This window comes from Archocentrus centrarchus, chromosome 19 (genome assembly GCF_007364275.1).
Source record: "Archocentrus centrarchus isolate MPI-CPG fArcCen1 chromosome 19, fArcCen1, whole genome shotgun sequence".
NCBI classification, from domain to species: Eukaryota; Metazoa; Chordata; class Actinopteri; order Cichliformes; family Cichlidae; genus Archocentrus; species Archocentrus centrarchus.
In genome coordinates, this window is record NC_044364.1 from 29612765 (window position 1) to 29755323 (window position 142559).

The window sequence follows — 142559 nt, forward strand, 5'->3', positions numbered from 1 at the left end:
AGAGGGGAAACATAAAGGTTTATAATATGTTAATATGTTGTGATTGTGTCAAACTTTCAGTTACTTATAACTGGACCTGGATGTAATAACGTGTATGTAGAAGATTTGTTTAAATAGGAACACATGTGTCCTGTACATCCAGAAGGCTGGTGTTAATCTGCAGTTTCTTGCAGATGCTTGATACTCCAAAGTGTTTAGGCCCCACTGAATAAAGAAGTAGACAATACCATGAAAAGAAAATCCTTTCAGCAGACTTTGAATATAGTTACTTGAACATATATAACATATACACATGAAAGATGTTTCGTCTACAAACATTTAAGGAGTCCCAAAATATCCTGAGACAATTCTGGTTTACTCTTCGTGCGTAAATTACGCAAACTTCAATTCGACTTACATTATATTGAACCCTTTAGCTTTTTTTTTTTTAAAGAAAAAAGCCCATCGTGTAATAAAACAATGAAAAAAAAAACCAAAAACTCAACTTCCTGCACATCTGAAAGCAAACAGCTGCTCAGCATATCGATAAACATCGATAAGAAAAAACAAATCAACACGAGTGCCAATTAAGAAAATCCAAGGAGCGTAAGAAGATCAAACACGTCTGAGCGCTGGAGAGCCGGCGCGTAAATGATGCCTTTCCTCATCATCCACGTTTGAGCTGAAACGTGAACTTGTTTGACATGTTCTAAGACGGCCCATCTTTCTGATGAAGGAGGGACTCTGACTTGAACATGTACAAGTTATCTGGTGCGCACAGGACCTCCCCAAAAGTTTTGGCATATAAAAGCCAAGTTAACTCATTTGTTTAGGCAGTAGGGAGTTTCTGCTAGGGTCTGGATTGGAGTTAACACACAGACCGGACCCTACCGTATATGAGTGGTGTCTGAGGAGAAAAAGGATTCCCCTTGCCGCAAAGAATCTACATGTCTAATATTTAGACATGTTCAGCTTTGTGGATATTCGGTTAGCGCTTTTGCTCAGCGCAACAGTGCTTTTGGCGAGAGGTCAAGGCGAGGATGATAGTAAGTATCACTTTCAAACATTGATTTGAGTTGTTTTTGGAGCGTTGGCACCCTCAAGATGTGGATAGCCAGCAAAGGATGCTAAGCAGTTTGCTGGAGCTGATCTGCGGGATACCCGACTCCAGACATGATGAAAGTTGTTGCACAGTGAGGCGTGTTGGTGGTTTCTTGGAGACTTGGAAGCGAGTAGGAGTTTATAGACTGGATTTTTCTTTGTTGTTTGCTCCTTTCACTAGCGTGCATATACATGCTGAGTGTGCGTCCTCCTGTTGGAGTGCAAACATGAGGGCGCAGCTGCATTTGTCTCTGATGCGCAGTGACAGGACAATAGTTTTAAAAAGAGTCCAATCACAACCGTAAAGAAAATTTAGATAGGCGAATAAATCTGATGAAAAAATCTTATACATCTGTTTTGTCTGGAAAGCAGTTTTCACCAGTTTTATACGGTTGCAGTCAGTTTCATCAATAAACGCCTAAAAAAAGAGGGCAGGCAGAATTTTGTTTGGTAATCAAATTTGAGAAATTTTCCCAAAGTTCTGCAATCATGTCATGAGGAACACTGAATTAAACTGTTTTCCAGTTTGTATAAAACTGGACTTGGTTAGTTGAAAAAAGTGATAATGGAAAAATCGCTTAAGTCTGACGTCGATGGTGAAAAACGCGAGTCTAGACGTCAATTAATCACCAAACCGGTGAGGGCGCGGAAGGCCTTCTTTTGCAGAGTAACAGCGCCGCTTTGTGGCAAATTCTGGAAACGTGCATTCATCCTCCCACTTCTGAGGCTCAAACACATATCCACCTCCTGACATATGAGCAGACCCAGTGAAAGTTTCCGCTCTGAGTTTTTGAGGAGGGACTCTTGTGCACCATCTGAGTAGGAAAGTTGGAGAGACCTTTGGTACCTCTTTTCTGTCAGCAGCCAGAATTCTTACAGGGCGCTCCTGTAGATGTGCATGGATGTTAGTCTTTCTCTTTTCCTGATCACAAATCAGTCACCAAGCACCAGATTTTCTAAGGTCATTAACAGTATAGGTCCAACATTACCCCAAATTTATACATCAGATATTCCAGCTTTGTGTTTTAGAGTCTGGTCCTCTCTACCTTTTTTTTAAAAAAAAGAAGAAAAAAGATTTTTATGCAGTTTTTAAGTAGAAGCCCTATCCACTATAATGCACACCTGTGCAGGTGTAGCACGTGCCAAAGTACTTGAATGCTGACAAGCTAAACTCAAATTGGTTGTCCTAACTCTGAGGATTTGTGTCTAACTCATCGTCATTTTCCTGTCTCAGGCATAGCTGGCAGCTGCAACTCAGATGGACAGTGGTACAATGACAAGGATGTATGGAAACCAGAGCCCTGCCTGATCTGCATCTGTGACAACGGAAAGGCCTTGTGCGATGACGTGATCTGTGAGGACACAACTGAATGCGCCGACCCTGTTATTCCAGAGGGAGAGTGCTGCCCTATCTGCTCTGACTATGATGGTACTATGATGACTATGATTGTGGCGCCGCCTACTTTCCCTTCCTCTCCATCTCTGACCGGCTTTCTGACCTCAAAAGGACTCGAGGCCCCTGGCCTTCCTGCCTAGCTGCCTGCTTGTTTAAGGATTTTTCACTCAGAAAAGAATCATTTTTGGATTACGTTTCATTAAAGTTATATGTGCATTTTTTTAACAGTGGATTATACCTGCTCTTTGGCAAAGTGTGGCAATGATTATATAATTTCCCAACACTCCTACCTGTGCAGTGAAGCACAGGGTGCAGCAGAGCTTATACTTTATGCCTTTACTCTCCTTACGTTCCACTGCAGAAATTACTTAATAGTTAAGGTTTAGATTGCTTTAGATTAATTAATCATGTGAAATCCTGCGTTTCATGCATTAATCAGCCCTGACTCACAACCAACCGCAGACATGCTAAGAGTTACCCAGCGCTTTTACTTTCTGGATGATCTTTAAACATGAATTAATGTGTCTCCTATGAACATTAAAGAGATGCTGACATTTGTTTTCTCTGTTTGTTTGGTAGGACCCCAGTATCCAGATGAGGTACTGTCCCCTTTTGATTATTAATATTGTTATAAATGATATCCTTGTATTTCCAATCTGGATGAAACACTGCAGCATGGCCTAACTCCAATTTTCTGTCTGTCCATAGGGAGCTGAAAATGGACCTCCTGGCCCCAAGGGAGACCCGGTAGGTTCCACTTTATTTAAACTCTTAGCAGCATTAACACCATTCAAGAGCTCTTTTTGTCCTTCAGTACAGATGACAGACACGTGTGCTTTAAGGACAAACTGACCATTCTGTGTTCAAAAAACTTTTCATTTTTAATCTGTTTTAAAAATTATAATTATCTTCTGACATATTTGTTGAAACAAAGACAAAAATAACTTATTTGGGGTTTTTTTGCACTGTTTTCATAAAATGGAATTCTGTTTTGTTCTGTTTCAGTAACATTTTAGTACAAACCTGTTGAATCATCATGTTTACTGCACAGCAGGTGGCTAATTATATAATTATATAACATTATGTTTGTTTTCCTGAGATGTTTTTTTAATGCTTGTCACTAGCTACAGCTAAAAAAATGCCAAAATGTACACAGTACAGCTGTGCATCAGCTCACAGACTAATCTCAACTCTGGTGACGCTGCTTGCCACTGATGACCTTTGGTAATTAGGTCACAAGGTCAAAAAGTCACTGAAACCTTAATAGGTCATGAAAGAGAAATAAAATAAAATCAGTAAAATAAGGAGAGGAGAAACATTTGGCAAACTTTAAGTTAATGTTCAGCTTTTATTAATCACTGAAAACAGTGTTACATTTTATTGATTGATATTGTGACTTATATTATAGAATGTACATTAAAATCATTTCTATTTGTTATCCAGCTCTGTGGTCTAAGGTGCAGTGGCTGTGCTGAGGTTTCCATAGCTGAAATACTGAGCACTGAATATTGCTAATCAACCATGTTTCTCCAGGGTCCTCCTGGCCGTCCTGGCAATGATGGAATCCCTGGTGTAGATGGCCCACCCGGTCCCCCTGGCCCCCCTGGCCCCCCTGGCCTTGGTGGAGTAAGTATCACACATCAGAACATCCAGCATGTTTTATTAATGACAAAATGCATCCTTCTTCTGCCATGTTATTTCTGCAGTCCACTGAACACTGACTTGATAATCAAAGTGCTGAAGGTACAACTTGACTAGAGAGCAAAAGCTTGGAAATTCCCTCCATGTGTATTTCAGCACTGAGACTGCTGACAGCTCCTTTCTGCTCACAGTCTCACAGCGCCTCGTGTTTATCTGACAGGTCCAGTGACATAAAAGTATTCAGACTGTTTTAAATTGTTCATCTTTAAATAAATAATATTAGTTTCTTTATAGAGTGTTGTTTTCCTTTCTTAGAAAAGGAGGCTTTACACTATAACATGAGCTAGAATTAACCCAGTGACTACAACAGTGACCTCACAGTCAGGGGGAAGATGGTGTCCTCTGTAATGTTTTTTATGCTCTTGTATCCTCTTCAACTACATTAGGTCAGAAACTGCACCCTGACTAACTCTTCATCTTCTCCCCTCGCAGAACTTCTCTCCTCAATATTCTGACCCCTCAAAGTCTAGTGGCCCACCTGTTCCTGGCCCAATGGTAAGAAGATTTTCTCTCTCTCAAATATCTTTATTTGATAATTATGCAAAAGTGCTGTTATTTTAATGGGTTCTTTTTTGTTTTTATCAATAGGGTCCCATGGGTCCCCGTGGTCTTTCTGGACCTCCCGGCACCTCTGTAAGTATTTCCCTATCAGTTCAGTGGTGTTCCAGGTGTTCCTGCGAACACCATGCAGTTACAATAGCTCGCAGATTTTTTCCGCACATGTTTTCTTGCATCTGATGTAAAACAGAAAAATGAATACTTTGACATTGAAGAAGATATTACATTGATCTGTTTTTCTTGTTGTCACTCAGGGTCCTCAGGGTTTCACTGGACCCCCTGGAGAGCCTGGTGAGCCCGGAGCTTCTGTGAGTATACATGATGTTCTACTAAATATTTGTTTCTCTTTTTTTGTCTGTGATGAGTACAGCACACCTCTGTGCTGTGTTTTCCAGTTTAGGTTAGTGTAAAAGTCAACGTGAACTCCAGAAAGTCTTTAAACAGAACACTTCCTGGATTCCACTTCCTGTTGTAAACACTGCCCTACTGACACTTTCTCCATGCCTGCCAGTTCCCTCTTCCTCCCTGTGCCCTCCACTGCACTGCAGGGGATATTCAGACTTCTGCTTAAAATAGCCAACATCCATTGTTGCTAATCCAGTCATTTATTGGTCTTTTTAGGGTCCCATGGGTCCTCGTGGTCCTTCTGGTCCCCCTGGAAAGAACGGAGATGATGTAAGTGATGCATTGACTAAGACACACTCAGTATTTTCATTCAGCTAACAGGGACACGCAGCTAAAACAGCTCCATTTTACACTACACAGATATGACTGTACTTGTTTTTGTGGCGTGTTTGCTTCCACAAGCTTGCTTCATATTCCTCATTATCTCTGTGCTTATAACAGGGTGAGGCTGGTAAAGCTGGACGCCCCGGTGAGCGCGGACCTGCCGGACCTCAGGTGAGTGCTTCCCACTGAGGGCAAAGGTCAGGAGACGGTCAGCCAAAAATGAAACCTAAAATGATATTTATGAGAAAACTGACACAAATGTTGATTTCAGTTATGTTGTGCCCATTTTTTGATGTATGAAATATATTTTTTTCCACTTAATTATCCAGGATGTTCAGTTTATCCAGGCCTCATTGCACCTGTTGCTTTTGCATGTTTTCAAACTAAGTTATTGGCATCTTTGTTTTTCTCGTGCAGGGTGCTCGTGGATTCCCTGGCACCCCTGGACTTCCAGGCATCAAGGGACACAGAGTGAGTTTGAAGAGCCCTGAAAATAAAATGATTATGGTTAAACTATTGTGAGTGGTGATGGAGCTTAAAATGCATTAATTTTCTTTGTAGGGTTTCAGCGGTCTAGATGGAGCCAAGGGAGACTCTGGCCCTGCTGGTCCCAAGGTAAGATGGCAGGATATACTGCTGCTCAGCAAAGTTCAAGTCTCATCATAAATATGAGCATTATATTAATTTCAAGCTGATCTCTCTTCCTGTATTTGTTTACAGGGAGAGGCTGGTGCCCCTGGTGAGAATGGTCTCCCTGGTACTATGGTATGTTTGTCAGTTTGCTGACGTATGCATCATTTAAAGGATTAAGACACCATTTTGTATACACCATTAATACTTTAGATTCAGCACTTTGATTCTTTTCTATCTACAAAAACAAGGCCAAAGGTTTTTTTCTCACTTTGGTTTGTTTCTGTCTTTTCTAGGGTGCTCGTGGTCTTCCCGGCGAGAGAGGCCGCCCCGGAGCTCCCGGCCCTGCTGTGAGTGCTGCCACGTTTCCTCTCCCTATTCAGTTATCAAAACACCATCACTGCTACTAAAAACAAGACAAGAGATGGAAGATGGTTGCGTTTATCTCTCATGGTTAGTCTCTTCCTGTTGCTTAGCTCTGAAAAAGTTTGATGTAATCTCTTCCTCCTCTGCAGGGTGCTCGTGGTAATGATGGCAACACCGGTCCTGCTGGTCCTCCTGTAAGTATTGCATTTTCCCATAACATAAATCTGTTCAGTGATATCACCACAAAATGCTTTAGTAAGAGAGTCATACTGTAAATGAAGGCATTCTGCCTCAGACCTCTGGCTCAGTATTGTCTCCTAACATGCTGTGTATTCATTTTCAGGGACCTACTGGACCTGCTGGGCCTAGTGGATTCCCAGGCGGTGCTGGTGCTAAGGTAAGTCACTCAAAACACTTTACATGTAATGTCATAATAACTTGTTTAATTGAGTCATTATGTTTATTACTGTTAGATTAGGTGCAGCAGTGCTGCCTGACCTCATAAATAAAGGTAGCAGGGACAACTCTAGAGGACCGTGACACTATTTTTTCTCATCATCCCCTCAATCCCTAACTAGGTGTCTCATCACCCCCTTGCTTAGTAGTAGGAAATATGGGGACTCTGTTCAATTAAGCCCTGACATCCTGCTTGGACCTATGATGGGCAAACATCCCAGTGCAAATCCTGCAGAATTTGTAAAGCTGCAGAAATCTAAATCAAGAAAAATAAAAAATCCCCCCAAATGAGATCATATGTAGCCCATTCATGCATCACTCTCCTTTTCCCTACCTGCACATATGCACATGTTTCATAGGCACTCAAAACAAGCAGTGCCAACTCTTGGCCCGGGATTCAAACTCTGCTCTCCCATGTCAAACACCTTTGCTTCACCTTTTCTTACATGTCTAGTCTGTAAAGCTCTTTGAATGGCTAAAGCTTCTTGACACGGGCCAGATTTCACTCTCAGACCATTTGACTTGCAATATGCTTTAAGGTTATTATGGATTACTGCCTGCGCCAGCTTTGTAAACATGCTGCAAAACTAATAATAGCATGTTTAGCCTAATACTGTATACTTCAGGTGAACAGTCTCACCACCAGATGGCATCAGGACACTTCCAATGCCAGTGTAATCTTTGCCCCCCCCCCCAATGCTATTACTGAGGGGTCTATTTTAATATCCTGTAAGTCTCACCTACCAGGAAGGCACAAAATCCTGAGTTATTTTTAGGTGTAAAGAGGAGGAGAATAAAAAAAGACGTGAGGCTGTGATCACAGAACAATCATACAATTTGAAACTTCTTTCTAGATTCATAAACCACTTTAGGATCAGTGTGGGAGCTAGTGTGTCTCTATTAACTCTTTATTTCTGCTCAAATTCTTTCATAAATATTACTGTGAGCTGTATATTTTACACTTAAAATCTATTATTGCTTTGCTTAAGTACTATTGTTACTTTGATTGTTTGTCTTCTTGGATGGGTGTTCTGTTAACTGTAATTTCGCCATTGTGGGATCAGTAAAGTATCATCATCATCATCATCATCATCATCAAGTGTTTCCCACTTGATGATGATGATGCAATAACCACAGTTTTATAGAATATGGCCTGTTTTATCTCTGATATTTACGTGTATATGTAATATTTAATGTTGACATTATGTTTCTGATGTTCTGTGTGATTTCCCTCTCACTTACCAACGTGACATTAAAGGTGCAGATTTCTGAAATGTTGTTAATTCTGTCCACAGGGAGAGACTGGTGCTCCAGGAGGCCGTGGATCTGAGGGACCCCAGGGAGCACGTGGTGAACCTGGTAACCCTGGACCTGCTGGACCCGCTGGAGCTGCTGTGAGTAGATACTCAACTTAAACACACTACCATGTCTACTTCATATGTTTTAGTGCATCAGAAAATGCCGACATTCTCAACACTTTATTCCTCTTTTAACAGGGTGCTCCTGGATCTGATGGTTCCCCTGGTAGTAAGGGTGCTCCTGTAAGTATCATCCACATTGGTTAAATGTATTCCACTTGAATTCTGCACATAAAGTGTGCTTACACCCCAAACTCTCCATCCCATAGGGTGCTGCTGGTATTGCTGGTGCTCCTGGCTTCCCCGGTGCTCGTGGTCCTGCTGGAGCTCAGGGAGCTGTTGGTGCTCCTGGCCCCAAGGGTAACAATGTGAGTTGGCAAATGATTTTAGGACTTTTTAGGGTTTTGTCAGTATTTTATAGATCCTAGATCACCTGATGGCTAAATGAAATGGGTATTCTTCTGCCAACAGGGTGACCCTGGTCCCTCTGGTCCTAAGGGAGAGCCTGGTACCAAGGGAGAGCCTGTAAGTTTCAAAATACAATCCTCCTCAATAGTTTCCACTGGATTTTGCCATTTAATTACATATAAGAAAATTAATTAATGCTTTGTTTGATTCAATTTCTTTCCCTTTCCAGGGCCCATCTGGACTTCAGGGACTTCCTGGCCCCTCTGGTGAAGAGGGAAAGAGAGGACCTCGTGGAGAGCCTGGTGGTGCTGGACCCCGTGGACCCCCTGGAGAGCGTGTATGTTTATTGTTGACCATGTCAAATTTCTCTTGGATACTTAGTAGTGCTTTTTGTGTGCCTTAAAATAACCGCATTAAAATAACCATCACTTGTGTTTTAGTTGGAGGTGTCTGTGTTAAGACCCTTTCTGCAAAGTGTTCTGAACTTACAGTTTGTTAAACTCCCCGGGGGATTCACCCGGCTGTGGGAGCCCAATATCTACATCACTTTCAACAACATGGTTGGTGTGTGTGTTTCTCCTTTAGGGTGCCCCTGGTGCTCGTGGTTTCCCTGGTGCTGATGGAGGTGCTGGTGGCAAGGTGAGCTAGTTCATTAAATTCATCACTCAACAACTTAATCAAATCTATCAGATGATATAATAACTAAACAAACATGCCATAACAGCCACCATCAAAGATAATGTCAAACCAATTAACTAGGAATTATTTAAGTCATAAACTATATCCACTATCACAGCTTCTAGATCTTATACTAACTTATATTACAGGGTGCCCCAGGAGAGCGTGGTTCTCCCGGCCCAATGGGATCTCAGGGAGCTACTGGTGAGTCTGGAAGCCCTGGTGCTCCCGGTGCCCCTGGACTGAAGGTTAGCAAGACAATATGTTTCTTCATCTGCAACATTTCTGTGTTGTTTTGGTCATGAATCCTCACATGTGAACTATTGTCCTCAGGGTATGACTGGTAGCCCTGGAAGTCCTGGACCTGATGGCAAAGCTGGACCCGCTGTAAGTACAGAGCCTCAAATGAACATGTGGTATATGAAGGAAAGGAATTCACAATGTAAAGAGCAAAATCAAGTTTGTTAGATCTTCATTTTTTGTTTTGTGTTTTTTTTTTTTTTGTTTGTTTTACTTTTAGGGTGCTCCTGGACAAGATGGCCGCCCTGGACCTCCCGGCCCTGCTGGATCCAGAGGACAGCCTGGAGTTATGGGATTCCCCGGACCCAAGGGAGCATCTGTGAGTTAACAGAGCTTTCCTTCTAACTGTGAATGGATGTGATTTGTAGCCCGTGAAAAATAAGGCTAAACAGAAATACTGGTGCAGAATTCCCCACATGTAAATATGGACTTGTTTCTTTTGACCAGGGTGAGTCTGGTAAGGCTGGTGAGAGAGGTGCCACTGGACCTGCTGGTGCTGTTGTAAGTATCTACATAAATAAAATGCTCCTGTTAAAGACAGCGTATATCAAAATGAAAGTGGAAACAGAGCATCATGGTTTTTATTCACAGGGTGCTCCAGGCAAGGATGGTGACGTTGGTGCTCCTGGATCTTCTGGCCCTGCTGTATGTATCTTATCTGCATCGTTTAAATAACAAGCAAGGTTGACATTATGGATACTTGAAATGAATCACGTGTTTCTCATTATTTTGTTTTGCCCTTGTTGTTTAGGGACCTGCTGGAGAGAAAGGAGAGCAGGGACCTGCTGGACCTCCTGGATTCCAGGTGTGTTTGGAGATTATTCCAGCAGCCACAGTGCTGTCATATCTTCTGTAGTCATAACTTCACCTGCTAACCAGAAACGGTTTCACCCATGTGCAGGGACTTCCTGGACCCCAAGGCTCTACTGGTGAGACTGGCAAACCTGGTGAGCAGGTATGTAATTATAAACCAGGTGTCTGTGTGGCGTATACAGCACAGTCCCTATTAAATCAGCTCATTCATGGTCAGATACACAGCAGACAAAAGCATGTACCAGACCGTCCTGTTTGTCTCCGTGTTGACGCAGTAAATCAGATGTCATCACCTTCTCCCCCCTCCTTCTTTTATTCAGGGTGGTCCTGGTGAGGCAGGACCCTCTGGCCCAGCTGGACCAAGAGTGAGTGTCCCCTCTATTGCAGAAACAAACCATTTTCAGCTCCTATGGTACACTTCCTCTTACTGGCAAAACATTTGGTGACTGATGAGTTCCTTCTTTCCTTCAGGGTGACAGAGGATTCCCCGGTGAGCGTGGTGCTCCTGGCATCGCTGGCCCAACTGGACCCCGTGGTGCTCCTGGCCCTGCTGGTAACGATGGAGCTAAGGTAGGTTAGAAGAACCTCTTAAAAATTATGTTGAGATTTTTTTTGTGTGTGTGTGTGTGTGTTGAGTATCAGGTCTCACATGTCAGTTCCAGTTCAGATTTTGAAATTGCACAGAAACACGACTGAAACTGATGTCAGCACATACAGTTCATTTAAACTGTTAACCACCCCAAGCTGAGCACATATTTACTCATAAAGTAAGAACAGTCCAACATACTTCCAGCTTTTCTCCAAAAACAAGAAGAGCAAAGATCTGCAGAACAAAATATTCAGAAATTCTGCCCTTCATAACTTTAGATACTGTAGTTTTTTTTTTTGATAGTATGAACAAGCCTACCTGGACATTTGACTCCTACATTCATTCTGATCCTACATCTTGACCATCCTGCAAAATGTTACAGTAAAACATTTAAAAATCAGATTTTCAGAGTGCATATGGCATCAAGGATAATCATATTTATTAAATTACTTAAAAGTAGCAAGGAAGTCATCTATTGTTGCATGGGACCTATTATACTTTTTGTTGAGCAATAAAGTTTGTCATACGCCCATTTATTTGCATTTGAAAGATAGATTACATGTTCTTCGAGCCAGACCTCACTGAAATGTTGGTTTCTATTGCTAACTATCATAAAGAGCATAATTTTTGCGTGCATGTTTAAAACCATTAAATCATCACAAAACATGTGTGTAAAAGAATATAAACTCCAGGATGCAGTCTTGGTTTTACTGTTCAAAGAAAAAAAAAGATGATTGCAAGCCTAGTCTGCAGTTCTGTTTTTATTAAAGCTCAATGTGGGGTATTACCTTTATGATGCCCCCCAGCAGGCAGATCCGTATATTTGATTTGGGATGCTACCCCAAAGGGATCTGGGTCTCCTACTGAGACTGAATTAGGATATTTTGCTTGTTAGGCAAATCTGTAAACCACTGCACTGTTGAGCCAACAAATCTGGCCTCCTTTGTACTTTGATAAAAAGTAATTAAATAGTAAACAACAGAGACTGCACACAATATGCACACTATAAACTGAGTTTATATTATCAATGGATAATGATGTGAGCTTTCCTGTATGTGTACGCAGGGAGAGCCCGGTGCTGCTGGTGCCCCCGGTGGTCTGGGAGCCCCCGGTATGCAGGGAATGCCTGGTGAACGTGGATCTGCTGGTCTCCCCGGTGCCAAGGGAGAGAGAGTGAGTATCACACCAATCACATGCACCTATTTTTATGATCACCAATCACATGCTTGTTTTATGATCAATAGACTTTTTTTTACTAAACTCAATGGACAGAAAATATCTCATATATATATATATATATATATATATATATATATATATATATATATATATATATATGATTCTGATTCTGCTATTCAGAATTTTTGAGATGTGAAGAAGGACCACTGTAATTGAGTGTATTTTTAATATCAACTTTTTATAACCTTTCTACCTTTTTAGGGTGACGCTGGTGTCAAGGGAGCTGATGGTGGTTCTGGCAAAGATGGCCCACGTGGTCTGACTGGTCCTATTGGAGTCCCTGGACCTCCTGGTGCTCAGGGTGAGAAGGTGAGGTTGGACTAAAACATTAGCTATTCAGGTTTCGTAATCTTCGAGGACCTTTTCTTCATTCAGTTTTTATCATTGGACTATCATTGGATTCATGCTCACAGTATGCATCGGCCATTTTCAAAAGCAATTTCATGATTATATCAAATGATATGTTTGAAAACAAGTAAGATTAATGTGAAATTATATGATAAAAAAAACAAGATAAACAGAGAGATTCAATGCTTCACTCGCTAATTTTGGCTTAAATATGGTTTCTCTCCATGTGTCAAACAATGATCAGGACTCAACCTGCTGACCTCCTTTGTTCCTCTGGTTTTAGGGTGAGGCTGGTGCTGTTGGAGTCGCTGGACCCACTGGTCCTCGTGGTTCCCCTGTAAGTTCTTTCCTAAACTCAAAAACAGAGTAAAGCTGGGGGGAAATAAACAAAACATTTACATCTTTGATGTGCAGAAAATTATGACTCATTGACCTTTTAAATGTATTTCATTATTACTCTAACAGGGTGAGCGTGGAGAGGCTGGACCTGCCGGACCTGCTGGATTTGCTGGACCTCCTGTAAGCCCTTTTCCCCACTAATTTAGATGGTTACAATTTTTCAAAGATACTATGCAAAACAATGCATGTTGATGCATTTCCTCTATTCTCCTCCATCCTCAGGGTGCTGATGGTCAGCCTGGTGCTAAGGGTGAGACTGGTGACAGTGGACCCAAGGGAGACGCTGGTGCTCCTGGACCTGCTGGACCCGCTGGAGCTGCTGGTCCTCAGGTAGGTTGACCCATGTCTAATGCAAATAACCTGTGATGTGTAGTATACAATAATAATAGAAAAAGACAAATCACAACTTAGGTATTGTGGATAAAATAATTTTTATACAGTAAATTCATTATTGTGTTTATAATGAATTGTATATACTGTGTATATAAATTCTCTCAGTTTCATTATTAACATTGTATTTTGATTGTGCCTCACTGTCAAATGTTTCTGTCAACAGGGACCTGCTGGACCTCCTGGACCCAAAGGTGCTCGTGGTGGTGCTGGTTCCCCTGTAAGTATTAATATATATATATTTCTTTATAGCATGAGATGATTCTCTGACTTACAAACTAGGTGAAATCACTTGTTTAAAGCTTGATTTGTCACTTATTTTGCTTTGGTTGTGTGTCTTTCTAGGGTGCTACTGGTTTCCCTGGACCTGCTGGCAGAGTTGGACCCCCTGGCCCTCCTGTGAGTTTCTGATCAGTTCATCTGTTGTGTTAAATTGGAGCAGTGATGACTAATTATTGTCTTCAGAACTATTTTTACGTTACCACATCATTGTGTGATGTTTCCAGGGAGCTGCTGGAGCTCCTGGACCTGGTGGACCTGTTGGCAAAGATGGAGCAAGGGGAGCTCGTGGTGAGACTGGCCCTGCTGGCCGCCCTGGTGAGGCTGGTGCCTCTGGACCCCCAGGACCTTCTGGAGAGAAGGGCTCTGCTGGTTCTGATGGAGCCCCCGTAAGTGACTATTGCACTGTGGCTCCATGACAGATATTCTATGTGGATTTTGGAATTGACCACCGTTTCCTTCCATGCAGGGTGCCCCTGGTATTCCTGGACCCCAAGGTATTGCTGGACAGCGTGGTATCGTAGGTCTCCCTGGACAGCGTGGAGAGCGTGGTTTCTCTGGTCTGCCTGGACCATCTGTGAGTATTCTCTGACTGCACCACAGCCAGAGTCCATTCTAAATACTATGTAGGCAATCATTCACTGCTCCACACTACTTATGTAGGGAGTTCTGTGCAGAGGACAACACAACAAGCTCACCCAGAAAAAAAGGCTTCCTTTTTGTGATAAACACAAATATACAGTATAATATATATATATGTGTGTACAAATATATTTTTGGCAGGTTGTATTGGGATGCTCTCTTTCTTCTCATCCATCTAGAAAAGAGAACAGTCACTGTGTAGTGACATTTATAGTGAGTAGGGAGAGATTTGGGACACAGCCAAATACAATGTTAAATAAAGATATTTTCTGAAGATTAAAGAGCAGCGAATGCCTGACCTGATCATATTGGACATTTGCATTCTCATATGCACCTGTCTCAGGTGATGCCTAGAGACAGGTGGCATCACCTGTCTCTAGGCATCTGCATGTGAGGAGACAGTTTGTTTCTTTTAAAACTCTTCACAGAGCGTCCACAGGCATCCAGAGGACTGACCTTTAATTCGCTTTCTTTAGGGTGAGCCTGGAAAGCAGGGATCAAGTGGTCCTGTTGGTGAGCGTGGACCCCCCGGACCTGCTGGACCCCCTGGACTCTCTGGTCCAACTGGAGAGGCCGGTCGCGAGGTATGAAGTCCTAGTTCTTCTCTACTCTTTCTGCCTGGTACAATTACAAAAGCACCCACAATTCACACAAACTCAGTGTCGCTGGCTAACATCTCCATTTCCTTCCACAGGGATCTCCTGGTCATGATGGTGCACCTGGTCGAGATGGAGCTTCTGGCCCTAAAGTAATCCCATTTAAAAAGACTAGTTTGAATATATTTAGCTCAAAATATATACAAGCATTCTGCATTTATGTAAAAGAAAAAAGGTTTGGCCTTTAGCTGCCTGGTGTTGTCTCACTGGAAATGTGCACTCATAGGGAGACCGCGGTGAGACTGGTTTGGCTGGTCCCCCTGGACCTCCTGGTGCTCCTGGAGCCCCCGGAGCATTCGGCCCATCTGGCAAGACTGGTGACCGTGGAGAGAGTGTAAGCCCACTTTGTACCTCTGTTGATTTGTTAAACAAAATCAATCCACTTGTGATTTGACTACGATTATATTTTCACACTCTTTCTTTCTTTTAGGGTCCTGCTGGTCCTGCTGGTCCCAGTGGCCCTGCTGGTGTTCGTGGTCCTGCTGTACGTTTTTCACTCCATAATGTGTATCATTAATATGAAACCATAACTTTGAGACATCTAGGAAGACTTGCAGTATTGATTACTGTCTGATGGCATCTTGCCCTGCTGTTTCCTGTATTCAGGGTCCTGCTGGTGCTAAGGGAGATAGAGGAGAGGCTGGTGAGGCTGGAGAGAGAGGCCACAAGGGACACAGAGGATTCACTGGCATGCAGGGTCTGCCCGGACCTGGTGTGAGTAAAAGTTGACACACGTTACCCATGGTTGAATATTTATTTAAGGTTCAGGTGGATTTTTACTGAAACATATTAAGAACTTATAAACAATTTCTAGTTACATAGAAGATGCATTCATCAAGTTTTATAAAATACAGTATTAATCAGTTTCACTTCTTTTTGGAGTTTATGGATATATTAAACTGGGTTTTATCACATGCATGCTACATTCTACTATATTATGTTAAACCATAGTTCATTTTGGCATCCTTGTCTGTCTTTAGGGACCTCCTGGAGAGAGAGGACCTGCTGGTGCTTCTGGACCCGCTGGACCTAGAGTAAGTACAACACAAAACTTTGTGTTTTGTAATTTTGTAACTTGGTATTTTTTATTTTTGCTTTCCTCAAAAATTTCTCCATGAATTTGAGAAAAAAAATGATCATTTGGTTTTCCTCTGCAGGGACCTTCTGGCTCAAACGGCGCTCCTGGTAAGGATGGTGTGAACGGAATGCCCGGACCTATTGGACCTCCTGGACCTCGCGGTCGCAATGGAGAGATGGGACCTGCTGTAAGTTGCACAACTATCTTTATTTTATCCATATCCTTGTAGCTTCAGACACGTTAAGCAACTCCTGGTGTCTCAAAACAGGGACCCCCTGGACCTCCTGGACCCCCTGGACCTCCTGGACCTCCCGGCAGCGGATTTGAGTTCATCAGCCAGCCTATTCAGGAGAAGGCCCCTGATCCCCTGCGTGGTGGCCACTACCGCGCTGATGATGCCAATGTCATGCGCGATCGTGACATGGAGGTTGACACCACCCTCAAGACCCTGACTCAGAAGGTCGAGAAGATCCGCAGCCCAGATGGTACCCAGAAGAGCCCAGCCCGCATGTGCCGTGACCTGAGAATGTGCCACCCTGAGTGGAAGAGCGGTGAGTGCAGATCAGTTCTCTGACACAGGCTTTAGATAAAGTATAACATGAGGATGAGCTCACTGTGAAACTGTTTTAATGTCCCTGCATTACAGGCATGTACTGGGTTGATCCCAACCAGGGCTCTCCTCTGGATGCCATCAAGGTCCACTGCAACATGGAGACTGGTGAGACTTGTATCAACCCCAGTGAGTCCACCATTCCCATGAAGAACTGGTACCTCAGCAAGAACATCAGAGAGAAGAAGCACGTCTGGTTCAGCGAGTCCATGACTGGTGGATTCCAGGTGAGAAGGAGGAGCGAAGACATGAACCTGGACAGTATTCATGCTTTACTATCAGCCCTGTGACACTATGTATGCTTCTCTTCCCTCCGTATTGCAGTTCCAGTATGGCACCGATGGAGCTGATCCCGAGGATGTCAGCATCCAGATGACTTTCATGCGCCTGATGTCCAACCAGGCCTCTCAGAACATTACATACCACTGCAAGAACAGCATCGCCTACATGGATTCCGCCACCGGCAACCTGAAGAAGGCTCTGCTCCTCCAGGGATCCAACGACGTCGAGATCAGAGCGGAGGGCAACAGCCGCTTCACGTACAGTGTCAGCGAGGATGGCTGCACGGTGGGTTTGCACTCTGTTTTCCCTGGAGCTAAACTTGTGTATGATCCAAGTATTAGACAACGTAAACTGATTTCTGACTTGCTCTCCTCTCTGTTTCTCTCCACAGTCACACACTGGCACATGGGGCAAGACAGTCATCGACTACAAGACATCAAAAACATCCCGCCTGCCCATCATTGACATTGCTCCTATGGATGTTGGTGCACCTGATCAGGAATTTGGCGTCCAAGTTGGCCCCGTTTGCTTCTTGTAAAAATGAAAGAAATATGGACATGACATTGTTGTTTTTTTTCTAGCAGTCATCTCTAAATCCTTTTCTATGCATTCATTTGGCTGCCATTGGTCCACATGCTTAAAACCACTCTACTGAAGACAGTGTTTGTGTCTTTCCAATCATGAGAAGTTCTTTGGGACTGCTACTTCAATCAAAACCAACTACGAGGACACTTTAAAAAGAATCTTTTGTTTTCACTGGCAACAAGAAAATAATATATGCTTGTGTAAAATTTCCCCCTGGAGATTAAGAACAAAAAAAAGACAACAGATCTGCACATGCAAGGTGACTTTTGCCATTTTCTACCACTGCAGAAGGACATTGAAAACAACAAATGATATGTACCATTTTTCTGGTGTTAAATAAATTGTAAAAAGTGTGAAGTGTCTTCTTGTTCTAAAATTAATGAGAAAAACACCTGAACATTGATCAGAGAAAGCAAAGACCAGCAAAAGAGCAAGACTAAGAAGCTCACCTTCATTGCAAAATGTAGATGGCTACCTCATAACAAGACGTCACTGCCACTTTTTACGATTCACACACCACAAATCTATTGGGGGGAACATTAAAACCATTCAAAGGTGCTATAACCGATTCAATGAGGTCCAGCTATTGGTGTTTGATGGTGACGCGCTCACTGTCATACTGTAATCATTGCCACTAATGCCTGCAGAACCTTTGGTGCTACTAAATTCACTTGTCTTGTTGTCTATGCAGTGCAATTGTTTTCTTGGTTTGTTGGTTTGATAACAGAGGTCCTCTGAAAAGGTGATCACTGCAGTTGTAATGCATGCAAAAATGTCTGGTTCAGTATCATTTTCCCTGCCCATGTGTTCAGTGTTGATCCTTCTGTCTGTTTGCCCCTGTGGAAAACTCCTCTTTACTAAAAAGCCAAACAGCACACATCTCCCACCCTGTTGTTTATGTTGTTTGTTGATGTCTTTCTTGAGAAGGGTTTCTTAAAAAAGAATTTGAAGCAGACCCACTTTCATGGTTTAAAAAAAAAACAGAGATTCTGTACTTATTTTGTACATGTATAATAAATCAAGATGTTTTTAATTATTTTGGGTGTTGAAATAAAGCATGTGAAGTGGTCTACTCAGTGGCAGAGTTTTCACTGTCCTGTTTTGCAACTGTTGTGAAACTGATGCTGTTTATTTATTGATATTTTAAGAGACAGAGAGCTAGGCCTTTGGCAGATACATAAACATCTTTGTGCGCGTGTTTAGAAATCAACTGTTCCACAACAGTTGCACTGACTACATTTCTGTGAAGCAGCAGTGAAAACAAGGCCAATATACCAAATTCTAGTGTGGCTTCATTGTTCCTAAAAAAAAAAAAAAAAAAAGTCATTGGCTGCTCATCTGAATTTCTTTAGAAATCAGATCTAAAATACTGTAAAAAAGCAGTTGGAATTTACTGTAAAATGATTTTCAGTGACGTAATCGTAGCTGTTTCTGTGCTCAAATACGGGGAGCTGAATTTGCAGAGATTGACATCAGATGAAGATACACCAGCAGCGACCCCTTCTGGACATCTAATGCAACAACAGCTGCGAAGTTTTCACCCTGCAAGAAGCACAGAGATAAACACTGTAACCGTGCCAGAAGAGGCTGATTTCTTTGATGCAGCCATGAGTGGTGAGCATTAAACAGTCATTCCTCTTCATAGGTTGCTTCATCACTATAACAGCCCAACTGAATATGAGAAGAAATGGAAGACAGGAGGAGGTGATTTAGAAAATGGAGATTTATTGACAAAAACAACATCAGTGGTGTAAAGTGGGTATGGATGAGTGACATGCAAAAGAAAGAAACCCAAAAAGCATGCAGTGGGTCAGGGAGGATAATATCCTTCCAATTAGCTCCTGCAGGAGAAAGCATAATGTGGACCTTATGCCACACAATACCAATTATTAAAAGATTGGACTGTCAGGAGATGAAACATATACACTGATGTGCAGAAATCTGATTACATTTTCTGTCTTGTTAATCATCTGTTGACCCACAGATTTAAGGTCCTGAGTACAAGATAGGACCCACTGTGACAGGGAAATACCAAGAGAGGGAGCCCAAATTTATCTGTCCGCTCACGGGTTATTAGGGTTCAACTGCTCATTAACACAAATATCTAATCAGCTAATCACATGGCAGCAACTCACTGTATTCAGGCATTTTGACACGGTCAAACAAACAACCTGCTGAGACTCAAATTGAGCAGAATGGGCAAGAAATGTGATTTAAGTGACTTTGAATGTGGCATGGTTGTTGGTGCCAAACAGGCTGGTTTGAGTGTGTCAGAAACTGCTGATCTGCTGGGATTTTCCCACACAAACATCTCTGGGGTTCACACAGAATGGTGCAATAAAGAGAAATTGTCCAGCGAGCAGCAGTTCTCTGGGTGAAAATGTCTTGCTTATGTCAGAGGTCAGAGGTGAATGGCTTCAGGGAAGAAACTCATAAATACTTGTTACAGCCAAGGTGTGCATAAGAGCATCTGTGAACATGCAGGACCTTGACCCTGGACGTAGATGGGCTACAGCCGGAGAAGACCACACCGGGTGCCATTCCTGTCAACCCAGAACAGGAACTTCAGGCTAAGTTTACACCGGCTCACCACAATTCAGCAGCTGAAAACAGGAAAAACGTTGATGGGACAGATGAGCGTCAGTTTCTGCGGTGACATGAAAGCACGGATCCTTTCTACCTCGTATCAGCGGCTCATACTGGGAGTGGTGGTGTAATGGTGTGGGGGGATATTTTCTTGGTACACTTTGGACCCCTTAGTACCAGCTGAGCATTGTTGAAATGCTGCAGCCTACCCGAGTATTGTTGCTTACCATGTCCATCCCTTTATGACCACAGTGTAGCCAGCTTTTGATGACGGCTTCCAGCAGGAGAGCATGCCATGTGACAAAACGCAGATAACCTCAAACTGGTTTCTTGAGCATCACGATGAGTTCACTGCACTCAAAATTATAACATCCAAATGCAAATACAGAACCACAGAGAGGGTAAAAATAACACTCCATATGTCAGAGATGTTTGATCCATCGCCGATCTCACTTCCTGTAAATACAAAAATATTCTTGGAATGATCAGGAACACTGAGCAGAACCAACGTGGAGGAGAAAGTCCCGTGTACGGGCTTACCTGGGCAGCGTGTCACTGTATGGATCTCTAACAAGAGAGAAAAAAATAATACACGTAACACAGCAGCAGCACTAATGAAAGTCATTTTACTAACAGCAGACTGCCAGTTTATTAGGTACTCATGGCTAAAATGTGTATAAACAAACAGATCAGCCCTTCATTTATGGAGTTTATTAGAGCTGAAATGAATGAGTGATTGATCAGTTAGTTGGTCATTTGACAGGAAATAATTCAGTTTTTTTTATTTATCAATTATAAATTATGTCTGATTTTCAAGGAAAAAGAACATTTTAGTATTCAGGTGTTATTTATAGGCTATAATAAATCAAATATGTTGGATTATGAGCTGCTGCTAATACAAACATCTGCATATGTAAACTTGTTTTCTGAGGGGCACTGATTCATGGACCTGAGAAATACCTGTGATGCACCTTATTACAAGCTGTTGGATCATGTAAATTACTGTGCTGTTGTTTTACAGCACTGTGCAAAAGTCTCGAGTCACCCCTCGTGTCCTCCACCAATGAGGTTGTGTTTTGGTAGCGTCTGCATGTGTGTGTGTCGTTCTGTCTGTAAACATGATAAAACTTTGTAGGGTGTTGTCATGCAAATATGGATCACATCCACCAAAGTCTTTAAGGTCAACTTAATGATTTATTGGGCAAAAAGTGACAAAAGCCTCAGAGCTTAGAAAGCATGATTCTTGTTGTGAGTATTGCCAACATATAAAAGCCATGTAAAGATTTAAAATATCACATTTGACCTCTGACTTCTCTTTCAAGGTCAAAGTGCATATAGAGCTATTTATTAAAACTGCCATTGTTTGTATTGACAGCATATAGGGAATCATATCATAGGCACATCACATTACTTTGGACCTCTAATATCTTCTTCAAGGTCAAATAAGGTCAAACGTTTATCCCTTATCCATTACCTGCTCCTACATAATGTTTCTGTAATCAAAGCAATCATCTGTCACGCTACCCTGATCTGATTTTTACTGGACTGCATAAAATATGTTTAGAAAAAACAAATAAATCAAAATCTATATACACATAATACAAATCTATTCTCCTAAAAGTAAATGCTGCCTTTCCTAAATCATTATCAGAGGAACGTTTGTTAGTTTGTTAAGCCACTTAATACTGACCTATAAATCATTCATGGGGTGCAGGGTGACCTTAAACATTTTGAGAAAACTGGACAGGTGGAGGACAAAAGAAGCTGTGGCGAGCCTAAAAAATATCTGCGGCAGATGAATGGTATCTGAAAATCAGACCTGACACAGGCCCCGAGAGAACTGCAGCACTGAGGGTTGTGGTTTGGGGCTGCTTTCAGCCAGTGGTGTTGGGGATCTTGTCAAAAAGGATGGAATTATGAATGCAGGAAAGTGCTGTCAGATTTTGGCCCCCCATGTGATACCATCTGGAAAATGTTTGACTGGCATACGCAGTGCTGTAGCCTCCCCAGAGCAACAGTGTTCAATGTTATTGAAGTAGTGAAACAATATTTCTATTACTGAGAGAATCCTCCCAAATTATTTATTGCAGATCTGACAGCTGAGTACACACTGATACGGATTAATGGGTGAGGTGCTTACTGCTGGGCCATGATGAGGGGGATGCTGTCAGACTGCACCGGTGAGGCTCTCTCTCCAGTTCGGCTGTTAAACATGGGCAGCGTGGAGAGAGGCGGAGGGACGCCTCGGCTTCCGGCCATGCTCCTCAGCTCGTCGGTGTTCTCGTGAATGGTGTAGTGGTGGTACAGCTGAATTCTGCAGCACACAGTGGATCGCATACAGTACTTTTACTGAGACTCTGATTCAGAATATCTGAAAATGCTGTCTGTATGTTCTGACTATACTGACGGCCAAAATCCTACATGTGAGGTCACTGTATTAATGACATGCAGAGGTGGAAAGCAAGCATCTGCTATTTGAGTTCCATTATGCTGCACTATATTTGAGATTAATTCAGTGAGATATGACTCGTATTGCTGTCTTGACAGCCAGTAAAAACGTATCTATCAGATCATATTTTACATTGAAAGAAAAAAATATTGAGAGGTCAAAGTCTGTTAAACTGTGTACTTACTGGTTTGTTCTTGCATTCCTTTTAGAACTGTAAAAAAGAATAATATATCGAGTCATGATATTTGGATCAATAAGACTCTAAACATGTTTAAATCATTTCAGCCTCATAACACAAAATTATTCCTATCACTAGTGGAATTTATTATTATTATTTATTTGGCTGACTACTCGCAGTAAGAGGGAAAATGTAATTTGGCAACCAGACCCTTTACTTATTTATTTCATAGATTAGATTAAAATCAGATACATACACTCCCTCTCGTCTGCCGAACATGATGTAGGCCAGCAGCAGACACAGGACGATAGCAATGATCAGGGGCACAATCACTGTCACGATATAGTCTGGGAAATAGTCTCTGCTCGGGGGAGACTCTAGAGGGTTGAAGTCATCTCCTGCTTCCAAAATCCCTGAACCCATGGTGGGAGCAGGTGGCTGTGGCTTCAGCTTTGTCAGATCAAACTGCAGGGACGAAGGGTATTTAAGAATTTAACCCTAACCCTAACCCACAGAGCAGCAGCTGAGAGAACTGTCATTTTGCCTTCAGTGGATTTAAAGAAATGGCTTCAAATTGTTTGTTTTTGCTCAGTAGTGGAAATAATAATTAAAAAAAAACTATATAGAACAGAAAATGAGACCAAATTAAATAATAGATTTAATCCAGTGTCTTTTCTGGCCTCACCAGCTCCGTCTTGCACCAGGTGATACAGTTGCTGGGATTGCTGCAGAAGGTGCATTCTCCGGGGACCTTGACTTTGGCCTCTGCTTTGCACTGCTTTTGGTGCTGGGGAGTCAGCACCCTCCGGAGACAATCTGAGAAATACTTCTTTGACCCCACCTTCACGTACACACTGACACAAATCAGACTGAACTAAAAATACAGTTATTTCAAAGCAAGACCCTTTACAGCAGCAAACATGGTGCTAGAGCTACAGCAGACACAAGCAGGATTATTAAAAGAGCATCATTAAAGACAGTGTGTGTAAGAATGCACAGGTCTCAGCTTACCCTTCAAAGTGTCCCGCGAGAGGGAGGGGGACTCTGCCCCCACGGTCGAGGGCGTTGGTTATGTTGATTATTTCTAAGGTCTGTGTCCCCCACAGCTTCTGCAAATCCTGCTTTAGCTCATCCTGAACAGTAGAGGGCAGCACTTTTTCAATCTCTCTCAGTTTGATGAAGACTTCGGCTTGATAGGGCAGCATCTTCTCTGTGAGTGACATCGGGGACTTTTGACATTTGATACTTGCTTATACATTATAACTATTGTCTCACTGTGCAAGTCTAATGTGACAGTTTAAATACCTGCAACGACTTCGATTATGAGAAGGTGTCTGACTGTGTCGTAACTCCGCTTGTTGATGGCATACATCTGTCAGAAAAAAACACAAGATCATGACTGTTTATGTACAAAATCAAAACATTTATATTATTTTAGTGACTATGATAAAAGCTTTGTATATTTTATAGCTGCTTTATACTTTATGAAATAAAGTGAGAAAATAAATGTTACATATGAGCTTCTTAAAAGGTGCTGAACAAAAACAAAAGCACATAAAAATGCAGTGCAGTTTGTTATAATAGACGTGTTCTATCAGAATACAGCTGTACTCAGTGTTTACAACCAACATGTTTTCTAGCTGAAATAAATTCAGTTTGATTGAGACTAAAGTGACACTTGAATCTCTTCTTCTTCAAAGACAGCTCACTTCCTGAATTTTTAATATTGGTTCAAAATAGCAGCTCTAGAGAAGAAGCCCAAAGCTTTTGTCTCTCGGGATTTGACAACAAATCCTGACAGTTGTTTTTGATTGCCTCACATTTTTCATATTTGTTTCCACTGTAGCTGCTCTGGAATGTTATCTTTGTTTGGCCTATTGTCAGGAAAAATGTGCCAAGCTAAGGCCAGAGATCAACGTGAGACGTGCAGCATGCTGTGATATTGTGCCACTGTTATTGTAAATGATGACTTCACACCTCAATTGTACTTTTTCCTGGAGATGTTGGTGTGCCATACAGGAAGCCATTGTCATAGGGGTGCCTTTGGGTGAAGCGCAGCCACTCTGGGAGGTCTGGGAAATTCTGCTTGTTGCACTTAAAAATTATGGGGTCATTGTATAAGCGGCCGGCTTTATAAAACACAAAAAGGGAGAAAAAGGCAGTTTAAAAAAAAGCTGGATGACGTAACCCTTTAAATGAATTTAGATTATTCAGGCTCACCGTAGAGTTTGGCCAAAGGTTCAAAGTCGTTCTGGAAAGGCTCTCTCAGCAGCTCATGTGTAAAAAACTTCCCCACAGGAATGGTAACTTTGATCTCAGCACTGGCCCCAAACAAACTGGCAGCACACACTGTGTGGAAGTGTAACACACACACACACACACACAAAAGTAGGTTTTATAAGAAGGCTCAGAAAAGGCAAACAAAACCTTAAATCTGACATTAAAATATGACAACACAGCCTCTGATACAGTAATGCTACGCACAGTCCCTGAAAGCTGACGTGAAGGCCGAGTGTTTGGACTAAATAACACAGCTCTGACACTTAATCAGAAGGAACATACGCAAAAGTTGTTCTTTTATGAAGCTAGATAATTTTAGGAATGAACTTGCCTGTTAAAAAGAAGACCCAGCTCCCACAGCCTGCCATCTTGTTTTGTGCTGTGATTGACAGAAGCAAGTGGAGAGGGGCTCGGTCACCCCAAAGGACGTGTCAGAACTATTTTTGCCTCGCTTACCTAATAACATCCGGAAGGTGTCTGTGAGTCTGTGAACGGCAGTCAGTCACGCAACATTTACATTCTTTTTGTTGATATACAGTCATATATTTTACATATTAAGTTTTCCATTGTTACTTCAGTACATTTGCTCAGGTACTCACATGTCTGCTCATCTCTATATTCATATGAGGGAGACACTGGGTAATAAAGAAATCATTTCCAAGTACACGTTTGTTGTCATGCTCCCCCACCTCCCCTAAAAGAAAATTCAAGCATTCTTTTCTTTCTGAGGAAACATATCTCACTAAAGTGAATTTAATACCAGTATGATTCGGGCATGTTTGGGATTTGAACCGTCTGGTCAGCTGGTGCCTTTGTGCGTGGCGTTTGTTCTCCCTGTGTCTGCATGAACTTGCCATAGATGTATACGTGAGGGTGAATTCTTGTCTGTCTCTCAGTCTTTGCACTGTGAACTAGCAACATATCCAAAGTGCCCCGCCCCCTTTCACCCTCTGTCAACTGGGATTGGTTCTAGTCCAGGGGCAGGGAATTCATTTTCCCAAAGGGCCGCAGGAGAAACTGGGGCTGTTGTGGAGCCCTGCTCCAGTGAGTTTATAAAACAATAAAATTAATATTGAGCAGAATTGAGTTCAGCTTATTGGTGCAGTCCTCCACAACAATCCCAGTTTTTCGTGTGGCCCCTTGGGAAAATTAATTACCCACCCCTGCTCTAGACACTGCAAATGGAGAGAAAATGCATGAATTGAATGCAATAAGAAGAAAGGACTGTGGCATATAATTCAGTAATTTAAAACTACTTATTGTGAATTATTGTCTTTAAACACAGTGAAAAACCTTCTAAAAATAATTAAAGCAGAATGTAAAGGAACAACTGTTGTGACTTTATGCTCAAAATGCCTGTGTACTGTCTTGAAGAGAACCAACTGAAGTAGAACTAGGGCAAGACTAGGCTGTGTATAAAACAGCTAACTGATCATCTGCAGAGGAACGGTTTATTTGAAGAGTTTCAGTCAGGTTTCAGAATTCATCACAGTACAGAAACAGCATTAGTGAAGGTTACCAATGATCTTCTTACAGCCTCTGACAGTGGACTCATCTCTGTTCTTGTCCTGTTGGACCTCAGTGCAGCTTTGATACTGTTGACCATAACATTTTATTACAGAGATTAGAGCATACTATAGGTATTAAAGGTACTGCACTGCAGTGGTTTGAATCGTATTTATCTCATAGACTCCAATTTGTTCATGTAAATGGGGAGTCTTCTTCACACACTAAGGTTAATTATGGAGTTCCACAGGGTTCTGTGCTAGGACCAATTTTATTTACATTATACATGCTTCCCTTAGGCAGTATTATTAGAAAGCACTGCATCAATTTTCATTGTTATGCAGATGATACTCAGCTTTACCTATCAATGAAGCCAGATGACACACATCAATTAGTTAAACTGCAGGAATGTCTTAAAGACATTAAGGCCTGGATGACCTCTAATTTCCTGCTTCTAAATTCAGATCAAACTGAAGTTCTTGTTCTCGGCCCCACAAATCTTAGAAACATGGTGTCAAACCAGATACTTACTCTGGATGGCATTACTTTGGCCTCCAGTAACACTGTGAGAAATCTTGGAGTCATTTTTGACCAGGATATGCCCTTCAATGCACATATTAAACAAATATGTAGGACCGCTTTTTTGCATTTGTTCAATATTTCTAAAATTAGAAACATCCTTTCTCAGAGTGATGCTGAAAAGCTAATTTATACATTTATTACTTCTAGGCTGGACTACTGTAATTCATTATTATCAGGCTGTCCTAAAAGCTTCCTGAAAAGCCTTCAGCTGATCCAAAATGCTGCAGCTAGAGTACTGACAGGGACTAGAAAGAGAGAGCAGATTTCTCCCATATTGGCTTCTCTTCATTGGCTCCCTGTTAAATCTAGAATAGAATTTAAAATTCTTCTCCTCACATACAAGGTCTTGAATAATCAGGCCCCATCTTATCTCAAAGACCTCATAGTACCATATCACCCCAACAGAGCACTTCTCTCTCAGACTGCTGGCTTACTTCACATGTGGTGGTTAAAGCTTTTGTGTATTTCTGCTGAGGGTAATTACAAAAATACCTTTAATGGTGTTGAATTTTAACTTTTATCATGAATTTTTATTCTAGTTAAATAATTTTAAATTACAGTGATTTTCTTTGATATTTGATCCTAATAAAATGCATAAACTCTATATAAAACAGTAACTCTAAAGTGTGGTCACGCAGAAGATATCACAAGTAACAAAATTGGCAAATTATTAATAATTAAGCATACAAACTGTTCTTGAGGAAATAAGTTTGTGAAGAGTTTTGTGTCTGCATAATGTACCAAGCAGCATTAAATGTAACTTTTAATATTCTGAATTTATTCAGCTCTAGCACCAGTAACACTTAGATGAGAACACTGGCTAGATGGCACTGCTGCCTCGTTTAACATCGCCTCAGCGTTTTCAGGGACTGATTTCCATCGTGACGGTTAAGAAAACACGGAAAGCACTTTATGCTCTTCTTGTCCATATATGAGACAGCTGCGTGAATGGGTCGGCCTCGCAGATAAAAACGACTTTCGAAACCGAGACTCCGTGGGCAAGTTCAAAACCTTAAAAAAAAGGAAATGCTTTGTCTACGATCAGTGATAACATTTAAAGTATCTGTCGGCGCAGATGCAGAATGCAGGAAGCAACAATGTGTCCTGCAAATAACGGATGTGTTATTGGCCGCGGAGGTTTGACGTGAGTGAGGTTGCACCGGGTCCTATCGCTGGTTTGGCGGAAAGACCGCGACTTCAGTTTGATTTTACAAGGGTCCACAGACAGTAAGTAAGCGTCCATATTATATACTTTTAGGATACATTTATTTTGTTTAAATCTTTCTCTGGACTGCTTTATTAGGGATTTCCTTTTGGGGAGGGGGAGGGGTTTAAAAAAATATATCGGAAAAAAAAAACCGTTAAGGTGTCACCCCCCCCCCCCCCCTTTTTTTTGTCTGATGTACCACCACAGTCTCATTAGGTAAAAATCACAATTAGTGTTTTTTTTTTAAATTTGCTGTGATATTTTATGTTGCCCTTAGAGTAGCAATAAGTATTGCTTCTTCTTAACAAGGACTGTTTTATTGTAGTGGGAATGAGAGCCGCATCACTCCCTGCAGCGTAGTAGCTACAATTAATGCACCTCTGCCAAATATAATAATAAATGAAGCCTGTATTTGCCCAAAGAGAAGCCGGTGAACAGTCAGAAATAGATGACGGGCACTATGACCCATGCGCTCCTCCCTCCATGCAGCAGCAGCAGTCTGCCGCTACGAGAGGACCAGAAATCTGCAGCTCACAGAATGAAGAGATCAAAATGATGCTGCCTCTAAAAAGGGATTAAACGTAAGCAATCTGTCGTCAGCTGCGGTAAATCCGCGGCTCATTACTCTTCTGTTTTTCTGTGCAAATATTTTCAGTGGCTAATGCAATTATCTGAGAAGGTTATGCTTGCGTTGCTGCAACTGCAAACGAGCTATTGACAGATGCATCGCGCTCACTTTCTCCGCTGCACTAGACGAGCATTGCAGCGGATGCAGGCAGGCCTTTAATGCGATCTGTTGTTTTTGTTTCTCTCCATCTGCCGGTCTAGTCTGGGCGCCACCTCGCTGGGATCCGCTGCTGGTGGATAATACAGATTTGCCACCGGGAGTTGAGAAAGGAGACATGCCGTCGCTGAGCATCCGTTGCGACGCTTGACTGACCATGATGAAGACCGAATCCACATCCAAGAGCACCGGCTCTGGCTCCACGCTCAGGAGCCCATCCCCGCACAGGAACGCGTACGAGGCGGGGATGCAGGCCCTGAAGCCCGTCAAAGACAATGCTGCAAATGGGGATATGCAGGAGGGCCCCCGAGGGCGCAGGTACGGCTCTAACGTGCACCGTATCAAAAACATGTTCCAGCAGATGCAGACCATATCCCCAGCCGACGCAGAGGGAGAGGACAACGCAAGGAGCGCCGACAAAACGGTCCGCCTCTCCCTGCCCAGAGCCGGGAGCCTGAACGAGAACGTGGACCACAGCGCGCTGCTGAAGCTCGGATCCACCGTGTCCGAGCGCGTCAGCAAGTTCGACACTAAGCCGGAGAATGGGCACCAGCGGGCCTCGTCGCCCAGCTACTCCAAGCTGCAGGAGACACGCCGCATCTTTGAGGAGAAGCAGCAGCAGGAAAAGCTGCAGCAGGAGAAGCTGGCCACTACCAGGGTCTTGCTGAAGACAGATAAGGCCTCGGGCTTTCAGGATGGCAGGTTGGACATGGTGGCTCGTTTTAATGGCAGCACAGAGTCCCTGGACAGCCTGGACACTAGTGAAGCAGTGTCCCCTACAGTCAGCCAGCTCAGTGCTGTGTTTGAAAGGGCAGCCGAGCTCCGGAACAACCTCCACCGTCTCTCCTCTACACCACCACTCCCTTCCAGAGGGGTCAGCGCCAAGGTAGGTGTGTTGAACTCCAAGATAATCACAAAGAGGGTCAGTGCCTTTGCATCAGGCAACCAGGGGGATGAGATAAGCAGTCAGAAGGGACAGGAGACACCGCCGAGGGGCCCCAGAGGAAGGGTGACTCCCCCATCTGAAAGCATTAATGGGGGCCAGAGTGTTGGCCAGTATGCCTCAACTGCTGAACTTTCCAGTAATGTAGGAGACCCAAATGAACAGAGAGAAAAGACTGTTTCAGATGCAGGTGTTGAGGCCAAAGTTGATGTTAAACATGAGGAACACTCTGGGTCCAGTGAGCTCAGCAGCACAACACTGCAAGGTGACATCTACAACTCTGTGCAGAATGGAGAAACTGCTGCAGAGAAGCAAAGCTCTCCAAAGAGTGGCGAGATGGTCAGGCAGGAGGAGCTGGAAGACAGGACTCTCAGAGAAGACCAGTCAGGCCGGGACTCTGTGGATATCAGTACCTACAGTGCGGTGGGGGAGGACTATGAAGGGAGCCAGAAGGATGAGGAAGAAGAAGACGAGGGCGATGACCGGTACGAGCCAGAGTCCAGCTGTGTGGAGATTTCTGGGCTGCCTACGGAAGAGGATCCGCCCCCTTCAAGAAAGATTCGCTTCAGCATAGAGCCCATCAAGGTGAGGAAGTGTAAAGACACACTGAATTAACATAAAGAACTGTAGCTAGAACATTTATTTCAGAATGTATCCTCAGAATCGTGTTTAATCAGGCTTATGTGCTGATTTCTGAAATGTAATTATGTCTGTGTTCTGGTGTGGGATTTTCTTTTCATCCTGTGTCTTTAGAGGCTTGTTGAACTTGACCTTAAAGCTTATCTGCTGTGTTACAGTCATAGCCAGTGCCACTGTCAGCTTTTTTAATGAACTCACTCAGCTTCTGCCAGTGTCAGACCAGTGCTGACATTTTGATTTTAGCCTGTTTCAACACAGGGCTTTGCACACTACTAACACCCTCCCTCTACAGTAGCCAGTCACTAATGGATGGCCCAGCATTCCCACTGTACAGCTGACACGGGCCCCAAAAGAGCCTCGTGTAGATACTTATCTGAAATGCAGTGGGAGCTGCTTCTGTAAATAACTGCTTGGGGTGGAAGAACAAAACAGCCCTGGATAATTATCCCCAATTTTAGAGAAGTGAATACTGTGCTGTGGAAAATGAAGGTCACCGGACACTGCATGGGAAGCCGGGTGAGGACCGGAGTGTTTTTGTGTTTATGTGTGTGTGTGTGTGAGCTAAAGACAGAGAAAGTGAGAAAAATAAAAAAGCACTGTGATCTCTTCTTGGACCGGTGCAGTGAGAGGATAGGACAGACGAGGAGGAGGAGGACGAGTTGATTTGAAGTGTCTCTCTGTGTCTGGGGGTGGTGTAATGATCCGCGAGGAACATCAGACTCTTTCCAGCTCAGTCTTGCTGCTTTGCTGTGCCTTGAGGTCTGAGGCATACAGCGACTCTGCCAGCTACAGTGGGCCCTGACACTGTATGTCACACACATTCCTTCTCACAGAAAGCCTCGCCTGTACCATTTCATGGCTCGTCAAATCCAAATTTTCTCTTGTTCTCTTGTTCTCAGTACCACCCAGTTTCTGTAGCTTGATATAGTTTAAAATCCAACATGACATAGATACTTATAAGATATTCATGAAATATATGAACCAATGCAAGATTATTAAGGACTGCATTTGTATAGAAGAGTTGGAGGAATGCAGATATTGAGAATCTAAACACCAGCGTGCAACAATATTTCTACCTTTTATTGTTCATTTCAAATTGTACAATTTTCCCAACAACCAGAGGACAGCACTGACAAAAAAGATAAAATTAATATTATTTATGCTTCGGATGCTCCTTATGTGGCATTCCATTGCACATACTGAAAAAATAGGCTCTCAGGATTATTAATGAGAAATACTGACAATACAGAATTTGAAACAGTGCAATTAAAGGTGCCCTGTAGAGCTCTGACCACCAGTGGTGCTGTGGATCATTGTTTTTGTACCTGCTTTCCACCTTCACAAGCTCACAGGAGTTCAGATATTAAATATATCCAGTAGTTTCAAACCATGACAATGAGAAGCAGCTGTTCATCAGGTGATGCACCCACAAATGTAGCAATCTGTCAGCAGAGACGATTACTGAGGAATATAAACAACACAAATACATTTGGAAAAAAGTTCATGTTTGTCAGGCCTCAAGGATACACACAGTATACTGCAACTGGTGAGAAACAGCGAAGCATAATTCTGTACTATATTTTATAAAAAAATAAGATATTAACCTATAACAGATAAATTTGGAGAAATTTCTTTGCATGTATGCTAACTATACTTAGTGTGAAATCTAATAGGCTGCAGAGGCCTAGGTGCCCTGCTAAAAATCATATTAGGCTTGCCGTTAAGCATTTTGACTATTTTATTAATGCTAAGAAATAAGCTTTAGTTTTTAATATTACAGCCCTTATCTGGTTCGTTCAGTTTCCAGCACTGAAAATTCTTGTCCAAGGACATATCCACCCACCTTGGCATGGCCACACTCAGACGCATTGATTAGACTGCCTGATTTGAAACAGTGTACATTCAAACAAACAACACAGAAAAACCATCAAAAACAATGCTCAGACTTTGAGAGGAGCAGAGCCCGTCTGGAGAGTCGGCTCTTCGTTGGTGTTGCACTGAATTGTGTCCCGTTGCATTACCAGTAAACCTACATATGCAGTAAGCCTTTTAGTGTAAAGAATACAACACTCGTGATGATGAACAGTTTCATTACATATTGTAACTGATCACATTAACATCTATTTTGACATCAAATTACACAAATCTTTGACATGGAACTAGTTATTCCCCACCAGTGATTGTACCAACAGTGATATGTGATTACGTGTCAGTATTAAGTTCTAATATATTGAGCAAATGCCCAGAAATCAGCTCAGTCCCATGAATCACATAGAAGTCATTTGTGGCTTTGCTATGTCTGTCATGCAAGTGCAGTACAGGAGACAACACAGCTTTAACTTTATTTTATCCTCATGAGATCAAAGGTGGTATCTCCAGTGTGATAAAAGCTGTAAGTCATGATGTTGATAAAGAGGAGAATTTCCTTGTGACCCTGCAGCCATCAGTGGAAGAGAAAAACCTCCTGCTGAGTCCTTTCACACTGTATCAGTGTGGCCTTTGTTATGGAGATTGATGCAGGGGTGGATGAGAGTAAAAGGGGGATGCGAGGTCAAATGGGAGGGGCGTTATCATGCAGCTCAAATGTCATGTGAGAGTATAACAGCCAGCTCTTAAGTCACACTGTCACTTAGTTTGACTGCCAAACAGGAAGTGCCCATTTTTAGTGCATATTTCTCTTCTGAGCAGCAGTTCAGCTTTTGGTCACAATAAAGTCTTGTTGCGGTGACAGCGGTTGGACGTCTGGGTGCATGTCTTTCTCTGTCCCCATTTCATACTGAACGCTCCTCTCTGTCTGTGTGTCTGTCTGTCTGTCTGTGTGTGTCTGTGTGTGTCTGTGTGTGTCCTCCCAAACAGGCAAAAAATAGCAGATCTGCTTCGGGTAGAGTTCACACTGCACTCTTTGTTTGCTCCTCCTCACACTGTTTCTCCTGCTCCTTCTTTTCTCCCTTTCGCTCTTTGTCACCAGTCTGCTGCTGTTAGTAAAAATAGCAGCATTGTTATCATCACAGACCTGCCTCGCTTTTCAGGGACGCCTCTTTGTCGAACACAGGAAGCCGCCTCTCATGTCTTATTTATTTCTTTAGCTTGTTTGTTTTGACTTAATTCTCTATTACTCAGTGTATTTAGCCTGCCTGTTTAGCCCCCTAGCTTGTTGTGATTTTTAATTATTTATCCCATTGTGTAGGGGAGCTTTGTGTAAAAAAAAAAAAAGAGATAATCTCCACTGGATTTGGGCTGTGCTTCCTCCAAGCAGATTTATTTTCCATGCTACAGAATCACCTTGCCCACCCCTCACCTAACCTGCTCTTAAACATTTTGTCCCCCTTCACCACCAACACACTCTTTCTCCTAGGTTTCTGCCTACGCTGCTCAGTCTGGCCAGCCTGCTCAAAGGACACCTATGATTTTCTTTCACACTGTATTATTAACACAAACGCTGACTGTACTTATAAGGTAATAAACAGAGGGTGTTGATTTTTGACAAACACAGAAGGAGGTGTTGCTGTTTTAAAGTCTCTGCCACAAAATACAGAATACCCTAAATGCACCATTTGTGGTCGCCACACAGACCAGCCAGCAAGGAGCTGCATGTGGAGAGGTGACCATATGTTCAGGTATCCTCAAACTGTCTATCACTTTGTCTCAGCAGGCCTGCAGTATTTCATACAGTGCATTACTCACAGCCAGGAGGGGTGGAAGACCAGACAGATTATCAGCAAGGTCAGGCTGTCCCACTTCTCAGCCCTGCAGTGGTTGGTGGTGGGCTGCAAGCATTTGTGTGATGTGCCCACTCGTTCAGGTTACTGCGACAGGCCATGTTACGCAATGTCTCGCTCATGATGTCTGAAGCTGTTTTGTCTTGTCCCGCCTGCCATCGTCTTGTCAAAAAAATGACAGGCGCTGGTTACAGTGATGCGTGAGGCCCCAACTGTGCCGAATGGAAGGGTGAAGATTCAAATCTATCTTCCTCAGGCTTTATTGGTCCTGTATTTTAGGATGGTTGCTATTTTATGTTTTTATTAAGATCAGAAAATCTATAATTGAAGAAGAAAATATTTTCCTCCAAAAGTGATAATGCTACTCATTAATATGCTTTTAAAACTGGTCTTTATCGAGACTTTGAGTGTCAATTCAGTCTGTATTTTCTATGTGAAATACATTTAGATCTGAAATATATACAAATATCAAGCTGATAATCTCTACATGTGTAAAAGACTGTGAATGTATTCACGCGCAAACCATTATAAGATGTAAAGCTAGTCAAAATATAAATATATTCACAGCCTTATTAAGTCTTTATATATAAAACTAGACAAAAAAAAGAAAATGTCATATAAAGTGCAATGAGCATGGCATTTAGTATATATTTAATACATATTGTCTGCAGTAATATTTAATAACATAATAAAACATACAGTTACACAGACTGCCGTGCACTCCTCTGTGCTGACCTTATTCTCATACTGCGGTGCCTCTCTCCAGTGTTAGCGCTAAGCCTAAACATGACTGCTGACCAAAAATTGTTCTGCCAAAATAGATGAGCTTTGGTGCCATGCAAACATTATTATGACAAGCTGACCATATCCATTTTATTGGCAAGGGAAGACTGGTCCAACATGATGGCTGCCAGAGCCACATCCTTATTTTCTGTCTGCATGTCGCACATCTGGGACATGGATTAACCCCCAGTTTACGTAGGATTTAGGAGCAGTTACCTGCCGCTTGTTTAACCTGTGTTGGTTTAAATAGCAGTGCCATTAAACTTTAAGAGGGCAAATGTGCAACATGTGCTTAACTTAGCTTAATTAAGCATGGATTAATTACTGCACACATATTTATATACAGGGAAAAGGAAGGCAACTATGTATGGTAACAAACATAGGTCAGTGTTGGATTTAGGCAGAAATGCTGGAAAGAATAGTATAAGTAACAAAAATGCTGGAAAGTAGTTTTTTGCTGAGCGCACTGAGAGTGGAAAACAGTTTCTTTTGGGAAAAACCAGTGGCACCACCTACACACATCCTATTGGCTCCATCCAAAATTAGATCTGCTTTTGGAGTCAAGAGGGAAAGAAACAGCAGCTGACGCGCTGCTGTGGGCAGTGGGGGTGGTGGGGTGTGGGTTATGGGCTTGCTAGTTAACACCACAGTGTTATCCAATCACACTGTAGCCAGAGGGGCATCAAGATGCAGCCGCGCTGGAGCAGAGCGGAGGCTTCCACGGCAGCGGTATCATTTTGCCATTTCAGTGTCACGACAACTGCACTGCAAAATGGGTGTTGTCACTTACTTTCTGCTCTTTAATAGCCTTTACAGTCCCAAGTAGGTGTTCTGTATAGACACAAACAGTCTGTAAGCTGGTGAGTGGCTGTAGTTTTCTGCCCACAGAGCTTTTGTAGGACATCCCAGGCGGCTGGTGGCAGAGGGAGGGAGGAAGGGAGTTTCCTGGCCATCTGTTAGCTCCTCTGACCTACTATCTGCCACAACTGGAACAGCGTCCGTCTCTAACACCCCTCCACCCCCCCACCACCACACTGTCTTTAATCCCGGTGTTTGTCTTCCGAAGATAGCCACCTCACTGTTCGTAGAGTTCATCTACTACTCTGCATGCTTAGGTGAAGCAAGGTCAGAGGTTGCATCGTGTAGAATCCCAATTAGTCTCTCTGTAAGGAGGGAGGAGCTGGACTGTTAATTCTGTCAGTCAAGGCGAGATTGTTGCTATCGTGGTACCTTTCTCCCATGGTCATAACACACCTACAGTGGTAACTATATATTGCCATTGCAGTAATAAAGGCTGCTCAGCCTTCTGTCTTTGATGTTTCGCAGCATCACGGGCGTAAAACGGGGGCATCACACTGGCACGTGAGACTGAGGGCACTGTTGTTGATTTATGCTTCGTTACTGAGGATGCAAATGGTGCATTTTTTTGTCTCTTTAATCCACATTGTGTTAATCCGTCTAAATACAAAGGTAACCTAAATCAGAAGTCATTAGACTTCAGTGCTGCTCCCATGGTAGCTATCATGGGGTTAGGTCCAGTGGGATTCACAGTGTAAACTGAAACAGTGGTTTATATAATGGTTTTAGTACTGCTGAACCTAATTAGTCTTTCATTAAATATTTTTTGTCCCATTTTTGATTCATTGTTTTATCCACAAAATAGAGTAAAATGAGGCAGTTTCTCGTCTTTGGAAGTTTTGCCCAGTAATTTGCATTTATGGGTATTTGAATTGTTGTCAGTTAAAGGGAGAGTCTATTATAATAGCAAATATGCTTTTTTGTTGAGGTTTACATGAGAAGATTGGTACCACTCATGGCTGCAGGGTAAATATGAGGCCGCAACCAGGAGATGGTTAGCTTAGCAAAAGAATAAACAGTAGAAAAAAGCAGGAAATCTGTAGCCTGAGTCATCCTCCTGGTATTGACAAGACACTAGAAAAGTTTTGCAACGGTCCAAGAAACAGTTTTAAAAGCAATTGATTTGTTACTACTTTATTATTAAGAGCCAGATTAGTGGTTTCCAGCCTTTGTGCTAAGGTAAGCAAACCTGCTGCTGCTCATACCTTCATATTCAGCGCCCAGATGTCAGAATGTGTTTCCAACAATACTGAAACAAGAGGCAACCTCCGTGAAAAAATGCAGCCACTGTGGAACTGCCAATAATCTTTGAGTGGCCACTCGAGGCTCAGCGAGTCCATCCCACGTTAACTTCAGCTATAAAAAAATAACATGTTTACAGCCTGCTACAGAAAGGAAGTAATAAAAAGTAATTTCTTCCTTCATAACAACTGTGCAGGGGTAAGTTTTGTGACCCACCTGTTTGAGTTGTGTTAAGGCTTAAAGGTGTGTGTTATTAGGGCTATTCCCACTTTGAGTGGCAGGTGGATTCACACATAGTCTGCAAAGGGATCACATCAATTATGTTTGTGATGCTTGCATCTTTCAGAGCACTAATTCAATTGTCTGATGAATAACATGGCTTTGTACTAATAGCCGGTCCAAGTAGAAGAAATTCTAATATTAATAATTTTGAACTAATTACCAGGGCTCCACCTCCAGTGGACGCAGGTTGGCAGCATTAGCTGATAACACTCACCCTCTTGCCCAAATATGATTACGTCTATATTAAAAAAAATCATAACGACAAACCAGTGGGCAACGTCCCAATGACTGCATCTATCTTTCATATGCAGCCTGTGTACTGGACACATTCTTCCCTGAGAAACTCACAGATTAACTTTTACTTGCCTACATTTTAACTGGACAATTTGATGCTAACTGAACTCTAAAGCAGCTTGTAATTTTTGTGCCAAAATTGGACAAAAAGAAAAAATCATCCATGCCATCACTTGCATGACCTCACAGTGATTGGGGGAGATTTAACTCAAGGCGATTACATTTTAAACTCCATTATTATGGGTAAGAGCAACCTAAAAGTAAGAGCAGGAGCGTGTACAGTGCTCAATGATGCATGAGAATACAATGATACTGAATACATTTAAGAGGGGAGGGGCTGCTGTCAAAACTGACAGGCTCTTCACTGTGGGGTTGCCAGGGAGACGGGGCCCCATACTGTAGGACTGAAGAGCGGCACCGAAGCTACGAGATGCTGCTTCTGCAACACAGATGGACGAACTAAACAGGCAGACCGCATGCAAGAGATGCATGGAGTAAAGCAAACAAAGGCTCAAGGGAAAAGTGTGAAAGTGTCGCAGAAGAGGGAAGAGAGACTGTGGAGAGAAAAGTTAATAAAATACATCAAAGAATGTGTGAAAGGAAGACGGTCCAGCACTGAATTAGTGTAGCTAGAGGAGCATGCAAGGTGGTGCATACATAATCACCCTGGAAGACTGAAAGTGAGGCTTTTAAAGATCGGACTCTCTCTCTCTGTGTTTGTGTGTGTGTGTGAGGCCTGTGAGCAGCAGCTGCAGAAGGCCTCCATTAGCATGCTGGGGGTGGTTATGTAAACTGTCATGCTGTTAGACCAGAGTGAATGTGGGAAGTTGAGCCCTGAAAACAGAGGCCCCTGTCTTCATAAGAGCAACTTCAGTGGTTGTTATTGATTTTTTTTTTTCTTCTTCTCCCCAGTGTGTTTGATACAGATTACTGCTGTGAAACAATACAGCTCAGAGGAAATGTTGTGGCTGTCTCAATTGAAACAGTCAATCCATTTGAATTGCATTATGTCTGCATTAACAGTGTTGGGCAGTTATTATCGAGCCATGAAGCCAGCTTGTCTGTCTCAGCTGTGCACGTATCCAAAACCTCTAAGTAGGGATCTTTTCAGCATTTTTAAATTCATAATAATATTGTGAGTCCTCAAATGAAATTTTAGACACAATGATGGAAATAAGTGGAGGTGAATTATATTGAGTATATCCCACCCATTTTAACATGCAGGATTAAAGCAGGATTAAACAGAAATATTGGCCCCTTTGTTAGATACATCTATTCAACTGCTTGTTAATGCAAATATCTTATCAGCCAATCACATGGGAGCAACTCAGTGTTTTTAGGCATTTAGACACGATCAGGATGACCTTGGGGAAGTAAGGTGATTTAAGGGACTTTAAACGTGGCAGATGAGCTCTTCTGAGTATTTTCGAAACTGCTGATCTCCTGGGATTTTCCAGCACAACCATCTCTATGGTTTACAGAGAATGGTCCAAAAAAAGAGGAAGTATCCAGTGAGCAGCAGTTCTCTGGGTGGAAATGCCTCGCTGATGCTAGAGGTCAGAGGAGAATGGACAGACTGCTTTGAGCTGATAGAAGGGCAACACTAACTCAAATAGCTACTCACTGCAACACATTGAACCTTGTAGCTGATGAGCCACAGCAACAGAAGCTCACACTGGGTGCCACTGCTGTTAACTAAGAACAGGTAACTGTCCTGAAGGCAAAAGGAGGTCTAACCCAGTTCTACCAAGGTGTACCTAATAAAGTGTCCAGTGAATGTATGTTTTCATTTTTTTAACAACATGTGTGGTGGTGAACAGAAGGCTATTACACATGAATTTGAGCACAGCGTCCAATGAGAGAAAGAGAAAAGTGGAAGAAGCCCTGATTAGTGTGTTTCCTGTGAGTAATGGGCCTGTTTCCTTCAGTACTTCCCCTCCTGCCTTTCTGTGGCTGTTAAGTCCTCTTCCATGAAACATATGTAACTGATAATTACTGAAGCAGTCCATAGTTTGAATTTAGACACCTGCATTCACGTCACAATCTGCGATTTGCCCACTCGTTTACCTGTTGACTCACAAATGCAACGAAAAGTTGAAACACCAAGTGAGTCACTGGTCCTCGGGGTGCACAGGAAGTGATTCCGGTGACAGTAGCAGTTACTATATTTGGAGCAAGTGCAGTAAGATGAAAGCGTTAAGGCACTATGGCTCCAAAGACTTTATATTTATTTGTATAAATATTTATATTTAATATTAATATTTAGAATTATATTGCTGAGGCCAGTTACATGTAGGTTTATTAAGCAATAATAACAGTGGTTCGGCGCTTCTAATCAAATTTTTGCCAAGAAAACAAATCATTTCACAAAATGTTGAACATTTAGTTAAAAATAAAAACAGCTGTGACTCACAAATGTCCCCTTTTAATAACAAACAAATTATGAACACTTACTGTTCAAAAGTCGACTTCGCCTTCCAGAGACTTGGTGTAAGTGTGATTCTCAGTCTGATCTTGTCCCCGTCTCCACCCACAGGTGTTTGCCACCTATTCCAACGAGGACTACGACAGACGTAATGAAGATGTGGATCCCATGGCAGCATCTGCTGAGTACGAGCTGGAGAAACGAGTGGAGAGGCTGGACCTGTTCCCTGTGGAGCTGGAGAAAGGTACCAGAACAAAACCTTCTTTCTCTGCCCAGTAATTATCTGTGGAGTATTTGAACAAATCCTTTCTGTAAAATCTGCACTTTGGTTTAGGCATATAAATAATTTAAGCATTTGCGTCAAATTGCTTGAGGTACCAGGTGACTAGTTTGCACCTTGTTAAGAAACAGAATATATAAAAGCAAATGGAATGGAAATGTATTTGGCCCCCATCTCTGAAGCAATTAAAACAAGTCCTACTTTAAAAGACCTGCAGGGTTCACCGGCTGCCTTCTGCTCTCCCCACTGACTTACAGTTCCAGCATCCACTCAACATCATAGTGCATTCCTATGGGTGTAGAAGACCATAATTAGACTTGTGTATAAGGCAGGTTACATGTGTTATCATATGTAGCGATGTTCTGTATAGGTGATACTGTGTGCAGTTGCTGCATTAATTGAATCATGAGAGAATAGAAGCTCAAGTGAGAAAGAAACAGTGCTAGGATGATTAATACACTTCCTCAGCAACGTGACGCCTCGGGGAGGAATCTAGGTGTTATATTGATTATGATAGAACTTTCAAGTCACACATTTCAATATCAGGAACGTCAGATCTCTTTTTTGTCTTCAAGGTACAAAGAAGCTTATGCATGCTTTTGTCACAACTAAAAATAGGTTGCCGTGTACACAGAATGCTGATGTCACTTTCAAAATCCCCAAATTAAAAAAAAAAAAAGCTTACATAATGCCTCATCCCGACACAGACTGTGGTGTCTTTGGAAATTTTAAATCAATGCTACTTCACAATCCTTTTCACGGGCTTGCTCCCAACTATGTGATAACCTCCTATATTGACAGGCTTTGCTGCTCTCTTTCCAAAAACCACAAAATCAAACAGATTCTCATCCTGGATCAGAAAAACTAATCTTTTTAACCTCGCGTATAACAAGAACTTACAGTTAATAATTCACTTCGATACTTCAGCTCAGTTAAAATTTTTAATGCTGAACCTTCCTCATTATTTCTGCATTTATGCTCATTTCCAGTTCCATATTTTTATTCTTGAACTCTGCTAGAGTGCCTTTGTTTGACTCACAGTATTTATCTCTTACTGGTCTTTGGTGTATCCCCTCAGTCACTCCTCTGTCTCAAACAGGCCACTTTGGTTTCCTGTCCTCTCACTTTAGTCCACCTTTCTTCTAATTGGCTGCCCCTCACAAACACTAGGTAGATTCCCTTTAGTTTGTGTGCCCTTTCTTTCTGATGAATAATGCAAGTCACTTTAAGCTGCTGTTTACTGTTAAAACATTGGTTTATTATATCTTACGATAAATAAAGGTACCTGTGGCGCTTTGGTCCACTGATAGTGCTGTTGAGTAATGTTTTTGAGTGGGTTTCTGTTTCATACATGCTGATATGTGATCATAGTTGGGCAATTTGCATTCGTTCTGCTGGTTTTATGCGATTCTGGAACAAATGGCACAGCGGTTGCAAGCCAACTTTGCTGGAAACTGTACACGTTTTCTAAGTTGGCAGAAACATCGTAATAAGCAAACACAAGATGTGTTAGAAACATCCACAGTGCACCTTTAAGTGGGTTTCAATTAAAGAGGAAATCAAACAGAGGTTCACCAAGTACTTTATTAGTCCACAGCTGCACAATTATTAGCATTTAGCCTCTTCTGAAAGCAGTGACACTTCTTTATGCCTTGTCTTATTATGCTATATAACACATTCATAGACGTTACATGAAAGATGAACATATATTTGAGCATTATGGCTGTTGCTATCATGCCGTGTTGGAGCCAGAAGTAAGAGCTGATCATCTTTATAAGTTGTCTAAGTTATTAGCTAATTTTAGCTAGCTTGTTTAGCAATTCATACACTGGAAGGATTGATTTGCTTTTGGAAGCAGCCTCAAGTGGCCGTTTAAGGAACTGCAGGTTATTTCACCTTTGGGTTGGCTCCATTTTTAGTCCCAGTGGTTGTTGCTTCAACAAACTCAAACTTTGGAGTTTGGTGGGAGTCACCCTGTTAGAAACAGATCACAATGCCAGTTTGGTAACAACTAGTCTGGATTCTTTCAGATGGTGATGGCCTGGGCATCAGTATCATCGGGATGGGTGCAGGCGCTGACATGGGCCTGGAGAAACTGGGCATCTTTGTGAAGACTGTCACAGAAGGAGGAGCAGCGCACAGAGATGGCAGGTTTGTATGTTTGCTCATACTTTAACTTGATTCCTGATAGGATAAAAATATTGTAGAACAGAAACCTCCTAGACCAAAACTTAAGTGAAGTTGAACATGCCTTTTTTTTTTTGTAAATCAAATGTTACCCTGAGGTTACCTTCGTAGTTGTAGTTTTATTTCCAGGAGTGGATGCCTTATTGTTCCTCTTGCCTATTTTGATTTCTGGCAACTGCACATACTGTAGGTCCTGCTGCCAAGAATAAGGACTTCTAAATGGAGTTTGGCTTGTGTGGGCTTAAGTATAACAGGGATGAACACACACCACAGTTGAGCTGTTTCTGTAGATTCTAAGCCTTTAAACTGTCTCCTGTAGGATCCAGGTGAATGATCTAATTGTGGAGGTGGATGGGACCAGTTTGGTGGGAGTCACCCAAAGCTTTGCCGCCTCTGTACTCAGGAACACCTCGGGAACTGTCAAGTAAGAGTCTCTCTGAGTAGCCAATTCAATGCAACTGCTTTTAATGTTTTTTTGTAGCCACCTAGAAGTGGGAATGAAATGCTGGTTTGCTACTAATTTGATTTACGCAGAAATATCTCAACAACTGTTGTATAGATTTCATGATTCTGACAGGGTCAATCATAATGACTTGGGGCGTCCCCCAACTTTTCTTCTAGTGACACGCTGATGTTAATTTTGACTTATTTAGTGAGTCACAAATACAAAGATCAGGGTTGGCGGGGCTGCTCCAACATTCAGAGTTGGAAGTCCAACTCGAGGGGCGCTCCAGTTGAAGAGTCTGTCTAGGAACTCAGAAATCCCGACTTAAGCTCCTAAACATGGTGTCATTGTGAGCACGTCCACTTGCTAATGTTAGCATTTGAAATATTTATGTACTTTAAAGTAAATCACATTTAAAGTACATTAAAGTACTCCTCTGGTCTTTGTTAAATTGGCTTTTATCTTTATAGCTAGTATTTTGTGGTTTTCTAAATGCCGTAGCTGTGACCAGGACATGTGTTTTCATTGCTACTTGCTCTTGGCATCAAGCATTCTTCCTTAAAGAGATGATTTCCTTTTGATATGCACCACAGACCATCTTTCACACAGGGATGAATTCTACCGCATCCTGCCCATTCACTTCACCAGACTTTAGATTTATATCGTGAGTCTCCCAGGGTCATGATTACACCCTTCAGTATCAAAAAGCTCCTTTTAGAGACATTCAAAATAAAGTCCAAAGATTCCACACTAGTGCCACTGAAAACAGTTATCAGGACCCAAAACAGTTTGTGTCAAAAGTATAATTTCAAAATGCCAAAGGGCTATTTGTACCCGGTGCTCTCTGGAGTTTTGGTCGTGCTGACTGTTCCCGTGTGCGCCTTTTGTTATCCAAGCTCATTCATAATTCAGGGTTTAGTGGTCCACACTGTTGGCATAATTGCTAGTGTTGTGTGACGTGTGAAGATCAGAGACCTCCATAGATAGCTCATACATTATAGAGCTGCTGCAGCGATGGCGAAGACCAATAGAGCTCCGACCTATTCATAAAACAACGTCACGCAGACAAATGGTTCGGGACAGGAAGTGTGTTTGTGAGCATTTAATTACCGCTTAGTGCTGCAGAAATTGAAAGGCTGCAGTGGCTGGCTTAACAACCGTCTGTGGCTTTGTCATGATTCACTGTACTTTTCCCAGTTTACCATTTTGCTTTTTAGTGGAAGAAGATTTGTGAGCATCAGTCAAGAGAAAATACAGTTTCTATAACGATCCGTACAATGCGCTAAAAGAGAGGAAGAATCGAGGATCTGATTTTATGCACCCAAGAGGGTAACTATGTAGAGAAGGTCTTTGTTAGAGTGTAAACAGGAAGCCATTTTCTGTCATCAGAGAGCCAGCGCATTCCAACTGCATTAATACATTATGCTATACCAACTCAAGAGGGCAAGCAGTGTGTTACATATGAAAAACACTCTCTGCTTAAGGAGCCAGCATTTATGCTCCTCAGTGTTCATAAAAAAGGCCAACATGTATTATTCAGCATATGCATACAGCATCACAGCATATATGTGGTTTTGTTAGAGTTTTCCACCCCTAGCTGAGGTGATGATGATGAATGTCTAATTGCAGGTTTGTGATTGGACGAGAGAAGCCGGGCGAACAGAGCGAAGTGGCCCAGCTCATCCAGCAGACCTTGGAGCAAGAGCGCTGGCAGAGGGAGATGATGGAGCAGCGCTACAACCAGTACATGGACGAACAAGAGGTCAGACAGCATTAACGTTACTGAGATTACCAGTGAAGGATCCAGAGACAAATTAAAGGAAAAAAAAAACTGTGAAATCTGTAGCTTCAATGTGCTTTGGTATAGATTTGTGTCTCTGTAAGTCTTGTCACCATTCTTCCCAAAGATAACCCCTCAGTTGATGTTTTCATGATGGTGGTGAACACTGTTATTTAATACGTGGGCCTAAATTTTCCTGTTAGTTAAAATCAGGTGAAAGCACATGATTCACATCCTTTTTATACTCATCAATCCATTCAGCGATCCTTCCTGCGCTATAGGTGGTGACTTTGTGAGCGAGCATGCCCATCAGGGTAGGAGTGTTATGTAACACCTTAGTCGTTACAGGGTTTGGACCAGATGACAGGTTCGGCTATGGAGAGTAGAGTTAGTGTCACCACAATTAAGGACCACAGACCAAGAGAATAAATTTAAATTAGCCGGCAAGATTTATTTACACACAACAAAAACCATAAAAGACTTTGACAACAGAAAACACAACAGCATACACCTTCCTGGTGTATAATCCCTCTTTTTGTTATCTTAACCAAAAGAAATAACTTCAACTTAGGGTTATTTGTTCAGTTCCCTTTGGTTTGTCTGTTTGAGTTAACTCAGTAGTCACTAAACCTAGTTTAGTTCTCTAGCTTCAAAATCTATTTATCTATTTTATTATTTTTTTTTCCAAAATTAATACAAAATTAGGCTCTGTATTCAGATTCGGCAGACTCAATGTTATGTTAGGTTTAACCAACAAAATAGTTTGCAATCTCAATAATATCACAGCAGTACCACACAGGGTCATTCAATATTAAAATAAAAATATTGAACCAAAAGACAACTCAAAATAATCCAGCAAAAGGCTGAACAAGGTGCGATGCACATGAGAGTCTCTTTTCTTTTGTCCTGCTGTTGATCCCTCTATTGTCTGTGTTCTGCGCTAGTCTTGAATCCACTGCTGTTAGCAGTCAAGGATAAATCCTACCAGTTCGGATGAAAACGGTCAACACTCCGCAGACAGCATGTTGCTCCACATGCACAGATCAGCAAATTCACAGTTCATCAGGTCCGGTGGCTCGCCATCTCGTTTCACCGCGTATGAAGTCCCACTTCAGTACTAGCTCAACTTTTCTCCACTCCAACTTAAATGGCCTAATGTAAGCAACATAAAATATCAATAAATAAACAAAATAAAGCGTTGGCTGCTTAAGACATTAGCCAAGAGTCAGCGTTTTGCTTAATAGATGCTGATTAAGCTGCACACCTGCCAAAATGGCGGAGCGGAGATAAGTGGAAACACAACACTTGCACTTCAATTTCACACATGGGCATCATAATATCAAGTTTTAAAACACAAAAAACATAAATCTGACATCTTAGCTTATACTGTTTCCCAAATAATACATTCAACGTAACAAAATTCTCAAAAGAAATAAAATACATTTTTACGAACTCACCAAGTCCCATTCAGCAATGTACACACGTCTGAAGGGCAGGATAAAGTGGAAAAACAAAACAATTTCTCAAAAAATTAAAGATATTCTTTTAGATAAGTTTCCTTTGTTTAATAACGGCAGCTCGACGTCTGTGTGTCTGCAGCGATCTTGGTCAGAACCGAAAAGAATCCGGTTGGCTACTACCAGTCACATGGGCCACGCTGGGACACTTTCAGAATAAAAGCTTGCCTATTTAAAATTTCAACCATACATATTTTTAACCAACCAATAATCATCCATGGATTGAATGTTTGTTTTTAATATTTTTAAACCAGTTTTTTTCCAGATGAAATAATAAACAAAAATAAATTTTAATCAGGTTTTTACCTCATGCACACTGTCACCTGGGTTACACCCTCCCCTCTAAAATCTATGCAAGTCCCTTTGCATAGTGCATATGTTCAGACTATTTAAGGTGCTTCAATGGAATTAGTTATCGCTTCACTTAAGCTTTGAAATAAAGACTCAACTATGCTAATAAGAGGGTTTCCCAACTCAGGGTAAGTTAAGAGTTTTGGCTTTGTTCTTTCTCGAGAAGACCTTCTGACAGTTGGTTGTGTATCAGGGTCATGCTCTTCTGTGTTATTATCCACGGGTTCGTTCTCCTTCATTTGGTTATGAGTTGCTTCCTCTGCTTCAGGTGCAGTTTCCACTTCACCAGTGTCTGTTTCCATTTCTTTTTCCATTCCAGGTACAGGTAAGTTTTTGAGGTTCAGTGGCATATCCGGTTCGGAATCAGGTCCAATAATCTGCTCATTACATCCATCTGGAGCAATTTCAGGAACTGTCACAGGTTCTGAGACTGTTGCATTATCAAAGGTTGGTTGCTCAACAGTAGAATCTGAATGATTACTGGGAGAAAGGACCACTTCGTATTCCTTTATGGACTTTGAAACTTCCAGAGGAGCAACTGGAGGATAATACAATAGGTAGTTATCCTCATCGTCCAGGTTGTAATCCAGGTCTTGTTCGTCAGGATCAGTTATAGGGTGCTGACGTGTACTTGGCCGGCTTGGCTTTTCTTGCTCTGAGGAGACATTCACAGGAACGGTGGGTAAAAACCCACATGGCAACAAAAGGTCTCTGTGAAGAGTTCTTGTGGGACCAGCCTGATGCTCAGGCTTGACAGTGTATACAGGTAAGTTGCCCTTTTGACTCAAGACAACATGTACCACAGGTTCCCACTTATCAGCCAACTTGTGTTTGCCTCTAAGCCGGACATTCCTCACAAGTACACGATCACCAATATCAAGGACAGATTCAGTGACATATTTGTCATAACGGGCCTTGTTCCTTTCAGCAACTTTCGCAGCATTTTTGGTAGCTATTTGGTAGCTCTCCTGAAGATGGGATCTGAGTGCTTTGACATACTGCGAGTGGGATTGTTGCTGACGACGATTTAAAGGAACATTGAAGACAAGGTCAATTGGCAGCCTAGGTTGTCTTCCAAACATTAACTCATAGGGTGTAAACCCAGTGCTTTCATGTTTGGTGCAGTTATAGGCGTGCACAAGTGGCTTAACAAAGTCACGCCAGTGTCTCTTGTCTTCGTCTTTGAGTGTTCCAAGCATGTTGAGTAATGTTCTATTAAACCGTTCAACCGGGTTTCCTCTAGGATGATAAGGTGTCGTTCTGACCTTTTGGATACCAGCAAGGTCACAAAGGTCTTGAATAAGCTTTGACTGAAAGTCTGCTCCTTGATCACTGTGCAACTTTTCGGGAAATCCATAGTGAACAATGAAGTTTTCCCACAAAGCTTTGGCTACAGTTTTAGCCTTCTGGTTGGGAGTAGGAGTTGCTACAGCGTATTTAGTGAAGAAATCAGTAATGACGAGAACATCTTTGGTGTTGCTCCGGTCTGGTTCAATAGTCAGAAAGTCAATACAGACTAGTTCAAGAGGTCTGGTGACTTGGATGTTTACCAGAGGCGCTGCCTTCTCTGGCAGTGCCTTTCTGAAAACACATCGACTACAGGTTTTGATCTTTTGCTCAACATCTGCGGCCATTCTTGGCCAGAAAAATCTGGATCGCACTAGGTCGAGAGTGCGGTCTATACCAAGATGACCCATGTCATCATGGAGACTTTTTAAAACCATGAGTCTGAGGCTCTCAGGTAAGACCAGTTGACACTGAGACTCTTCACCAACTTGCCTCTTTCTGTAGAGAATCCCAGTCTGCAACTTAAGCTTTTTTAGCTCTCGCAGAAGGATGGAAAGTTGTGGGATCTCCTTTCGCACAGCAGGGGGTGATGTTTCACCTGTTTCAAGCTGGCGAATGATTTCATTGATCGCAGGGTCATCCATTTGATGTTTTTTTAACTCTTCTACTGAAATGCATGGAATGACTGGATTACTGTCACACTGATCAAAACCATCAGGAATGGCATTAGCTGACATGGACAGGGAAGTTACAAGTGGACACGTAAATGCATGGTCATTTGTGTCCGAGGAATGGAGAATTAGGTGTTTTTCACAAATTGCATTGACAGCATTTTGAGAAACATGAGTGAACAGATCAGTACCAGGTAAGTGGTGCTGAAGGAACTGACTGATTCGCTCTTGTTCTTTCTGGGAAACAATGTCATTTACTGGTTCTGGGTGGGGACGGCGGGATAGCCCGTCCGCATCTATGTTTTGTTTCCCTGCTCTGTACTTGAGCTGGAAATCAAAAGAGGACAGAGCAGACAACCAACGATAACTGGTTGCATCCAGCTTAGCTGTGGTCAAGATATAAGTTAAAGGGTTGCTGTCAGTAACCACAGTGAAAGCATTTCCATACAGGTAGTCACAAAACTTTTCAGTTACAGCCCACTTTAGGGCTAAAAACTCGAGCTTGTGAGCTGGATAATGGCTTTCACTCTTTGACAGTCCCCAGCTTGCATATGCGATTACACGCACCTCTCCTCCCTGCTCTTGATAAAGAGCAGCCCCTAACCCTGTTGTGCTTGCATCTGTGTGTAGCAGATAAGGCAACTTGGGGTTGGCAAACCCTAACACAGGAGCTGTAGTGAGTTTGTCAATTATGGTCTCAAATGCCTGTTGGCAACTTTCTGTCCATCTTTCTCCAAAAGGGGCCTTTGGCTGAAAGTACTGGACATCTGGTGTTTTAGGACTATTACCCTTCCTCAGTGGTGGGTATCCGGCAGTGAGATTGGTCAGGGGTTTCACAATTTTGGAATAGTCTTTGATAAATCGTCTGTAATACCCAGCGAAACCTAAGAAGGAACGGAGCTCTTTGAGGTTTCTGGGACTTGGCCATGTTTTCAGGGCTGCGACTTTTTCAGGGTCTGTTTCAACACCCTGTTGGGAGACAATGTGTCCCAAGTACCGTACTGATGTCTGGAAGAACTTGCACTTTTCCAGAGACAGTTTCAGCCCATATTCTTTAAGGCGATTGAGGACATGAAGAAGGCGTGTTTCATGCTCCTCAAGGGTTTCAGAGAAAACTATAAGGTCGTCCAGAAATACTAGGACTTCCTTAAGGTTTATGTCCCCCATACATTTCTCCATCAGCCTTTGAAAAGTGCTGGGAGCGTTCGTTATGCCTTGGGGCATCCTATTGAACTCCCAAAACCCCATGGGGCATACAAAGGCTGTCTTGTGCTTGTCTGCCTCGTCCACCTCAATTTGGTAGTACCCACTTTTGAGGTCAAGGACCGAGAACCACTTCGATCCAGTGAGGGCTGAGAATGCCTCTTCCAAGTTGGGAATGGCATAGGCATCTTTGATGGTGTGCAGATTTAGCTTTCGATAATCGACGCAGAGTCTTACATCTCCATTCTTCTTCCTCACCACCACTATTGGCGAAGAAAATGGTGAATCAGACTCGCGGATTATTCCTGCCTCACTCAGTTCTTGCAAATGTTTTCGAACAGCATCAAGGTCCTGAGGTCGTACTGGACGGGGCCTGTGTTTGAAAGGCGTTTCATCACTCAGTTTTATTTGATGTTTTACCTTGTTTGTACAACCAAAGTCTGTATCATGTTGTGCAAAAACTTCAGGCATAGTACTGAGTTTTTGTACAATCCGCTCTTTCCATTTAGCTGGAACTGGAGAATCAGCGAAGTTGAGATTTAGCACTGTGGATTCTTTTGATTTGGGTGGCTGCGTGGATTTTAGTATTTGGCTGGTTGTCACTATCTCCTGCATAGCATGGATTTCAGCGATGACACTCTTTGCAGGAATAATAATGTCATGTTTGCTCTCATTTCGCACAACAACTGGAAGCTTTTGTGAGGGCCTTTCAGGAAAGGTGAGTAAACAATTGGTGACTAGAATGCCACCAGGCAAAGAGGATGTGGAGGGTGGCTCAACAACAACCCACTTGTCTGGGGTTTTAGTGTTAACATGGACTGACCCCTCCAACACTCGGCTCTGGCCTGCAGGTATAACTTCTGGCTCTTTTCCAGATAGTCTAACAAGTCCGAGACTACTGTTTTCCTTCTGCTTGTGTCTCTGTTGCAACACGCTTAACACCACTCTGTAGCCGTAAGGTAGTGCATGGAGATCTGCACCGGTCAAGAAGAAATGCTCATAGAGAAGGTCAAGAGTGTTGGTACCAATCAAAAGAGAGGACTGGGCATTAGAACGTGTGTCTGGGACAACTAATGCAAAGGTGGACACGGTCATTTCAGAACCAAAACAGCTCTGTGGGAAGGTAATCTCGACCTCAATGAAACCTGAGTAAGGAACATTTTGACCGTTTGCAGCTTCAACTTCCAGCAGCTCATTTATTGGATGAATTTCCAGGTGAGAGAGATTGTTTTCATAGAATGAGTGTGACACGATAGTCACCTGAGATCCTGTATCAAGAAGACAACTGCTAACCTGACCATCAATTTGGACTTGAGCAGTATACTTAGCTCCAACTAAGCCTTTAGGTAGTTTAACAGTGGTTGATTTGTTGTGCAGTCTCTTTTTTCTGAATGACTGTTTCAGAGAGGGACTGGTCTCATTAACAGCACCCATCTGTCCCGCAATGAGGGCTGTTTTTAGTTTAAAGAATGGGATGAGTTTTGATTGTTCTGTTTATCCCAAAGTAACTGTTTGTCTTTTAATTGTTTCCTTTTATCAGCAACCAAGGATGGGTTTGGGTCATTTGAGCATGCAGAGGCAATATGCCCATCTTCACCACAGTGGAAACAATACCACGGCTTTGGTCTGTTCCTTGTGGCTTGAAGTGTAGTGGAGATTGGCTCAGGCATTTTGGGTCTAGGCTTTGTCTTAGCATTAGCTTGTGGTGTGCTGGGCTTCTTTTTGGGAGAACCTGGTGGCTTAAGTCTAGCAAGATGGCTCTGAAGCTCAGTGATCTGTGCCTTCAAATCTGCGACCACATTGCTTGGAGGAGCTGTGGGTTGGTCCGCTTTCTGTGCTCTTAATCTTGTCAATTGAGTTTGCAGCTCAGTTATTTGTGTTCGCATTTCAGTGATTTGATGTTGCAAAATGGGCTCCGATGTATCAGTGGCTGCTGCAAGGGCGTGGGAAGACACTTTTGGTCTTGTAGCAGCAAAGTGTTTTTTCATTCGGCTTTCTTTTGCAACATGTTTATCTTCCTCCACTCTCAACTGTAGCAACAACTCTGCAAATGGAGGAGGGTTATCTTTTTGTCGCTCGAGCTGAAGGTCTGCTAACAATGCGTTATCCCAACACCCACGACAAAACTGCCGTAGTAGGTGTCGGTCTGCCTCGCTAGCTGAAACACCACCTCTGTTCAAAGCTTTGGAGAGAGCTGTATGTAATCGATGGAGGTAATGTGATGGCTTTTCACCTGCATCCTGCAGTGTGTTAAGAAATTTAGCAAAAAGCTCATCGCCATCTTCCACTGTACCAAATGCTGAATTGAGCAGCTCAAGGTAAGCTGAAGGCAAAGCTTGAGGGCCTAAATGTTTAACTATATTGGCTGCAGGAGGTACAAGACTGTCTGAAATTTTCCGTGAGCACTGCAAGTCAGACAGATCAGGATCTTGCTGCATAAGCTCAACACTGTGGCGCCATGTGTCAAAGTCAACCTCGTGACTAGGGCAAGGTAACCTGCCTGAAAAGGGTCTCAGGCGAAAGGATGCACTCGCCTGTGAGACTGGAGATTCACTCCGAACTATGTGCTCCACAATAACCTTTTGAACCTCTGGGTGGGTTATAAGGGTTTTTGGAACATTGCATGGCAGATCAGGTTGTGTTGGCTTGCCTGAATCAGATTCAGTTACATTTAAGTTGGTTTCATTCACCTTAACTGGGTCACTTGGAAGAGCTTGTGATTGTTGGGTGACTGTGGCTGTAGGTCTACTTTGTGTTTCTTGCATAGGAAATGCAGTTTCAGCTGTTTCTGGATCACCAGCAACTGACTGACTGCATTCAGACAGATGCTCATGCAAAACATCCTCAAAAGGCTTGCCACTTAATTTGGCGATTTTCTGTAGTTCACTAATCAAGCTGTGGGTGGCGCTGGTTGTAACAGCTGACACATATTCCGTTGACAGGGCTCTGATGTAAGGGACTCCAGTAGGTCTCTCAAATTTGTAGGGCAGCAAGGGTTCAAGCGCTATCAAGGCAGTTCCACTCTCATACTCCACAATGGCATTTTTGGGGTAGGGAGAGTGGAGATCATCAACTTTAATGGTTCTCGAGATGCGCCCATACTTGTTCAGGAAGTCAGATAACTCTTCATCAAAGTCTGCATCAGTGAAGCCCCCAATGATAACTGAGTTAGGGATTTTAATGTTTTCTTTATCAACAATGTCCATTTTTGCCGGTCTTGGCCTATTTTGAGGTCTGGGTCAAAAATAAGGTTTTATGGTTCTATTTACAGTGTGGTTAAGGTTTTATTACTACTCTCCTGGCTGGCTCGCCACTTTTGTACTGTAACACCTTAGTCGTTACAGGGTTTGGACCAGATGACAGGTTCGGCTATGGAGAGTAGAGTTAGTGTCACCACAATTAAGGACCACAGACCAAGAGAATAAATTTAAATTAGCCGGCAAGATTTATTTACACACAACAAAAACCATAAAAGACTTTGACAACAGAAAACACAACAGCATACACCTTCCTGGTGTATAATCCCTCTTTTTGTTATCTTAACCAAAAGAAATAACTTCAACTTAGGGTTATTTGTTCAGTTCCCTTTGGTTTGTCTGTTTGAGTTAACTCAGTAGTCACTAAACCTAGTTTAGTTCTCTAGCTTCAAAATCTATTTATCTATTTTATTATTTTTTTTTCCAAAATTAATACAAAATTAGGCTCTGTATTCAGATTCGGCAGACTCAATGTTATGTTAGGTTTAACCAACAAAATAGTTTGCAATCTCAATAATATCACAGCAGTACCACACAGGGTCATTCAATATTAAAATAAAAATATTGAACCAAAAGACAACTCAAAATAATCCAGCAAAAGGCTGAACAAGGTGCGATGCACATGAGAGTCTCTTTTCTTTTGTCCTGCTGTTGATCCCTCTATTGTCTGTGTTCTGCGCTAGTCTTGAATCCACTGCTGTTAGCAGTCAAGGATAAATCCTACCAGTTCGGATGAAAACGGTCAACACTCCGCAGACAGCATGTTGCTCCACATGCACAGATCAGCAAATTCACAGTTCATCAGGTCCGGTGGCTCGCCATCTCGTTTCACCGCGTATGAAGTCCCACTTCAGTACTAGCTCAACTTTTCTCCACTCCAACTTAAATGGCCTAATGTAAGCAACATAAAATATCAATAAATAAACAAAATAAAGCGTTGGCTGCTTAAGACATTAGCCAAGAGTCAGCGTTTTGCTTAATAGATGCTGATTAAGCTGCACACCTGCCAAAATGGCGGAGCGGAGATAAGTGGAAACACAACACTTGCACTTCAATTTCACACATGGGCATCATAATATCAAGTTTTAAAACACAAAAAACATAAATCTGACATCTTAGCTTATACTGTTTCCCAAATAATACATTCAACGTAACAAAATTCTCAAAAGAAATAAAATACATTTTTACGAACTCACCAAGTCCCATTCAGCAATGTACACACGTCTGAAGGGCAGGATAAAGTGGAAAAACAAAACAATTTCTCAAAAAATTAAAGATATTCTTTTAGATAAGTTTCCTTTGTTTAATAACGGCAGCTCGACGTCTGTGTGTCTGCAGCGATCTTGGTCAGAACCGAAAAGAATCCGGTTGGCTACTACCAGTCACATGGGCCACGCTGGGACACTTTCAGAATAAAAGCTTGCCTATTTAAAATTTCAACCATACATATTTTTAACCAACCAATAATCATCCATGGATTGAATGTTTGTTTTTAATATTTTTAAACCAGTTTTTTTCCAGATGAAATAATAAACAAAAATAAATTTTAATCAGGTTTTTACCTCATGCACACTGTCACCTGGGTTACAGTTACATCACAGGATAAAGGCAATCACTCAGAACAACTTTCAATTGATTTGCAGTGAGTCCTTCCTCGTAAGTGGCCACGTGAACCAAAACCATGCCTGGAAACTACCCCCCCCCCCCCCCCCCCCCCCCCCCTCCACACACACACACACACACACACACACACACACACACACACACACACACACACACGCACACACACAGCACATCAATGCTACCACATCCCCTCAGTGTAGGGGGTCAGGGAAAGTTTGTCCTTACTAATTTATCCCCTGCCTGCTGCTGGTTTATCATTCTTGAACTGGTGATGGAGCAACATCTGCACATCACAGTAGAGAAGTGAGGGTGCAGCGCTTACTAATCCAGCTTCGCCCCTCCCCTCCCCCTTCCACAAATACAAAAAAAAGGAAAAAAAATTGGGACATAAGATATTATTTAACCACTGCAGCTGACGCACAGTCCCACACAAAAGCTGAGCTAACAGAGCAAAGACATCAGTAAACAGCTTCACAGTTAAGCACAAAATGCTGCCTTAAAATCCTCACTTAGCCCTGTAAGTCCTTGGTTTCCCTGTAGGATTAAGGCATCTATCTGAGTTTATGAACAGTAAAAAAAAGCCACACTATGATATCCACCATATTATCATCATAATTTAACAATATGCTTCACTCAGGTTTGGGGACTAAGCAGGATAACTTGAATTCACTTTGGGAATCATGCCTCAGATTGTTTCTGTTCACATGTTCAGAAACTTTCTCTGATTTCATTAGAATAACTCAGAGGAAGTTCCTCCATTCATGAGCAGTGTGAAGAAAGGTGGGTGGTGGTTTAATCAAAGTACAGGCGCGTGCTTGAGTTGTGCACCATCTAGTGTCTATTTGGTGTCACAGCACCAAGTGTGACACCATCAGAAGACTTAGACTTCTTGTATATGACATCAGTGTGTTGTTATCCTACTTTTACTTAAAGACTTTGTTTATCTGAACAGGAGAAGGGAAACACCTTAGTAACCTCCAGCTGTTCATATACTTTGATCTATATATGCTGAAATTTTTTACCTTTTTTACCTACTTCTTTCTGCACGATTTTTGCCTGTAAACGTGCTCCTAACCTCGACCATACCCCTGCAGGGTGGGGAATATGGCACAGACGAGGAAGAGGATGATGACGAGGAAGCTAGTCCACCATATCCCACAGCCATCGAGGTGTTTGACTTGGCGGAGAACGAGGACATGTCTCCTCTGGAGACAGACCCTGAGAAACTGGCCCATAAATATAAAGAGGTGGGCCATGAACGCAACACTTCTCCTTTAATCACAGCTTTTTCCACAGATGCTCCTCATATTTACAGATGTATTTAAAATAGTACCTCTCTTTTTTTTATAGCTCCAAATAAAGCATGCTGTCACCCAGGCTGAGATCCAGCAGCTGAAAAGAAAGGTAATTAAAAGAGAATATTATTTTATATAATGGTTGATATAAAGAAGAAGCAAAGAAGCATTTCTCATCTTAAGAATGAGAGGAGTGTGTCTGCTCACACCATCATGCGATTGAAATGATGCATTACACATTCTTCCAGCTGCACCACGCAGAGCAGGAGAAGCAGCGCTGGCGTATGGACAAGGCCCAGCTGGAGCAAACCCTGCAGGAGAACAAGGAGCGCATGGAGAAGCTGGAGGGCTATTGGATGGAGGCTCAGAGCCTGTGCCAGGCAGTGGATGAGCATTTGAAGGAGACGCAGGCCCAGTATCAGGCCCTGGAGCGCAAATACAGCAAAGCCAAACGTCTGATTAAGGAGTATCAACAAAAGTGAGACAGTTTACTGCACATACAAAAGCCTAAAAGAGCTGTGAGATGGAAGTGTCAGTGCTGTTATCCTCCTCCTTTAACAGGGAGATTGAGTACCTGAAGAAGGAGACCCAGCGCTGCGCACAAGTTGGGGCTGAGGCCACCCTTCTGAAAGAGGAGTCGGGCCAACTCCAGGAACAGGTACCCGAGGTGCCGATTCACACGTCTGTGCACATTTAATCTCCACATCAGGCGACACATGTAGCAGCTAATATAATACACACACAACAGCTGATTTGCAGAGCATTTTGTAAAAAGAATGCTAATATCAGAGAGAATATGGAGCTCCTAGATTCAGCTTTGGAAACATCTTCCAGAGGTCTTACACACCTGTTCGTGTAAGACGAGACCAACTCTGATATTGAAACTGCTATTAATCTGAATTACCGGTGGTTTCAAGAGATCTTAAAGCATCTTGGTGAACATGTGATTAAATGAAAAAGGATTTATGTGAATAAATGTTTTCACTGTGAGCTAAATTTCTGAGTAGACTGTTAGCAGATGATAAAATATACATTCCTTACAAAGTGTTCTTATGGCCTGTTACTGTGGAATTGCAGAAATGTACAGCCTAATGTTGCCCCAAGAGCTATCAGAATAAATGCACTAATATGATTTGCTCATTAGACTTAAGATCTGTGCACATCTGTTCTTATGAAAATGCCTCTCAGTGTAGTTTAGAGCGGTGGGTGATTTCCTCGTGTAGCATTGCAGTACCTGCAGTAGCTGTTTTGTCTGTTTCATCGTCTCGTTTGATGAGCAGCGATGGGATGGCCTTCTGCAGCATCCCGTGCAGAGGGCTCCTCTAGTTTATCCTCCCACATGAATCCACTTGTCTAAGCTGCCTGCCTCCAGCAGTTTAAAACTCGCAGTAGGTCCATTCACAAGCAAGACTTTTTTTTAACCAATTTTGAAATTTTGATAATGTTTGCTACTAAACGAGGAGTCTTTGTACCTCTGCGGTGCCGTCGTTTAGCTTTCTGATGCTGTGGTTATTTTGGACTGATCTGGCTTTGCTTTGGATCAAATCCTTTGATGGAGAGAAGCTTTTGTTAAAGCTTATGTGCAGTTTATTACTTTTTAGAACAAATGATCCCCAGACTGTTTCAGAAAGCCACTGTGATTCACAATGCAGGTGTTCTTCATCGATTTATGTGCATTTTCCTCTCTTCTCGTCTAGGTGGCTGACCTGGAGTGCCGGGTGGAGGAGCTGAAATCTGAACCATTATAAAAGCCTTTTTCTAATAAATGTAGAACTTCACCAGATGACGGAGTGTTCAAAGTACTTGCAACGAACTGCAGGGTAACTTGGTGTGTGGTCGCATACTGTATGTGCCCATCAGGCTTTGTGTTTCAGCCACTTAACCCTTTTAACCATGTTTTTCTGTTGACATTTATGGGAACATGCAGAGCTGCTTTATCATCACAAACGGACACCGTTGAGCTCTAGATGTGCTGTTCCTTTTTCATTTTCAGAGTTCAGTATTTTCTCCCTTAATTTGTGATTCTTGTGACAGACCAGCTGTTGCTTTTTAATTGCCAAAAAACAAAAATCCTTTCTTTCTTTTGCCTAGTTTTGTGACTTTTCTTTCTGAGTTTGTACAGATGTGATACTGTGTGGTTTAACAATCAAGTTTGGTTTGTAAAAATCTTCATGTGTATAACATTTCACATAATATAAACTAATGAGATTTGAGGGTTGTTGTATATTTTGCGTGACGACGACGATGTAAATTGGGTGGAGAGCGCACTGAAGACGACAACAATGGTGCTTTACCGGATTGGAGGAATAAACGGGAACAAGTCTGACGTGTCTTCAAAACTGTACAGTAGCCCAGCCTTCATAGGGGTCTCGTCACATAACCTTTAGAACCACCTGCTGCCTACCTTTCAGATGTGTTGGTGTATTTTTTACACATTAGGACTCGTGAATGAGCGACCGATCCTCTGGTTTCAACCCCTCACTTCTTTAAAAAAAAAGGACCATGGAAACAAGCCTCCACAACTGCTGTGCCACAAACAATGGATCTCTTGTCCCCCCCTTTCAAATGGATGTTGTCATGGACTCGTAGAACTGGAATTAGTTAGGACTACTGATGTAAGAAACATTACCGGACTGGGAAGTCAAAGAAGCCGTTACCAGCAGCAAAGTTTTAGATACCAGGAGCTCGTCTCTAACCAGCAGCTGCACGTGACACCGCTGTGTGTAGCACATGGAAAACACTGCCAGGTTTCTACCTGTTTCAGTTTACGCACAGTTTAAATCAAACTGAATCTTACTCGTGTCAACTGTCATACCAGTATGTTTGTATAGTTCAGGTCAGGCTGAAATATTTTAATTTTACTTAGTATTTATAATATAGTCAAGGTGGAAATATGAGCTAACAAGGACAAATAGTGACAAAAGCAATGCAAAAATTAATGTCCAATAAACAAAGTTATACTGTGTCATGTAAGAAAAAACATAGTAGATCTGACTACAAAACTACAAAAACTTAAGACTTAATTGAAAAAAAAAAAAAACAGGCATGGTTATGAGTATTTTCATAATATAAAGGCTTGTACAGTGCACATGCTTTGCATTGTATGTTTTGTGGAATAAATGGTCAACAGTGATGATTAAGTTGGTTGTTTTTTTTTATTTTTAGTGCAGGATGATGTTCAGAGATGAGGAGCACCTGTTTGTGTAGTTTTTCCTTTTTTAATTGAACAAAAAATGCTTTACAAGAAAAACTTAAATAATATGCACAGGACATTCAGTAAGTCATCAAGTACTTGAGCATATAGTGCAAATCAGTTTACGTTTGAGCTCCTTTACAGTATTTTTAATTTTAGTCCAAAAACATGCGATTTGACTAAATGTGCATTTTCTGATGGTGTCTCCTGAGGTGATAGTTTCGGGAAAAGCTCTTCCCGCACTGAGTGCATTTGAACATTCTCTGTCCCAAGTGAAGCATCTGGTGAGCTTTGAGACTCTGCGGTCGGCTGAAGCTTTTGTTGCATTCGGGGCAGCTGTACGGTCTGACGCCCGTGTGCTTCCTCTCGTGTCTCTTTAGGTCTCCCGACTGCCGAAAGCTCTCCCCGCAGTGGGTGCACAGGTAGGGCTTCTCCCCGGTGTGCGTCCTGAGATGTACGTTGAGCTGACCGACGTACGAGAAGCTTTTGCTGCAGTGGGGGCAGCTGTACGGCTTCTCGCCCGTGTGGATGCGCTGGTGCTGCTTCAGCCCGTAGTGGTTTGTGAAGCCCTTTCCACAGTCGTTGCACAAGTACAAAATCTTCACCTGCCTGAAGCATGTGTGAGATTTGAAAGCTTTGGCAGTTAAACAGTTCTTCCCACAGTGCGGACATGTATATTCTTTTTCCTCCTCCTGTTCCTCCAGCTGATCCGTCAGGCTGTCGGACTGGCAGTTTGACAGGTACTCGACGGGATGGTGCCTTTTAATGTGTTTAATAAGGTAGCTCTTCATGGTGAAGGAAAACTGACAGAAGGAGCATGGGAAGAGCTCAGAGGTGCAGTGATACTTCATACAAGTGTTACTTTTCTGATGCTGTTTAAGGTTACCAGATGTAGAGAAGCCTTTACCGCAGCGATCACAGCTGTAAGATTTGGCCTCTACATGTACCATCTGCTCGTGTCTTTTCAGGAAACCGGACTTACTAAAGGTCGCCCCACACTGGCCACATTTGTGCTGCCTCAAAGTGCATTTATGAGCTTTGAGGTCATCCGGGTTTCCATATGTTTGCTTACAGCGATTGCAGCTGAACCATTTGTATTTTTTTAACTTCCCATTTCGGACGGAAGCCGTCTCTGGCTCAGTGCAGCTCCTCTCGGGCTGAGCGGGACTGGCAGCTCTTCGTTTAGGTGCAATGAGCTTAGTTATGGCAGAAACTTTAGATCTAGCTCCAGATCTCTGAGGCCTCTGAGAAGGAGGATTCTGGACTGACTCAACGCTTTCGCCATCAGGCACTGGATCATCTTCTTGATTTTCAGCTGTGTTCTCCTCTGAGTGAAGTTCATTTATGTGCTGCTGAAGGTCGTCCACCGAAGCAAAGGCCAGTGAACACTCCGCACAGCTGAAGGGCATCATGGCAGAGTCCTCTGGATCCTCATTCCTTTTGTTCTGTTTCTGGTGACGCTGCAGGTGCCTGGTCAGGTCATTGTACTGCCCGAAGCATTTCTGACACACAGTGCAGACGTACGGACGAATCCGCTCATGGACAGTCACCTTGTGCTTTTTGAGGGACGCTTCCTTTGTGAAGCTCTTACCGCAGTCTGAACAGTTTGACTGCAGTGTTTCTGCCTCATCGCCACAAGTATCTGCAGCTCCAGTTGCATCCGTAGCTTCTTGCTGATTTTCACTTTCATTCATTTCCTCAGATACAACTGAATCTGCTGGATTTAAAAGGTCTACCTCTGATGCTGAACTCTCTTTGTCACTGAGGGCTTTGTTCTGATTAGGAGCTTTTATTTCACCCTGTTTCCTGTGAACTAGCTGGTGTCTGATTAAACCAGAGGCCTGACTAAAGCATCGCCTGCAGTGTGGGCAGCAGTAGGGGCGTTTGTTGGAGTGAACACAAAGCTTGTGCCTCCTGAGGTGAGGTATTTGCTTGAATGTCTTGCCGCAGTCGTCACATGTTTTAGACTCAACAGGCTCAACAGACAGTACCACCAATGATCCTGCAGCACTGGAGGCATGATTCCCACCATCAGCTGCTTCAGCAGCTTCAGGTTGTGTGTGAAAGTGTTCCGTATGTCGCTGGAGGAAGACTTTGGTGGTGAAGGACAGCTGACAGTGGGAGCACAGGAAGATCTGCGATGTACCGGATAGCGTGCTGTCTGCATTTTAGAGGAAATTTTACTATAAATGGCATGCACACTTCAAAATATCTGTGAAAACTAAACCAACTATCATTTTTTGGACTAATCAGACTAGAAAAGTACGGTTACCTGTTGCATTCAACTTCAAATACCACATCTGTGCCCACGTTTCACTAAAGTGGGTGTGAAGTTTGTAGCTGGGCCACACCATCAGCTCATCTCCAGCATTTATGGAGCGACAGCAGTGAAAGAGGATGCTGCCTTTGTACTGAATTGCCAACAGGTTTGCCTCGTCCTTATTTCGAGCACGGTTGACATACCTGTGTGAGGGAAAACAAACAAACAAAAACAAACAGAAGCTTGAATATTAACATCACGGAGCATCAACTGAAAAACTACCAAATCTACAGGCTGTGCTTTATTTTAGAGCACATAATGAATTCTGTGATTGAACAGGAAATAATAACAGAACTCAATACCTCATCCAGTTTGAGTATGATTCTTTGGCAGCATCAATGTACTCGTACTGATCCTTTTCTTTGTAAATCTGCAGAAAATTTGAATATTGTCACAAAATACAAACAGAAAATACATCAAGCGGTTTAAACCTTTTACTGTTTGGGTTTAATATATCCCAGCTCACCTCCCAGGAGAAGTCACTTCCTATGGCAATCTCCCTTGTTGTCACTTCCCCCTCATATGGTCCAAAATGCATTCCAGGAGACACTGTAAGTCCATAATTTAGGACCCCAATCCCTGCACTGGGAATGCTAGATCTGCCTATCATCAGGCCAAAGGGTAGAGTTAGAAGGGCCCTCTGTGTGACACCCATGTTCGTTGGAAAGTCGAGAATAAAAGATGGACCATTAACAGTATCAGGATCACTCTGGTCCTGGAAGAGAGTCAGGCACTCCTCACAATCTAAAAAAAAAGAAGAAGAAGAAGAAAAAACAAGGAAAAAATAACTTGTTTTTTTTTTTTTAGAATCTTATGATACATTATTGGACTTATTAACAGTTCATTATTAAATCCATGAACGAACGTGTAAACACTGCAGAAAGGAATGTAAAAGGAGCAAAGTTTATGTGTGCAGGGTAGCTCATGGTTTAAGTTATGGGATGTGTGGGTAGGTAAGGACTTCGGTGACCAAATGTCCCACTTCATGTGGAAACTGTCTCTCCATCTCACACATTCTACATTTCAGCTTTAGTCTACAACTGCCACAAACTCACAAAGAGATGTGCTAATCTTTAGGTGCATCCCTACCAAAACCCAAAGAAGATACAACTGGATGGAGAAACAGCCAAGCTCACAGTTAAAGGGGCAGAAAACTGAAATACACGAGCCTAACATCATAAAAACAAACTTCAGCTTTCAGATCTTTGGACTGTTCTTTTTCCAGGGTGAAATGATTGTACAACATACATCTTTAATTACTTTCATAAACAAGAATTGGGTGCACAAGTTTGAATTTATTTAGGATTTTCTCTGATCCACACAGAGTTAGGCCCAAATATATACATACACCTCCTGGCATGGACCCAGCTTTTAAGTGTAGCCTATGAATTTTCAATAAGGTTGGGGCTGGGGCTTTGAGGAGGCCATTTCAGAAGCTTAATGTTGCTGCTTTATCCACTCCAAAACCAGTTTTGATGTGCGTTTTGGGATCCAGTTGATCCAGGAGCTTCTTTCTTGGTAGGCACCTCTCAGTCCATGGTGATGTAAAACTGGCTTCACTGTGGACAGTGATGCTGGGGTTCCAGCAGTTCCCAGTTCATGGGAACCACCAGCCTGAGCCTTGGTGGTTCCTTGGTAAATCCTAACCAATTTCCTCTCATCTGATGGTGACAATTTGGGTCTTCTTCCAGACCTTAGCAAAGTGGTGGTGACACATATGAATAACTTCCACTTGATCTTAAAATCTGCAGCTGTTTAGAACTGACCTTTCCTACTTGTGTAAAGCTACAATTCTCTTTCCTTGGACTTTCCCATTGTTATGAGTATTGCTCAGTCAAACAAAAGCTTTTTATGCTCGCAAAGACAAACTACCAGTTGACGTCAATCGTGATCACTACCGACAGGTTACCAGGCCTTGGTCTTGTCAAGTTAAAAGACAATGTAGAAACTTCAGCACCACTCATTAAAAGATTTAAATTAAAGTATGTCTATATTTGAGCCTGTGTGGTCTAGAGAAAATCAAAAATAAATTCTTGTTTTTTTAAAGTCATCAAAGATGTATGCTGTACAATCATCTCACTCTGGAAAAAGAACAGTTCAAAGAAATCATTAAAAGTTCAAAATTACAATGATATTCATGTCCATGATGAGTGGATGTAAACTTCTGACCACAACTGTGCTTCTGATTATTTTTTTAAGTTAAGATTTTTTAGACTACTTTTCAGCATTAGTACGTTGTCCCCTACATTTACTTTACTAGGATCTGGCCACCCTGCTGCACTACATTTAGGTAGGTGTACCTAACTAACAGGCAACGGCCATAGCAGAAAAGTAAACTTGGCGTTTGCTTACAAAAGCCATCGTCACCATCTGGATTTTCTCCCTGCCCCACAGTGTCCAGTAACTTCTGTATTGGTGTGTCTGCTGGCTCTAAAACCGGCATCCCTAGAGGAACAAAGACACGATTTTAAAGCCCGTATCAAAGCATTAAAGTCAATGTAATTTGTAATGTTGTTATAGTGTACCTGCAGGCGTGTTGTTTTCAATAGGGAGGCACTCCTCAGTTACAACCACCTCCTCGGTTGTTTCAACCCACTCCACGCTGTTGTTCCTGTCCGTCATGAGTAAAAACTGCCAATAGTTGGTGGAAATGATTAGTCTTTATGGCAGCTGTTCACACATACACATTTACACAGCTACAAACCATAACACGGAGCTACAGCTAACATTAGCTAACATCAGCTCATCACGTGAAACCACTTTAGCCTTTAACATTTCAGCTACATAACTTATACAGACAACAAAAAACACTAGTATCAAAGGTACTCTCAAGTCAGTCTCCTATGGCTTAATAACGAAGCTTTTTAAGGGGCTATGACACCACAAACAGCAATATGGTAACCTGTATTAATGCAAGTGTAGTTAATAATAATATATAAAGAGTAGAAATTTTTGTACCTAGCTGAATTTCAGCGGCTATATTTCTGGGATTGTTTGATAACTACCGTCCAAAACACGCAGAATTTAGCTATTAGCACATGAGACTCTCACTAGAAACCGCAAACTAAAAAACCCGAACCCTAAGAAACGCTCCCCCGGAAGTAAATAGAGCACACTTTCAGAATAAGGGCACATGTTTCCTTCTTTTCAAATAACAGTAGTTAGGTTGCTTCAAATATGTGCTGTTCTTCTACCATCGCTTTCTTTCAACGTTTTCTCCTGTCCGCAATATTAAAAGTGGGCATTTATTACCAAACTTATCCACATTAGACTGTCACTTTTCCGATAAATAGGTCTCCGATGAAGTATCTACCCAGCGGCGCCGCTGGTGTAGTGGTATCATGCAAGATTCCCATTCTTGCGACCCGGGTTCGATTCCCGGGCGGCGCACGCCTTTTTTTCTCCCTCTCCCCACCACCCCTTTCCCACGCGACTACAGATTTCACGATAAGCGTAGTATTGTATGCCTTCACAGTATGGGCCGGTTAATTTTGACCATGGCCAAAATGTCCTCGTAATAAGTGTCTAATACATGAATTACCTGACACTGATAAATAGAGGATTGATACTTGATCAATGTTTTCACAAAGTAGAGAGGTGACAATTACCAGACTCCCCACGAAACAATAATATCACAATACTTCACTGACGAGATGATATCATTGCAATTTTTAACATTTTGCGATATGCTGAGTATTGCAATAACATATATCGTGATTGATCACCTTTTCCCACTGCAAATTATGTCCTCAAACATATACTTTGTATATGTATCTGTTTTATCCAATAAAATAAAGTTATCTCACTTCAGTTATTTATTATGCAAAATAAGCTGAGTCGAGCACCTGTACAACAGTATACATTTTTAAAATATTATAATTTCTATAAATTTTACATCCCTTTAGGAGAAGTAATCGAATTTCACGCTAAAAGAATGACATTTGCTGTATTTTTGCTGCTGCCAAATGTCAGAACGGGTCAAATTTGACCTGAACAGTATGTAAGGGTTGTAAAGAAGCATGTAAAATCTCTAAAATTTAGGCTAGTATTGTGCTACATCTTTGTACACTTTTGTACAATGTACTCCAAATATGTGTTTGCTCTTTTGAGATAAAACACTGAAAATGACAACAATCAGTGTTAGTTTATTGCAGTACCTAAGATGTAGTGTGCACCAGGGAAGGCTGTTGAGGAGGTAGTGTGAGTGAATGCACCTCAGACATTCAAAGTAAGCCTATGTGAGTGCACCAGTGGGAAGGAGTACTTATGTGGATAGTCAAGTACTTTTAACCTTTAATCATCTTGACTAGTTATAGACTGCCAGGTGCATTTTAATAGAACAGCTATAGCTGTATTATGGAAGTTTGGATTATAGAGGGAGCTAGGTGCCCTCAGGTGACTGCATCTGTGTGCAACTGGGAATGAGTGTGTTTGGCTGTATGGGGTGTTCCAGCTTGGCATGTGGTGCAATAGTGTTGTGCCCTGCAGAAGTGTCATCCTGGTGTGAGTTGCAGTGCGGGGGGTTCATTCTCTGTATACACCTGTGTAGTGTAAACTGACAGGGACACATACTGTAGATGTGTATACTTCGTATACACAACAAACTGCTGTATGAATTTAGGGGTAAAAATAAAGTTTCTTGCTTTTAAGCTCCCTCCTGTTGTTTAACTCTTGTGATTAAGAATATGTTTGTGAGAGTGTCCTAAGCCCTTCTCCTAGCTTGGAGATAGATCTCAGCTCAGGATTCTTCCCCGAGTCTCTCCATCACTGGGTGTGGAGTCTGTTCCCACTATCATGGGGTGAGAGGCAGGGTACATGCTGGACAGGTCCAATCTGTTGCAGGGCTGACACACAGAGACAAACAACCATTGATGCCCCCATTAACTTGCAACTGAATTCAGATACTTACATAATCTCGTCCTGTATTTTATTTGGATTGTTTCTATTTAATTGAGCTTTTTTTGTGTAACTTTTTTAACTGAGCCATTTGCTTTGTCATATTGCAATTTATTTATCTGAGCTATTATGCTTTATTTAAGCTATTTTTATAGGTTGCTTTGGATGCTGTAACACACCGATTTGCCAAAGTTTGTGAGAAGCAAACTCTGTGGAAGGGAAACAACCACAATGGCATTAATAAGCCAACACTTCTCTAAATCACTGCACAAATTACCAAACATTATCATCGTAAAGGGTCTTGGATGCATTGCTCACCTGTAGTTTTACCTTCCTAATAATAAACTGGCTCCCTACAATCCCGCGTGAGCATCCATTCACTGCTGACGCGTGGAACCTGTTGCATGGCAACCTGTTGAATTGACTGTATGTTTGTTGTGATGTTTAAAGAGGAAAAACAGCTGTTGCCGGTCACGGACGTGGTCAGTATAAAGTACAGTACTTATAGCATCGACATGGAGTTCGTTAGCGGGAGTAAAAACGCCTCGGCGGAGGAAGCGAACACTGAAACAGCGGAGGGCTGTCTCAGTTTGTGCGGGATGTGTCCGAGTTGCGTCTTTGCCCCCAAACCACCGGGTTCCAGTCGGTGTCTGTGGAAGGTGTCGGATGAGTTCAAACGGAGATTCATGCTGGCGCTCCTTTTACGTTGTAGGAGCGTCAAAGCGCTCGAGAGCATCCAAGGTGTGCTGCGTGGCGCAACGTCGTGGACGCTGCACACTTACGCCAGGTCAAGAAGACCCCTCTCGCCTCCGTATCACCCCTTCCACTGTTCGCAGCCGGCGCTGGATGGAGAACCTCTCGGAGTGAACGTGAAGGAAATCTGGCAGTGGTTCAGCAGCAGTCCAGACTGGGTCAAGTTAAGCTACGTCTGCCGTATTTTTTCACGGTGTGACTCGGAACTTTTACAGATGGTCTCCAACCTGACCAATGTGCTCCTGGTCAGACAGAAAAGAGGATTTCTGCAGCTTCATGGTAAGATCACGGAGGAAGACAAAGACTCGGAGGTTTGGACTGCGCTGCAGTTCCCACTGCGGACCACTAGGGGCAACCCGATGACGCATACACAGTACTTGAGCTTTGCTCAGTAAGCTTTGCATTAGTACACAGGCTGAGGTCTGTGTTACTCCACAGAAATCTGATCATATTGCAGTTATGTGGGGCCACTTGATAAACATACCTCCAGGAGTAGGTCATCTAGACCAACTGCCTTTCCACTCTTCATCCTCTTCATTAAAGGCAGTTGGTCCAGATGACATACCTGTGCAGGTACTGAGGTGTCTGGTGGACTTTTTTTTTTTTAAAAAAGATTGTTTAACACAATTATGGAGAGTGAGAGGATACCTGAGGAATGGAGGAGAAGTGTACTGGTACCAATTTTCAAGAATAAGAGTGATGTGCAGAGCTGTAGCAACTACAGAGAGATAAAGTTGATGAGCCATACCATGGAGATATGGGAAAGAGTAGTTGAGGTTAGGTTAATGAGAGAGGTGGTCAGTGAGCAGCAGTATGGCTTCTGCTGAGAACTACAGATGAGAGGTTTGCTTTGAGAGTGCTGATGGAGAAGTTTAGAGAAGGTCAGAAGGAGCTGCACTGTATCCTTGTGGATCTAGAAAAAGCAGATGATAGGATGCTAAGATGCTAAGCAGATGCTAAGAGAGAAGCTGTGTTAGTGCATGAGGACATCAGGAGTGGCAGGACATGTATGAGGACAGTGAGACAGTGGTCAGGCGGGGGTGGGATTTCATCAAAGATCTGCTCTGAGCTCCTTCTTGTTACCCCTTCAAGCAGGTGCCTCTGTAGATGATGCTCGCAGATGACATTGTGGTCTGTAGTGAGAGTAAAGAGCAGGTGGAAGAGAGCCTGGAGAGGTGGAGGGATGCTCTGGAGAGAAGTCAGTAGAAGTAAGACAGAATACATGTGTGTGAGAGGGAGACAGGCGCAACAACAACAACATCCATATCCGCACAGCTCAGACGATACACACATTTAAATCTCTATTAAAAACACATTTCTTTTCCTTGGCATTTGGCTGCAGTCCTTTTAGATGATTGTTTTATGGTATTTTTATGGTACTTGTTTTAAACGTTTTAATTTTTAATTTTCTTATGTTATTTATTGTTCTTAATGTTTTTATTTATTTATTTTTATTTTATTATTTTATTTATTTATTTATATATTTTTATTTTTACTTAGTATAGTCCTTGGGGTTACAGATCTTGTACAGCACTTTGGTCAACGTCGTTGTTTTAAATGTGCTTTATAAATAAACTTGACTTGACTTGAACAGTGAAGCTGCAAGGAGCAGAGGCTGTGAAGGTAGATGAGTTTAAATACCTGGAGTCAACCATCCGAAGCAATGGACAGGTCAGAAGAGAGGTGAAGAAAAGAGTGCAGGCAGGGTGGAGCGGGTGGAGACAACGGTCAGGGGTGATTTTTGACTGAAGGAGAGCAGCAAGAGTGAAAGGGAAGGTTTACAAGATGTAGTGAGACCTGCTGTGATGTACAGTTTGGAGATGGTGGCACTGGAGGTGGCAGAGTTGGACATTTTAACTTTTCGACTGGCCGCGCCCCATCAAGTCCCGTCTGCGGGACGTATGTAGTGCTTCCGAATGTAAGTTGTGCATCAGAGAAGGACAATTGGGAGGACTGTGTTTTTTAGTCTATGTGTATATGTAGTGTTTACATTTACTGTAACTTGTTTTAGATGTACCATTTATTTAATTTGGGTGTGTGAGGGAATGACTGAAAATAGACTGGGTGCAGCCAGTTAACAGGTTAAGCTCTTCACTGAGAGTGAGCTCAGGTCGAGCAGTTTGGAGACAAAGTTAGAGAGGCTGAGATGGTTTGGACATACGCAGAGGAGGGATAGTGGATATACTGGACAGTCTTTTTACTGCGTTGCATTGTAATATCAGTAGTATTTGATTTCTACTAATTTTATTTTTTCTATTTAAGTTAGTTCCGTTCTGGAAAACTGTATTTTATTTTATTTTGATATATATTATTCTTTTTTTTTTGTTGTAGGTTCTGTTTAAATTTTGGATGCAGTAACAAATTTGAGATAAATAAAAACTATGTCTTATCTATTCAGTGAGTAATAACAATCAGGAGGAGTCAGAGGACCCCGCGCTGATGGTGGTGCCGGGATCCTCCAAGTCTGTGTCTGGAGTCAGCCGACACCGCGACTTCATCAGCTGCCTACCTGTTGATTTGTCCAAGAGGATATTAGGCAAGTCATCGCATACTAGTGTAGTACTGCAGCTCCAAGTTTTTAAGGACAGGTGCACTGACATTTAACTAAAACTGTAAAAGTTACTTAAACCCACGTCCTGTTCATGTGAGTAACTCTTGGTTTAATGAACAGCAAAGTTTTGGCAGGCAAACCATTTTCTGTCTGCAGGTCAGAAGACATATTCAGGACACTGTTACACTGTTACTGTGCAGTCTGTATATACTGCATATATAGTAAATGTTATACTGAAAAGGTGCTGTGCTGTGTGTGTGTGTGTGTGTGTGTGTGTGTGTGTGTGTGTGTGTTGTAGGGCTGTTAGGGAAGCATACTTTGATGTGCTGCATGGCAGTTTGTCGGTACTGGCAGCACCTCGTGCAGGAAACCTTGGATGAAATGAAGTTCCGAAGAAATTTCCAGGGCGAAATTATTTCCATGATGAAGGTTGAGATAATTTTGCACGATTACATGAAATGATCTAAATATGTAGATTAGTTTTCAATGAAAGGCCTTAAAAAATCAGACTCCTTTAAAATAATAAAGACAAATATCTAATCAGATTTTTTTTTGTTCCAGCGCTGCAGTAATGTTAATACAGTCAGTCCTACTTATGCCAACACTGTTGAAGTCCCTGTGCCAAGAAAGGCGGATGATGAAGAAGATATTCAGTCTGCTGTCCACGAGGTTTCACTGATTCATACCCTCTCCACACTAAACTGCACATTTTGCACGCTCGACACACTGATTGTGTTTATTTGGGTGGTTTCACAGCTCCAGCCATTTAAATCTGCTTATGCAAACATCAGAACCACAGCAGTGCAGATGGAAGAGCGAAATGTTTACTGCGGTGCATATTTTACCAAAGTGCTGCTGGACAAGTAAGTGCTCAGTTTGCTTGATTTTTTTCATAGTGCCTAAATAAACTCTGAACACAGGAATGAAAAACATTGTTTGACTGATGTGTATTCATGTGTGTGTTTGTGTTTTTGCAGCGAGGACCCTCACCGGGTGTTGGACTACAGAGGAGGACCGCTGATGGCCACCGGCTCAAAGGACCGCTTGGTGCGTCTGCTTTATGTGGCGTCACAAATAGAAGACGTGTCAGTGCTGAAAGGACATGTTGGAAGCATTCGGGCGGTGCTGCTCCGTGAGGACAGAGATCTGCTGATAACCGCAAGCTCCGATGCAAGCATCAGGTGAAAAATCATCAAACTTTTGGAATAGATGATGACTAATTATACTGAGGGTACATTTCCCTCTTGTGAATGAATCTGATCTCATTGGCTGCGTCCAGGTGTTGGAATTTGAAGACCGACAGGTGTGACATGGCGCTGTACGGCCACTCTGGCGCCATCAACTGTCTGGATGCTGACGCTGACAGGCTCGTCTCAGGAGCTAAGGACTGTGCAGTTAAAGGTCAGCAGCCACTGAATTAACATTTTTCCATTTACACAAGTGAATATTGCAGTGCTTTGTTTTTAATATTAAAAACACATCTACTACTTTTCCTGTTGAGAAATAGTCACCGTGGTTCTCATCAATGAAGCGGGTAATTTGTCTTATCTACATCAGTGGTTTTCAAACACAAGGCATACCTGTGTTCATATCTGTGGAGAATATGTCACCTAAAACACTGTCAGTTTTTTTAATTGAGGTGATTTTGATAGTCCTCCTCAGCCCGTCGTCAGCTGGTTCAGAATGCAGCAGCTGGGTGCTCGCACATCACCCCTGTTTTTGCTCCCCTCACTGGCTTCCACTGAAGTTTTTTTAACATATAAAGTCCTGCATGGGCAGGCTCCTGCTTATATAGCAGAGCTACTGAGACCTTATAACAGCAGATCATCTGATCAGGGTCTCTTACCTGCTGTACTGTTTTATAACACCTGGATGGAAGTGTGTATGTTGGACTCAGTGTCGACTGTATGTTTGACTGTGAGCCTGGAACATACAGACTTATATTAAATGTTGGGCTTTATTCAAACTGTGAAACATTTTGTAACTGTGTGTTTTAAAAAGTGCTGCACAAATAAAATTATCATTATTATTATTAATAGTAGTAGTAGTATTGTTGCAGTTTGCTCTACACTGTTTTGCCTTATTGCTATGAATAACTGTTTCATATGTACTAATACAGTAAATAGAATTATTTGCAGCTACAGTAATATTCTGTGGTTGGACACAAAATCCCAGCGTGCACCTGGATTACCTTAAGCATAAAAATCCTATAATCTGAAAGTTAGTTTAACCTGCATATTGAACAATTTCTTAAAAATGAGGTTTTATTTTATTTTATTGTTCATTCTCATCTTTAATTTTATGTAAAAGGTTTTTGAATCAGTTGAAACATCATAACTGCTTTTAATTTTTTAAGTAAACAGGTAAGAAAGTGTAGGAAATCTACCTATTTACACGCACGCACACATGCATGCACGCACACATGCACGCACACATGCATGCACGCACACATGCATGCACGCACCTTTAACTTTGTATGTAAATAGTGTTTTTGCCCTCACAAAAACAAAAACATTGCTGTCATCGTTTCAAACTGACGTACGTCAGAAAGCTAAAACGAACCGTTCCTTTTGCAGTGTGGTGTCTGCAGACCGGGAAGCATTTTGATCATTTTAATTTCAAGCACCCCAGCCCTGTCCTGTGTGTGAAGATCAGCAAAACAGCCATCTACAGCAGCTGTAAGAGGGGCCTCATCAGGAAGTGGGACATGGGGAAAGCAGCACTGCTCAGGGTGAGAAGCATTTATGGAGAGCAGAATACGGAAAACTTTGTGCCACCTGAAGATGATGGAACATTTCTTTTTGTCCATATATTGTTCATTTTTGTGTGATGTCCTACGTTCCACAAGGTGATTGATGCCCACAGGAGCGCAGTGAAGTGCCTGTTCCTTGACGAAAGGCACCTTCTGTCTGGGGACTCTAGTGGCAAAGTCATGGCATGGAGCATCAACCATAATGTTGAGAAGTGTCTCATGACCTTTGGCCACCAAAAGTAAGTGTGTAACCTCTGAGTCTGACATGCAAAACAACTTAAATGTAATCTTCTAGGAGTACAGGACCTTCTGACTGCTCTGCAGGGAGGTCAGATCTCTCACGCTGGTCTACCTTCGTGTCGTTACTGGCTGCGTGGACGGAAAGATTCGCATATTTAATTTCCTCACTGGAGATTGTTTGAGAGAGATCACAGCAGAGACTGTAACAGGTCGTATACTGTCCCTGCACTTCCTTGACCAAAGGTGAGTCAAATGATTCATGAGCTTATTACATAACTGTTCTTACAGTGCTCTCCAGCTTATTATATTCTCAATGATGTTCCTTAGTATATTAGTGAACACAATATACAGTGTGAAGCTCTACCAGTTTGCCAAAGTGTTCTGGGATTATGCCAGTTCACCGCGGGGAGACCACTGTGATAGTTTGGTGTCTGAGAAATCTGCAGCTTCTCTCACAGAGTGTGCTGACGTGGCACAGCCGCCTTCAACTGCCCAAAAGATCAGCAGCTATAGCCATATGAAACCAAAGAGAGTGGAGCTGCTTCATCAGACCCCCACCCCGTCCTCCCCCACTAAACGTCAAACACAACGTAAGCACGCTCAGGTTGGAAGCTGAAATATACTTTATAATTTGTTGATTTGTGTTGTAAGTGAACTTTTTCTTCACAGCCAGAGCGCGCAGTGAGACTGCTAATCCATCAGTGATGCTGAGCGAGAAGGCAGCAAGTGAACGGATAAAAAAGAGGGGCCTTCATCATCCTCTCACACAGGACTGCATCCACCTCCGGGTCAACGCTGTCCAGACGGCTCACCGCACGGAAGAAGCCATCATCAACATGGAGAGCAACGCTAGGCTGAGAGATTCGTGGGGTCCTCACACAGAGCGTCCACATGATGGTCATCCCAGCAGGGCCAAGACCTGCGTCCCGGTTGTGAAAAGAGCTGTCACTCAAAATATGACAAAGAAACCACAAGGCAGAGATGTTTCAACTGCCCTTGGGACCACGAGGAGAGCCTTATAGTGTTCACACAGACACACACAGGCCACTCAAGAGGAGGCTGCAGACTTTTAAATCACAAATAAATCCAAAATATTACAAAAAAACAAGCACCAGTTTACCCAGGATTAATTCTTTGAGTGCAGAGGATTCAGTGACACAGGCAGAAGACTCTGAACAAGCCAAGAGAGATTCAATGATGCTGGGAAGAAGGACAAAATGTGCATTAATGGATGATTTATCGTTAGTGTTTATATCAGCACTGCATAATGTCCGCTTTTAAAGTCTTTTTATCCAATACACGTTACTTTGAAATGTGTTGTTTCATTAAATTTCCACTAGAGGTCAGTATTGTACCATCTGATTAGTGTTTGAAGTGAGCCTCGGGTTCTGCAGTATGCTTGAGCTTTTTGGGTTTTTTTTTAAACAATTGCATTTTGTTTGCTTTGAAAAACGTTCAGTTTTTGCATGCTGTTTATGAAGGTAGTGTTAATAAGAGGAAGGAGAAACGCAGCCATCTGAGTTTTTTATTTCTAAGTTGGTTCTGTAGAGACTGTGTCAAAAAAGGTAGATATTGTAGATATTTTAGTATTTATTATTATTTTGAACTTTACTTCTTATGAAAGTCTCAAATTCTAAAGTGGCAGGCTTATGATCACCTGCCACTCACAGCACCACTCACTTTTTTAGTTTATCATTCTGAAAAAAAAAGAAAAAATACATATATATATTTTTCAGTAGTCTACAAGAGAGGTGACTCATCAAACTTGTCCTATCTAAAGAGACCTTTCACCCTGCCACCTGCCCTCTAGGCCACAGTGCCTTGAGGGCATCATTAGAAGTGACGAGGTTGAAGATCAGGGAGAGGAGGTCCTCTGCTTTAGAAGCAGCAGCACAACAGCTGGGCACCTTTGAATAACAAAGGGGTTATGAGGAGAGCGGTCTTGGTAACACTTTGGGGAATCTCTTCTTTCATGAGTGCGCTGCAGATAATTTGATTTGGTCTGCAGAGAACTGGGGAGAATGGCTCTCCCCCCTTTTTTCTCCTGTGCTTAACTGAACCCCCACAAGCTGAGTTTAGGTTCATCAGGCAGCACAGCCCGCCTTTTGTTTCATCAGGTATGAAGCCTCTTGTCCAGGCTCCAGGAGTGGCAGTGCTGTAGGGGGGGATAACAAGCGTAAAATCAAAACAAAGTTAGAAAAGGCAAAGTCTTCATGCAGGAATGCTCCGAGACCTTCTGCTCCTTTGAGCGAGCCCTAGGGTTGGCTTGGGGAGAGGAGGGCACAGGTTTATTTATGCACGAGGAGAAGCTCGAAAGAAATGACATGTACCCGGCTCAAAGTGAAAAAAAGGGCGGAAGGGTTGGAAGTGGGGGAGAAAGCAACAAAAGGCAGTTCAGTTTGCCCCAGCTGACATTGAATCTACATGGATCTGCATCTCCAAAAGGTGCATATTTGCATCATAGTTCATTTGTCAAAATAATTTTTCAAATTTTGTCATGCTGTGTCAGCAGCAGGTTTGAGCTTCCAGCTTCATTCAATAGTACCATCTTTGCAGGCCAAGTCAGTCATGGTATAGAATGTGATTAAGAAAATAACGATCTGCATAACTTTTGTATTTGCATGTAACGCAGACGGGTGGCTGACTTGCCCCGGAGCCACTCAGATATCACACCGTTACTAAGTCTGGCAATATGGGCATCAGATGCAAAAGCTCAATGAATATGCAAATCACACCATTCTCATGGGGAACTGAGTCATGATAAAAATGGCTTCCAAGTGTCCCCATTGAGGGAGACGTACAGCCATGTTCTGTGCTGCATCTAAAAAAAAAGTTGGAGATCAAAATTTGGGGTTAAACGAGGATCTTATGAACAAGTTCAAGGCCCCACAGAGGAGTGACATCAACACACGGGAGCGATGACAAGTGCCTTGATCTTAGGACAGCTTTAAATGCCAGGCCACACGGCCAGCACTCTTCCAACCGTCTCCTGTTAGGATTCAGCGAAGCCAGGATGGAAACGAGATCCATATGCCTTTCTGACCTCATTTGCAGATAGAGATCATAAGTGAAAGGGAATACAGCCACAATGAAGGGAGGCAATTAACGGGAACACCATTACTGAGATATGGGACTGATTAACGGCTGAATCCAGCCAAGCCAAAGAGATAAGAGGGAATCTGATTGCTCATTGACTGCTTCTCTGTGGTGCTTCCTTAGTGAGCAGGTTCTTGTTTTCTGGATGCTGGATTGTCTGGATATCAAGGCCCCCTTGATTGAGCCAAAAAAGAGCAGAGTGAAACCGCTGTGACTGCACATCAGGAAGATGATCAAAGAGGCTACTGCTGGCTTCTGGCTTCTCATATACAAGGCTAAACCCCAACAGATGATTGTGCAAAGTTGTTACTCACAGAGGGCTCAGTGTTAACACGTGTCACAGTGCACCGATATGAGCAACACCTCACGTAAAGGCTCCACTCCTTATAAAGACTCATTGTGTGATTGAACTGTAAAAACGTGCAAAGGTTTTTTCCTCACTCTTGATTTTGTTAGTGTCTAATTAGGTTGAAACTTTTTTGTTTTCCATCTATGAATCGACTGACTGTCCCGGGAGACTCTCTGCTTTTATAGTGTGACATCTGGAATTTAATGTGATAATTGCAAAGAGATTATTTTCTGTCTACATGACCTGTTTTATACAAAGGACCGTTCAAAACAAACAAAAACAGCGTTAATGAAACACACCAGTGCTTTAACACCAGAGGCTGTGGCACGCGTTACATTTAAGGCTGCCAGTATTTTCAGGTGCCACTGATTTATGGCACTCGTCCTCTGGGGGGCCAACTATCACCACTTATAGAAATGTTTAGGCCTGTGTGTGTCAGCCAGTCACTGTGTGTGTTTTTAACTGCCGTCTCAGCCTTCGGTAAGATGGCTCGTGTTAGCTTAAGGAACTGATAAAAGTGACGGTGAAAATACTCAAAGTTGCATGTATGTGTTTCTGTAAATAAGCACTGCAACCACTGTACAGGCTTCAGTCAGGTTGTATATGGGTTTGCACGTCATGTGTTTCAGTGCTTGGTTATTAAACTGAAGGGAAGGGTGTCTTTGATTGACCTGTGCTCTCAATGGCCCTCAGTCTGCACAGAGCCGTTCCAGACACTTGTAGGCGACAGTGTTAAGTGTCATAATTTCACTATTTTCTCAGACATAAATGCAGAAACGTGAAAGTCAAAGGTCAACTGCATAAAACTTCCCTATTTAGAGGTCAGTAGACGCAATATCGTCTGGGGAGCGGGGGTGGAGTGGCACTTTGGAACAAGAAGGCAATTCACAGAGGAAAAGTTTAGGAAAATGGCATCTGGATCTACTTCCTGCTACGAGACGAATAGAAAATTAATTGTAACTTGGGACCACAAAGGTCTTCATGCACCACAGAAGAAGAAGAATACACTTAAGTGAGCCCAGAGCTGCAGCGGAGGATTAGAGGTCTTGTGCTGGATGCAGTTCTGCTTCACTGAGTAAATAAGTGATGCTGGTTATAATACCAACTGTCTGTACTTGTATTTGCAGAGTGGGAGAAAGTCTGGGAGAGCTAATGGACATCTTTATCAGCTCTTCCTTCATAGTTCAACTCGTGCACTTCATCAAAGTCTGACAAACAATTAGCCGCTCGGTCATGTCAGGTGCAGATGTTTGCTCTCCTCTGAATCCCGATAGCAGCAGAGCTCTCGCTGTTTGGAGAAGTTATGGTGCCTGATAAGGAAAGGGCCCCAGCAGTGTAGAGAGATCACACTTTTAAGGGAGCTTCTACTGGTGGATTTTGATCCTGAAATAGAAAATCTGATGGATTAGGCTCTTCTGTAGAAGGTTATTTCAGAGCAACAGATTTCGTGTTAGCATTAAAACTTAAAGAGATTTCCACAATGCTGAGGCAGTTCAATGATTTGTCCCGCAGTCAAATCAACTTTCTATAACCCACCCAACATTAGTCACAACAAATACCATTTTCCAGACACGATAACTCGACTGCTGTTTGTACTGTAAATACTCTGCGGGCTTCTCACTCTCTCCTCGTTTGACCCCGGCCTAGGAAGAGCCATTTTTGGAGCTGAGAAGAACCAACGGGCGTCCCAGTTTAGATACTTCACAGCTCAGCGGGCGCCTTAACATGTTGATACAAGTGCTGGAAAATAACACACAGTGCAGTTGATTCATGCCATTTGTGTTTTTCGCTTAGTTGTCATGCGTGGGATTATTTTTTAGGAGACCTGGGGATAAAACTGACCCATATTAGCAGCAGATGTTTTGGGTCATCGAGTGTGGCGTCTTATGTGCTTTTCCCAGAGGCTCGTGTGGTGAGAGGAGCATTGTGGCCACCAGAGGGGCGGTTGGTTGATAAAAGAAGAGCATTTGCACCGTGATGGCATGAGCTTTTGACTTGAAAGGCGAATTAAACTCTTAGGACAGTCAGGATAATCCGGAGGGGTAAAGGTGAAAGAGTAAAAAGCCTCTTTTATCAACAACTGTCACCCTGCATGCTAACACTGGTGCCTGAAACACACTGCAGACCTCAGGCTGAAACATCAAGCTTAACTTGGTTTGAGAAAATGAGTGCAGGTTTGAGTTATGTTTGCATGTAGGGTCCTTGCACCCATAAGATAGACACCAAACATTCGTGCAGTTATCGCTGTGCCAAAAGTGGACAGACTGGAACTTTAACCGAGTCTCTTTCTTGCTAAAAAGAAGACGAGAGGGTCAAACCTACGCCCATGTCTGTACACCATGACGCCGAACACACCAGCCTCTTAACATGAAGACTGATGCCAAAGAGCTTGGCGCTCACAGACAAAAATGCATACAGGCAACATTGTACAAATACATCTTATAACTTCACAAAGAAGTCAAACTTTTCCATTAAACCAACAGGAACGTTTTTGCCATTTCGATGCAGCACATTTTTATTCATTTGGAGTTTTCTCTTCACCTGCTGCAACACTCAGTTTTTTAATTCTACTTTTCTACCTTCTCCCTTTAGCCACCACTCCCTTTGTTTTTATATTTTATCTACTTTTGTTTCTATATGCATAGTTTAGCACTCATCGTTGGCACTCTCACTTTGATGTTTAGTTACTGTAGATTAGGCAGTTTAAAAAAAAAAAACCACACAAGGAAGAAGAGACAGAAACCTACAACCTGAAAAAGACACACAAGAAAACAAGGCCGACCCAGTGGCCACCACAACATAAAGACGAGCTAGAAGCAGAAACAGCAGGTTAGTGAAAGTGTGCTGATTAGTGGAGTGGAAACAGGTGAGCAGAAACCAGGTGATGCAGCAGGCTGCAAGGCAGGGCAGGCAGACTTGGTCTGAGCATAAAAGCCAGAATGAATGAATGACTGAGTGATACTGAAAATAAAGAACTACAAGATATTCTGGGACTGTGAAGTTCAGCAAAGCTGAGGGGAGCTTATAAAAATTTAAATATCATATACATCTCTCCGCTCTGAAAAATTACCCTGACTTTTAAAGGATTTCAAAATAACTTAAAAAAACCTTTATATACATATGAAAACTATTAATAAATGCCAACTATTTTATTTCTCTTGAGCCAAAGACGTCTCAGAACCTGGATGAAAGAACTGATCTATCATTCCCAAGTTTTTCCACACTGAAATGTACCTTTTTCTGCCAGCGGTGAGTGAGATGCTGGTAAGCATTAAGACAGGTCTCTAGTCTCTTGTCATGCGACGATTCATCGAGCGCCGCAGCCTCTCCCCCTGCCCTCCCCCAGTCTACAGCTGTTAAAACACCCCACATTATTCCCATAATTGTTTCAGTGTGTGAGCTGTTATTTTAATGTGCCAAGCTGGATGAGTCGGGAGTCAAAAACCGTTGTCGCATACGAGGCAAGTGTTTTTTGACTGCTGACGTTCTTCAGTGTATAAAACAAATACAGCATTATATAGAAGGATGCACAGTGAAATGCATTAAAAGCCACCCAGAAATATCCATGTTTAACATTTTTGCAATATTCCTTCCAATTGCAACAGGACGAACTGCGATCCATCTGTTTGGCCCCGGCTCTCGTGTCTGATCTGCATTTGTGTGGGATTGATATGGAGGGGAAAGATGGAATGAACCGCTTTCCTCAGAAATAATGGTGACTTTATGGACTGATATGAATTAACAAGTTCTCCAAGAGACACACGTGTTTCTTGAGTATTTCCTTTTGGTTACAATAAGCGGTTTTTTAGTGACTCACAATTTAACGTTTCACATTTTCTCCCAGAAGGAAGAAACCAACAAAATCTCTGCTCCAGTTTTTTCTTCTTCAGTTACGTTCACTACGTAACTTTACTGCTAATTAATCTTTTTTTTCTTACCTCTTTAAAAGGTGTTTATGTTACTTAACCACTAAATAAGATTTAGCGATTCAACCAGAAATTTCTTGGCCATTGTGTACAAATCTGTCTGCCAGTAATTTTTCTCTTTTCCTTCTTCGGAGCACAATGGCTCTTTGGTTTTGGCCACTTTCTCACTACGTTGGTGTTTTATGTAACCTCCCTCTGTAGACATTTAATAATTACAATCCCCCTTTTTCTTTCAACATCTGTTAACAGCTGCAAGAAAATTAATTTGAAGCCAAAGCTGGAGACAAAAAAGAGATAAAAATGAGTCCAGAATCAGGAGAAACCTCTCTGAGCAGCACAAGTCTGAAGGTTTATGGTTCCCACTCAGAAAATCTCTTTAAGGTGAGATAAAGGATGGAAGTGATCCCTATGCAGCTGCAGCTTTTCACAGTTACGAGTGTGTAAAAGGTGCTCTGCTGAGGCGCTCGGCTAGTGTGGTGTTTTTCGTCAACAATAAAAGCATGAAGTAAGAATGACATAGCTGGAGTTGTCTTTCCCACACGAGCTGCACACAATAGCTCACATTTTGCAGGGCAGAATGAGTGTGTGTTGGCTGGGACTGTCATCTGGTTACAGGTCCTCTCAGGAACTGTGAAAAAGCTAAATTTCATGTTTAGTGGTCGCAGTGGAACGTGAGACGCTTTGTGAAATGGTCCTGTTGTGTTCACCCAGTGTCTAAACAACAAGTTGAAGGTTGCAGACAGTTATGGGGAGAGCAGAAATTAAGGTTACACAAGGAATGAAGGATATCAGAGGCAATCTTCTGGCTGATGAAATAAAAGCTGAGTCCATGACGATTTTGCCGAGTTGTTTCCAGAGACCAAGCCACTGCATATGTACACAAAGGAAACTCGATACTTGATGTGATAAGTTGGAAATGTCAGCTGCACTTTTCTACGTTAGTGTTCACAGCGTAGTGATGTGGCTACATCAAAAGATGTCTTTCCTGCACGTCTCGAATGCAGTTCATGTGTTTTGAATAAACTAGCTTTACCTAAAAGAGTCTGAACTGCCGATTCTGCAGCGTGCAAATGTTTGGAAGCTAAAGAAAAATCACACTCAGAGATTTATTTCACACTTGCAAAAATAAACACTCCAATCTTCAGACAAACTGCCCAAATTCCAAAGATACATAATTTTGAGCTTGGATTTCATTTTCGATATAATTTAAATTCACAAAATTATATATCTGAGGGAAAAAAACAAAGCAGAAAAATGTTGCCAATCCAGTGGTTTGACTTGGAAACATCAGCTCTGCTTTCATAGCTTCAGGATTGTGATGGTCCATTGATGGCTGGACTTTGTGGCTTTTTCCCGCACGCATGAATATACCAACAAATGAGGAAATAATTGTTTTATTATCTCACTAACGATGACTTTAAGATAATGTGGCTGAAAGCATTTGTAAAAAGAAAGCTATGTATAACACATAGAAAACAGGTCTGTGTATCTGTTAGCCCAAAAATTCAGTATCATTTGATTAAAATGTTTTAAAAAATTCTCTCCAAAGCCTTTTTAAATACAGCTCGTCTCGCTAAATGAATTCAAGGTGAACTTAAACAAGCTGCAGTCAGTCTGGCTCCTGCAGACCTGCAGCCATTACTTATTTTTAAGTTTCTTTTAAGATCTTTAGAAATTCTGTTATTTTGTTATGGCGCTATTTAATGTACTGTATATGTATACTTAATGTATTTTTCTGCGTCTTATTCTGTAGTCACTACTTTTGGAAAAAGAGTTTGGCCCTCAAATTAAATTAATAAATAAAAATAATAATAAAAAATGACATCTGTTTTTGTTTACAAATTCTAATTACACAATGTGGCCATCAGAAAACAAACGGCGATTATTTTCACATCATAACTGAGTTATTATTTCAGGATGAAACGGTTGAAAAATTGCTGCAGTGACGACCTAATGATCACTTACATGCCAGAAGACAAGCTGATCCAGAGTTCACCGATCGGAGCCAAACTCAACACAGAACAACACACGTCCTCTCTGGTTCACGACACTGAAGCCGGTCTCATTTTAGGCTCATAGATTTGTTACTCTGGTGGTTGAACCCAGTTTACACTTAAAGATGGCGTCTGCCATCCATAAATAATTATCTGAGTACTCCTTGAATCCTTACATCAGAGATTATATTAAAGTGTGGACTGCATTCAACCGAACCCCGCTGCAGCGGTTTGTCACTCAAAATACATTCCTGAATAACTAATGCATCGAGTCTCATTAAAAATCAAAATTTCATCAGCAGTCTCTGTGTTACACACAAGCACACGTACACACACACACACACACACACAGTACATGGCACAGCGTCGCTGATGGCCCTGGCTTTTTTACTAATCTGAAACGAAACCCAACCTCAAAGGCCAACAGTGGGACATGTTGGAGACTAATGTTTTGAAGTAGTGGTGAGTCACACTAAAATCCATCGGAACTGCTCTCCATGGCTAATTAAAATAAACCAGTGGCCTGCAATCACGGAACCAGTTGGCACAGGCCGTATAAACACCCTGTTGCCTTAAAAAGGGAAGCCGTGATTCTAAGGACCAAAACAGTGGCAAACGTCCAGGATGGGTTAGAGTGAGAGTGCTGGGCTGGACGACGACTCAAAGGCCACATCTGGGATCACTGTGTCGTGAAAAACGCTGGAGATGTCAAGATATCCACACAAACAGGCGCCCTGTAATATTTCTCCAAACATGCATGTGAATATTCCATATTTGACTGGCTTCCTCTCAGTCAAGTGTTTACCTCTGCTAATGCCTTCTCACAAGTGGCATGAAGACACGACAGCGGATCTTGGCTTTGTGCTTGATCCAGCTCAAATGGGCGAGCCGTCGACGTGACAGTAGGTGAAAACAAATATGCCTCAAATCTCATGTGAAGTTAAGCTTTCCCACATGGAAAGAAAGCGATTCCAGGAACTTCTGGGATGGGGCGAACCATCAAACCTGAGATTTGGGTAGCGATACTGGCAAAGAACCGACTCCTCCCATCGCCTCCTCGTTTCACCGCTGGATTGTGCATGTGTTGCGTGTGCCATGAACTTAACTGTGCATATAGTCTGGTTCTTATGGAAATGCACGTGAATTACTGCTGACCTCACATCTGTCCACAGTTTATTCATTTGTAGTTATTCAGCATGCATACCTGCAAATATCCCTGCAAGCATAGAATATACAAAATATTCAAGGACACTCCCAGACAGACACGGGATTGGCTCTGTCTCAATCTTTCCGGCTCAATTTGCTGACTTTGGTCACAGTTTTATTGAACTAACTCTGTGTACCTGGCTCACACTGTCTTCATTCTTCGCAACAATAACACAACCGTGCCAGGAGGTTCCTGTTCTCACTGTTCAGGCTTTTACCACTCTTCAGGGGAACAATGCCAGGCCCCGAAGACTTCATGATCATCGATGTGATTTTTGAGGTTTTCATTTATTTTGAGAAGGAAGAGTGCCACATCCACTTGGTGTTTCATTCTTAAATGGTGCTCTTTACTGAAAGCTCAATGGCAAGCTGAGATGTTAGTTTGGAAGAGAAGTGTTTATCAGATTGGTGTTCCAGACACGCCATCACGTCCACGTGGCTCCAACAAAAATAAAAATTATAACATTTTTTATTCTTTTTTATAGTCTTATCATTCTTAATTTATTTTACCATTGCCCAATGACATCTCATCATCCATGTGGCTTAAACACACAAGCAAAGAATAACACATATCATACCGCACTGAGCAATATACAAGACCAGTGTGAAGGACAAGAATCACTTATCATTCCCATTCTGCCGTGTAAACAATCTGCTGTAGGTCAGTGGCTACAGCACTTGTGCTGTTACAGCACATATAAACACACCTTGGATGATGAAAAAGGTGCTAACAGGGCCCAGGGCATGAAAAGAGAGCACAATCCTCTTTTTCAGAGAGCACATCGTGATTTGTACCACAATAAAAAGGAAGACTAAACAGCCCTCAATTGGTCTTGACCCATTAAAAACACGGATAAGCAATATGGAATGGACTGTCATTTATATAGTTTTTCTCTCATCTTACTGCCAACATTTACCCATACACATTAAGCACCTCCACGACCAACTTGGAAGGGAGCGTCCGCAGACACAGAGAGAACATGCAAACTCCTCACAGAAACGGGGTTCAAACCCCAACTTTTCTTGTTGTGAGGCAACAGTGCTAACCACTGTGCCACCCGTTGAGGACTGTCATCAAGCAATTAATATCATATTTATTTTTGCTGGGGTAGCAGTCTAAGCAAAGCCACCCACACTTCCCCACCGGCGTCTCCAAATCACCCGAGAAACATAAACTTTCCAGTATGTAGCTCCGCCCAGTTTTCTGGTTCGACAAACCTGAAACACCTTACCTGGGAGACATTCAGGAGGCAGATTTGACAGATGGTTGAGCCACCTGGGTTAACTAGGCTCCTCTAGATGTGGAGGAGCAGCGGCTTGAGTCTGAGCCTCTAGTCTGAGAGGGTCTGCTTGGGTCATTACACTACAAGGACACTAACTGAGCAAGAGGACTCCAGGCAGTAAAGAAAATGGTTTAATAAATAAAATTACATCTCAGTGATGCCTGCAGCTTTTCATGTTCAAGGGAGTGCAGTCCTGATGCCTGCATCTGCAAACTTCTGGTCACTATGAGGCTTATAGCCAAAGAGCAGATCAACACTCACTGGGAAGGAGTCTAAATTATTATCAGCAGTGCAAGCCGGCCCCTGCTGTGTTTCCACAGGGACCAGCTGGCTTCTTACCAGACTTCCTTAAAGCAGGCAGTCACAAATTACATGTAGACTAGCTGGGCAAATACACCAAGGACAGAATATCTGGTAACACATGATAAAACTCATCTGCATCTTTCCAACCTCCATCACCCACAGTGATGCTATGATCCTCAGCCAACCTCCATACCTTTGGGGACAGAGCCTTCACTGTGGCAGCCCCCACTCTCTAGAACAATAATGATTATTATTATTAGTTCTAGAATACTTTTGTAAGAGAACACATAAGTACTTAGATGGGATGGCATAAATGTCATGGTCCCTCTAACCTCCAGGTGCAGACCTGCCTTGGATCTTTCTCTCCCTCTTTTGCTCTGTCTTTCCTGTTGTTTTTGTACATTCTACTTACCTGCTTGCCTCCTCCCTCCTTCGAGAAACTTACCTGTAACCTTGCTTAACCCAATCATGCATTGTCTTAGTCGGAGGCTTTCCTGTCTGTGGAAAACTGGAAGCTTGAACCCGTGTTGGAAAAATGGAAGTACTTACTGGAATCCTAGTTTACCTGAATAAAGTCTTGCTGTTTGGAAAACTTAAACCGAACTGTCGCATTTCCCCGAAACCTTCATTAAAGCTTGTTAAGCCTTTCAATTTGTGTCCTGAATTGGAGTCCCTTAGGGGGAACCTTGACAAAATCACAGTGAGCCACAAACCTGGAGATCATAATGTATCCTGCTTCATTCATTTAGGTGCCAAAAAGCTTCAAGTTTTCCACACAGTGAATTCTGTCCCACTATTGCTGCCACATGTGTGTCACAGGACTGCTTGTGTCTCTTAGACACCAACAGATTTGACTGAATGTCAGCATTTAATGTACTGAGAATAAAAAGAGTCACAATGACCATCAGAGTCCATCCATCCATCCATCCATCCATCCATCCATCCATCCATCTACCACTTATTTATAAGGGGGTATTATAAAATGTTAATAAATATTTTTTTTCTGTACATACATACAGTAGAGAGCCGAGTATTCCTTTCACGTTAACTAGTAGTGACTTCATGGATTTCTTTACAAATAAAATTTTAGACATTCGAGAAAAAATTATTCATAACCATCTCAAAGATTATTCTTCATGTTCGGCTGCTTTCAGCACTGCTGGTATTTGTTTAGACTCTTTTGCTCCAGTTGATCTTTCAGAGTTAACTTCAATAGTTACTTCCTCCAAACCAGCAACATGTTTATTAGATCCCATTCCTACTAGACTGTTCAAAGAAGTCTTTCCAATTATTGATGCTTCAATCTTAAAAATGATCAATCAGTCTTTATTAGTTGGCTATGTACCACAGACCTTCAAGGTGGCTGTAATTAAACCTCTGCTTAAAAAGCCATCACTTGACCCAGCTGTCTTAGCTAATTATAGGCCAATCTCCAACCTTCCTTTTCTCTCAAAGATTCTTGAAAGAGTAGTTGTAAAACAGCTAACTGATCATCTGCAGAGGAACGGTTTATTTGAAGAGTTTCAGTCAGGTTTCAGAATTCATCACAGTACAGAAACAGCATTAGTGAAGGTTACCAATGATCTTCTTAGAGCCTCTGACAGTGGACTCATCTCTGTTCTTGTCCTGTTGGACCTCAGTGCAGCTTTTGATACTGTTGACCATAACATTTTATTACAGAGATTAGAGCTTGCTATAGGTATTAAAGGTACTGCACTGCAGTGGTTTGAATCATATTTATCTAATAGACTCCAATTTGTTCATGTAAATGGGGAGTCTTCTTCACACACTAAGGTTAATTATGGAGTTCCACAGGGTTCTGTGCTGGGACCAATTTTATTTACATTATACATGCTTCCCTTAGGCAGTATTATTAGAAAGCACTGCATCAATTTTCATTGTTATGCAGATGATACTCAGCTTTACCTATCAATGAAGCCAGATGACACACATCAATTAGTTAAACTGCAGGAATGTCTTAAAGACATTAAGGCCTGGATGACCTCTAATTTCCTGCTTCTAAATTCAGATCAAACTGAAATTCTTGTTCTCGGCCCCACAAATCTTAGAAACATGGTGTCTAACCAGATACTTACTCTGGATGGCATTACTTTGGCCTCCAGTAACACTGTGAGAAATCTTGGAGTCATTTTTGACCAGGATATGTCCTTCAATGCACATATTAAACAAATATGTAGGACCGCTTTTTTGCATTTGCGCAATATTTCTAAAATTAGAAACATCCTTTCTCAGAGTGATGCTGAAAAGCTCATTCATGCATTTATTACTTCTAGGCTGGACTATTGTAATTCATTATTATCAGGCTGTCCTAAAAGCTCCCTGAAAAGCCTTCAGCTGATCCAAAATGCTGCAGCTAGAGTACTGACAGGGACTAGAAAGAGAGAGCAGATTTCTCCCATATTGGCTTCTCTTCATTGGCTCCCTGTTAAATCTAGAATAGAATTTAAAATTCTTCTCCTCACATACAAGGTCTTGAATAATCAGGCCCCATCTTATCTCAAAGACCTCATAGTACCATATCACCCCAACAGAGCACTTCACTCTCAGACTGCTGGCTTACTTGTGGTTCCTCGGATACTTAAGAGTAGAATGGGAGGCAGAGCCTTCAGCTTTCAGGCGCCTCTTCTGTGAAACCAGCTCCCAGCTTGGATTCAGGAGACAGACACCCTCTCTATTTTTAAGATTAGGCTTAAAACTTTCCTTTATGATCAAGCTTATAGTTAGGGCTGGATCAGGTGACCCTGAACCATCCCTTAGTTATGCTGCTATAGGCCTAGTCTGCTGGGGGGTTCACATAATGCACTGTTTCTCATTCACCTTATTTACTTTGTTTATACTCCACTCTGCATTTAATCATTAATTGATATTAATCTCTGGCTCTCTTCCACAGCATGTCTTTCTCTCCCCTCAGCCCAACCGGTCGCGGCAGATGACTGCCCCTCCCTGAGCCTGGTTCTGCTGGAGGTTTCTTCCTGTTAAAAGGGAGTTTTTCCTTTCCACTGTCGCCAAGTGCTTGCTCATAGGGGGTCGTTTTGACTGTTGGGTTTTCTCTGTATTATTGTAGAGTCTTTACCCACAATGCAAAGCGCCTTGAGGCGACAGTTTGTTGTGATTTGGCGCTATATAAATAAAATTGAATTGAATTGAATTGAATTGAATACATATATACCTTTTTGTATAATTTGAATCCATGGTTTAGACCAAAAAAAAAAAAAATGACAGCAACTATCTAGAAAACTGATAAACACAGGTGAGTCATGGTCACCAGGATCAAAGAAAACCACCTGGATCTGCATATTTAAACTCTGAAAGTGCCGAGCCGCTGAGTTTCTTCAGAAATAGCAAACAAACAAATTCTGGGGGAGCAGGCTCTCTGGGTGAAGCTCACAGCAGTGCCATCCATAAAATCCACTGTATGAAGGGAAATTATATCTGTGAAGAACGTCCATGTGATAAAGCACCAAATGAACAATCCAGATAGGTGCCATGGCAACGTGGCCCTTTGAGCAGCGTGTGGCGAAAATGGAGAGGTTCAGAGTGAATACCAATTAAATGATTTTCTAACGTACACAATGACAATACAAATGACACACTTCTTCTGCTGCCTTTGTTAACATCACTGTGAAGGGGGACTTGACAAGTGCATGTCTTGGGAGCAGTTTGGGACTGAAAACCTGATGTGGAAGAGGAAGAGTCTGATGGGAGATCCAGCTGTTCATCAGACTGATCTGGGAGCAGCAGAAACGGAAGCTGGTGGTGTGTGACTGAAGAGGAGAAGGAACTTCATCTTCAATACTACATGTAAACCCAACACAGGTTAGCAGTGCGGATCTATTTTTTTGTCAGTACGTGTCACAAGGCAACATTTAGCTGTTATTTTATATGCCAGGTTGAATAAATATGTTTTGTATGTAAATATTTCTTTGAGCCTTTGAAGTGCAAACAGAACTTTGGAGAAAATCCATGGAAGAGCCAGAGTCAGCGCACTTTACTGTGTCTGAGTGTGATCCATCACTCGCTTATCAGCAGCCACCAGCTGACACATAACATTTAAAAGATATTTTTTGGTCACGATTGTTGGTAAAAACAGTCACTCTGAGTTTTGTGGACTCTTTGAGCTGGAAAAACAGTTCTTCAAATCATTCTGAATCTTTTGAAACTTCACCCCTGTTTGGGTAAACATACAGCACCTGGAAAATGAATGTTTATCCATTTTGGGGAAGAGGTAATGTTTTTGCATCTGCCTCTTCGTTTGTGAAAGAAATAAAATAGTGAACATTATAGGGAACATGACTGAAAATGTGTGGGGAGAAAGTCCTTGGCTTAAACAATCAGCTACTTCGAATAAGCGATGTTCCAGATTGAGGCCTTAATTATTTGGCTGCATCTGTGTCCCAGGGTAAAAATCAGACATCTTGGATTCCTAAACAACACGGTGTTCTGTAACAAAATCAGCCGTGATGAAATATCAGGAAACACACAAAGCTTTGAATGATATATTCCATGACAGAATACAGAGCGCCGGATGATTGGATGATTAACTGTCTAAACACAAACTGACACATTTTGATGTTTCAGCACATAACTAACAAATGAAACTTTGGAAATTAGGGAATTATGCATGTGTTTATAGGTGGATTATGTTAGAGCTAGAATGAGATAAGGGCTTCCCTTTATTTTATTGCAGTCTTTGTGATAACCTAAGCTAATCTAATTGTACAGCATTGCACAAGCATGAAAAGTCTTTGTGTTAGTTCATAGGTAAACAGCCACTTATAAGTCCTTATCAGATACACAGTATGTATTAATAAGACAAAATAAGTGTTTAACTAACTTAAACATTGTGCCATTGTTAAACCTTTAATAAGCTTTCTTTTGTCTCTTTCTTAAGAATAGCCTGTAATTTATAATTATGCATCTATTATCAGTTATTCACCCTTAACTACACCGTTTTGCAGCTAATGGACGTGAAGTGACAACAATAAAGATTTAGTAAAGGTTTAACAATGACACACTTCTATAATCTTATTGAAGCATATTATTATACTAGTAAGCATCTAATAAGGGCGTGTAAGCTAACTAATACCTGAGTGTAATCATGTGAGGGACATCCCAGCCTTGAGCCACCTGTGACAGAAAAGTGTGGCTCTTCATTGGGTTTCTCTGCCTGAAACAGTCCCTGAAAGGGGCTCTGTGTGCTCCTGAAGTCTTGAAACTGGATGCTCAGCAATGGCTGAGGGTGTGTTTGCTGTCTTGTACCCCCACAAAGGTTTTATCCCTCCACTTATCATTCCTCTGCCATCAGCAGCTCCACAGTGGAGCGACACTAGAGCCCTTTGCCTAATACAGTGCACACATGGTGACGACAACAACAGGCTGATGAATAGGTTTGCACACCACGGAGATTAATGGACAACATTAAGACAGAATTTCATGTTGGATATCTTTGCTTTGATTGCTTTCTGAGCAGCACTATCTATTATACATGTATTACACATTTTAGATACAAGTCACTGAACCAAAGCTGAATGCACAAAGAACTTTTAAGTGTACACGATATTCAGGAGGTCAGCATTCTTTTCTCTGTGTATATCTCAGTCGCTGTCTCACTCAGTAAAAGTCAGTGAGTGTGGAGCCTTTCAGGCTTCTCACACAGTGGCAGAGATCCAGAAGAACTGCTGTGACCATAAACTACTCAGGCCCAACTAAAAAGATAGATAACCCTGTCTTTTTATAGCATGCAGAATATATACTGAGGAGTTGGAGCCAAGCAGATGTACAGTCTTGTTTGTGTCACTTAGATCATTCAGAGGCAAAATGAGGACAAACAGACTGAAGAACGAGAGAGGAAGAAAGTGTTTAGTTAAAAGTGTTTTAGCAGGACTACACTTTGGCGTGAGCGAAAGGTGCTGAGCAGGTTTTTAACACTTGTAATATTTCAATTTGTGACCCATATGGGGCAACTTCCAGGTGTGCCTGTAAAAGTGCCCGTAAAACAGAAAATATGCTTTTGTGAAAGTTGGCGTGCCCACCAGGAAAGGATCAAAGAATAATGCTAAACAGATCTGCTTACTGCTTATTGCCAATGATACACGTCATTGGCAATAAGCAAGGGAGGTTTTGAATTTGATTTACAGTATATGATTTTATGTTGAAAGTCGGGTCCATTTCATGCATCTGAATTCATGCCATCTCCTCATGGAGCGGCACAGGCGGTGCCACATCCATCTTCTGATGCAGCTAACAGGCTATCAAGGCATTTCCAACAATGTGGGCTCGAGCAGTTTTTTAGAGTGGCGAGATGTTGTGTCGCCATCGCATATAAATTACACAAATGCACAAGAACAAAAGGGTCACGCTGAGGTTGGTCTTCAGTCATTTTTTTCATATTTCAAAAGGTCACCATTAAAAAAACATAATTCATTATGAAAACTTAATGAGAAAGGCAATGAAAAATTGCTCAGTGACTTGCTTTTTTTTCTGCATGCAGTCTGCAAGCAGCTCGGCATCGCTCTCAGATATGTTTGACCTGATTTATCTAGAGCTGAAACTGCTGCAGGGCACACTGTCTGCACAAAGGTGGGGTCATGGGGTCAAAGATCCTAGCACCATACACAACCTAGTGTGACCTTTTACTAATGCCCTATAAGCAAGACACACACACACACACACACACACACACACACACACACACACACACACACACACTGGCATGACCCTTACCGTCACAACTACATGCCCAACCTCAAACTTTACCCCATCATCAAAGGTCAATTCAGGATTTTAAAGAAAAACAAAACATGGATCACACTTTCATAGTGACATCTGGGACTCCTTGTAACATTGTAACACTGCAACACAACTGACCTTTTCTTTTCATGGTCATCTTCCTTGGGGAATGCGCCAAGTTTTGTACTTAGTTGAGGACAGTAGGAAGAAGTTTGGAAGATCTCATTTACTGTATTAATGTTCAGTAATGTCTCAGGTTTTACTTAAAAAAAAATGTCCACGGTGTTTAACAAGTGACTTTCTGGGAACGCCCAACTCAGAGGAGCCCTCAGGATAGACCTGCTTCAGTTTTATTTTATTAAAAAAAGGATAGACCCAGAACCCACTGGACAGATTTGGCCTGCACAGAGTCCTGACCTCAGCCTGATAGAACACCTTTGGGATGGATTAGAGCGGAGACTGTGAGCCAGGCCTTCTCTCCAACATCAGTGTCTGACCTCACAGATGTGCTTCTGGAAGAATGGTCAGAAATTCCCATAAACACTCCTAAACCTGTGGAAAGACTTCCCAGAAGAGCTGAAGCTGTTACAGCTGCAAAGGGGGGGCCCACATCATATTAAAGCCTCTGGATTAAGGATGGGATGTCACTTACTTTTGGCAGTATTGTGTGTGTGTGTGTGTGTGTGTGTGTGTGTGTGTGTGTGTGTGTGTGTGTGTGTGTGTGTGTGTGTGTGTGTGTGTGTGTGTGTGTGTGAGTGTGTGTGTGTGTGTATTTGCTGTAATAATCCACTGCTGTAGAAAAGAAAAGGAAAGCTTTGACTGAACAGTTCAAAGGTCGTCAGTTTTTGCCTCCACGCCTCAACCAGCCATCACACCTAAACCTCTAACGGTTCTTTAAACACTTTGGACAGTCTGAAATATCCTCATCTTCAGTAATTCTCATTTGATGATGTGTCAGACCACATAAGCACAAACTCAGATATTTAGCTATAAGTCCATGTGGAGTGGAGCTGAAACATCTTCTTCTGCACAGTGAAGATGATTTTGAACTGTAAGTTACTCAAAGCTACTCGAATAGACCAAGAATACATGTAAGGCATTGAAAATTTGCATTATAGCCTTTTAATTAGACGATAAAATCTAAAAATTACATAAATAAAAGAACACAGAGTATATACATCAGTGTATCTAATGCATAATATTGACCCAGTGTAGCCGGTAATGTTTTACAGCAGGCACTGCAGGCAGGCCCGTAAGGCCCAACAAAGCAGCGAGACAAAAGAATACACCGGGTGCTGGTGGTGGTTTGTAAGGAGGACCAGACTTCTCCCGTCACAGCGTGACTCTCCTGGTGTGCCAGTGACACATGATGAATGGCGCTGCCGCCTGACCAGTGCTGGGTGTCAATGACAAATGAAAGAAAAGCCCACCAATCAGAAGAAAGACACCCCTATCATGCATGGGGCGTTGGGGGAGTGAGTAATTTGTTACAGGTTTGAATATATCATGAGGACTGATGTGGATGTGAGTGGAGTCGAAGCACAGATGCTGAGGTTTATGAGGACTCCAATGAGCTTATTGTGTACGTTCAACATGAAACATCCTCTCTTATTATTACATTGAAAATGAAGAATTAAGTCTCTTTTTCAACATGAAGAGTTGCCATCTAAAAACAGCTGAAAGCAGGCGCAGAGTTTTCCAGGGTTTTCATGATGTGCGATCAGATACATGGAGATGAAAAATCTCATAACAGCACCTCAGCATTACTTTCACAAACTTATACAGAGTCCTCATAAAAGCTCAGCTTACGGGCACATAAATGTGGATGAGCCTTTGCAAGACTACGACCACATCCTGTCCTGCAAGTGTATATTCCTGCGGACATTTATGACTCTCTGTAATGGATTGTGGCCAGTTAAAGATTCCCTAACTGCTCCTCTTTATTGCCAAGCAGCTGCATTTGGCACAGATATTTTCTCCTGAGAACAGCACGTTTTCAATTAAGTGGTCCTACCAGTTTGAAGTACCTCGTAGCCTCAACGTTTTGGTATTCTTTTTTATGGCTTTTTAAAAAAAATTACATTGGACTTTTGTAATAACAGACTTGCTGCGAAATTATATTTATTCAGCACAAATCTGTAAACACAAGAGCTCCCAAATCCACACCCTGGTACTCGAAGTTTCTCAAACAAAGACCTACTCTTTTCACTCTCACTCACTCACTCCCTCAAGGGTATGCACCCTTCCCTTAACACTTTAATAAAGTCACCTTCTCTCCCATGCAACCATGCAAATACTGTACATTTTAAGCACATATACATCACACAGGAAAGCTCATATACACAGTTAGCATGGAGGCCATTCATCAGTTTGTTTATATCAATAATTTCACATAATTACAACTCTGTTTTGTCAGGGTCTGTGGAGTTGGAGTGTAAATGCTTGCTCTTGGCTCAGAGTTATATTTTTCATTCCAGAAGGAGGGAAGTGAGAAATGGAAGGCTCATGAATAATGCCTCTTGCCGTTGGTGTAACAAGGACAAGATTAATCCCCTCACACAAACACCGAGCCCTTTTTTCTGACTAATTTCACATTTATAATTCAGTAATTGCACAGCTTGGACAGTTGGATATACAGCTAATGAGATTTACACATGCTCCTTGGACCCAGGTCTGGCTCAGCTGTGGCTACTCTTTACACTGTGCATAAGTGAATTTGCTGCATGTTTCCCTGCTTTAAATCTCTGGGATTAGTCATTAGTAGTCAGCGCATGAATGATTAAAACATAAAAACATATTTTTCTATTTAGGTAACAAATTGTAAAGACATAAAAATGTAATATTTTGAAACCAGGGGTGTGAAATTGAGAACTCTTAACAACAAACAGAAACTTTGTTGCTGATAACAAGGAAGGTGGTCAGCAGCAGTCACATTCACAGTAACCAGAATGCAGCTGCCGAGCAAAATACTCAAGATGCATTTATTTATAATAATGATGCAACTTAAGGTCATGTAAGTTTGTTTTAAACCACTAAAAATGCAGTAGGAGTATTTTTGGTGGTAGTTTTGGGTCTTCTAAAAGCAAGAAAATAAATATGTGCTTTCTTTCAGTTTAACAGATTTTATTTGCTTTAATCTATTTACCAGGACTAGTTTCACTAGGTGCAGTAAAACTGTATATTCCTGCTAATATGTCAGACCAGCTACAAGCTGCACAGAATCTGTTTAGTTTACGGTGTTCTTCTTGATTGTCCTGGTTTGTTTCTGTTGGTTTTGTTGTGTGTCATCTGCATGCTCTTGCATCATGTTTAGAGCTACTCTGTTGCCCTTTGGTCACTTCCTGTTTTTCCTGTTTCGGTTTTATTTTTCTTCCTTTCCTCCTTTTGGAACTGCTCGTTTCACCTGTGCTTGACGGCTCCCACCTGTGTCTCATCATCGGTCACCCCCTCTCAGTATATGTAGGCCAGCCTTCCCCTCTGTCAGTTCATCTGTTTAGATATCTGTGCTTGCGTCTCTGTCCGGGGTGCCTTTGCTGCTCACCTCATCCTTTTATGTTCTTTTGGAGGTTATTTTTCTTGTTGCCTTCAGTTTTACTTGGTGACCTGTATTTGGCTCTCTTTGATAACTGATCCAGTTCCACAGGTTTTCTGACTGATGTCATCTCCAATCATATATAATGATTTTGTAGTGAGTGGGATTTCTGAGGTCCCTGTTAGATTCAGCAGTGCTGGGAATATACTGTAGGGTGTGTTAGAGGGAGGGGCTTAGACAAAAGGCCTTGCACCAGGTGTACTAGGCCTCTTTGTCTTGCTCAGTAAAGGAGGCTGATTCAACACAGACCTTCAAGCCATACGTGTGCAGTAAATGTGCTGTCAGTGCACTTGCTGCCGTAGATGCTGGTGTGCTGTAACCAAAATCATCTCTTCCAGGCAAGATGAGTTACTGTAGTTGATTAACTGCTCACTTGGAGCTGGTTTATTGTTTCCTTCTTCCTTTGCATGCAGTACCAGTCGAATGTTTGGAGACTGGTACTGTTGACTAACGCCAAAGCACTTCTTCAGGAATGATAAACCTCTAGCTGCCTGGACTGTGTGGACTTAAATTTCTGGTATTTATTTGGCACATATGAGACAAAGGTTATGATATTTTTATATTTGTTATTTGTGACTTGTTTTTAAACATCTACCTTCTCTTGGTGTTCTGTGCTAGAGTATTTATTTATTTGTATTTATTACAGCGTGGTCCTTCTGTCTTCTCCGGGGCTTCCTGGTGGCAGCGTGTGCACACTCGGGGCAGTATGTTTTATGATGGTGCCTGGCTTTGTAATGGGATTGCGTGTGGTGGTATTGGAGTGTGATCACTTAGTTAGAGTGAGTGGTAATTTTAATAGCGCCCCACACCTTGCTGCAACCTCTGTGTGTCCTCTTGTTCCAGTGGATGTTTTGTTCATTTCATTAATCAATTAGCATTTCCTCAATCTTTATATAACAAACGTGCTACTTGAGATTTTTGACTGCAGTGTTTACTTAACTCTCAGTATGGTGGTAACCCCTGATCAACAGTTCTGTACAGTAGAGGTAACATAGTCACAGTTAAAATACGATTACTTTGCACAGTCTGAGTGAAGCTTGTCAGCTCCTCTTTCAAATAAACTCTCTGCTGTTCCTTTAAAATGATAGAACAAAAAAAATCACACAATATGACATAAAAAGCATTCATACATCTAAGTCATGGCAGCAGTAAGCATATGAGCAACAGCTCTTTTGGCACTGATTAGTCCCACATTCTTGTCAAAGTAGACGTGCTGTTTTTATTTTCATGCTCCAGCAGAGGACAGGGAAGCCAGGGGTGAGGCAGTTAAAACGACCATGACCAGAACCATACGCCGTAGCTGTGACTTTCATTGCCTCGCATATCATTTCAAAACTGTCCAAAAAGCACTTCTCTCTGGACACTTGAACGGGCCGAACAGGCTTTCATCTCCTGTTCTGCCTTGTTGGTTCTGTCCAATCTGGATTTCATTCCTGCCGCTCACAGTGAATAATGCCTTTGTAGTCCCTCCCTTCCTACCACACACACCCTTCATGGATAATATTTAATGTGTACCAAGTGACAAGCCAAGGAAGTAACCGAGAATGTTACAGACTAGTTATTGGCTCTGAGAACCAATATACAGGTCAGGCAACTGGACACTTTTCCAAGCCGTTACCGAACTCATGAGAATTAATCATGTCTCTTTAAAAGAGCCCAGTAATGTAAAGAATGTCATTGTCAAATTCACAAGACTGTAACAAGAAACTGAGTTTCAGCTATTATCCCAGCGGGACCCTGTTAGTGCCAAAGTGCATTTTTACCAGTGTGAAAGCCAAACCCACTGACTCACAAACCGAAAATGTAAAATCCATCACCTCATTGCTGAAGCCTCAGCACAGGCTTACGGGTGAGCAGCATTAATGGTGGCATGTTCACATCTCACACATCTGCTTGGTGTGATCAAACAGGCCAAAAGAAGCAGTGAAATGGCTAAACTTAGTTAAAGGTACCACTGGTTACCTGAATGTAAACAAAAGGGTTGGCCTGCCACCAAAATGATCACACTCATTTCTTAGGTCACAATCCAAATAGGTGTGTGTATGTATTTTAAATTTTGATAGAATAAATATAACACTCTTAATTGTGTTCTCTTTTGGGTGTGTATTTTTAGGGTAATTTGTAATGATTTTGAAAGCGCTTGACAGACAAGCTACAAATACAATCTGTTGCTGATTATAATTTTTTTTCTTCAGCTGCTCGCTTACAGTAGGTCGCTGCAGCAGATGGATTTGCATATTTGATTTGGCAGATTTTTAGGCTGACGCAACCCTCGCAGGGATTTATGTTTTTCTGTGTGCATGCTGGCTGATGAGAGGGTTTTTTTAAATGTTTGTTTTTCTTTACAAGTCAAAAAATTTCAGTCTCATGCATTTGTTACCAAGACAACAACAACAACAACAACAACAAAAAAAAGAGTTAATGATCTTTTTGGTCTAATTAAATGTTGGTCCTGTTATTGTATCTTTGTCTTCATTTCTATGAGTTCAGTCAGACAGTGTACAGGAAGTGACCAACTGGTGAAACCTTTGGAGGTTCTGCTGTTTGGTGGACTCAGCTCAGGGAACCTTAATAAACTGCATGGATACAACAATTTAAAACCCCAACACAAAATAGCATGCAGGGAGGAGGACATTTTTGAGATGGACTGAACTGTGGGAGACAGTTCAATACTGCAATCAGCTGCATATGACTCTCGTGAACACAGGAACACACAAAACAAGTTATGAACAAGTCAGCATTATAGAAAGTGAGATGTAAAATACTTTATTTTGTAATTAGAATAAACAAAAAATTGCATTGTTGCAAAGAGAAACAGCATAAATAAGTACAGGATGTCATACCAAGACAATTGGTTACAGTTGGTTTCATTTAGTGTCAGCTGATTTTCTCCTTGAAGAAGATCAAAGGCTTTCTGATTGTGCGTGTGTTCTAATAGTTTTAATGAACCTGAACTGTGTATGCATGGAGTTTATGATGTGTATTCATGACTCAAACATGATAAACCAGGAATGGCTAGAGAAAAGGAGAATGGGCAAAAACAGAAATGAAGTCAAACAAAATTAGATTCGTTGGAGGTGTTTTGTTGAAATGCAGCTCGTATTTCAGTCTAATTAGAAGCAATGCAGTGAGTAGGTTTGTGTTAAAAGAAAGCATGCAAAAAAAAAAAAATCCAGCATCCAGAGAAGGACAGCAAAGGAGACAGAGAGATGAGCATTTTCCAGGAAACCTAATCTGTAACATGCTTGTATCAGTAAACACAGGTTCCTGCTGTGGACTGTGTGCACGACAGAAAATGCCACATTTAACGGAGATGCAGTGTGGTCGGAGGCGGCGGTGGTTTATGATATCATGTCCTCATTGACCTCTTTTGTGACTCAGTCCCCTGCTGGATGAGAACGCGAGTAGACACATCATTAACCTAAAGTGGAGATGGTAACACGCCACTGCATAGAATGAGAATATGTCAAGGCATGATGGACCACACATGTTGCCCCTGAGCCACAGCGCACTGCATGTAGAGAAGCAGCAACCCTTTTGTCTTTAGATTTTTGCTTCCCTACGCAGCACCAAATGCCCTTCCCCAGTGCCCTTTTCAACAGACAAAAACAAATGGGATTCAGAGGACAACTGCAGCAGCAGTGATAGACAGAGATTTATATGGCGGGATGAGCGGAGAGAGTGATGGAGTTGTCTACTGCAGATCCAGTCCCCACATCTGTCCGGTTCTACTTGGCAGCACTTCTGAGCATTTCAGTTGGGAGAGAGATATGCAGGTGCTTTTTTTCCCCCCCTCTTCCACAAACAGATGCATCAAGCTAAGCTGAGCCAAGCAGCAGACGGACGGCAGCGTGTCAGATGCATGAAAAGAAAAATGTTTTGTTCAGGCCTATGTGCGCTTGGGAGAGACGTGCTTTCGGCAAAGCGTTTAAACAAAGTGACTGTTTTGCATTTTTTGGAAAAATAGCACATCTTCTTTGCTTTGCCTTCACGGTGGAACTAAGTATGCCCCCCAATGAAGAAACTAAAACACAAATATACATATTTTCAGTTTTGTTTAATCCATAGTGTAACCAAAATGACATTTTACAGGACATTGTATTATTACTATATTATTACACACCAGGTGTTTCTATCATTTGTACACATTCATTGTGCATACGTGTTAAAATGATTCATATGAGCTTGAACTCTTAAAACTACTCATTTAATATTAGGAAGCAATCGTGATCATTGCTTCCTAATATTAAATGAGCATAAAGACGGATGGTGAGTGTCAATAACTCTCTCCTCCTTCCTCTGGTTTGCATCATTATCAATCTTCCACTCGAATATGTGTTTAGAGCAAAAACTCTATATGTAAGAAAATGGAGTAACTGTGATGTTACCTGCTGGTTTGTAGACTTTGCTTTTTAAGCCTTAAATGTGGCACTTCATATGTTGGCTTATTATAGTGAGTAATCAGTGACTGCATAGCTATGCCTAACATACTACCTGTTATGCTGCCTGTTTCCCACTGAATGGCAGCATCATTTACAAAATTAACATCAGTTGCTCAGTCACGGTAACTGAGACCTATAAGTTCATCTAGAAAGAGAAAATTCACCATTTTCCCAGGAACTTATGTACAACTTGACTTCTTCTTGCAACCACAGGACTCTCCCCTGCTGTCCATTAGAAAGAAGGTGCATTTTCTTCTCCATTGAGCTAAACAGGAGAAATTTTGAGTCATATTATAATGCAGGGCACAATTGCAAACACTGTTTTAACTCACCAGGAGTTGATCAAATTACAAGTTTTGGTTATAATGAACACATTTGCCAGCTCTGCAGCCCAGGTATGTGTCCTGCAGTATTACAGTTCTCTGACTCCTTCCTCCCCTCCTTAGTTTTAGGCTTACCGTGTTCACTCTGAAGCACGACACATGACAGGGGCCTGAGGACGGCTTCTTTGTGTTTGCTGGTATCTGTTTGCACATTAGTTACTGCAACTGTCAGAGGACAAAAAGCAAAGAAACAAAAGAGGCTTCCTGACTTCTGAAACAGTTCATAAAGTTCCTGTTCCACTTGTGCTCCATCACAGTCTCTGCCTTCTTCTGTACATTTATGTATGCTGTCACTTCTTTGTGTCATTTTGGAACTAGGAGAACTTCACATCCACTTGCATCTTTCCTTTAGTTTTATGTCAAGAATTTACTTTGAGTTATGACTGAGCAAAGCAAGCATTATAAGGGCAGTAGTTTTCAATTTCATGTCAGCAGTCAGTGTGGGGTAAATGCCTTTTTTGTGGCAGAGCTTGCATTTTTTAATTAAACCCTCACAGGCGCAAAAATTAAAACAATCCCTACAAAATATAGGAGCACACCCTCAGTGAGCCTCTTCCTTGCAGCACTGCGTAGCTTTGTTCTTTAACAATACTTCCTGCTCACTAAATCAGAGCCTACAAGCCTGCAAGATGCCGATCTCTACTCTCTGTTCTCCAGCTGGGTTACAGTAGGAAGTCCTGTAACCACCTCATATACGTACCTGAGAGAGGAAACAGGAAATACTTGACAGAGCAGAGCTGCTTTGTACCGTATGGGAGATAATGGGCACTGTGCATGGAGACAGGGATTTTCCCAAGGGCATGTTCCACACCAGCACATCCACACTGTCTGGACAGGAAGCAGCCTTTTCTGTCATCCATCTCATCATTTTATATTTCTGCCCCTATAATGGTAGAAATACAGTCCCCCGAGTCTGTGCATTTCTGTGTTAAATTCACAGCAATAAGTGTGTGCACAGCTTTGTTGTGAGAGAAGCTGGTGTGCGCTGAGAAAAAGAATCAAATAATGTCATGCTAATGGGCAGGAGATGAACAGGACCATAACAGACCAATATAAGAGGTCAGGCTCTGATCGTCTCCTGCCCCCGTCACGCACTGAAACACAGACGTGTAATGAACCACAAATTTACTTTATATTCCACAGATGACACCTCGACCTGATCCTGGTTCTTTGCAGAGGGAAACTCAACAGATTTGCTGCTGCCAGCCCAGCGCACTGATCTCATCAGTGTTTTACCTACAACAAACTAACCCAGTGAAGAAAACAGCTGCATTCCAGACAGCCGGTGCAGCAGACTGATCTTCCTTTAGGGAGAAATTGTATTTTGTCAAACTCCCATTAGTGCAGAATGTAAACAAACACAGGTCATTTTAAATTTTCATCAGACCACAAGATCTGGATGACTTGAAATACATAATATTAGCTGTCTGACTGTCTGGTCTCTGCAGAGCATGTTTGTCAGACCTGTGATTATCTCTCTCAATCTTTACTGGGTAATTTTTTTTTTGTCACTGTGGGTAATTTGATTTTTAAATTGCTGACAGTTTAATTCTGAAATGGCTTAATAAATCTAATGTCAGCCATATGCAGGTCTTGTCTAAACAAGGCTGTTGGGTAATTGCTCATTTAATGCTTCTTTACAGCTCTGTGTTTTTCATGACCTAGAAGTTGGAGATGGAACAGATTAATAGCGCATCCTTTTATCTCACACAGCAGTAAAGATTCAGCCCGGAGGCTTTTAACTACATGGCCACAACAGCTTTTAAATCAATGGTGTTGTGAAAATGATTCTTTCACATAAACATCTCCTCCGTGTCTCTTCTGTCTGAGTCAGTGAGTGCATTTTCAGATTATCAAGTGAAGGTTTTTTTCTTTCCTACAATCATTTTTTTCCATGTCAGAAGTAATGGAGCAAATTTGCAGAGCTCTGCCTGTGAATACTACAATTCTGCTGCAGTGGGAAATAAGGAAATGGAAGCAAAACTCTGCACAATAGCTGCTGATTTCATCCCAAACTGACCCAGATTGTAATCATGAGTCATAAAAAAAGAATGGATTTGGCCACCATGATGTCACCTATTGGTATTTTTGAAAGCAGACTTGAACAAATGTGGATATTATGGAGAAATGCTGCATGCTAATAGGGTATCTCTCAAGCATACCCTGCTTTATGGTCTAATAAACTGTAAATGGGATAATAATTTACCAAATGAGCAGCACGCTGCATTGTATAAGACTTGAAACTAGCAATTAAGACCATACACTCATTAGGAAAATGCTTATTGGAGTCCTAAACCATGTGTGAATGCAGGCTTTTTCTTGTAGACTTTTTTACAATCTAGACTTCTTTTTGCACCCACAAGAGTCGCCCCCTGCTGGCTTTTAGGAAGAATAAAACTTTAAGGCACTTCCATGTTCGCGTCACTTCCTGGTACTGTGCAAAAATATTTAGCCACCCCTCATTTCTTTATATTTTGATAGAAAAATGAGAAATAGGTGCAGAGTTTATTGAAAAATGCAAGCATATATACGTAGTATATTAGTGCAGTATATAAGGCAAAAACAATATGTTTTATGACTACCTTTATTCTTCGACACAGCCTGGATTCTCTTAGGATCACAATCAGAATCAGAATCAGAATACTTTACTGATCCCAGAGGGAAATTTCTGTTGTTACAGCTGCAACCGTTTCTTTAAATGAATAAAACCAAAACCAAAATAACATACACTAAAGGCATAAAAATATAAAGACTAAAGAGATAATTTGGCTATATACACATCTAAATCTATACACATATAAAACGTGTGAGACAAGCTTTCATTTCAAATTTGGATCCATCACTAAGACCTGCTGCCACTGATTTTCAGTTCAACGAACAAAAAACAAAGTATATGTATGCGTGTCAAAGTGTGTTTCTGCTGAAACTAAAGAAGTAGATTCAGCTGAAGATGGGGAACAATTTATGTTTTGGTTTGGTTTTTTGCAACAGGCTGCTAGTAACAAAGTGCCAGACTGATTCTTAGTTGTCTGTTATGTGCAGACACAACACTGGTTCATCTCTTGAGTGAGCTGCCTTTTGACATTTAAATGATCTGTGGGTTCAACGGCAGACAAAAACGAATTCTTCTGAAAATGGTCAGATATAAGAACGGACTGAAAATGTGTGAAAAGTAGCCAATGTATAAAGAAAAACCCAACTACTTATTTGGATTCTTAATGGAGCCTCAACAGTACAGGTGAGTGTGACCAGGTCACCTAATCCTGCAATTTTTTAATAAAAAATATCAGTAATTCTTTATCAAACCACTCCTACTTCATTACTCTGCTACAAAGTGTCAGCATAAACTTCCTGTGTGTTGAAAAAAGAAAAATCAGTGTTAGCTTCTGAGTGTGGCAGATGCTGTTAGGACATCAAGTCCCTTGATGGTTCTAATTACTTCTATTTTTTTTTCTTTAAAGTAGATATTCAGAATAAATAGCTTCATTATAGAAACTTGTGACAAGAGTCCATCTTTGACACTTTATTTGGGCACTCACAGGACGATAACAAACATCTCCACGCACCATATATCACATCTGGCTAACAGACAAAGACTTTGACAGCTTTTTGTTGACTAATGGAGGAAACACAGTCACCATACAAGAAGACAGAGAGAGGAGAGATTCTGGTTTATAGGGGGGGAAGAGGTTGAAAGGACTTCTTTTTAATTAGCACCCCAGAGTCTGTGAGCTGTAATAAAACTCTCAGTATGGTAGAAAATGATATTCTGTCATGTACAGAGATAAGTACTTTTCCAGTCTTTGGCTGACACAAGAAGAGGTTGTGTGTTAGAACTCCAGTTAATGTTTACCTGGCCCACCGCCACTGCTTTACTATTCTGTGTTGTCTAGACGGAGACATTTCAACACAGATGTTTACAGTCTTTGACCTCTGCCTGCTCTTTCCTGGGGTTAACCCACAGCGTATAATGAATACCTTTGTTTTAAACTTTTAGAGGACGATTTCTCTGTTTGGACCCCTTTTTAAACCAAATCCTTGTTGACATCGTGGAGCATTTGAGAGGGCAGCATCCGTGTGCCTCGATGCCAGTGCTGAGTATCCTCAAAAGTGTGAGGTGGATGTGTTGAAAGTGCTTCACCGTGCCACAGAGGGACGTCCACAGTGATGTATTGCCCAAGTGTCGCATTGAAATTCTTCTGCCAGCATTCTAGTGCCACGGACTGGGGAGGAGCGTGATGAATGCCCCTTCATGTCACAGACATAAGTGCTCCCATAGATTACTGCAACATATCGTACACGGCCTGACACAAATGTGTTTCGATGATGGCTCATCTTTCTTCCGAGTCATCTTTCTCTTTTTTTCTTTCCTCAATATGCCAAGGACCTTTGGACAAACAGGTTAAAAATATCATCCAATCACAGTCTTGTTAGGAGGGAGACAAGATTGAGAGGGTGAATCAGGAGTGAATGCTTCATCGGTAGCACTGAAGGACAGCCAAAGTGTGAAGATCTTCCAATAGTGCATAAAACACAGCTACCTTGTATTAACAAAGACGTCCTTTTGGGAGTACCTAGCCCGTGCTGCACCCTGTGGCATCAAAAGCACCGCTCTGATCTCCATGAGCGCTGACTCAGCAGGATTAGCCAATAACAGCTCTTCTTCACCACATCAAAACACAAGATGCACGCAGAGAACGTGTGATGCACATCATCTATGCCTCGGCTTGTCAGCACGGAATAATTAAGGCGCATTTGTTCAGTTGAGAATAAATAGACACACCCCTTCAGATCATTTGGAAGGGATCTGCGAGACTGATAATTTTAAGTCTGATAAGTGTCTTGTGCTTGTCTTGGCTACTGAGGCATGTCAGAACTCTTCTTTGCTCCTACCGCAAATCCCTGCTGCCATGTCTCATATATCCTGGGGCAGCATCTCACTCTGTACAGATGGAAGCTATTTAACTGCCATCAGACCTGTGATGGACTAACGAGGATACCACAGGATCGTGACATCAACTGACTTCAGCTTGCTCTGACCTACCAAGACCTGACTATAACCTTTAAACAATGAGTAACTCAGACACAGGGAACAGACGCTTTCAATCAGTGTGAGTGTCAAACATCTATAAAGTCACATCAGTGGCAGTCAGTGAAGCTACAGACAGCAGCCCAGAATGATAGTATGAATATTTCATATAAATGCTTATTTTTCCCTTGTAACTACCGGCATCTTTTGCAAATATAGAATACATTTACAGCAGCTTTGTGTTTGGGGATTTACAAAGAGCACAACTGCCAATTTCATGCTTTTACATGGTCATTTCCAAAGTTTTATTTATGTAAATGCTTTCTTGTACGTATTACACATATACTACTTGTATTAGTACTAGTATTAGCATTAGTACTAGTAATATAAATAACTTACTGTAAAATGTAATGCAACAGTGCAGCCATCAAAAAAAGGGGAAAAAAAATCTGGTCCAATTAAGTCAGAGAGGGACTGATTTAAGGAATGATGAGGCTTTGTTGAACTTGAATGCATCATAAAACTTTCCAAATGTTTTGCCCGCCACATTCAAGGACATGAGAAAGCATATTAAAAACACTTTAGTTAAAATACCACCACTAACTGCAACTTCAGCAGAATCTGTGACTGCTGTTATAAACTGTATATTACTACAAAGGAGTAAAACTAAGTTGAGAGATTCATATTTCAGCACTGCAGCAGCAGGAAATGTCGCCCACCCAGTATCAGCCTAGGTCCAGAAACATATCAGCATGACAAAGCAGGAGGCGGAACTGCAGCATACTTCCTATTGCTGTTAATTACAGTGGGAGGAGGAGGAGGTCTGTTCTAATTACAAAGAAGGGCTGACAAAGCCAACGCTGCCCAGAGAGAACAAGGCTGCCTCCTCCTCCTCCTCCTCCTTCCCCTCTTCATGCTGTGGTTTGGTTTTAATGAAGACCCACTGACTTCTCCCCAACCTGCCAGAGTATGTGGTGGCTGTTGGTGGTACAATTTTCCAGTAAGACAGGAACACAACTGTCCAATTTAAAGTCCCATTATAACCCAGCTTTAGCATATGACAGCTGCTTTTCAAGCCTGTGGTCTACATTATTGTGTAGATGTAGCATGCATCCAGGTTACTGTGGACAGTGAGAGCTGGGTTTTCCACAATAATCTGAATGCAATCCTCTTCCTTTAAAATTGCAGTTTGTGAGCATCAGTCATTTGTTATGCTCCTCGTATTAATTCTATAGCAAAATAGTATGAATGATTCATACCTTTTTTTTTTTTATTTTGCTTAGGCTACTTTTAAACTTATGAGCTGCGGTGTGAAGGTAATTTGATGCAATAATTGAGTAACTGACTGCAGCTGGTGAGATACTTTGCCAGCGCTGCTTCTGAGTTACTGTATTCAGTGTAGGTTTGGTCAGTGCTGACATGCATCGCTGAGAATCATTTGGGGACTGCGAGATGTGATCTTTCAGCTTGAGTTGTACATTTCTTCCTACAGGTTTCTCATGTTAGTGGAGTTTTTGCTAGCGCAGACAGTATCCAGTGAGTTAAAGAAAGGGGAGGTAAATTTTGTGAGGTACACCTGTTCAGCTTCTTGTTAATGTAAATCTCTAACCCAGTCACAAGGTGGCAACTCAGTGCACTTAGGTATGCAGACATGGTCAGACAACCTCCTGAAGTGATGGTGAACGTGCTATGGTTGCTGGTGCCAGACGGGCTAGCTTCAGAAACTGCTGATCTGCTGGGATTTTCCCTCACAACCAAAATCTGCAGATTCATATTTATGCGGATAATGACGCCAGAGGTCAGAGGACAATGGCGAGACTGCTTTGAGACGATAGGAAGCCAGACGGAAAACAATTAACCATAAATAAAAAAAAAACAGTTAGCCATCAACAAATAAGCAGTTGTTACAACCAAGCTATGCAGAAGAGCATCTCTGAATGTGCAACACATCAAACCGCAAAGCAGATGAGCCACAGCAGCAGAAGACCATACCAGGTACCACTCCTGTCAGCTAAGAGCAGTAATCAGAGGCTGCGATTCACACAGGCTCACCAAAATTGGACAATAGAAGACTGGAGAAATGTCGCCTGGTCTGATGAGTCTCAATTTCTGCTGCAACATTTGGATGGTCGGACCAAAATGTGGCGTAAACAACATGAAAGCATGCTTCCATTCTGGATGGTATCAACAGTTCAGGCTGGTGGTGGTGTTATAATAGGATATTTTCCTGCTACACTTTGGTCCACTTTAAAACTAACTGAGCTTTGTTTAAATGCCACAGGCTGTCTGAGTGTTGTTGCTCAGCATGTCCATCCCTTTATGACCACGGTGTACCATCTTCTGATGGCTGCTTCCAGCTGGAAAAGATCAGTTAATCTCAAACTGGTGTCTTGAACTTGACAATGAGCTCACTGAACTCAAATGGCCTCCACAGTCACCAGATGTCAACCCACTGGAGCACCTTTAGGATGAGGTGGATGAGAGATTTCCTACACATATGTGCAGTTAACAAATCTGCTGCAACTCTGTGCAACTCATGGCAATATGGACCAAAATCTCTGGAGAATGTTTCCAACACCTTGTTGAGTTTGTGCCACAGAAAATTAAGGTGGTTCTGAAGGTAAAAGAGGGGTCCCTTTAGAGTGTGTAAGTACCATTATTTTCATAGGCATCCACTATTGCTGCAGTAAACCCTGTTAAATCAGCTTGCTTGTGTATTTGAGTGTGAAGGCTCATTCTTGACCTTTGGGAAGACTGTAATTAACAAAAGGATCCAAACTCAGATATAAGTTTCTGTCATGAGTGTCTCAGTCTTCTTATTCTCTTCTTTCATAATGTAACCAAAGACAAGTGGTGCAAGAGAGCTTCTTTTTTTGTAATGGCAGCAGCTCATTTCTTATTTCTCACTTTTTCCTGCACACATGCTCTGCTCTCTTCCCTCAGAGCACCTTTTTCACCGCTCCTCCCCTCACTTCCTTTTCTCCATCTTTCTGTCTATCAGTGGGACAACAGTGTGTTCCATCTTCAGAGTAGGAGCCATGTGATAGAGGTTAATGGATTGGGCAGGATGAAGCATTGTGTCCTGCTGTCACAGATTGCCATTTGTTTTGTGTGGGATCAATGAGGAGATCCAGAGCTGGTGACTGCTGGAGATGATGGACTAATGTGTAACCACAAACCCATAAGAAACTGTCAGTGGGAAAACACATCACAACACAGCATCGACTCTGCCTTAATTTTACATTTTCCTGGGCAAAATATTTACATCTTTTAGGTTGAAAGCGGACCCTTCAGGATTTTATGGCATTTTTATGTCACAAACAAATTGAAGTGAAGAACATCAGATGTTAATTTGACTCTTAGTGGATGTGATGATGGAATGAGTGGGATGGAATTCATATTCCTTAATGGTGTTTGCACCCCTGGGGACCTGGTGAAAGAATATTCCCCATTGACTATAAGGCGGCAATATTCACTTGTGAGAGGTACTGATGTACTTGAAAGCTGATGCCATCATGAATGCCTGGAGGTTAGAGCGCTGTATTACATCAAACATGCTAATTAATTGCTTTTATTCACGTGGAATATGCAGTTGTTAATATTTCCTTTGATGGTTCCTGCCTGATTATCCCACCTAGCTTTGAAAGGAAATTCTTTTTGTTTCCCGATCCGATGCTGCTGTTCTGATATTTTTGTAATCATTATCGCTAATGGTCATGATTACATTTTTACCCATTACTTCTGTTGGACAAGCCAGACTTAAATTTGTAGCAGATGTAAAACAATTAGCCATCAGTCAAATTTTGCTTTTTCACAGGGAGAGAAAGCTGAGTAGTACACTGAGAGTGAACCTTGTCATTCTGTTTAAAAATATGCTGAAATGCTTAAAATTGGCTGTGTTTGCTTCAGTTCATAAGAAGCAGAAACTGCCAAAAACTACTGTTCTGTAAATGGGCACTTGAGGCTGGCTCCAAAAGTAAGCTGGACTTCCTTGTTCAAATGCCCAGTTTTACAGCAGAAATAAACATGTTTACATCCTGACATAAAAATGGTTGTGGTCTCTGAGGCTGTGCTTCTCCTTTGTGACAAAATAACTCTTTCATTTAAATTTCATTAGGGCTTAAAGATTGTATTATTAGGGGCATGGCCATTTCAAGTGACAGGAGTGTGGCCACACAGGTGCTAAGTGTCATCTCAGTTAGGCCCAAATCACAGGCCTAGAGAGCAGTTGGTGACCACCTGGTAACCACTGGTCACTTAATATTAGTTGTAGAATTGATTGCCAAAGCTGCAGTCATGCAGGCCAAGAGACTGGTCAGTGACCCACCCTGATCACCACCAGTGGAGAGGGAAAAAATGTGTATTCCCTGACAAGTGGGCGAGTGGTGTGCTAACTATGGGTGACCGCGGCAATCTGCCAGCAACCAAAGCAATCGCAAGGAGGTTTTTGGACCGGCACCTTTTTTGTGACCAATCTTTTAAACCACCACTGGAATAAAAGCCCTAAAATACGGTACTATCCAAGGTAGTGATACCTCAGTATCCATCACAGATACGGACAATATCCCGAAGAATGCACTTCGGATCTTTGATGGATACGGATACGTTTTGGAGATTTCTCTGTAAGCGGACAAGATTGAACCCTGAAAAATCCAAACTCTGAATGAACATCCGTTAAATATCCAGCTCATATTTATTTAAACATCTGTGACAGATCAGATCTTCCCATAATTCTCTCTGGAACATTATGGATATGTGGCAGATCCATAAAGTTGTATACTGCTGGATTGTTCTGGATACAGGCCCTTTTTGTCCGGTGCACCTTGCCTGCCGCGTCTGCTAGGGTTAGCTGACAGCCTTTCCACATTCACATCCAAACATATTTTCTTTATCCCCAAAAAAACAAAGATGAGAATTTTACTAAAACAGGAATTCAAATGCTGTGGTGGCTACATCCATCTTTGATATGAAGTCTGTGGTTCATAGCCATCATTCCTTAATCTCAAGTTTAAATCAAATGACTGTCTTCTCAGCTGGTGTTTCGGCCTCTCAACTTCATGAGAACAATTCTTTTCAAGATTTCTAATGTGGAACCACAAACACGGATACGGTAGCTATTGGTTCCAAACCTCTTTCCATGACTTGACCTCCTCCCATCTGTTCTCTGCTTGAGAAGGCCTGAGCTTGGCCCAGCTGTCTGACAGACATTGCAAAGTTATCTGGTCATGTGAGAACCGTGTCATATAAAAAGAAAATTAAAGAAACCGGGACATGTGCTCGTCGCTCCTCCAGGGTCCTGCTCGTGGGATTTGACTGTCCTGGGACAGATGGATTTCCTAAAGCTGCCATGCAGAATCACGAGCCACAGGGCTCCCTCAGTTTGTTTATTTTATTTTGTCTTGCATCATTATGCTATGAATGGAAGATTCTTGAGTTAAATTTGACATGCATGATGAGTTATTGCTTGCTTTAGCTCGCACGCAATCAGCTGTTCATTTTGTCTAAGACAAACATCAGATCTCCATGCAGGAAGTTTCAATATGCATTCGTGAACTCCCTTTTACCTTTCAAAACTTATAAGCCAGACAGTCACAGTTTGTCATATTTATCAGTTCAGAACATCACTAGTTAAGAAATTGGGCATCCTGCCATCACCTTGTAGAGCTTGGATTGAGTATAAGTGTTCTCTCACCCCAGCCTGCCCCTTGTTAGGAGAAGTGAATTTTACTAATGCCCGGTGTGGGCTAATGCCTTCTTTTACAAGCCTAATAAGAGTAATGGCCCGTCATAAATTTTGACTCATCTTGATCTTATGAGACAGGCTGTAAATGAGTTATGAATCATATCTCTCCCAATGTACTTGCTGCACGATGGTGCAAGCACACTTTGAAATAAAGCTGTGGAGTTCACAGGAATGTGTGTGAAGTTACCAAATGTACCAGCGTTTGATTCCCACTTACTCCACCAAACTCTCAGGAGCTGACTGTGCCGCTGGTGTAGTGGCATCATGCAAGATTCCCATTCTTGTGACCTGGGTTCGATTCCCAGGCGGCACGGAAACTTGCTGATCACGGTTGTTTTCAAGCTCCTCCAGGCAGCATGTCCCTCCACATGTGTGGGTAAAGCTCTTTGATAGCTCAATAAGACTAGAAAAGTACTGTAAATATGCCTATTAACTAGCAATTTGTGTCTAAAATATGAATATGTACCCCACCACCCGTGATCTCTGTATAAAGTGGTTAACTTTAGCCAGCTAAAGCAAATATTATTGCAATTGTTAAGCTGTGTGCTGTTTTCAGCACAGAGACATGGTGGAATAACATGAATTGAGCCTGACTGCGGTTTGGTCAGCAGACCCAAACCAAGTAAATCAGGGGCTCGAGCAGAACAGCTGAATTATCTGATTGAACACAACACTGGGAAATGATCAGTTTCTTTTCAATTAGCTGCTCGCACTGATCTCAAAGTATTTGGTGACCTGAACAACAAAGGTGGTTCACTTACATTAATTCTAAATGAATAACTGCAACTGACAAATAATCAAATTAATTTCACCAAAACACTGAAATAACCTGTTATAGCACAGAAGTGGATGCTTTCTTTGACATTTTCAGTAGCTGCTATTTCAGTATGGCACACGGAAAGTGTAGCTTTGTTTGTTTGACTTGGCTGCAGCTGTCACCTCAAAATGGGAATAGTCCTAGACATGGGATATTAGGGCTCAACACCTACTATTTTATTCATTGCTTGGGTGGATTGCTGTGCCATCTGCGGCAAACCAGAGGTGGGATTTGTCAGTACTGCTTAAAGGTCTCGGTCTCACCAATGGCACAACAATCCAATTCAAATACTACAACCAGCCTGGATTTACCATTTTGTTGATGCCTGTCACCGATAATTTAACACTGGCCTGAGTCTTTAAATGTCAGGCATGAAGATTTTATAATGAGTACAACATCCCAAAATAATTACAGGGTAATTCCTCCTCTCATCTTTCATTTTGCTGAGAAAACAGGTACATGAAGATGACTCTTCCAACAATGGGGAACAGCGGGAATGGAGAATGTTGTACTTGGTGGGCAAAAAGACATGTTGGCAGCGCGGAGTGCTGATGATCGGCTGTGGCACCACACTCTGGGCAACGGGAGGTGATAATGATTTCCTTGACATTCTACCCAATCTGGCCTCGTTTGAGCTAATTCTCCACTACAGTCTGTCCAGGGCCATTGGACTCTAAGCAGCAAGTCCTCTCAGTCCACTTTAGAGGAAACACAGCACTTTAAAATCATTGCGTTATCTGTATAAATGTATTCTCTCTCAAATAAGTAATAATTTGGTCCACAGTTCTCTGGCCATTTAGGGGGAATTCCTAAACAGGAAACAACAAAGACCAACTCCTGACAGGCATGTAATAAAATCAGGGACCTCTTGGGTCCATCCAGCTCCAGTGTTACCCATCCCCGGAGGTCTCCATGAGAGGCTAAGCTGCCCTTCCATCCGTCCTCACAGTTCAGAGGGTAAACTAGCAGAGAAATTGGACACTGGCTCACCGTGAGTTTGCAGGCTCTTGAGAGGAGGAGAGGCAAGGGTTAAATTCAGGCCAGTCTTCCCTAATGTTGAAGAGTGGCCTTTGATTGCCCCCCATCCATGTGTAGTGTGCTGCTGCAGGGGAACCTGACACTGACGCTGTTATTGAAGTGCTGCAGGAGGGGCTGATAACTGGTCTCATCGGCACAGATCCAGTGTACGAGCCCCTTTTAAAGGACAGTGGCAGGTGTGTGACAGATCTGGGTGCTAAAGGACGTTTGGGACCCCCCAGAGATGACAGACTCTTGGCCTGTTTCAAGAACTGATTAGGGGGCCTAGCTGGGAGGGGGAAGCCCGGCCATGTCTTCTTCCACAGTTTTTCCACACTGCATTGGTTCAGCAACAGTTTAAGTACTCTGACTTTGAGAAAATAAATCAAAAACAGGGTATGTGGCACAGAATCGCTGCCTCTCGCAGGACTGTAGATTCAGGCTCCCACGTAGGTACCTACTTTTTTCCAGAGACCAAATGAGAGACTTTTTTTTCACGTTTGGGCCCAAATGAAAGGGAGTGTTAAGCTGGACAGATTTTACTTGTCCAGTGTGAGATATAATTAACCCAAACCAGGTGCTTTATGCACTGTGCATATCTGTGGGATGCCAGTGACTTTGATGAAACAGTCATATTTGGGAATGAGCAGGGACTGTAAATATGAAGCCACAGCCAGCTGACACTAATGATCAACCAGTTTTTCTGCCGGTTGTTTGGCAACTGGTCCTGAAATTAGTTTGGCACACACCCTCACTAACAGTAACTTGTATCTGATTCAATTTTTAAACCACTGAGATGTAATATGTTAATTGCAAAGCATTAGAGGTGCTGATTGGAAAATGTTATTAACTCTGAAAAGAGCCAGAGGAGCTCCTTCTCCCCGTTTCCAATGTCAGCGCTCTGCACTAATGTCAAATTTACTTTAATATATGAGAGTGGTCTTAATCTTCTCATCTAACCCCCCCACTCAAAAGCAACACATCTAATCCTCTAATTTACATTCAAGTTAAAACATCTGCTGTGGTTACTTCATTTAAGGCAATTTGCAGCCCTGTTTCTGATTATTATTACTATTACAAGCAAAATAATGTCAAGGACTGCCAAGAGGAGGCTAAAGAGGTCTGGTTGAGATTGGAGTGGGGATTGAAAAACAAGGGGAATGAATCTTAAGTCTCCAACTCGACCACAAGTGGCATCATTGTCATCACCTTGTTCTGATTTCATTTCATCTCTCGGCGCCACCACTGCAGGCAATATCTGGGTATTGAGTTACATGAGGCCCACCTCTTATTATTTTCATGGGAACTCAAGGACAGCCAGTCTTATGCAGAGATGAGAGGATATTTATATGAATGCATATAATGTTGTGTTCTCAGTACTCGGGGACATTTAGCACCTATCTCCGAATAGCATCAGAAGCTTTCAGCTCGACAGAGTCATTAATATCAGAAGGGTTTATGTGTTTCATATTGCCACCACACCAGCTGGGACTGCATGCCTGATGAGCTGGCTAGTGTAGTAGAGGATGTGCCATTCTTTCTCATAGCCTCATTCACAGTGTGAACTCAGCGCATACTGGTGTCCAGAGATTATCGCTTTGTCTCCATAAAGGTCAGGCCAGTGGCCAAAGGCAGCTTTAACCTGATAATGTGTTTGATGTCTGGGCTCAAATCTTGAGTGTAATGGGACAGACACATTTTAAGTTTCCATGCTTCCTAAATTCCATTTGACTCTACAATTCTTCGTGATGTGTTTGGCTGCTTTGATAGCTGTGCTGTAGATTGCCATGTCTTGCCAAGGTGGATATAAAGATGGGGCTCAGAAAAGAGAGGGAACATAGCGGGAGTTAAGTGGTAAAAAGCTGGCAGGTTTGCAGTAGTAAGCGTGGCTTATTTTGCCAGACGAGGCAAGAAAACTTCATGAAACCAGAAAGGTAACAGAAACAAAAAACTGGCAGCCTCGATGGTCAGATATGCTAATCAATCAGTTAAAAGTAAACCATCAAGCTTACGAACAAATCAGTGCTGACACTGTGCTTCAAACAGGCTTCTCTCAGTGTGAAATGCGACACCTTCCCATCATTCCCACACCATTCATAGGAGTCACTTCAGTGATTCTTGGGAAAGCTGAGCAGGAACGAGACATGAGATCTTGTTTGATCCAAATATTTCTTCATACAGGAGTGTGAGTGATGTGACAAGCTCAGCATCAATAATCCTTGGGTGTTTTCATTTGAAAATCCACACATAGCATGTCCATCACAGATGGGCTGAAATCCCCCAAGCTTGAGTCAAACTGAAATTTGAATTCTCCTCACTTTTGCTCACATTTCTATCCACATCTGTTATACATATTTTAGGAGCTGAGAACATGGAGCCTCAAATGTTAGTAGTTCTGCAGTCTGGTGCTATTGCAGGTGAAGAATTAAGAAGTTTGCAGACATGATGGAAATATTAAATTTATGTTTGTTTTGATTTGGAAAAAAAAATGGAAAACTGTTTTTACTAATAAACACATCATATTCCCATTCATAGGGCAGGCATCTGTCAGTCAGAGGTTTGGATGGTTGTAGAAAATGATCCTGAGGAAGAATAATGATGAAGACCAGAAATTTCTTAGTGTTGACTGATGAGGTGGAAATTTTAATGGAAGCACCACAGCAGCAGAAATGTGGCAAAATGTTAGAGCTGCATCATCCAGAGACTCATGGGAATGGCAAAGGAGTACCTACACAACATCTTAATTCTTGTGACTCATAAGATCCAGTTAGGAAGCAAACATGGGTGCTGTGGCATTGTTTCCTAAAAAGAGTTTTCAAACCACCAGCGAGGTAATGCAAAATTTTGCTAAATTAATAGTTTAATTAATTATAGCTCCTTATCCCCCAATGCATATATCCACAGGATATTTTCAAAATCTGTTTCCATGTTGCTGTAATATTTAATCTAATCTAATCTAATCTAATCTAATCTAATCTAATCTAATCTAATCTAATCTAATCTAATCTAATCTAATCTAATCTAAAGGGGACCTATTATGCTCATTTCATATTTCTATTCTTGGGCACTACTAGAGTAGCATTGCATGATTCTCAGCTCAAAATAATCATTATTTATCTTATATTATTCTTGTTGCAGCCTTCAGTTCATGCTCAGTCTATACCAATATACATATATACATATTGTTTTTAGTTCCTTTCAGACTGCCCTCTCTTTAAACTAACTTTCTAACTTTCTTGTCCCTTGTAAACTAAAAATTTAAGCTGGGGTGGATGTGACTCAGGCACTCACAGCAAAGCAAAGACCATATCAAGAATATCTGTTCTCTTTGACACCAGGGAGAAAGAAATGTCTGAGCATTTAGAGCTTTTGGCTCATACAGATCACATACTTGGTCCTCATTATTTGAAACCTTTGTCGGGTTTAATATGAGCATGCACTATTGAAAGTGTATATAGGAAGTAAGGATGGGTCCTCTTTAAGGTCTCAAGTCAGCAATTTTAAATGTGAACAGTAATGATGGAATGTAATGGTAAAAAATTACACCTTCACATAAACACACTTCACATTTGTTACAGGGTATTATCAGGACCAAAAATAATCTGGTCCTTAGCCAGTCTTAAAATGAGGTAAATACAACCTCAGATGCACAACAAAGCATGACATATCAAATCCTATCATTATTTATTTAGTTATTTCAGCAAAAAAATATTAACCAGAATACAGACGCTAAGTAACCTCTTTCTGCTTATTAAGAGGGTAAACAGAAGGCAGGCGCTGCTAATAAAATGCACTTGATTACCTGATCATCAGCAAGGGTGACTAAGTCAATAAAAGCAGAGGTTTTGTCACTTTGCTGGTTTGGAGCACTCAGGTGTGTATTAACACCATGCCAAGGTGGAAAGACATCAGCATTGTTCCTAAGGAAGCAACTGTTGCTGCACATCAGTGTGGGAAAGGTTACAAAGACATTTCGTTATTCTACATCCCAGCAACTTCACTCAAAGGCCAGACTGTACAATGCTCAGAGAAATTACAAAAAAACTCAAGAGCTACTCTACAGGCCTCAGCTAGCTTGCTAAATATTTAAGTTCATGCTAGCAGAGTTAAAAAAAATACGGGACAAGTATGGTTTGTTTGGAAGGGTTGACAGGAGAAAGCCTCTTCTACCTAAAAAGAGTATGGCAGTACGGCTTAGCTTCGCAAACCTGCGTCTGAGCAAACCACAAGACTTCTGGAATAGTGTCCTTTGGACAGACAGGACCAACGTGGAGATGTTTAGCCAAAATGCACAGCACTATGTTTGAAGCTAACCAAACACAGCCTATCAGAACAAACGCCTCATACCAACTGTCAAGCATAGTGGTGGAGGGGTGATGATTTGAGCTTGTTTTGCAGCTACAGCACGGACTGTGCAGTCACTGAGTCGACCATGAACTCCTCTGTATACCAAAGAATTTTAGAGTCAGACGCGAGGTCATCTGTCTGACAGCTAAAGCTTGGCCTGGGGTCATGCAACAGGACAATGATCCCAAGCACAAAAACAAATCTACAACAGAATGGCTGAAAAAGAAAAGAATCAAAGTGTTGCAGTGGCCCAGTCAGAGTCCAGACCTCAGCTGGACTGAAATGCTGTGGCAGAATCTTAGGAGAACTGTGCAGGAACAAATGCCTGCAAGAATGTCGTAACGAAGAGTGGGCCAAAATTCCTCCACAATGATGTGAGAGACCGATAAAGTCATACAGCAAACAGTTCAAGTTATTTCTAATAAAACTGGTTCCACAAACTACTGAGTCCTGGGGTGTGATATGACATGTTCATCTCAGGTTCATCTCACCTAATTTTAAGACCTAGTAAGGACTAGATAACATTTTTTAAAAATTATTATGTCCTATTATGTAAAACCTTATAAATGGCAGAGGGTGTACTTGCTTTTCACCATGACTATTTAGGCCAACAATAGTCCTCCATTTGAATACAGATGTAGAATTAAAATGCATGTGCCAAATGACTTCCTATGGGGGCCAGACCAGAACTAATACTCCATAGGTTGGTTACCAGGCAGAGCTTATGCAGCTGCCAGCGTACCCTAGCAACACGTACCATCAACCCTCAAGGGCTGCGAGCACCGGTGGGAGAGTGACTCACAGTGCATGTATCCCAGCATGCCTTGCCACTGTGGTGCCCTTCACACCATGACCTGCCATAATGGCAGCATGGAGAGATGAAAAGAACCATGTGACACGAGCGGACACAGTCGCGCTGACCTCATGCTGCTCGCTGCCTTTTCAGACACAGCTCACACGGAGAGAGTGAAGACACGGGGCAGCTTGGGCAGCAAGAGTCAGCACAGTCATCCCAACAGAAGTCATCTTTGTGAGTTTTTGCTTGTAGATGACATACCTGCATTTTTGTTAAAAAATTAGCTTTAATGGCTGTTTTCATTTTCCCCTCCAGTGGTGCAGAATATTGCAGCTTTAGTTCTGTTTTTATAAATAACTCATCAACAGATTCCTGGATAAATTTACTGACCAGAAGGAGCCAAATGAGAAAAGCAAAAACACCAATCTGTTACCACACACACTTTCACCTTTATTGTCCCAGCAGTCTCAGCACAGTTTACCCAGTAACGTTTAATGTGTGGAAAAAGCACCATCTGTGCTCGGAGCCAGCAAGCCGCCATACCTAAGTCATCATTCCTGCAGTCCCTTGGCACTATGACGGTAATGGGACTTTAAATCAGTGCCTTGCACCCTCAGGGTTCATTATAAGGTGACAGCCCATTGTGGCTGCTCTGTGACGACAACAAGTGGTGGTGGAAGCGGGGCTGGAGAAAGAGGGGCAGATGGTACAGAGAGATGACAATGGTGCCATTTCACAGCGTATCCTCCACCTGTGGCGTGACGGAGGCTGCTGTCGGGGGGCTTTTGATGCCTGCTGAGATGAATGCAATGGATGAACATATCTCTTACTGACAGGCACCATATCATTGCTGATTGAGTTGTCTAGACACCTACGGCGTAGTGCTTTGAAAACAAACTTTGCAGAGGCATTTGTGTGAACTAGAAAAAGTTATAAGGTGTTTTAATGAATATGGGACTGGCATAAAAAAATGATTTAAAAAAATCGTTGAAGAAGTTGGACTGAATTTGTTATAATGCAGCTTCAATACAGGCTGATATAATCGTGATATTTCCATGGGGTAGTTTTTAGTTCGTTTCTCACACCAAAATACTTCTCAAACAATTTCTAGGCTTTGCAAACTTGTGAAAGTAACAGAGAGACAAAGGCTGCATTTGCTCCTACACGTGTCAGTTACATGAAACGGCTCCTCTGGAGTATCCTTCACGCACAGAAAATATGATAAGATTTCACATAACATCAACAAAATAAGATACTTTAAAGTAAAGCTTCAACATAGAGAATGTGATCACTCAAGAAATTCCTTTGAGGCACACATTAAGCATTTCTTCATGTGAGCATATGTTAGAGCGGTGAACAATAAAAAGCCAGACAGTTGTTTTAGGAGTGAGCAGGTGGTTCCTAGTTCAAAGAGTGCAGGGATGAGGTTGTGTTTTCTTTTCTCCAGCAGTGCTCTTTTTTTTTTCCTCTGCTCTTTTTTCCCTGCATCCTGAGAGTCCTCCTCCTCCTCCTCCTCACTCTGCCAACTTAAGAGTTGCGTTATTATCAGCAAAGTGCCTTCAAATCCGCTCCTGCTCAACACCAGGATGTCTTCTGCATGCTAATCCTCAGGGATACGGATCCGTCACTCCTCTGTCGTTCTCTCATGCTTGGCGTGCCTTAGACAGCTGGGAAAACAGTCTCTGCCCAATGATCTGCACATACAATGGACCTCTGAGGCCACCATATCTCAGCCACAGAGCACCGCAGAAAAGCCCATGCTGTTCTTTCTTTTCTTTTTGCACTACTGTAAAAGTCAGGAGGTGCGTGCCTGTGCAAAAGTGTTATGAGTAAATGTTGTTTAGACCTCTGAAAAATAATGATCCCTGCTGTAGTGTGTAGCCATAACTTTTAAACTGACATCACATTCAGTTACATTACCAAGCGTCTGTGCTGTTGGAGGAAAAACTCTCCAGAGCTAAATCCTTGTTGCCACGTTTGTTCTAAAATCTGTTTTCCATGTGAATCATGTTACCACAGCGACACTACAGAAACACTTCAGACTCAAGTGTCTCAAACATGTTATCATGAAGCTCACTTCTTTACCTGGATCCTCCACAGCGCTCTGCAAATAAAATCTGTACAACTTTCCAACTGTAACTACTGCTGCATAGACCGTGCTGCATACGGCCATGTTCACCTTACCTTGGTCTCAAGCTGGTAATGTTTCTGGAAAATTGTGCTTGTTAGAGTTTGACATGACTGCAGATGTTGCAGGGTCCTTTCCTTTTAGAATCTGTAAAGCTCGCTAATTTATACTTTGTTCACATGACAAATGTAAAGATAACAAGTTGGATTTATTTATTTTTTGTAAAGTTGCAAGTTATTATGTATACTTATCAAACAGAGGATGTACCTGACTGAAAACATATAACAGCCTATTCTCATTCCAAATCAAATACAGTGGCCTTGTCAGAAGCAGCTGGCGTCTCAAGATATGCTCAAGGTGTCTGTTGGCTTGGGTGCTGCGACCGCAGTGAGACTGTTCTCACTCCCAGCTCGTCACATATGGTTGCAAGATGAGGATCTCTTGGTGCGTGCTCTCAAGCTTCATTTTGCAACAATAGAATTAATGTTACTGTATGAAGGGATGGATAGGTATGCAAACATCTCTTCCTAATGCTAACCAGTAGTTAGCATTAGGACTGTTAAGTTTTAGTTTAGGTTTAGATACCGAGGCAACTGGTAAAGTAAAACAAGGTGCAACACACAAAGCATGCCAAAGGGCCGTTAAACTGCTTGAAACCATAGTGTGCAACAATGAGACAAGCCCAGGCATGTCTGAAAGCAAGAGCCATGTGTTACTTCAACAGCCTCCAACAAAGCACAATCTGTGAGAAAACTGTTCCTCCTAAAAGGTGGACGCAACAAATCTGTTTCACCACTTGAGACAAAAACTCATTGTGGAGTATGGAGGAGGAGCTAGCAGCTGCTGATGTGTGACCCAAATGCAGCTGACTCGACCGAGCATCGCTGGAACACTTGCTAGCCCCTTTCCATATGACAGGAAGCACAGACAGACATTACTGATGTGTTTGCATGGAATCCCAGGTAGAAAAATATGTTTCTGTTTTATTTTTTGTTACAAGTTTAAGTTACTTTAATTATTGTTAAACTAAAGTGTTAAGAAGTTAATTTATAGCTTTCCAAGGAAAACACAACCTAGGATACTTCTGCACTGACATGTGACTTATGCCGTGTCACTGGATAAAACGCTGTTGATGCAGACACCTTGTGTCAGTAGAGTCACACTTCAAAGGAGTGTCGTCAGTGACAGAATGATAAAAACTGCCCTTCACTTACTTACACTGATAAATACTGCAAGCTACAAGGATCAATAAAGTGTTGTTTTTTCTATATGGTTAGAAATATTTTCTTGAAATTTTCTTAAAACACTGATATAATTTTGAGGCTATACCACCCATCCCTGATGCAAATCTCTGCCGACAGCAGCTTCTGATAAAACAAATATATTTGGGGGGGTAGGCCTGAATATGAGCAGTTATAATGAACTATTTTATGCAAAAAGTGCAATGATAATAAACTTATTTTTATGAAGATTGTTCTTGCCCAGGCAACACCTGTCTCTTTTAAAATATTGCTAATAAAGCTTTACAGCTTTGATTCAGCTGTGTGCTTCCTGCTATAGAGGATTCATTCATGGCATCTGTTCTGCTGACAAACACAACTAATCCACCACTGTACAGACAAGCGGAGTAAACCACAGAACATTCTGCTGAGCGGGTTTATGTTCCAGGCCTGGATTTAACACTCACTGATTTTCATCATATTAATCATTGCAAGTGCTACAGTAGTTTCACTTTGGGTGCCTTTAGTAGCGTACACACAAGTTGCTCGCTGTCTGAAGCAAACTTTTGTGTCATCTGATGTACTTTACCTCCAACAGTTAAGAAAGTGCTGAAGTTTAAATGGAGCCACACAAGTTCAAAGTGCTAATCTCTTCAGGACTTTGGAGAACTGAAAAGCATCACTGGGACTGAGGCTTATTTCCTGGAGTACAGAGATGAGGAGAGAGAGGCAGACAGAGAGATGGAGAGAGAGGAAGTACAAGCTGCAGAGAGGAAGAGAGTGGGGGATAAATATATAGAGAACAGTGATAAAGAGGTAATCATCTCCACTCAAAGCATATTTTATCCAGTGGGGTTATTAGCGGGATGGAGATGACACACACACACACACACACACACACACACACACACACACACACACACACACACACACACACACACACACACACACACACACACACACACACACACACACACACAGACGCCTTTCCTTCTCTCTGTCTCTCTCTCTGTATTTACTCGCTCTTGATCCTCTCTCCTCCTCATCTCCACATCCGACCTGCTTTGGCGCCGTGCCCAGCTCACTCATTCTCAACATTTCACGGCAATTTCAGTGTTTCACTGATTCACACTAATAGCTGATGAATGGGCCAGTGCAATGTGCAGCACATACAAATTGAAGCGATTGGTTTCAATTAAAAGTTTCACTTAAGCTTCCTCTTTCTTCTGTCATCTGTCACATTTGTTTTGTGATGAAGCTTAAACAGAGGAGTGGGTGAGTTGCTATATAGTTTTCAAAGATAGGGGGCAGTGTTCTCAAAGGTAAATGACCACAAAGAAACAGTCCGAAAACATCAAAAGTGATGATTTGAATTGAGAGGTGACTATTAAAATAAATGCAATTAGGGTGACATTTATTTATGAACTCTAATTACTACAATACAGTTTGATCAAATTAAAATATGTAGTTGCATTATTACAGATTCTACACGTGACACTTTTCAAATCATTATTTCATATCTGCTGTATAATTATTAAACAGTCTGTAAAGCCATTCAGGAGGTGATGCTGGCCAACAGTGTTTGACAGCAACCTTCCACAGAGAGAGGATGAGAATTCCCACAAAAGCCATAAAAGTTTAGATGAATCCACTTTTGTCTCTCCCATGCTTTAATCCTGTACGTTCAGCAGACAGACCAGCATCTCCCTCTTAATTCAGCGCCATCCTGAGGATGAATCTGTTTGCCTTCTGCATCAAGACAGAAATAGCTCTTAATAATGAAAGATTGATGTGAAGTAAGCTTGTCATTACATGCTGCAGTAGACAATTAGGTGCCTCCCAGCATACAGCCCTCCCTGATTTTCTCCTCATTGCTGCTGTGTTTCTTCCCCCTCCTTGTTCTCCTGAGTTTCTTGTCTGCTTGCACAATGGCAAAGTCGCTGAAGTCATTTGCTAAAATTTGTTTTGTAGAGAGACAATGCAACAAGCCAGTGGTTCATTCAGCGAGCTGATGGCAAACACTTGATTGCTCCCTGCAGCAGGTTTGAAACTTTTTTTTTTTTACTACTGGGACCAAAGCTCATTAAAATAAATTACATTTCTGGTCATGTGGTGACACACCAGATGGAAGACAGACTTATCGTTTAACAATTTACTCAAGTTAAATTTTTTAAGTAGGGCTGAATAGACAAGTTAAAGGAAAAGTTCAAAATTTAAGGGCCTTCACTTTATTCCCTTTTTTTAGTGAGAAAATTAACGTCAGTCCAGTTTTTGTCTGTTAAATTATGGTACATGCAGGAGATGGAAGCAGGCTGTGTCTAAGTCTTAAAAAAATCCCTCTGCCAGGACTTTTAAAGCTCATTATTTAGCATGTTCTTCCTCGTTGCTTTAATCCAGTTGTTCTCAAATTGTGGAGTGGGCCCCACTGGTGGAGCAGCGAGCCTCTGCATGTGGGGTGTCAGTGACAAAGGGGAAATATGGAGTGAAACTAAGCTGAATAAATAGCATATTTGGAGAGAAAATGAACATAGTACTCTGTTGACCTTAATTTTAACTTGGATCCCTTTTAATTGTTTAGGATTTATAAAAAGTATGAGGTGTGAACTTGCTTTGGCTTCTGAAATGGGGTAAACCAGAAAGTTTGAGAGCCACCAGCTTTTAATCTATACAAAAGTGTAAGAAGAATGTTTACTTTTACAAGGTTTTATGGGGTGAACAACAGCTGTAACACAACAACAACAACCACAACAACAATATATATGTATATAATGTATTTATTGGTGAGCTTTTGGAACTTTTAACCCATGCAGACACACTGGTATCAATCATCTGATGTAACTCCAACCACTGTAAAATATGGTCCTTGTGTAACACTCAGCAGATCAAACATAACTCCTTCAACAGGTACTTGACAGTCGGCTTGGCTCGGTGGAATGACCGGAGCAGCTGCGTGTGTTTGGTTCAGTCTGTCGCCAGCTGTTATTTTTGTGGTGACTTTTTGCATCATTTTCAGCACTTTCTTCCTTATATTTAGATAATTTAGTGGCCTGTTTTCGTCACATTTCAATGCTGGAATTAATCCTGTAGAGCCTGAACCATAAAATTAATTTTTTTTGCCACTAGTCTTATTGAACCTTCTGACAAATTAACAAAAACTCTCTCTCTCTCTCTCTCTCTCTCTCTCTCTCTCTCTATATGTATATATATATATATATATATATATATATATATATATATATATATATATATATATATATATATATATATATATATATATGATACAAATCAAAACTCATATATACACACGAGTTTTATTTGTATCATATTTGCTACAAAAAAATTACACCGATGATGTCGAGGTCTGAAAAACTCTCAAAAATTCATCAAATATGATACACTTGGTGTTACAGGGTAAATTAACTCCCCTGTGGAATCAGAAATGTTATAGAATATTAAATATTTTCATGGTATTGAGTTTGAAAATCCCTACTGTCAATAAGCCCTAAATCCAACAGCCACTTCCTGCTAGCACACATTTTTAATGAGTGTTATGTGTAAGCAGGATCTTTTAAATGATTAGAAAAATATTAGCCCATACAAATGCATTCAGCTACAGAGCTGTTCATTCCCTGTTATTTTGGTGACTTTGGTGACTGATCAAATAGAGGTGATAAGTTTCTGTTTAGACTTTTTTCAGCTTCAATCACAAACACTTTGTAGATACAAATAATTGTGTTGCCTAGTAAATTAATGCTGTCTATTAACGTTACAGATGGGCAGCACTGATAACAATTGCTGTCTAGATCCCACATTATCGTTTTATTATTAAGTTGGGTCATTCATCACTTTGAGGCTGACAGCTGGTAGGTTGTGGACGGTTCCTCGTGCAGTCCCCTAATATACAAGGTCATATGTCAATCCACAGTATTCTTAACTCTCATTGGTAGTTGCTTCAGATGCTCACCTGGAAGTAGAGAAAGGTTTATCTCTGAATCCACCCACTTCCTGTAGCCGGTTGTTGCTTGATGTCATAGACTGTCACTCACCTTCGGTGGTGTCAGGTCATCACATCGATTTCAGTGTGGACACAGCTTTAGCAGCTGCGCTGTGTGAAATCTGGAAGACGGCACTGTTGGTATCAATACTGTTACAAATGAGTATCTAATCCAATAGTAACTTTTAGTATCAGTTAGTATCTGAATATCACATTTGTTTTGACAACCTTACTTAGTGCATATACAGTATCTACAATACTAAAAAAAACCAAAAAACAAGCGCCATCACGTTTTCAGAATTTTGGTATTAAAAGGTACCCTAAGTATCAGCTCTGGTGACATCCCTAATTGATAGTCTTGTTTATGTGGTTCTCCAGCAATGGCCTATGTTTGCTCCGATGGGGGGAGAGTCCCTTCAGAATGAGCAGAGTGTAGGGGCATGAACTCATGGCCTTGTATGGTTGACGTTAAAGTGCTGTAGAACAAAGGAGCAGTCTAGAAGTCTCCTGGCCCATGCTTACTAAGCTAGCTTGCTGCTGTTAGTTCTCTACTGACACATGTTACAGCTTATGCAGCAAATCACTGAATAGTTTTACCCCTAAATGTCTGTTAATTTGTTGTATTTAAACAAAAGCAGTGTGCACTGCTCCCTCTCAGCATCTACACAGCTCCCTGAATCTCTGGCCATTGCCAGTTGTCAGACTGCCACAGACTACTTGGAAAACTTTAACATACTGCCCAACCCTGCTCTGAATATGTATCAAACATGTTTTCTAACAGATAACAGCTATAACATTGTCCTCTTCCAACACATACCCACACTCACACACACTTACAAACCTTCCACTCTTTACTCCAGTGCACCTTTCCAGGTGTTCCTATTAAAATCACATCTACCTCCCTGCAGTCTATCAATCCGCACACTATTGAAACTACACCCGTGACAGTGTCTGAATGCATTCATAAACACTGGGAGGACTGACATCTCAATAGGCTCCCTATCCCCTCCACTATCAGCTTACAGCCTATAATTATGGCCAATCATCTTGGATCAAGCATGTCTGCATGAACAGCCCAATGCAACATCTGCCGCCTTGGCCAGCAGGCCAAGAAGGACTTGTATACTGAAAGGTGAGCTAATTGTGGTTGGACGGGTGCAGGGAGTGTAATGTTAACAGGTACGAAAGGCTATTCAGAAACCTACAGACAAGAGAGTTTTTCCCCCTGAGTGCAGGTGCCCTAAGGTAGTTCTTATCTTCCTTATGCCAGAGACGAATTCTTATCAGCACAAAGAAATGCTCAAGGATATTGCAATAAATTTCCAAGGAGTTATATTTGAGTGCAATAAAGGAAATACTGGAACTCTGCTGTTTTAAAGCCTCACTGAGATGTGATGCCACCATAAAGCTCACTATAAAAAGAAGCAGTTAGAACATTGCTTGTTTAGAAGTTGTTAAACTTTGAGGGACTGGATCATCCAAAACTCATGGATACTAATGTAACAGGTAAGCATCAGTGCTGCAAGAATATCTTGCTCTGTCCAGTGTTAGTCCCATTTCATAATTTGATTTGCAAATGGTCTATAAAATGAGAGAAGAAGAATGGCGTCACTCTGACAGAAAATGTGACTGGCAGCTTTGAAGAGTGTTTTGCGGGCCGTGGCACGAGCTCTGGTTTATCTGATCTGCAAACCCCCGACCACAAGACCATGCTCTGTACGAAGAGCCTCATATATGGCACGCAGACAGCAGAAACTAGATGGTATCATTATGACTGGATATTTTACATACAGCTGACCACAACAAAATATAATTGTCCCCCTTATTGTCTGCGTTGTTTTCCATGGGAACCGTGCTTCACCATTAAAGCAAACAGCATGGATGGCTTGAGAACCTTAGATGCTTCTTTCTACAGTAACTCCCACCAAAAACCCAAGCATTATTTTCCTGTTCTTTTCAAATATGTTCTATCACAGGATTGGCTATCCACTCTAATAAAGATACTCTCTGTCTGTCTTATTCTCCATCCAAACACCATGTCTCTCCATCTGCCTACACCCATTCCCGTTATGTCTGCGTAAACAACTTAATCAGACTCAGAAGCCTGTGGGCTGCAAAACAAGCCGCGGCCCTATGCCCGGCTTTCACAGCCATTAATCATTTCATTTGGACGTTGGTGGAAAACCCACCAAACAAATACAAAAATCACACCCAACTGTGGGCTTAGTTAGCTCCAATCTCTGCTGAACTCAGCACCACAGAACTGGAGAGGAGACAACCGGCAGACATATATACCCCACCCAAAAGATACAGTGACACAATTGGACACAACAGCAGTTCAACAGCAGCCAACCAAATGCTTCCCCACCACAGGCAATAAGACAGGAGGAGCAACATGAACAGTGACTTCAAGCATATGCAGGGATAATTATCTAGCTCCTATGTGGTAAGACTAAATTTAGCTACATGTTACTCTGTCCATAAAGTTATGGAAAAGGTATTTATTTACATTATTTATTACATGTCATTACTGAGGCTTAATGAAAACTGAAGGCTTGGATTTCCTCCTTTTCTTGTATATTGTTTCTACTAGCTTTATCTATATGGCTCTTACCCAGAATTCAAAAAGCTGTCAAACAATAGATGAGCACAAATGGGAATAGTTGAAAGCATAGCATAAATCACAACAGTTGAAAGATGTTTTCAGATCTCAGTTATTTTTCTGAAACATTGTTCAAACTGGAAAAAAATGCTTGCTATTTATTTACCACAGATTTCTACAGAAATGGATCCAATACAACACCTCGTTTACATGCCAAAAGTCCAATTCAAGGCTCCACGTCCACAAATATGCTCTCTGCTGATCACAGCAGAGGAATGCTTTTTTTTACTTCTCCTCTCAGGCAGTAGCAGTCCCTGTACCCGAGTTTTGTACTGCTTTGACTACGGTTTGGAATTTTTTTTTTAACTAAATATTTATTTTAGTATGACGTATTAAAAAGTGATATGTGGTGACACTGAAGTGACTGTGACTAAATGTTTGATTAAACTGCTGCTTTTGGGATCATACAGGTGTGTTCAAGGTAAGTGACACATTATTTCCTTATTACTGGCCCTCCAGTATTTTTAACAGCTAATTACTGACTGTGCAGACTTTAGCTGGAGGTGTGTTTCTATCAAAAAACCCCAAAACAACAAAGTAATCAAATTTGTAGAAAGTTTGAGACATTTTCTTTCCCACAGCATCCTGCACATTCATAATACTGTGCAAAAGTCTTGAGTTCTTTATATTTTATTTCCAAGGACTTTCTTGTAATTTTTGAAAAGGTCCTTTCAAAGTTTTTCTTTGGACATTGGCTGCTTTTTCACCCATTTTCAGTCCTTGTACTCCAGTATTTTCAGAAGAATTTATTTGTTTGTTATTCAAGGATAATAAAAAAAATGCACCTAACTCCAGGGATGAATACGTGTTGTGTGTATACACATGACAGAAAACTTAGCAAAGCACTTTATTTTAGCACTTTATTAATAGCAGCCTGCCACAAAAACACATTTGTTCCCATTTCTTTAGTAGAATTTATGAAAATTTTCAACAATAACACAACCTGGCAGACATAAAATAATATTTTTGATTCCAAAAGTGCTTTTAGCTGAAAACTGCATGGTGAGGTGTGCGACCTCTCGCCTTGTGACAACTGAGATAGGCTCCAGCCACCCCCCCATAACTCTGAACTGGATACGCAGAAGAGAATGGATGGATGGATATTATATTAATATGGCATATATTAAAATGGGGTGGCTGTAGCTCAGTAGGTAGAGCAGGTCACCTACTGATCGGAAGGTCAGTGGTTCAATTCCTGGCTACTGCGGGCTGCATGCCAATGTATCCTTGGGCAAGATACTTAACCCCAAGTTGCTCTCCGACCGTTCCGTCGGAGTATGAATGTGAGTGAATGTTAGATAATTAAAGCACTTAGCTAATTAAGTAATCATGGAAGTGCTTGTATGAATGGGTGTGCATGGGTAAATGTAAAATGTGTTGTATAAGTGCTTTGAGTGCTCATATCTGAGTAGAAAAGCGCTATATAAGAACTAGTCCATTTACCATTTAAAATAGCTGGTAGAAGAGCTATTTTTTACTTTTTATACTTTTTAGAGCTTGTACTTTTTACTTTTACTTCCATCCATCCATCCATTTTCTACTTGAGTAAAGAAATTGAATCAGTACTTTTACTGGAGCATGTGAACTTCTACTTAAGTGACAAATGTGTGCACTTTTGCCACCTCTGGCACTGTGTATGTGCACCTTGACATGCGGGAGGAGGGAGACACTGGGAAGCTTATTTATCTCCCACTTCCACTGTGAAGAGAAATTAATGTGTATAAACACAGAGCAAAGAGTTGTACACCAGAAGAAAACAAATATGAAAGTGGGGTCAACTTATAATACTCAGATACAGGAGCACGCTGCAACAGTCACATGGGTAGTTTGAGCTGTGCTGTTACTCACTATAATGCTGTAATGTAGTTACACCCAGTTACTGTGACAGCAACACTCAACACTGATGTGGACTCCTGGCTGGTGTAACTACAGGTTGGAGGACTGGGATCCTCAGCCAGGTAGAGCGCCTCATACCTAAAACAATACAGATGCATTTATTTAAACAGATGAGACTAATTTAGGGCTTTGGGAATAATACTGGTGGTGTTGGGAAAAGAACTGGCAGGACATACTTGTTGTGCAGTAACAGTGCTAACCACCATGCATTTCTACAACGCTGATTCCACAACGTGGGTCAGGGCCCCTGGTGGTCCATGGAGGTACTGCAGGTGGACCAGTTGTTTTAATATTGGGGTTAAATATTCATATTTAAAACAAACTGCACTAATGAAACAAAGCCAAAGGATTTAAACATTACACAATGTTCTTTATTTACTCACCTACTGCTGACCCTGAAGTTGTGCTTCACCTTCAATACAGGAAAAGGAAAAACTAAAGTGGAGCAGCAGGCATCAGATGCTGGAAGCTGTTATTGGAAAATAAACCTCAACAAACAAATCACGAATCAATGGAAACACACAACAGGAATACTTGATCAGAGTTGTGCACTCACAGGTTTAGGAAGGGTGGTTTTAGAATATTTCTCATCAGATATTTGTTTATTTTCATTTTATTTATTTGAATATGGACAAATATGAAGTGATGATCACATCGTTGTTAATGCATACAGAGGAGGCTGGGAGAAAGATACAACAGTGAGCCAAACACGGTGGAGGCTCTGTCATGGTTTGTGGCTGCATTTCAGCCAGTGGTGTTGGGGATCTTTTACCATCGGAGTTTGATCCACCATGCAATACCATCTGGACAGCATCTGATTTTGAAGCATGACGACAATCCCAAACACACTGCCAATGCCGTAAAAGCATACCACACAATGGAAGAACATCAGTCATGGACTGGCCTCCTCTACATACGTTCCGCCTCATCATTATTGAGCAGCGTGGGATCATCTTGAGAAAGAATGGAAAAAAGGCAGCCAACATCCGAGGAAGAGCTTTGGAGCATCCTTCAAGAAGCCTGGAGAACTATTCCTGAAGAATTACAAGAAAGCTGCCTCAGAGAGTTCAGTATGTGTTGAAGAATAAATGTGACCTGTGTGTGCTCTGTTTTTGCCTTAGATACTGAATTCCTATCAGGAAATGGCTGCACCTATTTCCCATTTTCCTGTCAAAACAGAAAGAAATGAAGGGTGACTCAAGACTTTTGCTCAGCACTGTACTCTAGAGGGCCTTTTTTTTCTCAGGACTTGTGGAGTGGCAGCTAGTTTGAGTGTGTGTAAGTGGTGCCTGGAGTTTCTCATAAATGTGGGCTTGCACTCTCTTCAGTGCTCATTTTATCAATTATTTATGAATGAAAGTAAAGTGTAATGAAAGGTAAAGTTTTACTCAAAATTCAAACGTAAAAGTCAAATACCTCACAAAATATCTTATAATTAAAACATATATACTGTAATATATACAGTATTGGAAAAGCGATCTTTGTTAGCAGGAGGAGAGGTGACTGCATGAACAAAATCCATTGTCACCTCTCCTCCTCTTTGCCCGGGCAACACCCTGTTTGACCTCGTGTTTAGTCTTCGAAGGGGGTCATTAAGGGCTTAAGTTGCTATGTAATGAAGATGTTGTGACAACAGCAAAGGGGTGAAGTAAAAACAGGCTTCAAGAGACAGCTGAACCTCCCCTCTGGAGACTAACAGGAGGGTTTAGATGGAGGAAAATGATGGTTATCTGCACACCCTTGAGACGTTGATATTAGCCTTGAGACTGGTGGATGGGCTTGATGATATCCCTGAGCGCTGCTGAAAGCTTTCATGTTGTCTGACTCACAGGGAGGAGGTCACAGCAGATGGGGACGTATTGTAGGTCACCACTGTTAAGACTGAATAAAATACAAAATCAAATATGTGATAAGAAAAATGTGAGGAAATCTTGAAGGATATTAGATTAATTTAGCAGGAGCAGTAATTTCATATGAAACACTTTTCTCCCTTGAATTAAAGTAAATGAAAGGTTTATATGTGAGCAGGTTTGTTACGCGTTAGCCGCCGCTTCTGCCTTTTGACTGCATTCATCATAATTCTCTGCCTTGTTGTTTTTCCACCGTATGGCTGCTGGCATGTTGGATGTGACAGAAATGAAGAGTAATGTGCTTTGTCCCAGCTCCTTTATCCTTCTGCAGAGGCTTTTGCCACTCCTCTTTTTTCCTCTCTTCTTCTTCTTCTTCTCCTTCTTTGTTAACAGCTCGATCTCCTCCAAGCCAAAAGCACTTCCACATGCTGTACTAGAAAGCCAAAGCTTGGTGCCAGAGTGAGAGTTAGCCTCAACTTTGGACTCCAGCCTGCTCTAACCTCTGTGTTTTGGAACAGCTGCACCACCCTGTACTTTTCAGTGAGAAGAAACACCACAGGTATGCTGTATGCTGGCTACCATGCAGTTCTGCTACACACCCAGTACGAACATGCGTCAGTGCTGAAGGATATGACAGAAACACACTGCTGTAAGTAACTTACATAAGTGACCCTGAATATGTAATAGTTGTGTTCTAAGTTCCTTTAATGACAAATTGATTGCCTGCTATTAAATTCCAATATAGAGATGATTACATCTTACTTATAATCAACTAAAAAGCTAGTTGATCTTTTCTTCCAACAGTTTGGTTTTTATTATTAATGTCCAATCATCCCATTTGCCACTTTTGATAATTTTGCCCAGACAGATTGACTTGCCACTGTGATGTCACCCATTAGTTCTGAAGCCTCTGTTTGAGCATTCTGGTTACTGCCATGTTACTTTTGTTGAAGCAGAAGTGAACATAAAGTGCAGACTTTCACCTTTAATTTGAGGGGGTTCAGCAGAAGTATCGTATTAATAGTTTAGGAATTATAAATAGTCCCGCATTCTTAAAGGCTCAAAAGTAAATGGACATTTAACAGGACAGTGGTTTTGTGGCCGGGTGAATCCTGCTCCTCACTTATTACATGAAAAAATAAGCAGATAAAAGATCTGGAGATGACTGCAAGTGCTGAACGGGGACAAGAAATTGGCCAGTCACCTGATCGCAACAGCAAAAGACAGAGACCCACAAACAAGCAGCAACTGAAGACGGCTGCAGTATAGGTACCCACAGTACCTGCTGATGGGGCATGGGTTCTAGTCTTCAGGCAGTCACTAACAGCAAAGGATTCTCATCCAACTATTTAAAACAGTCCTTTTAGCTTGTCCAAAGTCTTGTAATAAATGATTTTTTTTTCTTATCTGTGGATAATAGTCACACTGCTCCTTACATTACTTTTGAGTTACTCTGCACATACCTACCTGTTAACAATACACTTAGCCTGAATCCTGGCACACATCCTTATCCTAATAAGGACGTACACAAGAAAAGCAGCCCAAAGAGCACTTCACAGAAGAATGCTGCAGCCACGGCTGCAGAAACAAACCAGGCAGAAATGGAGGGGCAAACCTCACTGCTCAGCACTGCTCCTATTACCTGTTGAAAATGAAACTTTGGTTGCTTGGGGGTGGCTGGCACACACTCAGATTTAACATCATTCAGCGTGTGTGGTTCTTCACTACTAGCTTTGTGCTACCATGTTGTCTGTCAAAGTTCTGCGAGTCAGCAGCAGTGGATGTGGTCTCTCAGTTTCTGTCTTTTTGTATAATAAGACTGATAGTAACGTTCACATCTTTGCTCCTCAGAAGTCGCACGCCTCTGTACTTTTTTCTCCACCCTCCAAGCAGCGACAGAGGAAGTAGGAACGTTTGATCATCTTTATTTTATCAACAATCAGAAAAGTCACGGAACATAAGTAACCACATAATTGCTGGATTAGTAACTGTATCTACTGAAGTTAGTATAGTAATGAATGACATTATTGTGATTACAGCAGCTTTGTAACTTATTTGTCAGATAAGTGGATTAAAAATGGTCCAAAAGATACAAACACAGTCGATTTAATTTCATTCAATTTTATTTATGCAACAACAAATCATAACGACATCACAACGACATTCCAGTGACTCCAAAAGACAAAGGTGACAGCTATCGGCCTAAACCACACCCAGCTGGTATTAAAGTTACTTAGGTACTTTAAGTCTTAATAAAATGTAAATGGATGGGGTGAATATAAAAAAGATCCTGTACAGCTATTACAAGTTAAGGAGGAAATAGAGACAATGCTGGTTTTTGTTCCCAAACTGAACTGAACTTCATTTTTGACCCCCACAGGTCGCAGCTAAACTGCCATTTCTGTTTCTCATAGTCTTCATCAAACGCCTCTAATTATCCCAGCTCTGCTCTTTTTGGTGCACGGTTCCCACGCTAAATCACATTAAATCAAATCCTGCTGGCCTTGTTTGTTATTTTTACTGCTGAAGTGCAGCCACAAGCACCTGAGACTGACAGGCAATAGGTGAGCCATGATGAAACAGACATGTTGGTTTATAATTGCTTCACCCTAAAGTAACCTAGACTGAGTTGGCAGGCGCATACGTGCATGCACACAATCAACATAAACAAGTTTATACAACATTTCAACTACCTCTACCACAGAACAAGGCATGAAATACTGCCTCCCAACTGCCAGCATATGAATCAAGGCAGTATGACATTGTTCAGTGCCTAAGGCCAGAATCTCAGCATCCCCTTTCCAGCCTTTTCATCCATCCCTCCATCTCGTCAGTCCCCCCCTTCTGTCTCACAAATGGGCAAGTCTGCTTTACCAGAAGCAGACGGAGCCTGGAGAAGGGACAAAACTATTATCTCTCTCACAGCAGCAGCTCATGCAGGAGCTCCAGCAGAAGATAGGGATTCTCAAACAAGCTGCTGTACACTCTCAGATTGTTACCCAGTACCTAGTTGCTGCTTTGCCACTGTCAAACATCTCCCACTGTAGTGGATTTCAGAGTTTTTCCTGCTGGGAACTTTAACTCAAACCAATTTCTGAGGCTTCTGCATCAGCATGCCTCTCAAAATATATCCTGCTACAGCCAGCCAGAGTTTTTGATTTCTTCAAAGTAAAAAAAATAAAATAAAATAAAATTACAGAACAGGTTAGCATTAAGTCCTTCTGAAATGCTAAACTTCTTAACAGTCAGAATTTGTCCAGACAAGAAGCCTTATTTGACCTGCAGTTGCCGCCAATGTCCGGTCTCTATTTGAACTCTGCTTTCAGCCAGGTTCAGTTTCTGCAGCTGGTCTCGTGACACAGTGTGAAATAAAATAAAAATGAAATTGATTTGTTCATCTGGTTGCATGGAGATGAATTGTGCTACTTTTTTGCTTTGAAACTAATGTAACTTTATAGGAAGCATGTTACCTGTCAGGTATGTTTTTAAGACTCCTCTGAGGGAGCACACCACCCTGATCTATTGTTGTATTTTGGCCCAAGCTATGAGTTTTTCTAACCCTAACAAAGCAGTTTTGTTGCCTAAAGCTAATGAAACAACTCCTGAAAATGCAATATGTATCTCTCTGTGGCAAGAGATCCTTGAACTTTCAAATGTGAGATTTTTGACCTTTAAAGCTGCGAAAACTTTGAGTACAAGGACACAAATCAATAGATACGAGACTGATGGAAAACTGTGTTCATTTAAATGAAAAAAAGGGGAAAAAATGGTGTCCAGGAACAGAAATCAATAGATTAAATTTTGTGAGTATTTCACAAATTGCAGCATGGCTGTGCCGGAGTATGCACTGAGAAAGAGAACGAGATGCTGTAAAGGTTCAGCTCAGATGACTTCCAGCAGGAGCGCCAGGAAGAGATCCTGGGACTGTGCAGGAGAAGCCATTTCCATATATATATATACTGTCATATTTAAACACCATTTACATACAACAACTTTTACTCCATGGTCTAAAGTATGTTATAAAATATTGAAACAACCCCAGCAGCAGCAGCAGCAGCAGTGGATTATACTTTACTGTCAGCCTCACACAGGATGGTTTCCAGGATTCAAGCTGTTTCTGCCAAATTGTGACCCTGCCATCAGGAAACTGCAACAAAGACTGTGATGTACTGCAGGACTCAATCTTTTCTACTCCACTCATCAACATGTGCCCACTGCGGTCTCATCCTCTTGTTGCTAGCTGACAGATGGGAAGGTTACAAGCACTTGGAGATACATACCTGCACATCACAGCATACTGAGTTGTAATTTGTTGGAATAAATGTTGCTAACCTGACCATTTTCAGGGGAGTTTCTGCTTGTTTTTTTCTCTTGTTTAAACCACTCAGTATTGACCTATGAACCACTGAAGCATAAAAAAGACATCTCACTCAAGGGTTAACCAGTGTTGTCTACACATAAGATACAACTTACCAAACCAACTTTAAATTGTATCTTTAGGCCCTTTGATACCATCAACCTGTCACAAAAACTCATCTTGTGCTCCCATTTCTTTAGCTGAATTTATAAAAAAAATGCCAAATATACCATCTGGAAAGTGTCTGATTGACAACTGCTTCATTTTTCAGCATGACATCGATCTCAAACACACTGCTAATGCAGTAAAAGCATACCTGCATAGAAAAACGCAGTGGAACGCTCTCAGTCATGGACTGGCTTATTGAAGCAGTGTGGAATCATCTTCACACAGAATGAAACAGAAGGAGGCAAGATCCAAAGAAGAGAGCTCAGACTATTGAAGAATAAAGGCTGTCATATCAAATATTGATTTTCAAGCTCTTCAGAATTGTACAGACTCTGTTTTTACCTCATACTGTATTTGTATGTAATATGTTTCCCATCATCCCAGCAAAATATAAAGAAAGGATGGTTGATTCAAGACTTTTGCTCAGTATTCCATTATATTTTGATTTGGTAGCACAACTGAGAAACTTTCATATGTCATGGTGTCAGGATTTTGATTTTATTCTGAAAGTTTCACCTTGTGTGATGGTTTCATGCCCTGATGTTTCTCCATCCTCCTTAGTTTGACCTCAGTTCAATAGGATCTGTGTATTTATAGTCCTCTCTGTTCCATTTATTGGACCTTTATCTGCCTTTCAGTCTTCATTTTTGCCTTTTTTTATATAGACTGTATTTTGAGCTGCTGACCTTTAACCTCCTTTTGGTTTCAGATGTATTCTGACATTGCTTTATGTAATGGAAATGTTTAAAGCATACTCGACCTTCACGACTCCTCGGCACAGCTCTGTCGTTCCCTTTACTTACCAGTCTCTTAGTTTCTGCCCCATTCCTCCCAGCCCCCCCAAAGAAGGGGAGTTGGTGCATGAGGTTAACCCAAGCTTGCTGGGGTCTTCTACAGGGTGTCACACTGAACCACATCCAGATCTGGAAAGAAAATGCCGGAGAATGTAACTGTATACATTTTAAACTGAAGCAGATCGACGTTGTCGTGTTTGTGGAGGCACAGGTGGTGAATGTGCAGCACATTCATCATTTTTCAGCTCTCGAGCCCAGTATCTGCCAATGAGTAAAAGTTCTCGGCAAAATGCTATCACATTAATAGGATGTCTCTTCCGCCAGGCTCCTAAGAATTGTGAACTACATGTCTGGATTGTAATTTTCTTTTCACCAGAGAATCAATAGTTTCTGCAGCATTCTTGACTGAACCTGCTGAAGCGTGCTTCTCAGCCTAATGGACCCACAAGTTCCCATCTGTTAGTGAAAGAGATCTCAGCAGGTTCTCTCCTTTTCTGTCCAAACACAGGATACTGAGGACAGACAAAAATGTGATGACTTTTATTGGAATTCCAAGAGTTGTCTGGAAAACAAGTGGAGGACAAGCATGTGGCCATTAACCTCTGACTATACGGAGCAGAAAAACAGTTTTACAAGCAGAATGTTGCCTCTGTGTTTAAAATGTTCTAGGTTTAGGCTTCCATTCCTGCCCTCTGTCACCCTTTTTTCTGATCAGAAGACATGCAGCCCTATATCATAAAGCTAAATCAGCAGGTTAGAAGGCCTTTTCTTGGCTTGGTAGATCATTGATAGGTTCCCTTCAGAGGCAAACCTGTCATCAGCCTGGGTAACAACCAGCATGACCTCTGGCCAACGGGCTTCTGTCATGTAAAAATATGGAATGAAGTGGCAAATACTGAAGAGATTTCCAAAAGAATTTCAAATTTTGATTCATCACATGACAGGACCCCACCTTTCTTCAGGTCATCTACTAATCAGCATGCAGACCGGAGCAGCCAGTCTGCATGTGGATTAGTATCCTTAAAGTATCCTTGGGCAAGATACTGAACCCGGAGTTGCTCTCCGATGCAACAGTTGGAGTATGAATGTGTGTGAATGGTAGATAGAAAGCACTTAGGGATAGAAAGAAGTGCTTGTATGAATGGGTGAATGAGGCGTGTTGCATAGAGTAGAAAAGTACTATATAAGAACCACTTTGCCAGTGTCTGAATTTAGTCATCCATTTTTTTCTTTGCATGAGAGAATATTTGCTGAAAGTCGTCAAAACCTAATGAAGTTCCTGACCAAGCACTGGGTGTTTTTTCTCTTTTCTTGCCCCTCTCCCAACATGATGCTGACTTAAAGGTTAAAATGTGTGGATTTTAACAGTTAATATGGACGGTGTTTCTTTAGTCTTTGATCTTTTTATTAAATAAAATGAACTTTTTGTTGCACAGTGCTGCAACATTTTGGAAGTTGTGATTTGACCCGTTAACCTGTGATGATAATGTGACATAACATTTTGCATAATGCATGATATCCATGAAATTATTCTGGAAAGCTTTGTAACTCCGATCCAATGCAGCAGTTTCTTTGAAAGTCTGCAGTATCACCTTTATCCATCACAAACCACCCACCTCCCTGAAATACACAAACCATTCCCAATACATTTTCCTCTGAACTGCATTAAAACATTCCACCATTATGAAACCCTGCATCTCAACAAGATGGGCTATCCCTCTGTGATCAGACTAATGTGTTGTTGTGTGCTGCTCTCTCTTCCCTCTCGTTCTCCTCCCAAGTCTCTTCTCTTGTGTAAATAATGAATGCCTTGTCCCTGACTGCACCTACTTTAACCAGAGTATGAGTATTTAACTGAACATTTAAAACATTAGCCAGACACTTGGAGCATTATGCCATCAGTGACAGAGGAGGACAGATTGAAGAAGGAAAACAGGAAAAGGGAGGCAGGGAGGAGTGACAAAAAGAGGGATTAGACATGGGAAATACGCTGCGGTTGCTCATAAAATGGTGAATCCGGGAAAGGAAACATGTTCCTTCTGACCGCACAAGGCTTTGATGGGACTTGATGAACTTTGGTGTGTGGGTGTGGGACTGAAACAGAGACAGAGAGGCAGCGAGAAGTAGGCACCACAAGGACTTTGGCCAAATTCATCACCCACATGGTTTAATCCAATGTGTGGCTTGGCGGCAGCTTTCCTTCATCATTTAGCTTTTAGCTTTGCTGACTACACACCCCATCACCAGCAGCTGCCAGCAGGGAGACAATCTCTGCAATAATTGGTTTAAAGTTTCTTTTTATTCATTCCAGATTCTGATTTGCTGTCATTCACTGTTAGAGCTCTCTTATAATCATAATGCCTTTCAATGGCTGCAGAAGTCAGAGAGAAATTACAGCTGAGATGTCATTAGTCTCTATAATGTGATATATTTCCAGACTGACATATTTAGTATGATCAAAGTGGTCACAGCTTATCAGGACTGCTATTTAAGTAGATTTATGCGGCGGGGGGGGTTCCACGTCTTGCTCACCTGCATTGTTAGATCAGGGGTTGTTAGTCCACAAAGTAAAATAGTTGCATTATCTGTGATGGGATTCATGTGTTCAGCTGAAACTAAATGGGATTGGGTCCAAGTCACAGAAATGAATAGACAAACGATTAAAACACCAACTACTGTTTTTTTTAAACCAATCAATAATTTTAAATTGCAGGAACTGAAATAATTCCAACTTCTCAAACTTAATTCTGGCTTATGTGCTCCCAAATGTAGGTCATAAATTGAAAACTGAATGTGTGAAGCTGAGTTGGGCTGCACTGCTAGACATTTCAGTGTGTGTTCACTGGGACATTTGGTCCTCCAAGTTAAGACTCACGCACGTTTGAAGTTGGACACAGTGAAGGATGTTTCAGGGGCAACTTAAAAAAGTGCTTCTCTCCTCACTTAGTGCAAGTTATTACACACACGCTGTCAGCCTTTTTAACAGCTCCATAATTATTTTACCCAAAGCCATTAGCACTGACACATTTGCATGCAAGTGTGAGTGCAAGACAATATTTAATATACTTTAACTACTCATCAGTGTAAATTTAGGTATATTTTCCCATCCATTTTCTTAACCACTTAATCTGTTCAGTGTGATGTGGAGGAGGGGCTGGGGTCTATCCCAGTTTTCATGGGGCAAAAGGCAGGGTACCCCCTGGACAGGTTGCAAGTCCATCACAGAGCTAACACCATTCACACCAGTTAACATGTGTGCCTTTGGACTGTGGGAGGGGGCACAGGGAGAACATGCAGGCTCTACATGAAGGAACCAGCTGGTGGATTTGAACCACCAACACTGTGCTGCACCATTTATTTTCTCCAGTTGTGTTTATTGCATTATCATTGTCCCTGCTCTGTGATACAGGAATAAATCCTAACTCAGTCTCATTTGCACAATATCCTGAGCACAGGAGGAAATAATCATTTTGAGACATATACAAATAATCACACGGACTCCAAGCACGGCTCCATTTATGCTGTAGCATCATTTTTAGAGGTTTCTATTAAGGCTAAATACATTTTCTTTTGCAAACAAACAACCTGAAAACAAAGATTACACTGTGACAGCGTAACAGGCGGATCATGAAAGCTAATGAAGGTAAGGGAACATGCAGGTTCTGTCTGTGGTGTGGATGGGACTCAGTCGCAGACTTGAAATAAAAGTTAACAGGTTTATTTACAATGAAGCAAGGCCAGAATTTGACAGCTGAAGGATTTCCAGTTAGTGAATCCAAGGATCCCACACAGACAGATAAATCTCTCCGGAGGGAGAACTCTCTCTGTAACTCACTCTGAGACAACGCTGGATTCCTGTGGAGAGGAGAACAGGTGATGCAAAGGCACAGAGTAGCAGACAGAAAGAGCCAACTTCACTAACTGTTTAATGATCAGGTGTTCACTGAAGGTGTCCCTTCCTCTTAAATAATGCACAGCATATCACATGATTACCAACAGGTGAGTTCATTAATCCCAGGTGTGCGGGAGGTAGCACCTGACCCTGAAACAGGTGGGTGTGGATGTGGATGTGGGAGTGTGGGAGTACCTCCTGCCCCCCCCCCCCCCCCCCCCCCCCCCCGGATTTTACCTTACGCAAAATTGCAATTAGTAGCGTTTTTAAAGTTATAGAAAATAAAGATTAAGTATATTTAAACAGATTTCATTTCTATCCCATAGATCACATATTTAATTCAATTCAATTTTATTTATATAGCAACAAATCAGAACAAACTGTCGCCTCAAGGCGCTTTGTATTGTGGGTAAAGACCCTACAATAATACAGAGAAAACCCAACAGTCAAAACGACCCCCTATGAGCAGCACTTGGTGACAGTGGGAAGGAAAAACTCCCTTTAACAGGAAGAAACCTCCATCAGAACCAGGCTCAGGGAGGGGGGGGTCATCTGCTGAGGGGGGGCTGAGGGGAGAGAGACTGAGATTAATAATAAATAATGATTAAATACAGAGTTAAGTTGAAAGAGGTGAATAAAAAGAAACAGTGCATCATGTGAACCCCCCAGCAGCCTAGGCCTATAGCAGCATAACTAAGGGAGGGTTCACCTGATCCAGCCCTAACTATAAGCTTGATCATAAAATAAAGTTTTAAGCCTAATCTTAAAAATAGAGAGGGTGTCTGTCTCCTGAATCCAAGCTGGAAGCTGGTTCCACAGAAGAGGGGCCTGAAAGCTGAAGGCTCTGCCTCCCATTCTACTCTTAAGTATCCGAGGAACCACAAGTAAGCCAGCAGTCTGAGAGCGAAGTGCTCTGTTGGGGTGATATGGGACTATGAGGTCTTTGAGATAAGATGGGGCCTGATAAGATGGGGCCTGGGTTTGAATCCACCTTGGGCTGGGCCTTTCTGTGTGGAGTTTGCATGTTCTCCCCGTGTCTGTGTGGGTTCTCTCTGGGTACTCCAGTTTCCTCCCACAGTCCAAAGAGATGCACTCAGTGGGGTTAGGTTAATTGGTGATTCTAAATTGCCCATAGGTGTGAATGGTTGTCTGTCTCTCTGTGTTAGCCCTGCGACAGGCTGGTGACCTGCCCAGGGCGTACTGCACCTCTTGCCCTATGACAGCTGGGATAGGCTCCAGCTCCCTGAGACCCTGAAAAGGATAAGCGGTAGAGGATAGATGGTCCAAAAATGCTTCCAAACCACTTTTTTCACTGTGGAAAAAAATGGCAGAAAAAAGCCTCAAAAAATTTCTCAGTTTCCTAAAAAACGTCCTGAATGCAGCACACGGCTCTGAAGAAAACTTCAAAAGCTTTATTTTGGTATAGAGATACTGAAAAAATTCCAAAGGAAAGGTTTTCAAAATTTCATTTAAAAAGCGTGAAATGATGTATAACTGGAATTAACTCACAGATTTTGGCAAACATTTGCAGAGGGGCCGGAGGTGTGAAAAAAAATCTTTTAATTTGACAGTGACTGAAAGCTTGTAGAATACTTGG

The 142559-nt window shown here is 41.8% G+C and overlaps 5 protein-coding genes and 2 non-coding genes across 10 annotated transcripts; 5 read left to right on the forward strand and 2 right to left on the reverse strand.

Annotated features, from left to right (window-relative positions):
- Positions 1-795: 795 nt before the first annotated feature.
- Positions 796-18551, forward strand: col1a1b (collagen, type I, alpha 1b). Its single transcript, XM_030754395.1, has 51 exons — positions 796-1025; positions 2315-2509; positions 3056-3075; positions 3185-3223; positions 4010-4102; positions 4610-4672; positions 4766-4810; positions 4990-5043; positions 5357-5410; positions 5582-5635; positions 5882-5935; positions 6026-6079; positions 6185-6229; positions 6391-6444; positions 6610-6654; positions 6804-6857; positions 8212-8310; positions 8413-8457; positions 8544-8642; positions 8746-8799; positions 8912-9019; positions 9268-9321; positions 9510-9608; positions 9694-9747; positions 9881-9979; positions 10108-10161; positions 10252-10305; positions 10412-10465; positions 10562-10615; positions 10794-10838; positions 10945-11043; positions 12128-12235; positions 12503-12610; positions 12933-12986; positions 13115-13168; positions 13271-13378; positions 13605-13658; positions 13784-13837; positions 13945-14106; positions 14187-14294; positions 14836-14943; positions 15054-15107; positions 15242-15349; positions 15446-15499; positions 15622-15729; positions 15996-16049; positions 16173-16280; positions 16362-16644; positions 16740-16930; positions 17028-17270; positions 17377-18551. Exons 1-51 carry the CDS (start codon positions 944-946, stop codon positions 17521-17523), a joined length of 4344 nt encoding a protein of 1447 aa, XP_030610255.1. The 5' UTR covers positions 796-943; the 3' UTR covers positions 17524-18551.
- Positions 18552-19296: 745 nt separating this feature from the next.
- sgca (sarcoglycan, alpha) lies at positions 19297-25535 on the reverse strand. 2 transcript variants are annotated; one of them, XM_030755539.1, is made up of 11 exons: positions 25395-25534; positions 25004-25132; positions 24761-24912; positions 24089-24155; positions 23795-23993; positions 23469-23637; positions 23040-23248; positions 22790-22816; positions 22297-22470; positions 20697-20723; positions 19297-20612 (listed from the first exon to the last, which is right to left on the reverse strand). In XM_030755539.1, exons 1-11 carry the CDS (start codon positions 25429-25431, stop codon positions 20606-20608), a joined length of 1197 nt encoding a protein of 398 aa, XP_030611399.1. In that variant the 5' UTR covers positions 25432-25534; the 3' UTR covers positions 19297-20605. The 2 variants fall into 2 exon arrangements, with proteins under 2 accessions (XP_030611399.1, XP_030611400.1); XM_030755540.1 differs by lacking the exon at positions 19297-20612 and having other exon boundaries at positions 20693-20723; positions 25395-25535.
- Positions 25536-28085: 2550 nt separating this feature from the next.
- On the forward strand, positions 28086-59343 carry LOC115797902 (neurabin-2-like). 2 transcript variants are annotated; one of them, XM_030754454.1, is made up of 12 exons: positions 28086-28378; positions 28848-28939; positions 29187-30670; positions 40439-40571; positions 42638-42758; positions 43114-43218; positions 44869-45001; positions 56023-56175; positions 56279-56332; positions 56472-56701; positions 56785-56881; positions 57921-59343. In XM_030754454.1, the coding sequence occupies exons 3-12, from the start codon at positions 29300-29302 to the stop codon at positions 57969-57971; spliced, it is 2448 nt and encodes an 815-aa protein (XP_030610314.1). In that variant the 5' UTR covers positions 28086-28378; positions 28848-28939; positions 29187-29299; the 3' UTR covers positions 57972-59343. The 2 variants fall into 2 exon arrangements, with proteins under 2 accessions (XP_030610314.1, XP_030610313.1); XM_030754453.1 differs by lacking the exon at positions 28848-28939 and having other exon boundaries at positions 56785-56890.
- A 52-nt stretch (positions 59344-59395) lies between these two features.
- Positions 59396-64828, reverse strand: LOC115798347 (histone-lysine N-methyltransferase PRDM9-like). Its single transcript, XM_030755173.1, has 7 exons — positions 64695-64828; positions 64262-64367; positions 64089-64181; positions 62203-62480; positions 62039-62106; positions 61689-61879; positions 59396-61577 (listed from the first exon to the last, which is right to left on the reverse strand). The coding sequence occupies exons 2-7, from the start codon at positions 64356-64358 to the stop codon at positions 59596-59598; spliced, it is 2709 nt and encodes a 902-aa protein (XP_030611033.1). The 5' UTR covers positions 64359-64367; positions 64695-64828; the 3' UTR covers positions 59396-59595.
- A 227-nt stretch (positions 64829-65055) lies between these two features.
- On the forward strand, positions 65056-65126 carry trnag-ccc (transfer RNA glycine (anticodon CCC)). Its single transcript has one exon. It is a non-coding gene; the product is annotated as a tRNA-Gly (tRNA).
- Positions 65127-67027: 1901 nt separating this feature from the next.
- On the forward strand, positions 67028-74303 carry fbxw10 (F-box and WD repeat domain containing 10). 2 transcript variants are annotated; one of them, XM_030755592.1, is made up of 12 exons: positions 67028-67664; positions 69784-69921; positions 70235-70365; positions 70498-70605; positions 70693-70799; positions 70914-71117; positions 71216-71337; positions 72513-72667; positions 72785-72927; positions 73013-73171; positions 73256-73518; positions 73598-74303. In XM_030755592.1, exons 1-12 carry the CDS (start codon positions 67061-67063, stop codon positions 73948-73950), a joined length of 2487 nt encoding a protein of 828 aa, XP_030611452.1. In that variant the 5' UTR covers positions 67028-67060; the 3' UTR covers positions 73951-74303. The 2 variants fall into 2 exon arrangements, with proteins under 2 accessions (XP_030611452.1, XP_030611453.1); XM_030755593.1 differs by having other exon boundaries at positions 73325-73518.
- Positions 74304-111266: 36963 nt separating this feature from the next.
- On the forward strand, positions 111267-111337 carry trnag-ccc (transfer RNA glycine (anticodon CCC)). Its single transcript has one exon. It is a non-coding gene; the product is annotated as a tRNA-Gly (tRNA).
- Positions 111338-142559: the final 31222 nt, after the last annotated feature.

Bases quoted from the DNA above. Each gene is read 5' to 3' on its own strand.
- LOC115798347 (XM_030755173.1), bottom strand. From the start codon at position 64,358: ATGACGGACAGGAACAACAGCGTGGAGTGGGTTGAAACAACCGAGGAG. The intron at 64,182-64,261 runs GTACACTATAAC...TTGTTCCTCTAG, and splicing joins TGAAAACAACACGCCTGCAG to GGATGCCGGTTTTAGAGCCA. The intron at 61,880-62,038 runs GTATTGAGTTCT...TCCCTCACACAG, and splicing joins TCATACTCAAACTGGATGAG to GTATGTCAACCGTGCTCGAA.
- LOC115797902 (XM_030754453.1), top strand. From the start codon at position 29,300: ATGATGAAGACCGAATCCACATCCAAGAGCACCGGCTCTGGCTCCACG. The intron at 42,759-43,113 runs GTTTGTATGTTT...TGTCTCCTGTAG, and splicing joins GCAGCGCACAGAGATGGCAG to GATCCAGGTGAATGATCTAA. The intron at 56,176-56,278 runs GTGGGCCATGAA...TTTTTTTTATAG, and splicing joins TGGCCCATAAATATAAAGAG to CTCCAAATAAAGCATGCTGT.
- fbxw10 (XM_030755592.1), top strand. From the start codon at position 67,061: ATGTTTGTTGTGATGTTTAAAGAGGAAAAACAGCTGTTGCCGGTCACG. The intron at 70,366-70,497 runs GTTGAGATAATT...TTTTTGTTCCAG, and splicing joins AAATTATTTCCATGATGAAG to CGCTGCAGTAATGTTAATAC. The intron at 70,606-70,692 runs GTTTCACTGATT...GTGGTTTCACAG, and splicing joins TTCAGTCTGCTGTCCACGAG to CTCCAGCCATTTAAATCTGC.
- col1a1b (XM_030754395.1), top strand. From the start codon at position 944: ATGTTCAGCTTTGTGGATATTCGGTTAGCGCTTTTGCTCAGCGCAACA. The intron at 8,643-8,745 runs GTGAGTTGGCAA...TTCTGCCAACAG, and splicing joins CTGGCCCCAAGGGTAACAAT to GGTGACCCTGGTCCCTCTGG. The intron at 16,050-16,172 runs GTAAGTACAACA...TTTCCTCTGCAG, and splicing joins CTGGACCCGCTGGACCTAGA to GGACCTTCTGGCTCAAACGG.
- sgca (XM_030755539.1), bottom strand. From the start codon at position 25,431: ATGGCAGGCTGTGGGAGCTGGGTCTTCTTTTTAACAG. The intron at 22,817-23,039 runs GTATGTATCTGA...TCTTTTTTACAG, and splicing joins TTCGGCAGACGAGAGGGAGT to TTCTAAAAGGAATGCAAGAA. The intron at 22,471-22,789 runs GTAAGTACACAG...TGTGTGCTGCAG, and splicing joins AGGAATGCAAGAACAAACCA to AATTCAGCTGTACCACCACT.